Below are 144,179 nucleotides of genomic sequence, written 5' to 3' on the forward strand. Positions count from 1 at the left end.
GGGGACTGGGAAAATTGTTAAAATTTTGTTTTACAAACTACATTGATTCAGGTGACACAATGTAGGAAAGTAACAAGATCTAACTATAACAAATAACAGTAACAATCTCGAAGATGGACAAAAATACATAATGTAAAAGTGTATCAAATCTTCTATCCAGATCTGTACATAATGTATGTAAGTGCGTGCAGTGCGTATGTGTGTATTTGTTCGTGCTTTACTTGCGTTTAAAAATACGTACTGTGCGTGTTATACACCTACATCATATCTTTTAAGTAATGATTTTGCAGGATACATAAATTGTAGTAACTATTTTTAAAAGATTTGCATTCAAATACTTTCTTCCTTCTGAGCGATTGTGTTATCGCTCTTACACTATATTTAATGCCATTAAATCCACTTAAAATTTGTGTCAACAAGTGTATTTAATAGTATCAGAACTGTATAATTTGAAACGTGTTTAAAAAGTGAGTATTTAAACTTCGAATACTTGAATAATTCTGCTGTTAGGTGGTTCTTCCAACAGAATTGTTGGTGTAGGATGATTCAAGGACAAAATATTATCTGAAGTTACGGTCGAAGAAACACTTCGTTGTGTGTAGGTTACCCTATATTACGTTCAAATTCCTAGAAGTAGGCCTACATAACGTAATTGCTCTTGTAACTCTTTGCACCGATCAGTTTGTTGTTATTAATCCAGACATTTTACGTGATATTTGTCAGATAAATTGAATCATAAATATTAAATATAAACAAAATCTGATTAATAGTTTAAGGGACAAAACTGTGCTCGAATAAATGGATTAAAGACTTGTTCAATGTCAAGGATAGTTATGTAGTACGGTATTGTTATAAACATTCCGAAGTTCAGTAGATGTATGACAGCACCCTAATACTTTCGCAGTACTTTTGTTACGTTGACTTCAAATTTTAGTCTCGACAATCTCGTTTTTAATAACTACTTATCAAAACATAATTCTGAGCCGCGAATGAAAGTTCAATTTTTCATCCATATATTTTATTCAGAGACTGAATTCATTTCAACGATACAATAGTGCTCCAAGTATTATCGTCACTGATCAATAAAATTTAGTTTCTGATCTATATACACGGTGAGCATAAATGATTGCCCTAGTTTGGGGATTTTTTTATAGACAAACCGTGAATGATACAACAATGGTACTGATATTACCAAATAAGGTATCTCTCAAAGTTTTATTTGAATTTATCCGCGCGGCGTAATTCCACTTCTTACCGGTAGAGGACCTGAGTTTACAGAAATGGCGACTGGTGTTGAGCGTGCATTTGTAGCGTTGGAATTTCATTCCACAAGATCACGCTTTGTTCATAAAAAATCTGTCGGCGTGCATAAACAGTAGCATGTTCCGCTTCACCATCAGTAAAACGAGGTTGAGCCAATTTCAGTCCCCTCCCCCCAACTGAAAAAAGCATCATTAAAACTGTAGACATGCGAAATTATTCTTCCGAGTGTAGTGAAGGCCATTGTTTCAGTCAACTGTCATCAAATATATGAATGAAATAGTTTTTAGTAATTAGGCCTATATGTAAAATTTGGTAGGTAAAAAAATGGTATTTTTCATGTATGTTTCTATATACAGTGCTGGCAGTAAAAAGTACTGTATTGTAATTGTGTTTTTTTTTTTCTATTTTAACTGTACTTTAATGATTTTTCTTTTATTGTACAGATAATTATTTAATATATACCTACGCAAATTAACGGGTAACATCAATTTTGCTGTTTAAATTTGAGTTTTGGATCTAAAAAGTCTAAATAATAGGACATCTGCAAATTTTTTGTGTCCGGCGTTTGTCTTTCTGTTTCAATCAGTTTGTCCTGTTTTTCACTAAAGAGTACGGTACAGCGGCGGCACGTCCATAAGAGCTGCGGAGCTGCAGCACTCCCTGCTTTAACAGGAAAATAAAAATAATATTTATTTTAATTCATAGATGAATTGTTACAGCATTTATTGGTAAATTGCTTTATATTTCATCTGGCCGGGAATATGTACTATTATCTTATGCATAATCTTTTTGCGCGTCGACTGTATTGGAATTGACACTGCATTCAAAGTCGTCCTGGGATCTGCAGGGTGGGGACAGCTCATAGAGAGTGTGTCTTGCTTGGTCAGGGGGTAGAGAGGTGAAGGGAAGCAGAGGGAAACTGCCGCTGCTGTTTAAAACCCATATTTCGCTGCAGTGGCTTGCAGAGCCAGGCGACAAGGGAAGATCTTTCCTCCACTCCCACATCGCTATTGTAACGGTCAAATGGATTGTCTATTCCCTTGAAACTTAATGACAACATTTTTATTTTCTCTTCACATACTTATTGTTGTAGAATCTTATCGAGTTAATATAACGAAATTAATATTCTTTTTTGCCTTATTATTACGTATATATCCAGCCTCCAGTAGAACCTTAGGATTTGCCTTAACTCAAAATGATTGCACGAGTAGAATCCTTTTGATACAGCACATAAAATACGAAAAAGACTTCTTTTCCAGTTTTAGAACATTGTTGACCATCAGTATATCTGAGTGTTGCTTTGGTGTGACGTCTTAGTACCGTAACTTAACCAGTGCAAATGTGCAAGCATGAATGTGTGTGAATTACAGAATATTAATTTTATGTTTCTCAACTTTCCCTCGCGGAAAAGATTGATGTAATGAAGTGAAATTACAGGGTCGTCCGTTACCCGACTTAAATCTTACTCAAGCTTCATCCAGCCGAAATAGTGCATATATGTAAGGAAGTATAACAATGAAATTTACGCTAAGCGTTTGTGGTTACGTGGATGTGAACAAAAAAAAAAAATCTGTATTTTGTTTTCCTTGCCTCCTTTTCGGTGGTGATACTGCAAAGAACTAGGAGTGGTGTGACAGATTTAGGACATTTGCCCCTAAAAGGTAAAAAACACGAATCTTCGCAGTCTCACTTGAAAAATGTTGTTTCATTAGCTATGTTAGGAAAAACTAACAATGCTGCGCAACAAAGCGAAATGAACAGAACAAACATTCTCAAACATAATCAAGAAATGAGAAAAAATCGTGAAATTATTTTAAAAAATATTGATTGTATCATGTTCAGTGTCTGCCGATTTGAAATTCAGACTGAAATCGATGGTATTAGTTTTTTTTTAGCGATTATGGCAAATGATGCCACAGACATCTCCCAACTAAGACAGGAAGTTTTGATTTTTCGATATGTAGTGCATTTATTTTTGTCCTATACTTATTAGTAATGATATCAAGAAGTGAAATTTGTATGTACCAAAATCTACTGCAGCTCCCCCAATCCATAAGTTCACGAGCCGCCACTGGTACGGTATCTGGTAACCCTATTCAAATGTACAGCACATACAGAATGAATAAGACCAGATAATGTTGCTAATACAAGTAGCATTGCGCTTTCCTCCTAGAGCATGCTTTCCTGCTATGACGCATGGAGTTAAAGGACAAGTTCTTATCTTTTGTCAAGTTCGAGGTGAAAAACTTTGTACTGTAAGACAAGACACACACCATGGATAAATATATCTTTAACCATGCGCACACGTTTAAATGTAGCCGACCTGCAACGTGATTGGTTGCCGGAAATAAGAGCGACGCGGCTATATCTACTAACAGCGATTTTAATGAAAATGAAAGAAACTGAAATTATATATGAATTGGTGGCATACAGCTGGAAAGCCGCCAATCCAGTTTCAGTTTCCTCCTTCTCGCTTACATTGCAAACAAGTAATTTATTGTCTCCAGTACGTTACGCATAACTTGACTTTCCAAGAGATACATTCTAGTTTATTTTTTGTCTCCTTGTATGTTCATGAAAGGGAGAGATATTGGAAAAAAGTGAGGGGCATTTGAGGAAACCCCTGTGATTGCGTGTAGAGTTCTCTGCTCGTAATGGAATTAGGATAAATAAATACAATTTCCTGCAAAATTTAAGTGTGACTAATGAATGGAATGAAATAAGCTATAGGCTATAACAGCCAATCCTCCAATAATGAAGAAGATATAGAAATAATAATAAATTATTATTAATATTATCATTAATATTATTATTATTATTATTATTATTATTGTTGTTGTTATCCAGACGCTTGAGATGGGCAGGGCATGTAGCACGTATGAGCGAATCCAGAAATGCATATAGAGTGTTAGTTGGGAGGCCGGCGGGAAAAAGACCTTTGGGGAGGCCGAGACGTAGATGGGAAGATAATATTAAAATGGATTTGAGGGAGGTGGGATATGATGGTAGAGAATGGATTAATCTTGCTCAGGATAGGGATCAATGGCGGGCTTATGTGAGGGCGGCAATGAACCTCCGGGTTCCTTAAAAGCCAATAAGTAAGTAAGTATTATTATTGTTGTTATTATTATTATTATTATCATCATCATCATCATCATCATCATCATCATCATCATCATCATTTGGATTTATATAGCTACAAAGCCGTCTTTCTGCTGCCGAACGCCATAAATGCCTATCTTCAGCTAAATATTATTTTATAAAATTAATAATAATAATAATAATAATAACAATAATAATAATAATAATAATAATAATAATAATAATAATAATAATAATAAGACATTAAACAGAATGTACGCCTATTATTAAGAGCACATTCCACTAAAAAAACAACTTTTTCCCTAATTATTTTTTTCAACCAAATTTTGAGAGCATGTTTACTATATAAACAACTAACGAAATCCAAATTTTGAACTCCCAAACGTTTTTGGGGTTTGATTTTTTCTATTTCTGTTTTTTTTTTTTTAGAAATATTTTCGAACTAAAGTTTATAGTAGAAGATCTCAATTTTTAAGCTTCCTTTTTTATATATATATATATTCACAAGACATTTATTTTATAGAATATCTCATTTAATCACTCTGAAAAATTATTTTGAAATTTTAAAAATGTTATTTTTTCTACAATTCATGAAAAAATATTAATAAAACAAACTAGCAGCATTCCTTACAAAATAAATGCATAAAAACATGCAGCTATCTCATAAATACTTGCAGTAAAAATTTCAACCAGGTTGGTTACTATTTGGCATAAAGAAAAGTTGGTGTTGAATCAAGAAAAATAAACTTACGGAAAACTGGATTTCAAAGAAAAATGAATATTTATGTAACACATATTTATTAAAATTCTCCTCCCCTACATTCATCTAATAACGTTAGGGAGCCAACTTTAGAATGAAAAGTTACTGTACTAGATTTGTAAACAGAAACTTGTAAAAAAAATAATAATAATAATAATAATAATTTATTTAATCTGACAGGATTAAGGCCATAAGGCCTTCTCTTCCATCCTACCAGATAGCACATATAAATACAAAAAAGAAATACAAACACTGATGAAAATGATACAAATTAAGTTAAAGCCCTATAGAGGGTCAACAGAGTCAAAAGTACATTATAGTGCTCTCATCGAGCTAATACAACGAAAAGAAAGAAAACAGAGATAGCAATGATGATATTGATAACTGACAATAATAATATTAATAATAATAATAATAATAATAATAATAATAATAGTAGCAATAGTAATAATAATACTAATACTAATACTAATAATAATAATAATAATAATAATAATAATAAATACATTACATATTAATTTTCAATTTTACAACAGCATAGTTACAATATTTACTATATGTCATGGGTTAAGGTGAAGTTGCGCAACCTGACATGTGTTCAACAAACAATTCCACGAACTAGAATGTGATTTTTTAATTTAAATTTGAATTTTGATATTATCCGACAGTCTCTGACGTGGTCAGGGAGAGAATTCCAGAGGCGTGGAATAGATATGCTGAAAGATGATGAGTAGAAGGATGTTCTGTGCAGAGGAATAGAGAGAAGGTACATGTTCCGGGTTCGAGGTAGTGAAAGGTAAACAAAACGAGATGCTAGGTAAGAGGGTGTGGAGGTGTGGATGATTTTAAATAGTAATAAGAGAGAGTTGAAGAATCTTCTTTCTTTAAGTGGACTCCAAGACAACAATTCTAGTGACGGTGTTACATGATCGAATTTTCTAATGTTACAAACGAAACGAACGCAGATATTGTGAACACGCTGTAGTCTATGGGCAAGATCAGTATTCAGATTCGTGAATAAAGAATCGCAATAATCGAAGTGGGGCATCACTAAAGTTTGGATCAAGTTCTTTTTAAGGCTGAGAGGTAAAACATTGGTTAAGTGTTTGAGGGAATGAATTATGGAAAAAGTTTTCTTACATATGTAGGTCACATGACTTTGAAAATTTAAATTTGAATCTAAATATACCCCTAAATTTTTTACTGTCTTACTATATGTAATTGTAGTATTATTTATTTTTGTATTTGATACAGTGGCTAGATCTATTTTGTTTAATGCTCGTTGGTGGCCCATTATTATAGCTTGTGATTTGTCTGGGTTTAGTCTGAGTCCAAATTTTTGCGCCCATTGAGCTACAGATGCTAGATCTTCATTAATTCTGGTCACAGAGTCATTGATTGTACAAGTTCGGGAATGAATATAAAGTTGTAAGTCGTCAGCGTATAGGTGGTGTTTTGAATATTTTAAGATCTTTGTTACGTCGTTTATATAAAGCGTAAAAAGTAATGGCCCAAGAACCGAGCCCTGAGGGATTCCGGCCTTGACGGTACGCCAATTGGAAGAATGACCACCGGCTGATACACATTGTTGGCGTTCGCGAAGGTAGGAATCGAACCAAGCAACGGCACTGTTAGAAAGATTGTAGTTTTTTAGTTTGCATAAAAGGAGATCCGTGTCAACTGTGTCGAAAGCTTTGCTGAAGTCTAGTAATGTCAGTAGTGTTAATTCTCCTCTGTCGCTGGCTTCTCGAGTGTCTTCAATCACTTTTAAAAGGGCAGTAGTAGTATTATGTCCTGCACGGAAACCAGATTGGTAGTCGTCAAGTAAGCAATGCTCATTGAGGTAGTCAGTCAGTTGCTTATGTACTACGCGCTCCAGTGCTTTTGACAGAGCTGGTAAGATGCTAATTGGTCTGTAGTCGTTTGGGGATTCAGGAATTTTATTTTTCGGGATAGGTCTAATGAGAGCTTGTTTCCAAAGTCGAGGATATGTAGAGGTTATGAGTGAGGCGTTAAAAATGTGGGTCAAGGTTGGTAGTATTACGTCAATAATTTTCTGGAGCAGTTTTATTCCAATCCGATCTGATCCTTCAGCTTTGGTCGAAATACGCTTTATTGCCTTCTTTACGTCATCATGTGAAAGGTACAGAAAGTGAAACTTTTCCCTCTCTGGTAGGGTAATACTGTTTAGTTCGTCAATTGTATGTTGTTTTGTTGTTTCGTTCACGCCCGTTGTTTGTGTCAAAACAAAGTGGTCATTCAGTTCGTCCACTGTGAATGGTGTCCCGTTTACCTGAGTCTTGCTGCGCCCTAAGCCTATTGTTCGTAAGTTCTTCCACAGGTCGGCTGAATCTGAGTCCGGTGTTATAAGTTCATGGAAAAACCTCAGTTTTGCATTTCTTATTGCCTGAGTCGTTTTGTTTCGTAACTGTCTATAATGTTGAAGATTTACGTCAGTTTTATCATGTCTGTACTTACGATGTGCCACGTCTCTAGAAGTCATTAGGGTCTTGATTTCAGTAGTCATCCAGGGAGCAGGGGCTCTCTTAACACGTCTCGTCTGAATGGGCGCGTGATTGTCGAATAACGATAATATATAATCATTAAGTCGGTCAATTTTTTCGTCTACTGTCCGTAATGTCCAGATAGTATGCCACGGTACTTTCAGCGCGTCTGCAGTTAATGCTGTATCGTCAACACGTTTTAAGTCACGGAATGTTACGGTTTTGTGCGCTGGCTTGGGACATTTGAGAGAATATGTGAGATAGATTATATCGTGACCTGATATGCCTGAAGCTGCACACTGACCATGATTTAATACACAGTCAGGATTATTTGTAGTTATAACGTCAAGTAGAGTTTCACTATGCTGAGTGAAATAATAATAATAAAAAAAAATAAAAAAAAATAATTTTGATAGCTCTTTAAATGCCATGGCCCCTTACAGCCTTAATTTAAAAAAATAAATATATTTGTAATGAGAATTGAACTAAATCCATTTAGAGTATGAGAATATACATTCTAAAGAAGTGAAATAGCCAATAAAAATTGTTGGGAAAATGTTCATGATTGTCAGTGAGTCTCCCCTTAAGAGGACAAGTAAAGAACTGATTTTGTGACACAGGCAATTAAGATCTGTAGATGAAAGTTACGGTACCGAAAAAGGAAATGGATAGGTGGGATGCAAATGATGGTTAGGAGGAGGATAAGAAGATTAAGAAATTGTAGGTCGAGATAAACAATAATTTGGAAGAAGAGAAGAAAGAGGAAGAAAATTGTAGACTTATATAGGTAAGCAGAAGAGAAAGATAAAAGATAGAAAGAAGCAAAAGAAGACAATGAGAAGAATGGGAAAGGATAGGGCAAAGAAAGACAAAAGAATTATGAAGGAAAAGAAATAGTATGAAAGTGTCAAATGGTGAAAACTACAATGTAAAGTGTCGTGTTCTAAATATTGAAAGTGTAAGAAATCAGTTTAGTGATTTAGAAGATTATACGCCAGTAAGTCTTAATACTGTACTGAAGATAATAACTAGGTTAATAAAAAGAACATTTTTTGGAATAATTTCCTTCTAGGATGAAAAACAGGGCTTCCTGTATAGCCTACGCAGAACTAGCACAGATTCAATATTTACAATTCGTCAAATAGTAGAAAAGTCCCTAGAATTTAATAAGTCGGTTTATTTATGATTTGTTGACCTCGAGAGGGCATTTTATAGATTGGAGGTTAAAGATGTTTCATGGACTTTAAGTAGAAAATCATCCCAGTTTTAGGTGCCATGCATAAACTAAATAATATTAATAATAATAATAATAATAATAATAATAATAATAATAATAATAATAATAATAATGGTTTATTTTAACTGGCAGAGTTAAGGCCATTCGGCCTTCTCTTCCACTCAACCACTATGATAGAAAATTACTACAATGCTATGAATATAACATAATTAATACAATACAATACAATACAATTCAAAGCAATACAATACTACAATACAAGACAATATAATACAATGACAATTCTTTTCATCTTCACAACACCAATAAAGTAATTATGTAATAATAATAATAATAATAATAATAATAATAATAATAATAATAATAATAATAATAGTAATGATAGTCATACCTAAATTAAATTAAATTATTAAACTCGATCAAAATTATAACTTCAATTTGACTGCGCCCGTAAGAAATTGTTTAGCCTTTTCTTGTAAGTGGTTATTGTCTGGCAGCCCCTAACCTTCTGAGGTAGAGAATTCCATTCACGGGGGACTGAGACGGTAAAAGAGGATGAATAGTGGGTTGTTCTATGGGCAGGAATTGCTAGGATTTGGCTCTCCTGTGACCTGGTGTTTAGATTGTGATTGGAGGATAAGTAGTTAAACCGGGAACGAAGATAATTTGGAGTAGAAGTGTGGAGAACTCGAAACAGAAGAGAGAGCGAATGAAGTGTTCTACGGTTACTAAGTTGCAGCCAGGATAAAGATTTGAACGAGGACTGTTAAGAAAAAAACAACTAAGAAACATACTAGTACTGTAAGCTTATAATATGTTTTGGTTAGTACCCATGTTAGTTATCTGAGTGCTGTTTGAGAAACAAGTAATAAAAAGTTAATTGAATTGGAAGTATTACAAACTAGAACACTCAGAATCTTATATGAGATCCCATATGAAACTGCAAAAAAAGAATAATTTTTAGTATGTTAAAATATTAATTAGAACATGATTAATTATTTTTTGTAGACCTATATATAATGTTAAACAAATTTATTCATCTAAATCTTCAACTTAACATCGAAATTCTTTTACCACTGTACTAGACAAAAAAAAAATACATAAAGCTGATAACACAAAATTCTACCAAGTATGGCATTCGATTTGTACTACAAAACTGACTCCCTACCAATAGAAATTAAAACTAGATATCAAAATTATGTCAATTTAAAGGGAAAGTTACAGTATTTAGGTTACATTTAGATGTAAATTTGTTTAATTCCTAGTAAGTTACATTGTCTTGATTATTTTATTATTTGTGACTTATACTAAGAGAATTTTCTGTAATTAAACATTATATTATAATCTTATATATGTGTTTATAGACTTAAAAATAATTATTGTGTCCTTATATCGGTATGTGCTGTTCTGGGTAGAGTAGTACCCAGCTCATTAAGGACTAATTATTGTAGACCTAAATATAATAATAATAATAATAATAATAATAATAATAATAATAATGATATTAATAACAATATTATTAATAATAATACCGGTACAGTAATAATAATAAATATAAAAAAGGGAAGGGAACATCGTCATACTCTCTTCTCAGTTTCTTTTGCTTTTCTGTGACGGTCGTTTATTGCTCTCATGTTGTACTCTAACGTTCACTGAATGTCATTGTTGTAGGCATACTATATTACAAGTCTCAGAGTTAAGAGGATCCAATTGGGATATCAATGTGTGTAAGCATGTAATGCCTACATGATCCATAATCAGGAAGACCATTTGCATTGCAGGATTTGCAGGCAATAGTAAGACAGAAAGTTCAGAGAAAATGGCAGATCAGGTTCAAAAGCTCTTCGATACGATCAAAAGTAACTGCTCCAAAAACAATTATGAAAACAAGGTCATAGTAAGTACCGGTAATTAATAATCTGAGAAAGAAAACTTTTTTATGCAAAAAAAAAACGTGCTTATGTAAAGTGAAGTTTGGAAGAAGGTCTAAGAAGAGACACACAATTTGGCAGAAACTTTTAGATGGGACATTAAAGAAATGGAGAATGTACATTTTAGGACAAAAAAAAAAAGAAAAGCAAAATACCTTTTACAGTACAAAGACGAAAAGGTAAATAAAACAGTGTTCTATAGATATAGTAGGTAAACCTACAAAGTATCAACTTACAGCTAGCTATAGGCCTAACTGAAATGATTAAAAACTCAGAATCAGAATTTATTCATATTCATCATGGGTTTGTTCATTCATATTTTCAATAAAATATAATCACAATTAATTAATTATTAGCCCTATTATAAAAACTGTTGTTCTGTTTATTGTAGTCCCTGCGGCTGAATGGCCAGACCTTCAGACTGTCATGCAGGTGGCCAGGGTTCGATTCCCGGTCAGATCTGCCATAGTGACACTTGTGGCGGACAAGGTAGCAGTTGGGGTTTTTCCGGGGGTTCTCCAGTTTTTTCTCAAATTAGGCATTTACATCATTCCGTCCATTTCTCCAATTCATTATCATTCCTTAGCATTCCCCGAACACCGGCTGGCGACGCATGGAGTGTGTTCGCCTAGGGACGAGTGGGGTTGCCTGCTTGAGATCTGGGCATACAGAGAACCTTAGTGAGGTCAGCCGGTGTGGGTTTGGGAATGCGTCACCAGAGGGTTAGCGCAATAGATCTTAACAGGTCGCAGTGCTGGGCCATAGTGCCCCCTTCCGTTAAATTTAATTAAATTCAATTCTGTTTATTATATATTATTTTGTTTATATATTACTACTAATTTAATGGAATTACAAGCAGTGTGCTGATCATTTTAGGTCTTGTTCAAAGATTTCCAACCTTGTTTGAATAGAGAGGATAAATTTTGTCATAACCATTATGTTTAAGTGTTCATGGTAGTGAAAATAGTGTTGAGAAAACCCGTTCTCGCGATATGGCGCTGCGCTCATTCACAGTTACTTGTGTTTCACATGTGTGTCGTGCACGTGTGAAGTTATTTGACATTGTGTCTATTTAACAAATATGGTTAAAAAAGGAAAGCATACAAAATGGAAACCTGTCAAATTAACTGAAAATATAATAGCTAATGGAATTGACGATTTAATTGGAATAGAAGAATTGACAGATTACCAGTTGACTAAAGGCAATGTTGTAGCACGCAGTAATCGTAAGGTAAATAAATACGTGCTTATTGTAGGTACGGTTTTGTAATGGTTAAATTTAAATCATTAAAACATTATAAATATTACACTAAGGTCAGATACCACCATTTTGTTAGTCTCAAGTAAACTGAATTGTGACCTAACCTCAACACATAGGCCTACATAGCGCTTAGTTTACTGTAGTTAGATCATAATCGTAGCTCTAGTTTATTATATATTCCTTCTTACCACAAAAATAAGGCATGCCTTTGTAAATTATTACAACATCATCACTTTTAAGAGTTCGTATTATATAAAATTGAAATGATTTGCAAATGTCACATAACCTCACACTTTAGGACAATAATTTATGCCACTTTGGTACAAGACATCGGTATTATTCACGTAATTAATGCCAAAGAATCAAAATTAGAACTTGAAAAGTGATTCTCATTGTAGAGACACTGAAGTCATACATTCCATTGTTGGGTATCGATAGATTAAGAACGTAACATTAGCCATGCCTTAAATTTATTAAGTACTGAAATTATTTTCGAAAACTATTTTGTAGGCCTACTAATGTTTTCAGTGCTATTATTATTTCGTTCAGTTACGGTCTGTGTCTAATGCTTTTATTTTAATTATACTGTAAATATTTAACATTTACAATTACCGGTAGGCCTAAAAAATAACATTGTACCCCACTTAGCTTACATCGTGTGCATTTCAGAACAGCTTGCAGAGGGCTTAAGTATAGGTCTTATTATAAATTGAAATTGATGTTACACATTGTTTTCCATTTTCAGAAGAAAGGCACCATAAACTTAAAGAGCAAAAAGAGAAAAAGTGACGAAAGCAATCAGCTTGCAGACAAAGACAAAAATGAAGACCCCGAAGAACCACCATCGAAGAAGAAAAAGAAAGGAAAACGTAAGAGGAAGAGGAAGAAGAATAATTCTAGTGAGAAGCCAACAGAAAAAGATGAAACTGTAAAAGAAGAATCAGAATCGTCAGAAGAACTGGAATTTGAAATAGATGAAGGAGACTCTTCGGATAATGATGAAGAGCTAACAGGACCTTCAAAATTAATAGACAAGATGGTTGCTTGGAATGGACTGGGACTCAGTGAACCTATATTGAGGGCGTTGGCTGAGCAGGGTTTTGTAGCACCAACTGAAATTCAGGTGAGAGAGAGAAAATGGATAGATATGTTAGCATTTACATTAGAAAGTCATAATTGTGAGCCAAAATTGTAATTTCATATGCAAGTAGTATTGCTACTGTCTAGCCTATATATTTAACTTCACTCCATACATGTCTGTCTGTCCGGGGTTCGATCCCAGGTGGTGAGAGGATTTTTTCTCGTTGCTAAACTTTCAGAACGGCCCCAAGGTTCACTCAGCCTTCTATAAAATTGAGTACCGGGTCTTTCCCGGGGGTAAAAGGCGGTCAGAGCGTGGTGCCGACCACACCATCTCATTCTAGTGCCGAGGTCATGGAAAGCATGGGGCTCTACCTCCATGCCCCCCAAGTGCCTTCATGGCATGTTACGGGGATACCTTTACCTTTTACCATACATGTCTGACATTAGATATTTCTGGATAATTAGCTGTGGTGTGGGAAGCAATGTGTATTAGTCTATAGAAGTCTTTAAAGAAAACAAAATAAATATGGAGGACACTCGTCTGGACACTCGTCTAATTTGGCAGTATTTTGTATTTTGACACAGTTTCTAGTTACATATTCCGAAATTAAATATTCCTCTATTATGGAATGTGTTTAAACATTAAAACCCAATAAACCTCTGAAAGAAAATTCTACAAATCTAAATTACTTTACACATAACGCACTAATAAATAACAAATTACATGTTTCCAGATTTGGTACTTCATCAGAATAATTTGGCAATAGTACAGGGGTAATTTGGCAATACGATTAAAAAAAAATACATTTTTCAAAATAGAACAGTGGTACAAGGTTTATAAGACTTAATTTACTGGGACAAGAAATCACTAAATACCATAAACACAAAACAAAAGCAAGAAAAAAAAATTGAATGGATTTTTCCGACCACTCTTATTAATTACATTGAAGGGTTGTCTTCTAATTTCTGTTGTTGATAGCCCAAACCCAAGTTCTTGCATTTTGATTACATATGTCACCAGTTTTACTCTTACTCTTTAAGTTGTTAAAGGGCACATTGCACTTCTTAGAAGCCCTATAAGTCGACCATCTAACTTTCAAAACATTCCCAACCACAGCCTGCAAATCATCTTTGGAATATTTTTCGGAATAATGTCCTCGTTCCCTGTAAAAATCCCTCATACGTCCCTACTCTTAATTTTACCATCGAGTACACATTCTTGTTCAAAGAGAGCAGCAATATATCACTATAAAGGAAAATGGCTAATTCACACTACACTGGAGAAGACATTTTTTTTGCTAATAACATAAAACGAGCTAAGGCCTGATGAATTATTAACAGAAAATATTAATTATATAAATGGCTTACCTTATAATATGGAATCTCAGCATTTTGATATGCAATGCACAAACAAATGTAGGTAATGAACGATACTTTTCTTCCTTCTTTGTATGCACACGTCCACACAACCACCACGTCAAAAGGAAGTATTCAACACTTCTTTCTATTAGTAACAATATTTGCCATTATAATGCGCGGATTCGAATCGAAAACTAAAAGTACACTCAGATGTTGCACTCTATGATCGTGTCATTGAACTTCTTAAAACTGTGGAGGAAATTTGGCAATAGAAGAAATACAAGAATATTGCCAAATTTCCCATATTGCCAAATTTGCCGAGTTTCCCCTAAGTAGATTGTCTCTTGATAAGCACTGTAATGGTAACTTGCATGTATAGTACACTCGGTGCATGGTTCAGTAGTAGGTGACTGCTTGCCTCCTTTAGATATTATTAGATAAAGACTGAAAAATGTAAACTTCGTAACGTTGTAAATCACGCTTTCTCAACCATAAGATACACTGTACTTACCAAAATATAATTGATATAATTTTTAACTTTTATATATAAATTATAGGCCAGTTTCTGTCTGGTGCTTTTCCAATTCACTGCGGGCTAAGAGTACGGCCAGAAGAGCTGTAAATATCGCAGAAAATCTGCGACAAATGTAGCTGGAATTATAGACTGTGTTGGGTGAAATGCAAGCGGCCAGACACTGCAGTAAATGTAGCTTATTAGGTGCTTAGTGCACCTCTGCACATAATGTGTTGGACATTGTGCCACTGTCACACATCTGTAACACAGTGCATGAGGGTTGGCCACTAAAGAAAACTAAGAGGTAGAACTTAAACTGAGAGGATTCAATCCAGCATCGGAACTGGAATCTGGTGCGGCTTAGTGGATAAAGTGTCAGCACATAGAGCTGAAAACCCGGGTTCGAGTCCCGGTGACGGAGAGAATTTTTCTCCGCTCCACCCATCCATCATATGGTAATGCAGACTTCCTGCACGGAAATATCATATGTACTTCGGTACATCACAATAACTAATTATAATATTTGTATAATTTTAACAGGAACTTTTTAAGTCTTACGCTGAAGTTTACTTGGAAGTGAGTACTGTGATTTTTATAACTGATTTTATTGGTTTCAATATAATAGGCCAAGACTTTGCCTGCAGCAATAATGGGTCGAAGAGATATTCTTGGAGCTGCAGAAACAGGCAGTGGAAAAACACTAGCTTTTGGAATACCCATTCTTCATAGGATATTAGAAGAGAAACAGAAGAAAGGTATGTCGTTTTTGAATTCCCTGCTTATTTTTTATGGTCCATCTGTTTCCTTATCAGAGACATCTTTCCATTGTCTTTATGGTTTCTCAGAATTTCGTTTACTGTTTTGTATCGCATTGCTTTTAATTTAGCAAATAGTGTCAGCACTGGCACTTTTAATTTGAGAAGCATTTGGTAGACAGAACTTGAATGAAGTGAATGAGCTGTTCTCTGTTTTTGTGACACTAATCATTAGAATTGTTATGAGAGTAAATTATTACCAGTCAAGGAAAATGGGTCGGGTGTTAAATATGAGTAGGCTACTGACTGACATAAAATTAATTTTCCATTTTCACCTCAAGTTGAGGTATTTTAAGCAAAGTACTTTTGAAATTAAATAAAATCTTATAAACTGAATCAAACCTGTATTTGTATGTATTTATTTACACTGCAAGTGGGCAAGCACCTGGTGGCAGTGGTATATACAATATAAACAATACACAAAAAAAATGATAAGCAATACACAATAAATTTACAATACACAATACAATTATACAATACACAATACAATTATACAATACACAATACAATTTTATACAAAATACAATAAGAATACACAATATAATTTAACACAATAATAATAAAACATAAATAAAATACCTAATTTTACATTACAACCTACATAATTATGCTCTCTCAATTAATATCACTCAATAAAAGAATTGTATTCCAATGGATACCATCCCATTGTGGAATCCTGGGAAACGAGAATGCGGATGCTTTAGCAAAGAAGGGCACCACTGCTACTTACAGACCTGTTACTAAATCTACGTATTACTCTGTGAAGAGATTTATTAAATCTACATACTTAGACTTCAACAAACAAAATTTGATAATACAATCCCATGGGAAAAGAATGGAACTCTCTGCATCAAAATCCACAGTTAATTCCCGATTTACCACGAAAATCGTCTGTAGCTGCATTTAGATTGGCAACAGGCCATGATTGTTTGGCCAAACACCTGCATAGAATTGGAATATATCAGTCCCCTAACTGTCCATTGTGCAACTCAAACCAAGAAATGGATTCGGAACACCTCAAAATCTGTGCTTCAGTGGCTGGTCATGATAATATCTTTGAAAAATATTGGAGTGCAAGAGGTCAAATGACTTCATTGTCAAACACCTGGCATTAGAAAACAACAACTACAACATAATTTTGTATAGGTCCTACATAAGTTTCAATAGTCTTTCACTTTATTCTCATCTCACTCACTGTAGTGGCACTATGACGCATTTCACTGACACTTTAGGACACATTTCACTAACACTATAGAACACATTTCATTGACGCTATAAATTATCACTGATCGGAACTATTCACTGCACAGTAAAACCATAACTCCACTGACTCACCTCGCTTCACTGATACAACAGTTCAAATAAGTCAAATAATTACATCCTTATGCATACTATACTTATAAACAGAACTACATTTAAACTAAACATTTCTAGTCTAAGGCCCTCTTACACGCTATTTTTAAATAATTTACAATTCAAACCAAGGAAGTAACTAGTCAGGCTAAATAAATACATGTCACCTTAAAAAATTAAATGTTAAATGTCACCTTAATTTTAATTTGCACTTGATACACAACTTTTTAAATTATTCTTGAAACTCCTTAAGGAACGACAGCCCTCAAAGACCGCTGCAGGTAGGTCATTCCAATCATTTATAGTTCTATTTAAAAATGAGAATTTACCTACATCCGTTTTCTGTTTCCTACATTTGATTTTAAAATCATGATTGTTCCTACCATAGTACGTTGGCTTTTCTAACCGAGCCGTTATGTCTACCCATGCTTTCTGACCTAGATGTGCTCTATACAATGATGTTATTCTAGTTTTCCTACGTCTGTTTTCCAAAGTTTCCCATTTAAGTTCTTTTATCATATCGTTTCCATCTTCTCTTTTACCTTTAACAAATTTAGCTGCCCTATACTTAATTCTTTCTAAGGAATTTATCTGATATATTCTATAGGGATCCCAACATGTAGTTCCGTATTCCATTAACGGTCGCACTAACGTTAGATATGCTATTTCCCTCGATTTGGGGCTAGCCTTTCTCAAGATTCTCATAATAAAGTGAAGTGCCCTCCATGCTTTACCCGTAACATTATCAACATGCTCTCCCCAAGAAAGTTTGGAGTTTAAATACACTCCTATTTAAACAACCCAACAATGTACATACGCAGAAACAAAATTTGGGCCACCTGAATTTTGTTCCTGGGTCTGTACTTAAATTTTACAATTTATTTAATTACACACTGAAGTTACTGTTTAAAAATTACATTCTTCAGGTGAGCCACCTCCCTCCCCCCTCCCCTCCTCAGTCATGATACACTGTTGCAGTCACTCATGGAAAACCACGATGACAGTGACCTGTAACTTTGGACCAGTTTTACCTACTGTCTGCCGAATCTTTTCCTTCAACTCATTATAATCATCCTTACCAATATCTGTAACATTAGAGAGTGTCGCCATGTATATTGACTAGAACCCTAGTCTACTGCGCCTCTTAAGAATAAATAATACTCAAAAGTTGAAAGACACAAAAGAACAGATCATAAAAAGTATGCAGATATCCGAGAAGAAAACAACAGAATAAAGCTGTACAGAAATAAATGTTATCCCATGCACAAAGAATTCAATCGACTAGACTACCACATTATAGTCCCGTCGCTCTAATTTCTGGCAGCCAATCGCGTTGCAGGTCGACTACATTTAAATGTGTGCATCTTGTGATTCGCTTATGAAGACGTTATTGATTTCTTAAGGCTCGATAAATACTTAATATAATCGCCCGTCATTTTGGCTCTTTCGTTGGCGTTCGCAGAAAGCACACGAAGACGTTATTTGCTGAATTACAATGCGTTTGATTTATTATCATAGGAGCTACGACATGATAATGTTTAGTGGTGTGGCAAATAGATTCCTTGTATGGTAGCTCGGCAACAAAAGAACAAAAATGGCGAACGATACTACCTACCTAGACTTTATAGAGCCTTCACTTCCTAAGACGTAAGCAAAGAGGAGGAGTCACGCCGGGAATAACAGCATCGCGACTATAGTTTATGAATTACAGATCAATTGGTAGAAGAGACATGTCTGTAATATAGTACTCGAATTTATAACACATATTCTTGAAGAATAACTGCATTGCAGATCTTTACTGAAAATAATGCAATAGCCCATCAGGTTAGTAAGCCCTGTTACAATATGAACAATTAATAAGATTTCCATATGATAATTACTGTTTAAATTATCAGAATAGGGAGAGAAACCTTAAAGCCCAGTATGGCTTCAAACAGAAAGCAATCAAGTTACAAGAACAGTATAACTCAAATCAAAAGCCAGAAAAACTTCTCTTACCAATATCACCCCTGGAAGATATAAATAAAAAGGTAAAGGTATCTCCGTCACATACCATGAAGGCACTTGGGGGGCATGGAGGTAGAGCCCCATGCTTTCCATGACGTTGGCACTAGAATGAGGTGGTGTGGTCGGCACCATGCTCTGACTGCCTTTTACCCCCTGGAAAGACCCGATACTGAATTTTATAGCAGGCCGTTCTGAAAGTTTGGCAACGAGAAAAATCCCGTCACCACCCAGGATCGAACCCCGGACCTTCCAGTACGTAGCCAGCTGCTCTACCAACTGAGCTATCCAGCCACCCGGAAGATATAGATATCATTCATAATACAAATATAATTGAACACGTCCTAAAGAGCAGTAAGACTCCTAATGAATTAAAACAAATTATTACATTGGAAATGATTCACAGTCTATATTCTGAATCACAAATGTTACATATTTATACAGATGAATCCAGACTGGAAGTAAAGGATAGAGCTGGAACTGGAATTTACTCAAAATTATTTAGCTTCATGTCGCAGTTAGGAAAAACTCCACTCACTTTGATGGTGAAATTTAGACAATAGAAATGGTACTAACACATGTTCTCTACAGAATAAAGTAATTTCAGTGCGCAGTTATTTTAAATGATTCAACTTCGGCTATACAAGCAATAATAACAAATAATTCTTCAATTTCCAGTAAAGTGTTAATCAGACGTACTCTTCCTGTTACTAGAAAGTTTTCATTTCTTTATAATATCTTAGTGAATTCAAATTCATTATATTACTAACACATTCTGTCTTGAGATTTCTTATTCTCTATCTTTTGTAGTTTTTCCAATAATCTCGGTATTTAGAGTCCCTATTTCTTCCCATAACCAATTTAGACCTAATATGTTTACTTCTGCTTGTAATTTTTTTAACCAGTTCGATTTTAGAGCAGTTTTATCTAGAAATACCATACTTTTTTTTTTTAATTGATGTATTATCCCTCAGCATAATGTTACATAAAATATTTCATTTTCCTTTCCAAGATTATTCCTAGGCTACTATCAATCCCCATCTCCAATCTCGTGCTTCCCTATATAATACTGCAAGATTTTGTTTTTCTTGTTTTCCCATATCAAATTTTCTGCATTGGAGGTGGTAATTCTTGTTCATAACTGCATGGCTGTCACAGATGATACATGAATTTATGGGTTTTATTCCTACTTTGTTGAGGGGTTCCTTCAGGCAGTCATGGCCCATGAGTCAAAAGAGGACAGTTATTGTTTTCCGCGGTAGATGTTCAGTGGTTCTTGTGTATTGTTATATATTTTCGTATCGTTTTCCAGATAATAGTTCTTGGTTGTATTTATGTCTTCTTTTGTATGTATTTCTTTTTTGAGGTGTTCTAGTCTTGTGTAAAAAAAAAGCTAATAGACGAAAAACATATAACCAAAATATATGAACATGGAAAATATAGGAATTTTGCCGGGACTTCAGAAAAAACCAAATAATTCATTGTGAATTTTCGAGTCTGTGCTTGCATTCGAAAATGTATCATGTGCCTGTCGAACAAAGTACAGAGATCAAAATGTAAAATATAATTTTAGAAAGTGATTATGTAAAGTAAATTTAAATGTGACTGTTAACATGAAAAATTAATTTGTTTTGGAACACACAAGATGAATGACTAATTTTCTGATAATCTGTAAGAAACTGTGTACAGTCATTGTTGAAGCATGTTCATTATTTGTTTTTCAGTTTCTTATTCAGTTATAAAAATAAATTACACTGAAGTGTTTTCTTTTTGTAGAAAAAGTGGACCATATTGAATCAAATCAGAATGAAAGTGATTCTGAAAAAAGTGCTGAAGACTCACCTGACGAAGATCTGGCTGATATCGACTGTGTAAAAGTGGTAAAAAATATAGCTGAAAATGATACAGATACACCAAACCCAGAATCAAGACTTTATGCTTTAGTCTTGACTCCTACAAGAGAACTAGCAATGCAAGTTCATAAACATCTTATTGCTGCTGCCAAATATACCGGAATTAAGGTAAACTTACAAGGAGAGGTATTTTTTATGAAATACATTATTTATTGTTACATTTGGAGAATAGGTTCCAATACAGCTAGGTTGAGGGCATATATGATCCGTCATTAGAAAGTGGCTTATTAAAAGATTGTCCCGTGCCATGGCATCGTGGTCTAAGGCATCTGCCTAGGACTCACATTACGGAATGCGTGCTGGTTGGAGTCCTCATGGGGGAATGTGTAATTATTGCAATTATTTGCAGAAATACTGAAATACATACAGGTAAATGACAGTTTATTTTATAAAGGAAAATAAACAGAAGGTTTCATAGACCCCCTATTATGCATTAAAGTGGTACAGACATAAACTATCTTACATGTAATAAATGAAATTAACAAAACTTATTTGAGTGCCGTTGATACAAACCCAAAAGACATCTGAAAGCATACTAAAAATTGCAAACAGATTGATATCATTTAACACGTCATTTAAATTGATTGAAAAGTATGAGGGTCCCAGTGACCCTCGTTATGCATCCTAGGGTTAAATTCCTCATGAGAACACTCTGTGTATATATACATAACATGGACTTGGACTTATGTACCGGTACTAAAATATTATAATTAGTGTTTATTCTTTAGTTTAACTTGTTTTGTTATTGAGTAAATTTTCACTTAAGCATTCTGTGAAATGATCCGCCTACATAAGTCTTTCTTAAGAAATATAAGTAGCAGTAACTGCAACTTAATATTTAATTTATTCCCCATTCACATGCAGGTAGCAGTTATAGTTGGAGGGATGGCTTCACAGAAGCAGGAGCGAGTGTTGAGTCGCAGACCAGAAATAGTTGTGGCAACACCTGGACGACTATGGGAACTTATACAAGATTGCAACCCTCACCTCACACAAGTTAACAATATCATGTGAGTTCTGTAATAACTATTTATGTAGCAAGTACACAAAATAAGGCTGTAGCAGACACGCCTCCTCCAAAATACAGGATGAGTCCACTAAAGGTTTTGGGTACGTGGTGCATACAATAGTTTTTAGTAAAAGCTCTCATAAATTATATGAAATAAAATAAAGTAAAAGACATAGTCAATTGTCATATTCTTACTGCCATCTGATAAACATACGCGTAATGGAACAATGTTCGCATATTAAAACCTTGCTGAAGTTCAATTTTCGGACTGATAACAGTCTGAAAAACAAATATTTTAGAGAGCGTGTACTAAAAATATTTTTTCTACAATAGTGCATAAAGTTGTATTTTACGTACTGTTATCAGTGCGTAAAGTGAGTCTATAAAACACTAGTGCATAAAAATGTAAGTGATCACTTTACGCACTGATATTCATTTTATGCACTGCCAAAGAAAATGCAATATTCATTGTACAAATTTCATCCAATAAGAAATTACTGCATTACCTCTCTCTTTCAAGACATAAATATCACACGTAACACAAGTAAGTAACAAATTTAGCATTCATATTTATATTTAGCCCATATTATTCTGAAGTTACATCTGTAGTACTCATTGTACAAGATAGCATTGAATTTTTCCTAACCACTTGTTCATTATACTAGTTATGACCATGAAATCGTGATCTTATAACACCTCTTAACTTGAAATATTTATTTAATGTAAATTTGTGCTATCATATAAAAAACATTGTATGATACACATTAGTAAAGTTATCTTTTTTGGCCCTTGTGTGTTTGTGAAACGAGCCTATATAAAAAGAAATCAAAAGATGTGGTTTGTGATTCTAGAGATTTTGCTTCAGATGTGCTTTTTGGGTCATTCAGTTCTTCTTGAATAGAAAGTAGTACATCATATATTTCTGTCAGCTGATAATGAACTGATTTTAAACTGTCTATCCTGCATTCACACCTTATTTTACAAACCTCTTTAAGAGTTAGATGTATGTCACTATCCTTAAGAATTTTCCACCTTTTCGTTTGACTACAGAATAGGACAAATAAATGACTTTCTTACTCCATCGGCAAGTCTATCATGCTATCAAAAAGGAGTGCATTACATAGCAGTAAAAATTTGTAATAGTCTCCCTGTGGATATAAAAAATCAAACTCAAAACATAAGATTATTTAGGGCCAAATTAAACAAGTACCTAATTTCTCACGCCTTCTATTCTGTACTTAATATTTTAGGAGAAAAATTCCCTCTGGCGCTGGGGATCGAACCCGGGTCCTTGGTTCTACGTACCAAGTGCTCTGACCACTGAGCTATGCCGAATTCCATCCACAGCACCGGACCGAACCTTCCTCCTTCGATGTTTCCCTTTGTGGTATATATATGTTGACGTGTATCCAATGTCAACTGCCATTTTTCTCCTAAAATATTAAGTATCAATATTACAGATAAATTCTGTAGGACAAATTAATATATCAATAATATTCTATTCTGTAGTTGAAGTTATGACATTCAACAACGCTTCATGAATATTTCTCTCTTGTGTTAAGTATTGATACTACACCTTTGTGTTTGGTACTAAATCTTTGTGATGTACTAGTAGACTACATTGTAAAACTCTTCTGTGTATTTCAACTAGACTGTGACTTTAATTAAGACTTTATAGTACCTACTATTAAGATTTTTTTTTTCTCTCATTTGACATGTTCTGGTATTCTAGCTGTGAAGCAATGTATGAATACCCTGGAATGTAAATAAATACAATACAAGTCCCTTTGTCGTCTGAACTACTGAAAAATAGAAAGAGGACTTAGATAAACAAGTTGCAAAATTTTATTATGCTACAAACAGTTCCTTCTGTCGCATTCAGCTATAAGACAGAAAAACTGGTTCAAAAATATGTTGTAATGTATCATATCCCAATTCAAATTATTGTTAAAACACAGCATTTTTCATTATCCATCTTAGGCACTTCATAAAGACTGAAGCATACACCAATCTGAGAACAATTTCAAATGATTTATGTATGCAAAATTTTAATTAAACATCTGTTTGTTTTTTAATTTTTTAATAAAAATCATTGTTTGTATGTGTTTAATTGTAGGTGCCTTGCTATTGATGAGACAGACCGTATGTTAGAAAAAGGCCATTTTCAAGAATTGCACAGCCTGTTGGAGTTACTGAATATAGACGAGAGCAAGAAAAGACGACGACAAAACTTTGTGTTTTCAGCAACACTGACCTTGGTGCATGACATTCCTAAATATTTGAAGAATGTTAAGAAAAAGAAGTACAAACTTACGCCAGGACAGAAACTCCAGAACATCATGACAATGCTCGGCATTACCAATCCCAAAGTAGTTGATGTGACGAAAGAATCTGGTAAGTTTATTTTCCTTCATTTTACCTGTTTTCTGTGGAATACTTTCGTTACACACAGCACCCACTACCTGTTATTTCTCTCCAACAAACACAGTGCTCTCTAGAAACATTTGAATATTGTTTAGCACAAAGCTGTTGTTTCAGATCTAAATGTTTGATGCTTTTTATCTCAAATTCAAGATTTTGTAGTTCTTGTTCCAGAGAACACCTCGATTCCATTGGAAATCTTAAGCATAATTCGACATATAAATAATTGAAAAATTTGAAGAGCATTAAAGTTAGAACAATAATTCTCATATGTTTTGTTCCTATATTGGAGTGCAAGAGGTCAAATGACTTTATTGTTAAACGCCTGGCATTTGAAAACAACATATGTTTTGTTCCAGTTCTCTTAAGGAGAAAAACTATTACTAATAAACAGTAATTAATTTTCAAAAATGTGAATGAAAATAGAGCAGTAATCATGCATTTCCCTGATATTTTCTACAAATCTATGATTTTTTAAATTATTCTTTCTTTAGACTGTTTGTGCATGCTATATCCCTCTTACCCCCTTGCAGTAGGCATGAGAGCATGGTGGGAACGGGAGCATATGTCATCTGCGCGAGACAGTCACACCCGCTGGTTTCTGTGCTTTGAGTTTTCTTTGTCGGATGCCTATACCTTCATATATAGTTCATTCATGTTTGCTGATTTCCAAATTAAATATTTGAAAACATTTATACAAGTCAAAACAATAATTTCAAAATTAATATATGAAGTAAACATCACTTAGAGAAGTTATTGATTTTTATATTGTAACTTTTTTTTACAAAACAACAATATAACTTTTATTTAAAGCAACAATCACTTTCTACAATTTAATTCTATTCCCGTCAACAATGGGATTTGCACTCCACACAGCAACACAGTATTCGTTATTGCACTCCACAGACGATAATGACAATTTACTTGGATTATTGAGAACAACAATGAACTGTTAATCTTAACTAATGTTCACAAAGCACTATTTACAAATCAGAACTGTCAGTTCTCAGTTCACAGTTCGTTTGCCTTGGCTAATTCTTCTAGCTCAGTCACTCGAGTTCACAGTATCTCGAACCTCAGACCTTCAGAGACAATCCGCTGAACTTCGAACTCAGGTCCCCCAACTGCGGTCCACTGCACTCAAACTCAGGACTTCCGGCTCCACAGTTACGGACACAACTCAAGTCGAACTCCGGTCTCGAAGCTGGCTTCACTGCTACACAAGGCTGGCTTGCTGTCCAATGATTACAACAACACTGACTCAAGTTCACTCGCGTGTTGTATTTATAACTAAACCATAGTTTCTGGAGAGTTCGCGGTCGGTCGACAGATGCCTAGAAGATAACGCCTGTCCAGACTTCTCTGGATTTCTCTCCTCAGTCACCAGCTGCTTTACTTCCTCCTCACCCTTCATCGCGTCCGCACCTCCAGCTCGTGCCCCCCTCTTACGTCTGTTCCCTTCAGACCCGAGCGGCCGCAGCGAAGAAGGTGGCTGCGTCACTCGTTTTCCTCATGCACCCCCGACCTCTGTGGGACGCTATCGACTCCCGACTGTCACAATATTATAAAATAAAGTTTGATTAAAATATGGGACTTTTGCACATCCTGACAAAAATTACAGGAATGCCAGACACCTAGGTCAAAAAAGGAAACTGTTCCATTTTTTACAGGATGTATGGTAAGCTTAGCTGACGACGATGATAATGATAATAATGGCATGTAATGCACCAGTACTCTTGCACCTCCTTACTGAGGCACATACAATTAAAACTAAAAAAAGTTTCATATCCATTGTTCAAGAATTAAAACAGAAAATCAATATCCCGAATTTAAAACAAAACCTACAAATTAAACCAAACCCTTTAACTCTATTAAATATGGAATATAATCTAAATTTAACAGAAGAAATACTGAAATCAGAAGTAAACACTGAAATACTAAAACAATTGTCTTTAGAGACAATTAATATTAGATACCCTCCACAAAACTGGCTTCATTTATACACTGACGGATCCTTGATCTCCAGAGAACAAAGTGCCGGTGCAGGTGTTACGTGCTGTCTCTTCTCACTTTATAGATCTCTTGGGTATGGAACAACAAGTTTTGATGGAGAAATCATTGCAATAAGTGAAAGTCTCAGGAATCTTCTATGCCACATCAGTAAATTTAAAAATGCAGTTATATTGTCAGACTCCAAAGCAGCTATTCTATCAATAGTCTCTAAACATACACCTTCATACCTTCAAATAGCAGAAATAAATAAAATGCTCTCTCAACTAATAACACTCAATAAAAGAATTGTATTCCAATGGATACCATCCCATTGTGGAATCTTGGGAAACGAGAATGCGGATGCTTTAGCAAAGAAGGGCAGCACTGCTACTTACAGACCTGTTACTAAATCTACGTATTACTCTGTGAAAAGATTTATTAAATCTACATACTTAGACTTCAACAAACAAAATTTGATAACACAATCCCAAGGGAAAAAATGGAACTCTCTGCTTCAAAATCCACAGTTAATTCCCGATTTACCACGAAAATCGTCTGTAGCTGCATTTAGATTGGCAACAGGCCGTGATTGTTTGGCCAAACACCTGCATAGAATTGGAATATATCAGTCCCCTAACTGTCCATTGTGCAACTCAAACCAAGAAATGGATTCGGAACACCTCAAAATCTGTGCTTCAGTGGCTGGTCATGATAATATCTTTGAAAAATATTGGAGTGCAAGAGGTCAAATGACTTTGTCAAACGCCTGGCATTAGAAAACAACAACAATTAAAGATAAGAGATTATGTTTATTATAGTATTATGTGTGCTTTTTCTGTATTTCTTCAGGAACTGCTGGCACTCTGACAGAAGCTCGTATTATTTGCACACTAGAAGAGAAGGATTTTTATCTTTATTATTTCATTCAACGTCATAAAGGAAGGACACTCATCTTCTGTAACAGCATCAGTTGTGTACGTCGCCTGGCACAACTCCTTACACTGTTACAGTGTAAACCATTGCCTCTTCATGCCAATATGATACAGCGACAGAGGCTGAAAAATCTAGATCGCTTTCGAATCAATCCTCATAGCTTGCTCCTAGCAACTGATGTGGCAGCAAGAGGACTGGACATCCCTGATGTGCAACATGTTATTCACTATCAAGTCCCACGCACTTCTGAGGTAAGTTAAGAGAAACTGTATTGCACCCTTGTTCATTACTTGTTTCAAATATGCTTCGCTCACCATTCACACACAAAAATACCATAAAAGCTAAATTAGTTCTAATGCCTTGTATTATGAAAGAGGAACGTTTATAGACGTAGAATTTATGCATCTGTCAGTTTACATATTAATTAGAATATAATGCCATAACAAATGAGAGTTGCCAATATATTCTTCCATTTTATGTGAAATTATTGAAGGAATTAGAACTGTTAAAATAGTTGAAAATTTTTTTATCATGATGTTTTGTTTTTAACCTAAAAAATGATCAAAATGGTTGCAACTGCAGTAAATTGAAAACCCCATCAGCATCCATATATGCCATTACACCAATGGTATTACAGTTGTCACAGATGTTAAATTTGTGCTATTTTCCAACTCTATATATTGAAAATGAAATTATTTTTGTCAGCTTTTATTATTAGAATCAATTTAGAAGATCAATATCATTTTACAGAACAAAAATTGTTTGAATAAAATTTATTATTATTGTAGAAAATAAAGGAGAGGTTTCGTCACGGATGTTATAAGATTTGTGAACTCACTTCACTCTTTGTTAACAGAAAGTATAAAACACAAGTCTCTACCTCAAGCAAAAATAGATTCATTCTCATGATGCCCATATCAATTTAAATTAAGAATTACATACTTTTACATGAAATTGATTTGTGAGTGTTAGCTGATTTTTATAGGCTATTCTGCGTGTATATAAATGGTCATTTAGGCCTATCATGAAGTAGAATTAGGATATGAATTGTAAATAAAAGCTATGCAGATCTCATGGAATCCATTTAGTTCACAAAATCATAATGAATAAACACCAGTATTTTATAGCTGTTTTTTCCATGTCACAGATGTTACAGATGAGTTAATGTCCTTCATTTTTCAAGTTTCAAAACAACTGTGACATTTCTAAGTCGAAGTGTTCACTTGAACTGTAAAGGTAAGCGTTCACTACATCGTATTGCACGGATCGGAAAAAGACTATCTTTGCTGTAATTGTTATGTAACCGCGTTCACTACATCGTATCGGACGCACCGCCTTTCAGCAAATCTGTCCACATTTCTCGGATGGGCAACTTTTCCGATGCGTGCGATCATGGCCTTCTTTAATAAATCAATTTTAATTGGTCAACTGTTACTATTATGTTGTGCCATGTTCAGTGTCGCGCCAAAATGGCAGACGGAAAACTTATTTCACGTGTAGAAAATTGCGAAGAATTACATAATTTGAGGCATTCCCATTACAGTGATCAAGTCGTTTCTTGCAAATATATTATGTAACCAATATTTCTTTCGTTTCTTCCTCTTCAATTAAGACGCATGAAGCAATTACAAATTCTTATTCACTAACAGACGTAATTAATAGACCTAACCTCAACTCCTCTGCTTTCAGTAATGTCAATATCATACGACATCATGTTTTAAACAGCTGATAGGGGAATCCTATGAGGTGAAGCCGTTACAGTGAACGCACTGCACTTAAAATATCTGTTGCGTGCGATTCGTACGAGGAGTGCGATACGATGTAGTGAACGCTTACCTTAAGATGGCAGAAAAAATATAGCACAGAGTAAAAAGTTCCTTGATCCTGGAGCTCTGGAATTAACAGTGCAGACTTTCAAAATATTTCTTCAACAATAGTTCCATTAACAGATGATCTCTATGAGTAAGAGCTGCAAACTTCAGGGAACCAAGCAGTCAGTACCTATTACCTAGCCAAGACCTCTTAGATTAAATGCCCATAAAACTTGTAAAATATTTTCCTTTTGAATATAAAATATTAAGTTAGAATATTTAAATTTAGAGCCTTATCTATGTCCTACATTAATAACAAACTTACATTTCTGAAAAAGACTTTTTCATTGGAATTCCCAGTTTGTCTAGAATGGCTGATGTGCCCTGTCCATCCTTTACCATAGGCTTCAATTGATTACAGTGGCTGAGATTCGAATCTGTTCTTCAGCGAGATATGTTGGCCAGACATATCTTCGTGTGCCTCTGACCATGTAGCTATGAATCCAACAAGAGCTGACACATTATACTCGCTACATAAGTACCTAAACCATTTGAAAGAGTTGACAGTTAAAGTGACACAGCGAAAAGGTTAAGATACGTGTTTCAAAATCTGTACATTTCGTAATTTTGTGACTGAATGTCTGACTGTACATAATGTGAAAAAATAGGTAATCGTACTGATGGGCTGAAGAACACACACTTGAATTTCTGAACATCAAGTCTGTGACAAAGCATGGAAAGATAGAGAAATTGGAGGTATATTTGGAATGAACCTTCTGAAAGGAGGACATGATAAGAGGATGATTATGATGAAGCCTGTAACATACTCTGTATTGCTAACTTCATATCGTTTATGGTTACAGCTTTTCTTACAAAGAGCACATTTAACAAGTACCATTCAGTTTTACTTTTCATTCATTTTCAGAGCTATGTGCATCGCAGTGGACGTACAGCTCGTGCACAGAAAGAAGGACTCACACTTCTATTGATCGAACCATCAGAAGTTCCTTTCTATACACGACTTTGCCGAACTCTTGGCAGAAGTAAGTATGCGAATTTTGATCCTCTTTCAATAAGCAAATCAGAACGGCCCCGAGGTTCACTCAGCCTCCTATAAAATTGAGTACCAGGTCTTTCCCGGGGGTAAAAGGTGGTCAGAGCGTGGTGTCGACCACACCACCTCATTCTAGTGCCGAGGTCATGGAAAGCATGGGGCTCTACCTCCATGCCCCCCAAGTGCCTTCATGGCATGTTACAGGGATACCTTTTACCTTTTTCAATAAGCAAATTAAGATTTTCATATCATTCCCACTTACTTTATTTAAATTATATGTCAGTGTTGTTCATTGGATTCACTAATAGAAATCAATTGACGTCTAATATTAAGAAAGTCAATGAAGTAATGTCTAATTATAATTCTACTGGTATGATGCTTAAAGGTTTTTCTCTTATAGACATGTATCTTGTAGCCCCTTGCGCTAAGGTGACCGTAAAGAGCTGAATAAAAAATAGGATAGATGATGCAGATCATTTCCATCTTTTCCCTTTCTCAAAATAAGAGCTCATGAAACTTGAAAAGTTACAATGTTAATGGTATGCAACTAATGATTGCTCCTAAAGCATAAACCATGCCCACAAGTTGTGACAACGGTTCCATAATTTGTTCAGTTACATCATGATATGTTATGAAACATTTCACATTTCTAAAGGCTCGTCTCCACTATTAAACATTTAACACAACATGTTAACTATAACATGTTGACTGAGTATGTTGAAGTTAACACTTTTAACATGTTGGCGTGTTTTCCAGCAGCAATGGAAAACATGTCAAGTCAATTCATTTGCCCGTGCAACGTTGGTACAGTTCGGCAAAGTTAGTATAGTTTCCATAGCAATAACTAACTTCCGATTTTGTGCTGCGTATCTTGATCATTTTTATACTATCATTGGTCCTTGGTGTTGGCTGTAAGTTGTTCGAAGTAATGGAGTGGACGAAAGAAAATACGTTAGAATAAAATTAATGCACTGATGGAAAGACCTTGTTTGTGGGATGTGTCTGCAAAAGAATACAGAGACAAAACAAAGAAGGCGACTGTTTTAGAGAACTGGAATTATATAATTATATAATTTAAGTAATCTAAGTATGTAGATTTAAAAGATTTATTAAATCTACATACTTAGGCTTCAGCAAACAAAATTTGATAACACAATCGCAAGAGAAAAAATGGAACTCTCTGCATCATAATCCACAGTTAATTCCCGATTTACCACGAAAATCGTCTGTAGCTGCATTTAGATTGGCAACAGGCCATGATTGTTTGGCCAAACACCTGCATAGAATTGGAATATATCAGTCCCCTAACTGCCCATTGTGCAACTCAAACCAAGAAATGGATTCGGAACACCTCAAAATCTGTGCTTCAGTGGCTGGCCATGATAATATCTTTGAAAAATATTGGAGTGCAAGAGGTCAAATGACTTTATTGTCAAACGCCTGGCATTAGAAAACAACAACAACATATAATTTAATTGTTCTCGAGAATACAATAAAGAATTTTTGCACTCTCGTACGCTAAACGTTAATCCTATGTTGACGTCAGTATTGGTCGTATTTGGTAATGTATGTTAACATTCGTAAAACTTCCGAAAGAATAATTATACGATATTACCCGCTTCTTTAACATCTCTCATATCGTAGGACCTATGATAGTCAATCAATTGCTTTGTAACTTTTTTAATTGAGATGAAATGGCTGCTCTTAAATTGTGTCTTTGATGTAACAGGAAGTATTTTTGCAGCACTATATTAAAATCGTGTTCTGACATTCTCAGCAAGTTTTTGAATCCAAATCGATCTACAACTTTAAGCTCGTTTAGAATGTCTTCTGCATAGTGTCTTTTACTAAGATATTGTCGTACCCACATTCTTATTTTCTTCCTTTTTAAGGCCTTGTAACAAGCAATAGAGGCAATTACAAAAGTCAAATCATCATCTGAGTCCATTGTCCAAGGTTTGAAAATAAGACACTACCTACATTAAAATCTCATAGACTGTTTATGGTGGACTATGCAAAGGAAGTCAAGTTTAACATGTTTAACAGTGTGAATAAAGTGTTAAATAAAATTAGCATTAACATGTTGGAATGTTAGCGGTGAACAGTTTAACATTTAATATGTTGTTAAATGTTTAATAGTGGAGACGAGCCTAAAGCAGAAACAGCATCTTTAAAGATACAAGATTGCAAGTATGGGAGCTTCGAATTTCAAAGTGCGTCACATCTTAGGAATGAATACGTACTGTTTCTTTGCATTCTTAGATTTGTACTGCAAACATAATTTCGACCAAAATTGATTTAGAACATATAAGTGACGTTTCGTACCTCCTGGTTATAAAAGTGTAGAACACGAATAAACGAAAAATTTATAACCGAAATAAACATGGATAGTACAGAAATTTTGCTGGGATCCCAGAAAAAAAGAATAAGCGTGAAAAAATGCATAAGTGTGAAGCATATGAAGGAAATTTTACTGTATTAGAGCATTGTTTTGAGTTTCACGTAAGTGTTTGATGTTATCTTGACAGAAGTACAAAATAAACTAAATATTCGAAATTTATTTTAAATTGAAACAGAATAAAATGTTATTCTAGATCAAACCAACAGGATATCTAAAAACATTATGAAATAACACTGTGCTATAAAAGTTCCAATATCAAAACTGACACACAATTCTATAAGAAAAAAAAATGAGTATTACACAGTAGAAATTGGTGAGAGTTGACATGGAGATTGAATTTTATGTAACTCATTTTTTTTTCTTTCCACATAGCAAAAGACTTGCCACTTTTTCCTGTGGCAAGTAATGCATTGGCAATTGTGAAGCAGCGAGTGGCACTAGCACGAGAGCTGGACCAATTGGAACTGACCACACGAAGATCCAACACGGAGACTGGATGGTTCAGAAAAACTCTCAGTGAAATGGACATGCTGGTGGATGAAGAATCTGTGTATCCTTTAGATAAACAAATTTCTAAACATACTAGTGGCTTGTGCAGCAAATGCTGCAAACTAAATTAATCAGTTCAAATACAAATTTTTCATTTTTATTTTCAATGAAGAATAGGCCTACCAGTCATTTTAAAAGTTATTTGCTTCCATAATAATGAAACATACTCTCTCTGAATGGTTTTTTTATGCCAAATACTTTTTCTTGAGTCTATCCATCTTCAATTTTTGAGTTTAAAAGCGAAAACTCAAGTAACAATGTTAGGACGATCAGTGGATTTTTCATGTGGGATTAAAGCAATAGTAGCTATTTCAGGTCATTGTGGATTGTAGGTGAGAGTTAAGAAAATGTCAGATTTGCTATGCTTTAGAACAATAGACATAGCATCTTGGTTTATCTGCTACATGTTTCGTGAACTACCTCGAAATGTAGAGGGTAAAATCATTTTATCCTGCTAAGACATCTTGCTGAAATGATCAGGACACTACAAAATCTTGTAGGCCTCTCATTTTATCTTCTCTTAGGAAATGTAATTTTTGCACTCTCTCCAGACAATACTGGAGAGAATCACGCATATCAATATCCACACCACACCGCCAATAAAAATATGAAAAAGACCCACATCACTTGATTAATAACTATAAATATATATAGTTTTTAATAACAATAATTTTAACTTACATAAGTTTTGTAGTTTTCAGTAACATATACTGTAGGTATATATTATACAGCTGTCCCTCAGTAAATTATAGAAATGAAGATCTAATTTAAGATATTCTCTATGTCTACTTACAGTGTATAACCCCAAAAGGTTTGAGTTTCATATCATCAATAGGCTATATCATTAATATGTATATTAGTGATTTGTTTTTAGTAAGTCTTAAAAGTTTTAATAACTATTTAAAGAGACGTTATAAAAAATTACACAAATGATGATCGACATGTTGTTATCATTATGATGTCACAGAATTTGCTCTGAATATGTCAGCAATCCTGCAGGTCATGAATAGCCTTCGTGTAATATTGCTTATTGTAGTGTGTGTGTTTTGTTTTATTCTCAAAAGTTATTGTGTCTCAAAACTGACGACAGATGGATTTTGGAAAATAGGAGAATTATGTAGGAAAATTGACATTTCACTGAAAACTACTATTTTTCTGAAAATCTTTGTGTTCAAAGGGTCAAAATGAGGAGTCATTCATTAAAATCCGTTCAGCCATTTTTCCGTAATTTCCAATACTAGTTCAAATTATATATATAGATTTATTTCCACATAATTAGTATTTCAGTACTAAGTAATAGGTTGTAACTCATATCCTGGTTACATGGCTGTCTCTCACCTGATTGTGATTTCCAAGAGGTATTTTAATGATTATGTATACTGACTAGGGTTGCCATACATACTGAAAAAGTGGGATTTTCCTGAATTTTAGCACATTGAGAAGTGTTCCACCCGATTTTGAACAAACCGGCAAATGCCTGAATTTTAAGATTGATTTAAAACTTTCACTGTAGGGTCTTTAGGAAGCATGCACGAATGAAATTTATTACATTTCCTTTGCTCAAGATGCTACAAGCTGTCCTACGGTCCTACAATTGCTATATTACTTGTCTTAAGTATCTTAAGTTTCAATATGGAAATTTCAACTGACAAATCTAAAGTGATGGCTTTTTTAGGAAAGGAACCAGTCCGTAGCAAAATTTGCATTGAATAAGATCATTGAACAAGTCAAAAATTTTAGTTATCTCGATTACCAAATTTCATATGAAGAAGATTTGAATGGGAAAATTATTAAATTCAACAGAGCAATGGGGATAATTAATCAGATATTCAAACCAACCTTAGTACAAAAACACATGCGCACCAGAATTTATAAAACATTGGCCAGACCTATACTCTGTTTTGGTAGTGAAGCTTGGACGATTCGTAATATTGATTCACAAAGATTAATGGCGGCAGAAATTAGATTTATGCATCGTACAGCGGGATACACGAGAATGGATCACATTAAAAATTTTTACATTATGAAAGAACTGCAGATTGAACCGATTACGGAATACCTACAGAAATACAGACAAAACTGGAGATCACATGTGATCAGAATGCATCGTTCTAGAATTCCACGCCAAATTTTAAATTAGCATCCTGTGGGCATGAGATCCTTGGGCAGACCATTCAAGCATTGGCAAGAGACCATAACGGGCCACTAGGCCTAATACATGCAAGGATGATGATGATGACGACTTGTCTTAAGTGTTTACAAAAGTGGTTAAATTCTTTCATTGATCTCAAGTATTTCAATTGGTTGCACTTAAGGGAAGTGGCAACTTGATGTGGGCATACTGAAGGCACTGTTAAATACTTATTAAAGCATGGTTACAAAGTAGCATTCAATCAGTCACTGTGTTTAATAAAGTTTGTGAAAGAAAAACTGAATGAACCTGACTATGACAGTAATTTCATGCAAAAACTAGCTGGTGATAAATGGGTGAAATTTTTCAGTTCTTGTAAAAATAGTGAGCAGTATTCAGAATTACTAAAGATTGTCCACTTATATTTCTGTTTATCTACCCATAATGCATGTGTGGAAAGAATCTTTTCTATCATAAATGTGCAATGGATAGATGATAGGAATAGGCTAAAAATTGAATCCATTAGAGGAATTCTGATGTTTCAACATAATTTTAAGACATGTCATGCTTGCAGTTTCATGAATATCTTATGCAAAACAATATGTTGCTGTAAATTTCATATTCAGGAAAATATGACTGGTTTAAGATTTAGAATGAAGTAATGAACTGAATCATAAATTCAATTGTATAATTGTATAGTACTATATCATTGAATTTTCTTCATTATTTCTCTATTTAAGACTTCCTATGAGCATTGTCAAGGTGGCCGGGTAGCTCAGTTGGTAGAGCAGCTGGCTACGGACTGAAAGGTCCGGGGTTCGATCTCAGGTGGTGACAGGATTTTTTTCTCGTTGCCAAACTTTCAGAACGGCCCCGAGGTTCACTCAGCCTCCTATAAAATTGAGTACCAGGTCTTTCCCGGGGGTAAAAGGCGGTCAGAGCGTAGTGCCGACCACACCACCTCATTCTAGTGCCGAGGTCATGGAAAGCATGGGGCTTACCTCCATGCCCCCCAAGTGCCTTCATGGCATGTTACGGGGATACCTTTACCTTTACCTTTTATCAGCGTTGTCAACTTTAAAAAAACTTAAAGTTTAATTTCATATTCAAAAAACAGTTTATATGAAACAACACTCCTGCACAAAATGTTGCATCCATGTTAAGCATTCTGATACATACATTGACTTATAATTTGATTTTAGAGTAGATTCTGCTTTTACAATAAATACGTGGTAAGTATTAAGTTCTGACACTGATGCCTGAAGGGTAGGCACCCACAAGAATCTGGATGTCTCAGAAGATGCCGCGTGATACGGCGTACACTTAAACAGATCGACATCCTCCCTCAATATAGTCGCCGTTGGCCGCTATGCACGTCTGCCAACGTTGGTGTAGCTGCTGGAAGTACCGCTGAAAGATGTTGGCAGGAAGATGCCGTACAGCTTCTCTTGTGACAGTCATGACCTTTTCGGCCGCATAAAAATTACGCCCTCCTAGGATTGATTTCATGAGGGGAAAGAGAAAAAAAATCGCATGGTGCGAGATCAGGTGAGTACGGAGAGTGTGGCAAAACAGAGACCTGTTGCCTTGCAAGTTCCTCTTGGACAAGGATGGAGCGATGTGCAGGGGCGTTGTCGTGTAGCAACAGCCAATTCTTCCTATGCCAAAGCTCAGGACGCTTACGACGAATTGAATTGCTTAAACGGCCAAGAATCTCTTTGTAGAGGATCTTGTCTACAGTTGCACCTTGTGGGATGAATTCTATGTGAACAATTCCATTTGAATAAAAAAAAACTGTTAAAGCATCACCTTGCCTTTTGGCCTGTCTTGTTGCGGATTTTTCTGTCGTGGGAATAATGGCGTTTTCCAGGTGGCGGATTGTCGCTTCAGTTGCGGATCGTAAAGGAAACACCATATTTCGTCTCCAGTTATGATCGGTTATAGCAGTTTCGCCTAATTTCTGACAGAACGTGAAGTTTGCCCGTTGCTCAAACTGCAACATACTCGAGTTCCGACGCGCGCATTCAAATCACCGTCACAACAAAGACCGTAGTTCTGCTTACAGTGCATGCACTCAACTGTCTCTTGTTGGGTCGAGAGACTAACTGACAAGGTATCATACCATGGCGCCACCTATGCGGTATAGTGCACCACAACGCCACTATGCGCTCAGTATTAGAACTTAATGACTGTACCACGTATTTATTTAAAGTGAATAGTGGGCAGTTAATCTGATTTTTGACACTACAGATTTATGCATTTATTTTTAAATATTCTCACAACAACACATAATATTGTATTCATATGATAACCATAATAATCAAAACATTTAATAATGCTTCCTGCTTTGCCACTGATCTGTGCCTTCAACAGTGAAAATTTGGCTGCAGAAGGGTATCTGTCGGTTACAGGGGGGAGAGCCATTAATCCTTCCCATTGAAGACCTTAAGGAACCAACCTGGACAAATACCTAATGTCCCATCCCTACCTTCCCGTGGTGCAGCTGTTAGTAAGCATAATTTTACGAGCTGAACTAAAGGGAGGGGCTACTCATCCATTAGCACTGGTCAGCTTGATGAGTTAATGACTGAATTTGGTATAATTTTCCTCTATTCAATACCTAATTCCCTCTTTACCCTTTTCTATCCAGTCCTCTGACTGAACTCTTACTTTCTTCGACCCCGACGGCATTAGAGCATTCGAGGCCTAGGGGTTCATTTCACTTTCCTTCCTCCTCTTTCTACTTTTCTGTTCCTAGTGCTGACCTGCTATGGCACTAAAATCGTCCTCCAGTGGCTTAAGGAGGGAAAGCTGGTGATCAACAAGATCTCCCGTCGACCAACAGCAGGTGTGATCCTCCAGACATTCTGGGGGTTGTGTGTGAATGAAGTAGCCACCAAAACGTTAAAATATGGTGTTCACTTAAATCGGCTAAAACTTGCCATTTTCACTCCATAATAGCTTTGAAAAATATTGGAGTGCAAGAGGTCAAATGACTTTATTGTCAAACGCCTGGCATTAGAAAACAACAACAACAGTGAAAATTTAAAAATATCCATAATCGCATTTCATATGAAAGGCTATGTCATAAAGTAAAGAACTGCAATACTGAGACATACTACTTATTGTTGCATTTACAAACCTGGCATTTTTAGTGTATTTACATAGTGGAATATGTGTTAAAGCATCATCATTAATGGAAACGTGATGGAAACCTATATTGCATTGAAAAGGGCTTCATTTTCTGAACAAAATAGTATATTTATCTTAATTTTCATTTTTTGAAATGTATTCCAACCATACATTATGCATATGTTGGTGTTAATGTACGCATTTGTAAGCTATTCTTTCTTAATAGTGAAATCTCTATTCAGGTTTTACCTTTCAGTTTGCAGAACTGGTGTGGTACAATTGATTTCTGATGGGGTAGTAGGCATATGTAGTTTGGACATCTTTTGTATATTTTTATGCATTCCTTAACAGTCTTAATACAGTCCCAGGAGAATGGATGACGACGAAAACAATAAACTCAAGAGGCTAGCTTCAGTGAAACGTAAACAGCTCTCTGCCTTATTAGCCAAGCCCATTTTCGTTTCGGAGAAGCTTATACCTTCTAACGAGAATGAAGATGCTAATAATGCTGTTCAGGTGTTGAAATCTGCTGTTGGCATGAAAGTCGCACGTCGGAAGAAGAAGAAAGTGAAGCCATTTGTAAAGAAGAAATCTAAGAACAAGAAAATTGCAAAAGAAGATTAAAATAAAGGTAATTGTTTGTGTTACTTACGTTTAATTAATTATACCTCTCATTCCTCATCCTGTTTCCTTTTCTGTATCATCACTGTCACAGTAGTATTTATATTTACAGCTTTGATGCAGTGAATATTGTAGTACAAGTGTGATGGGAGTTACTAGTATGACAAAAGATGGTAGATTACACGTGGTTTTGGGTGAAGGAGTAGATAGCACAAACTGAAAATGTACGTGTCTTTTTTTCTTTATGTATCAATCAATCAATCAATCAATTAGGCATTATGAGTGTTTCTACTCTGTGTTGATTTCACGAAGTCCTTCCGCTCTGTTCTGTCTGCAGCCAGATCTTCCCAGTTGTCAATCTCTGTCTCCAGGCATTCTTTCAGGATCTCATCCTTCCATTTACTCCTTAGTATTCCCAGAGGTCTTTTTTATTTGAAAATACCTTTACACTTCTGCAATCATCCATGCCCATTGTAGTATTTTGGCATTTACTAATTCCTCATTGGAGGTCTGTTGTATAATTCATGGATGTTGTCATTACTTCAAATTTTACACTTATTTTCATGTAAGTAAAAAAATTGGATAAAAAATATGCAGTAGCCTGCATCGCGGAGACAGGCATATCCTTGAATGTTGAATACATCTCAGGGTTAGGGGTTGAGGAATGAAATAACAGTTACTATATTTACACGATTATAATACTCACCTTTTTTTGACGAAATATTGTCTTGAAAACTAGGATGCATATTACGTTTGTTGGCGTATTATATTGCAGCCAGAGCTTCCCAGTTGTCAATCCCCATCTCCAGGGATTCTTTCAGGATCTCATCCTTCCATTTACTCCTTGGTATTCCCAGAGGTCTTTTTTCTTTGAAAATACCTTTACACTTCTGCAATCATCCATGCCCATTGTAGAGTTTTGGCATTTACTAGTTTCTCAATGGAGGTCTGTTATATAATTCATGGATGTCGTCATTACTTCAAATTTTACACTTATTTTCATTTAAGTAAAAAATTGTATAAAAAATAAGCAGTAGCCTCTATCGCGGAGGTAGGCATATGTTTGAATGTTGAATACATCTTGAGGTTAGGGGTTGATGAATGAAATAACAGTTAATGTATTTACGCGATTATAATACTCACCTTTTTTTTTTTTTTTTTTTGACAAAATATTGTCTTGAAAACTATAGTCCCTTCGCTCTAATTTCCGGCAGCCAATCGCGTTGCAGGTCAGCTACATTTAAATGTGTGCGTCTTGTGATTCGCTGAGGAAGACGTTATTCATTTCTTAAGGCTCGATAAATACTTAATATAATCGCCCGCCATTTTGGCTCTTTCGTTGGCGTTCGCAGAAAGCACATGAAGACGTTATTTCCTGCTCAATTATGTGCTGAATTACAGTGTGTGTGATTTATTATCATAAGAGCTACGACATGATAATGTTTAACGGTGTGGCAAATAGATTCCTCGTATGGTAGCTCGGCAACGAAAGAACAAAAATGGCGAACGATACTACCTACCTAGACTTTATAGAGCCTTCATTTCCTAAGACATAAGCAAAGAGGAGGAGTCATGCCGGGAATAACAGCGTCGCGACTATAGGATGCATATTACGTTTATTGGCGTATTATGTTGTTGTTTAGTCAACTGTCTGAAGACAAGTCTGAATCTCTCAAGTGATACCAACATGCCACCACTTATGAGGCAACTAGGCCAGGAGATGGTATAGGGTGGTCAGTTTCTTTTCCCCTCCATTGCATACATTGCCGACTATAGTCCCATCGCTCTTATTTTTGGCAGCCGATCACATTGCAGGTTGGCTACATTTGAACGTGTGCGTCTTGCCATTCACTTCTGATGACATTATGCGCTTCCTAAGACTCAATAAATACTTTATGCTCGACCATGCCGAAATGTAGTAATTATACACCTGGTAGCAGTCCTTTAATGCATGTCATTAAAGTACAGGTGTTCAGCCAATGACAAGTCAGCTTACAGGTGTTCAGCCAATGACAAGTCAGCTTTGTACCATTATAAAACCGCAAGTATCGATTATTCTCGGATATGCAATCGAAAGAGAATTAGCGAAAAGTCACGGAGGCTGGAAACCCAATACTGTCGCAGAAGGTTATGTTCTGTTACTATAACAATTAGCGTTAATTGTAAATAATATTCAAATAAATTCAATTTGTCATCTCGTTTTTCAATTCTAAATCAATTTTCAGGTTATACCAGAGTAATGTTCATATTATTCTGTGCCAAGGTCAATGAAATTCGGCCTCGGAAAAAATCAATACTTTCGCATCTGCGCACATCTCACAATTCAGGTCAGTTCGCACATAACCATAATTTTGAATACTTTCAAGTTAGAAATATGGTCGAGCATAAAAAGTCGTATGAAACTTGCCTATAATGGTAATTAAGACACTCGTACACAATCATACTTGCGTCTTAATTACTACCATTATAGGCTCGTTGCATAATGTACTATAATATAATCGCCCACCATTTTTGTTCTTTCTTTGGCATTCGTAGAAAGTACATGACAACATTATTTGCCGCTCAATTATTTGTTCAATTACAGTGCATTTGATTTATTATCATAGGAGGTACGACATCTGCAGTGCTTGGGAAAAGTGACACAAGTCAGTTTCCACAAACCTTTTTTGATAATTTATTGACAACTTACGGAACATCTGCTCGCTTGGAAGAAAATACATAAGTATTCCTCCCATTACAATAATTCATACAGAAAAAAATCAAATCGACATAAACCAGTGTAAGTTGTCAATAAATTATCAAAAAAGGTTTGTGGAAACTGATTTATGTCACTTTCCCTGAGCACTGCAGACATAATAATACTTAACAGTGCGGGAAATAGATTCCTCTTCTGGTAGCTCAGCAACGAAAGAACAGAAATGGCAAATGATACTTCCTCTCTAGATTTTATAGAGCCTTCACTTCCTAAGGCATAAACAAAGAAGAGGAGTCACGTCAGAAATAACAGCAACATGACTAAAGCTAAATATTTCACTAATGAGACTTCAGATGCATACAGTTGTTTTCCTCTGACATATATCGTCAAGTGACATGTACTGCTTGATAATAGATGTATATATGAGCCAGAATTTATGCTACGAGATATGGTGGTAAACCACTGAGAGAAATGGCCATTACAGGTTCATATTTTCTCATCTTTTGTGCACTTTTTATTCGTAATATCATAATGACTTTTCTTTTATTCTGAGATTTTATGTATACAATTTTTAACAATCACGCATTGTTGAATACACTAATAGAATTTATCAACAATTACTGACGAAAGAATGCATGACGTTAGTCATTGTTCTACATCAACCCAGACCTATTGACCATAAATTCCAGTTCTGATTCTCCAAGTGAGGATGAATGTGTTGCATAGCTACAGGTGAAGGTGCCTTGATAATCTGTCTTGATAATATACGTAATTTTAATCATTAGTGATTCTTAGCATAGGTGTAAATTATATCTGTCAGTAATTTTTTACGGATTTTGGATAAAAATTTGGGGTTCATATTATATTCGAGTCCACACCTGTGGAGTGACGGTCAGCGCATCTGGCCGCGAAACCAGGTGGCACAGGTTCAAATCCCGGTCGGGGCAAGTTACCTGGTTGAGGTTTTTTCTGGGGTTTTCCCTCAACCCAATATGAGCAAATGCTGGATAACTTTTGGTGCTGGACCCCGGACTTATTTCACCAGCACTATCACCTTCATTTCATTCAGACGCTAAATAACCTAGATGTTGATACAGCGTCGTAAAATAACCTAATGAAAAATATTATATTCGATGGCGTTTAATATTCGAGTAAATACTCTGACTACATTTATTTGTTATTCACCAGTGAGATGGCATATGGTTCTACAAATGTAGTTGCCAAGCAACATTATAATTGTTGTCCAGCTCTAGACACCACACTTCTGTAGCTCCGATACATAGTTCGTGTGTTACTACTGGCACCTGAAGTTCATACATGACGCAGTTTCGGCTTATCTTACACCCCTACCCCCAATTCCACTTGCTCTGCACTTACCTGTTTATAACTTTGAATCTTTGACTTTCAAGATGGAATAAAACTTGTTACCGCCTACTGATTAGTTACTGAGTCACAGCTGTTATGTCACTAATTTTGTAACACCCCAACTCCAGAATGGCACCCCGATCAATTTCAAAGACGACTCACATCTTCGTCCAACTCTTCCGTTTTGCATGAATGATTTTTTTTTTTTTTTTTTTTTTTTTTTTGCCTAGCCGAAAGAGCCATTGCATGGATGAATATATAATAGGATGTGAAACTGACTGAGTTTCCCATAACACATACTAGAGGTGCTGTTGTAGAAATTGATCTTGCTGCCACTTGTTGGGCGGAGGGGCGTTATTACATCTAGCAGCACACCAAGTAGCGAAAAGAGTAACTAATTACTCCATGCATTTAGCAGCGCACCTGATGACGAAAATGTTAAACTGTGCAGAAAGTATTCCCTCCCACCCTCATCGATATTCAAAACTAACCCAATTTAAAATAAAACATTTACATTTTTATTCCTCATAGCATCTTCTACTGAAAATTCTTACCGGAGCCAACAGGAAGATAAAAGAGACAATCTATTTTACACTACCCAATTAAAATATAATCAGACAGAGACAAAAAATAAAGTAAAAGGTTAGATAATTGGGATTGTATTCTTTGGGTATTTATTGTACAGCGCAATGGAAAAGTCTGCAAGAACTACTTACATAGTTCAATTTATTATATTACTATTACTTTACAATACATTCAACAACACTATTTTTGCAATGTCCATAAACATCACTGTTTAACATACACTGCTTATACACACACGTAGTATCACTTTATGTTCACTTATTAGCAAGATTCTGGCTGCCATTTTGTTTTCTCAAGCATCATCTGTTCTTCTCTAATGAACGGATAAATAGAGAACTCTGGGTAATGTGTAGTTCTGTTGTTCACCATCTACGACGTTGAGCGCCGATCACCTTATTTGAGCCCCCTGCCACCATATGGTCCTGACCGCAGTTTCGCATCCTATTATATATTTATCCATGGCCATTGTTGTGGTATTGTCGGTTTTTTGGGTGCTGGATATGAGGGATTTTACTGTAACGTGGTTGTTGAGGGACGTACTTCACCTCTGCATTGTACCTTAACTGTGGTACATCAAGAGGTGACCTATAGAGTGACAAAACTTCAAAGTTTGTGTTCTTCCATCCGTTCTCTAATTGTTCCTTTTGTGACGCCACAAATTCGCCTTTGACTCTCTGTCCTTCACACAGTTAATTATTTTGAGTTTCAACTTCCTAAATACGCCTTTCTTCTTGGACGTCGCATGTGCACTGAACTCAGGACTCGATACTATGTGAGCATATGTATGATGTAGACTATACACCTGAGGACAAGTGGATGAGGGTTGTTGTCTGTGGTTGATTGCTAGTGATTAGAGATGCGAGCCTAAAAATAGAATGCTACATCAAGAGAATTTTCTGAGAAAATAGTCAAAATCGGCTGCTGCAAAGACAACTCTCTATTGTATACATAACTAGTTTTAAACCATTAAGAATTCCTTGCAGTTTACAAAACTATTAAGAATGAAACATTTGGTCATGTGGAATTACAGTAATATGGGGCTGTAAATGACACTAGATTCTTTCTCAACTCTAGGTAGAGTTAGTAATAAATTTAATGCAGTGTTGTTCTACTATGATTCACTAAATCTCTACAGTCAAGAATTTCAGTGATATATTATTTTTTTTAGGGACATACTTGTTATTTTTACAGTTTGTTGCAAATTTAGGCAGTCTGGAGACTACAACACACCACAAATTGAAAATGCATATGACATAAGTTTAGTGTAGACTTAGTTGTTAAGTGGTCAGTATTAGAAATCTACAACTAAAATTACAACTGCCTCAGTATTAGAAATCTATAACTAAATTTGCAACTGCAGATTACAATTTTTTCAACGCTACAAGCATTACTACAGTGTACTTGGAAGGCAGAAGTTGCAAGAATGGTAAGTAAAGCAAACAATAATTATAATTTCATTGTGGGGTATATAGTTAAACACAGAATAAATATGGGAAATGCCTGTTATTATTCGGTTGAGAAGCTTTTATCATCCAGTCTGCTGTCAAAAAATCTGAAAGTTAGAATTTATGAAACACTTATATTACCGGTTGTTCTTTATGGTTGTGAAACTTGGACTCTCACTTTGAGAGAGGAACATAGGTTAAGGGTGTTTGAGAATAAGGTGCTTAGGAAAATATTTGGGGCTAAGAGGGATGAAGTTACAGGAGAATGGAGAAAGTTACACAACACAGAACTGCACGCACTGTATTCTTCACCTGACATAATTAGGAACATAAATCCACTCGTTTGAGATGGGCTAGACATGTACGAGGCGCATCCAGAAAGTAAGTTTCCCTATTAAAAAAAAAAAGAACACACACTTTCAGGAAAACATTTATTGGCAACAGGTACAGCAATGTTTCAGCTATTTTTCAACATAGCCACCATCAGAATTGAGACACTTTTCGTATCATGGGATCTACTTTTGTATCCCTCTGTCGTAGAACTCTGCTGCCTGTGAATGGAACCAGCGTGTGACAGACGTCTTCAGCTCTTCGTCATTGCCAAAACCTCACAAAAGGACAGGAATTTGTTGAGGTGCAAGAAAACGTGAAAATCGCTGGGAGCAAGATCAGGACTGTAGGGTGGATGATCAAACAACTCCCAGCTAAATTCCGTCAAAACAGCTGCTGTACGCCGAGCCGTATGTGGACGAGCATTATCATGGAGGAGCACAACAGTAAGCATTCCACGCCTCTTGTTTTGAATGGCACGTCGCAATTTTTGCATTGTTTCACAGTAACGGTCAGCGTTCACTGTTTCACCTCTTGGAAGGAAATCAATGAGCAGAATGCCTTCCTGTCCCAGAATACCGTGCACATCACTTTCCGTACCGACAACGTCTGTTTGAATTTCGTTCTGACCGGAGATCCACTATGCCGCCAATGCATTGACTGCTGCTTGGTTTCCAGGGTGAAGTGCGAAATCCAAGTCTCATCGCCCGTGACGATCCTGTCGAGGAACTCGTCGCCGTCATCGTGATACCGTTGCAGGAATGTCAGTGCTGCTCCTAAACGTTGCATTTTGTGTTCGGGTGTCAGGTTTTTCGGCACCCACCTGGCACACACTTTTTTGAACAGCAGGTGCTTAATGACAATCTCATGCAACAAGGATCGCGATATCTGCGGAAAATGGCTGCTCAGCTCCGTAATCGTGAAGCGACGGTTCTCCATGATGCACTGCTGCACCAGCTCAACACGATCATCATTGATGAGGGACGGTCGCCCACTGCGCTCTTCATCATGGACACTTTGACGACCTTCGGAAAACTGCCTACACCAGCGATGCACCATCTGCTTACTCATGATGTTCGGCCCATAGACCTGACAGAGCTGCCAATGAATTTCAATTGGCGCAATGCTTTGTGCATTAAAGAACTTTATCACCGACCGAACCTCGCAGGCGGCGGGAGAAGGAATAAGAACTTCCATTTTGGACCACTGCTGCCACGCTACTGGCACCAGGCGGGACCTGTCCGGCTGGTATATGATTGATACATAATAGATCTGTTACGCATGCACAATTGACACGGCTAATTACGTTTACTTTCAAGGGGAAAAAATCGGGAAACTCACTTTCTGGATGAGCCTCGTAGTACATATGGGCGAATCCAGAAATGCATAGAGTGTGTTGGTTGGGAGGCCGGAGGAAAAAAAAAAACCTTTTGGGAGGCCGAGACATAGATGGGAAGATAATATTAAAATGGATTTGAGGGAGGTGGGATATGATGGTAGAGACTGGATTAATCTCACTCAGGATAGGGAACAATGGCGGGCTTATGTGAGAGCGGCAATGAACCTCCGGGTTCCTTAAAAGTCAGTAAGTAAGTTGTGGGGTATATAGATTAATTTTTACAAAATGCTTACAGTTTACTTAAAATATTACTATTGCATTTAGTACCATGAAACTGAAAGCAGGTTTTTTTTTTTTTTTTTTTTTTTTTTTTTTTTTTTTTTTTTTTTCAAAATGCATCTTATTGAATACAGATGTGACCTGAAATGTTCGTAATTACTTTGTGCTATTTAGAAAATTATACTGAAGTATTTTCTCTCTTGGGGAGGGATGGGGCCAACTATCAGTTTCATTGGGGGCGTGATGCCCCTGTTCTATAAGTTGAGAGAGCAGAAAGTGTCAAAGTTAGCGCTTATGGATTTATATTGATTACTTTGGCGTCTAGAAGAGTTGAAGGGTACATTATCATTGTGAAAACAATGGTAACAGCAAGAACATATGAAATACTGTACAATAAAAAAAGAGGATCTGCTCCTGTAAATCCGAATTGAGAAATGTAGAGTCATATAACATTTTGCATTGTGTCACAGGTGGGTTTCAATCTCATTGCTTCACTAGGTCTGTGTTGAAACATGGTTGTGACGTTGGGCAGAGCACGTCAGCTCTGAAAAGTGAGCAACGCATCTACATATAGCTTTTGGTGACTGAAGAATTCAACAGAAAAATCTTTGTAGCCAAGCTTACGGGAATTATTGCAGGTTATGAACATGCATTTTTGAATGGCGTCACTGGTTGTTGGAGTATAGAGAAAATGTAAAATAAAATGACTGTTCAAACCAGTCTAAGCAGTGTTTAAATGGGAAGGGAAGGTGTTTTACGAATTCTCACATAAGAATTAAATATCAAAGTCTTTCCAAAGTTTATCCTGAAATTCGTGGAAGAACAAAAATACAAAAATAAGGCTGGAAGGAAGTATCTTTGAATCTTGCAACACACTGAAAATGAAATACTCATAGCTCTTTAAATATAGTAATAAGACTTGGATTATCATATATGTACGACTTTTTCAATTTCACCAAAAACTTGATGTCAGTGTGTTACTCATATTTCATATATATTATTACCTGCTTGATGGGTACAACCACATGTTTGTTAAAACAAGTTTCAATACAGACTGAATAGAACAACCAAATTAATAGTTGGCACACTATGATAAGTTGGAATATATGACATGACTCTACAGTAATATTTGCTTTCTTGCACTTCATCACTTCCAAATTACAGGAGCAGTTTTTCTACATACCCCATACACTATACCACAGTGGTCGTCAGCCTCGCTGAAATGTGCAAAGGGTATGCGATGCTGTCCTGTGTGCAGTGTCGTGCAACAGGGAGAGATAGAGAGCATACCCGCTAGCAGCTATGGAGTGCACCCTAGTGCACTATGTTTTCCGCGGGTAAGAGAGGCTAGCCCCAGCGTGCTCTGTGCTGACGACCCCTGCTATACCATATGATGAGGTTTTAGATATGCACGTCTTTTATCTAGAACAGCTTATTTAAATCAATGTCATTGTGTAATATTGTATCCATATTTGTAAGTTACATGAAATAAATAGTTTTCTTTGTATTATATATGTTTATTATCATATTTTCTATATATCAAATAACATTTAAAAAATAAGCAATTATTATAACAACATTTCATATAATGATAGTACAAAGAGAGTGTTGAGCTCAGCTCCCAGCTGGGAACATGCGCATCAGACATGCTTGCGTTCATGTCCAACCTGTGGCGTAACGGTTAGCGCGTCTGGCCGCGAAACCAGGTGGCCCAGGTTCGATTCCCGGTCGGGGCAAGTTACCTGGTTGAGATTTTTTCCGGGGTTTTCCCTCATCCCAATATGAGCAAATGCTGGGTAACTTTCGGTGCTGGACCCCAGACTCATTTCACCAGCATTATCACCTTCATCTCATTCAGATGCTAAATAACCTAAGATGTTGATAAAGCGTCGTAAAAGAACTTACTAAAATAAAAAAAAATAAAAAATGCTTGCGTTCATATGTCGATGACTCATATATATGTCATCTCATACTATGCTCAAGGTCATTGCAGACACATGTTTAGTTAACTTAGAAGTGTATTGAATTTTACAGAAGTCTTTTGATATTCCACCTAACAAGTTCACACTAGAACACAGAATTTTTATGTATGAACTTAGAGATAGAGATAGATGTGTGAATAATAATTTCATCAAAAGATGTTGAAAATGTATGAATGTGGACAGACACCACTTTGAGCAAGCAACTCCTATAACATTACGAAATATAAATATTATATTGTGTGCATGGCATTATTAATCCACTCAGTATGGAATTTATATGCGAAATGCACATTATTTTTTATACATTTAAAAATATGTGGTAATGATATACTTTGCAAGTTGCACCTTCATAGACAATTTGACCAGTGTTTGATAATGTATATAAATTTATATTCCAGGCAAAAATGCATATTTTAGTCATGAATGTGGTATTAAATTACAATTTTCCCCTTTAGCTAATTACTAGCGCTAGGCAGAACATTTCAGTGAAGTGAAAACAGTGTTAGATTCCTTAAATGCGGAAGATGCAGCTAGCATTGTGATAGCTCAAGAATGTTTTTCTGAAGATGGCATCGAGAAAAAGATCCAGTACATTCATAAGTGCTTCTCTAAATGACTTGAAATTATAACACATTTGGAGGCTCGAAACAATTCTTTGAAGTATTCACTTTCTCTGATATATTGAATTTAAAATTTATTGTCTTCAGAAACTCACAGTATTGCTAAAATTGCATTTGATAAGCTTAGTCAGGTGTTAAATAAAATCCTGGTTACAAAACAATCTGTCAAATTAGAAAAACGCTGTCTGGTGATGGTGAAAAAAACTGTAACAGAAGAGGAATTCACTGAAGAAGAGTTGTGGTGTTTTTCACATGCACCTGTGGCATCATGCAGTGTGGAAAGGGCATTTTCATTGTATAAAACCTTCTTCACTGATAGACGTGGGAGCTTCACAGAAGAAAACCTCAGAACAACTTTCCTTATCTACTGTAACAGCCACAAATAATGTAAGATTACCCACAAAAGAAATAGTTAATTTGATTTTTATTTGTTTTTGCGTATTATGGTACATATTTTCTGCATTTTTCGTCCATATCTGCATGCATATTTTACTGTTTGATTGTGCATACAAATCCGGACTCTGCCGATCACTAATGACTCAGTTTATACTGACCATGCAAGCATATCCGATGCGTGTTTTCTCAGCCAGGATCCGAGCTCTTTTAATTTATTGTTACATACATATAAAATACACGACAACAAAAGTCCTTATTTTAATATCAGAAAATTCGTTGTCTGCTATACAATTAATTTTTACGAGTATAAACTCTAGAACTTGCTTACACAACTCACTCGAGTGAGGGGAACAGCTTAAGTCCCCAAAATACACATAAATATAAATTCTTTCTGAAATTATTAATTTTAACCATATTATGCTTGTTTGGCACAGGAATGTTATGGCTAATATTGTTGAGAAAACAAGCTAGAAATAGAGATTTAAAAAATACTCTAATTCTTGCATCATAGATTGGTATGTCACAATTCTAGTAAGAGGCCAGGCAGTTTAACGTTAAATGATTAAACTTTCACAACATATTGAAATTACACAATACATATAACATTTTTGGCCATACACTCATTCTGAAACTATTTCTGTGACTGCATTATCATATTATAAATGTTACAAAATGTGATGTGTGAAGGTGTTGGTGTAGAATAATTCAAACACATATATCAGATATTCAGGCACATTGGCGTGGATTTGTCTTTTATTTTAAATAATATATATTGATAACCTTGTATTGACCTGAGTATTTACACACATTACAAAAAGTGTGGAAAAATGTACATTTTTTTAGCTTTTTAATTTGTTTATTTAATCAAACTGTTAAAATCATTGCCCCTTACCGCAGCATCGTGATCTAACTAAGGTGTCATGTCCAGGACTCAGATATAGAATGCGAGATAATTGGAGTCCTCATGGAGAAGGAATTTTCTCATGAAATTTCGGCCAGTGTATGGGACCGGTGCCTGCCCAGCACTATGATGGATTTGGGGAGCTACAATAGACAGCAAAATCTGGTTATAAAAACCAACTATAATGGCTGGAGGAATCATTGTGCTATCATATGCTACCTCTATTCTGATTGGATGAACATTCACTTCTGTTGAGGCATCTGGGCTGTCATTATTTTAATTTATTTTTATTTAAAAACATTAAGTGCATTTAGTTGTAAATTTTATAAATATTAACTGTATTGCAAGGAATATACAGAGAGGGTTTGAAACTGAATGGGTTACATCAGCTGCTTATTTATGCAGATGACGTGAATATGTTAGGAGAAAATCCACAAACAATTCGGGAAAACACGGGAGTTTTACTTGAAGCAAGTAATGAGATAGTTTGGAAGTAAATCCCGAAAAAACGAAGTATATGATTATGTCTCGTGACCAGAGCATAGTACGAAATGGAAATATAAAAAATCATTTGAAGAAGTGGAAAAATTCAAATATCTTGGAGCAACAGTAACAATTACAAATGACACTCGAGAGGAAATTAAAAGCAAAATGAATATGGAAAAGTCTGCTATTATTCGGTTGAGAAGCTTTTGTCATCCAGTCTGCTTTCAAAAATACTGAAAATTAGAGTTTATAAAACAGTTATATTACCGGTTGTTCTGTATGGTTGTGAAACTTGGACTCTCACTTTGAGAGAGGAACAGAGGTTAAGATTATTCGAGAATAAGGTGCATAGGAAAATATTTGGGGCTAAGAGGGTTGAAGTTACAGGAGAATGGAGAAAGTTACACAATGCAGAACTGCACGCATTGTATTTCTCACCTAACATAATAAACTTATGAACATAGGCCAGAGGGAAAAAGATCATTTGGAGGCCGAGACTTAGATGGAAGGATAATATTAAAATGGATTTGAAGGAGGTCGGATATGATGCTAGGGACTGGAAGTATCAACTTAAAGTACAGAGACATTATTATGATGTGAGGTGAGAAAATGGCGGGTGACTCGGGCCCACTTCTAGCATGGTTTCCGGCGAGCACATAACCATTTCTCCAGCACTTGTACAATACATAGGAGTACTAACAATAATTGTTCATAGTTGTTGCTGAAAATGGCTTTCATTTGCCACCACACACAACTGACATCTTTTGATAAACGAATGAAAAACACTCTGAAGTTCCACACCATTGATAGCCTCGATTTCTTCTGGTATATAGTTTTTAGTTCATCTATAGAATGAGAATTTTTCCTATAAACCCTACCTTTTAGTATTTCCCATAAATAAAAATCACAGTGTGTTAGATGTGGACTTTGTGGAGCCCACAAATTATTACATCTTGTTTTCTCACACGATCTTCTGCCTTTTATGTACATATTGCACATATACACATGTTCACTCGATGAGAATTTGTTGGTAGGCATTACCTAAATACACAATAATCACTAAACTTTATACACTTGAAGAATCAAGACTTTCGTAACACGATTTGTGACTACAGTAAATGCCATATGGTGACTGAGGACCTACTCGCCGCACCTCTAACAACCCGCGCAGGGAGCAGGCTGCCAGTAAAGGCTGGTTCACAATAAACCCGAAACGAAAATGAAAACTGTAAAATTGTTAAAATGTGTACCTTTAAATGTGAGCATTCACAATTAACGAAAAGCTTGCCAGAGCCCGGGATCAGGAACGGAGAGTTGGCCAAGTTTCAACTTTGGCTTTCACGTTTCCGATCACAGCCCACTAGATTCATTCTGTTGTCATTTAAAAACTATTTTGTCATTGTATATTTTGTAGCAAGAAGACCATGACATAACCTATGCATTATTTTGTTCTGTGCTGTGCATCATGGAGCAAGATTTATTTGATGAGATTCTAATATTGAGTGTTGAGGAAAATCCTCACGTTTACGATAAGCGCCACGCCTCGTATAAAGATGAGAAAATGAAGGAGAATACGTGGCTTTCAATAGCTGCATCTTTGAACACCGATCGTAAGTGAATCATATTTTATTACTGTATTGGTTGTATTACACACTACATATTCATGCTTCAATTCAATAACTACTGTTGTGTTCATTTTTGTTTTATTACAAATGTTTCTTCTCTAATTATTTTACGTTATGGTAGATTTAAAATAGGTTGTGATAATAAAGATGCATGGGCATATTTATAGTACCGTACCTAATGAGGTTTTACAGTTGAAATTTCGAAGTTGATTAATCTGTGTTTATGTTGGCTGCCTTGTTATCATGAGAGAACGCCATTGGTCAATTATACACAAATAACATCAGAATGCGTAATATCGACTTTACATATCGTTACTGACATGCATATCGATATGCGTAGTCGTCTACGTTCTAGGTTTATTGTGAATCAAAAATTTTCATATTCACGTCCTCTGCTTCTCGTTTTCATTCTGGTTCTCGTTCCCGGTTTATTGTGAACCAGCCTTAACCCGCTGTTTTCTTGCCTCACGTCATAATGTCTCTGTAGTAATTCAGAAAACACTGGAAATATGAATGTTTCCAAATCTGTTGTGATATCGTCAGTTTCTTGGTAAAAGTGAGCAAGTCCAAAATACATAATTGTTGGAAAAAGGCATTTAAAGGTTTAATGATCCATCTAGAAGGTAACTGTACTTCTTTAGATGTTAGTAATTAGTTATTATGAAGGTAAATGTGCTATATTATTAGTTTTTAATATAAAATTGTCTTAAATTTTCATAATGCTTGGAAGCCTTCACTGTGACTTGGTCACTTTTACCAAGAAACCGACGATATGTGTATTTTAGAGAGTTTATTGTTGCATGGCTATAGTCAAAATTTAAAAAATGTCAAATTTTAAACAGAATATTGCAGAATAAAGTATTAATTTCTCTCTTTTCGTTTAGAGCGTTTCTTCATTCTGCTATATCCCCATGATATCAGGCCAATGAGAACTATTGCAGCAGGCCCAATCATAAAGAGCCCAAATTGCTCTAGAAGGCTCAGTTTTCGCTCTAATTTGTCACAATTAAGTTTGTCCAATACAATACTCCATTCTGATGGAGGATCACTGCACAGAGGCTCCACACCATCGTCCAATGTTACATTAACATTTTTGTTAGTCAGCCATTGCTTTGTAGTTTTCAAGTCACAATCACAGTTGAGAGGATTACCATGGATTTCCAGTTCCTTCAACTTCTTAACATCCAATAGAGCTCTGTCATTCAATCGCTGCAATTTATTGTTACCTAGATTCAAGGAGGACAGTTTTGGGATATATTTAAATACACCTGAAGGAAGGACATCGATATAATTGCCATTTAGATCTAAGACTTTGAGTTCTTTCAGATTTATGTATGGCTTCCTCAAATTCTTGGGAGGATTATAGAAGTGTACGGGTGTGTCATTTGTTAGTGACTCAATGTTGTTATTTCTTAAAGATAAAGTTTGCAAACTTTTTAATCTGAAGAAAGTTCTGTCGTGTATTGTGTGAATACCATTATTATCGAGGTTAATAACATCCAGGTTAATGAGACATTTAAATATATCATTCGGTAAATCTTTTATTTTATTGCCTGCAATAAACATCTTCTCTATACTACCAGCATATTTGAAAATATCTTGTGGTAGACCATTCAAAGAGTTATTGTTCAAATTTATAAATTTTAAGCGATTCAGAATTTTGAATACATTCGTTTCTATAGATTTTATTTTGTTTTCAGAGATTATCAGCACTTGCAATTGTGACAGACCTTCAAATAAACTTTGTTTCAGATGTTCCAATTTATTGTTCTTCATATGAAGCTCACGCAATTCTTTAAGATTTCTAAAAGTACGTGGAGCAATTGTGTGTATTCCACAATTGTTAATTCTTAAATCACTCAATTTCATAAGGCCATGAAACATACCAAGTTTTAGAATCCCCATTTTGTTATTGTTCATGTTGAGATAGCCCAGTTTATCGAGGCCTTCAAAAGCACCTGTCTGTATAATTTTTATGAGATTATCATGCAAATACATTAATTGTAAGTTCTGTAGAGGATGCTCCTCCAGAGTTCTGTTACCAGAATCATTGTTCAAGTTAACAAAAGCATTAGTGTGTAACGTACTAATTTTGTTGCCACTCAGATTTAGTTTATTGAGTGCATACAAACCGGAGAAATATTCAGGTTTCAGTGTTTCTAAATAGTTATTTGCAATACGAAGCTGTTTAAGGCGTTGAAGGGGAAGAAAAACCTCGTTATCAAGTTCACTGATGCTGTTTTTTGATAGTGACAAGGTCTTAAGTTGTGGTAAACCAATGAATGCCCCAGCATTAATATTTGTGATGTCATTCTCTTCTAGAAATAACACTTCCAGACTATTTAGACCTTTGAAAAACCCATAATCGAGAGTATTTAAAGTGTTTCCTTTTATATTAATCCAATATAAGTGATCCAACTCGTTGAAAGCATTAGGTTGTATCGTCATCACTCCACCATTTATAATGTGAAGATGCTGAATGTGAGCAGAACAGTTCAGTGGTGCCATTTCCTCTAAATCGGTGTAAGTGTTGTTGTATATTGTAACAAAATTTGGGCACCATTCACTTCGATACAAGAGAGAAGATAATTGTACTCCTTCGCAGAAGATTGCATTATTGGTTTCATTGCAGATGCATTTATTTGTACATACAGTTGCAGGAATTCCAAGTGAAACCGTGAGGAGAAATGATTGCATCAGCAGATATACGGTGTACTGCATGTTGATGCTAAATGAAAAAAAAAAAACAAAAATAGAAACATATCAAACTATACCGTAATTTCCCATAACTTAATAATCATAATTATGTGTTACCATAATTTTGAAATAGGTACTGTGTGTTTATATAAGGTGAACCGTAAGTAATGTCATTAATTTTAGGAGGTTATTCTGTGAGATATTCCAAACAAAAACGTTTAATTCTCACAGCTTATTGGATCCAACATGGTTTTCAAAAAAAAGTTTAATACAATTTTGCGCGTTTTTTGCTTCCTTTTGAAGATAAAAATTGTCTCATATGAAACACTTCATAGCATGTTTTGGGAAAGCCATTAATTTAATTCCTAATATGTTCAGTCAGTTTAAGAAGCAGTGTATTATGATAATAAATGATTGAAAGAATTTTAGTTTTGTCCTTTAAATGTGCAGAAATTCGATCCGAACAAAATGTAAGTTTTCCTTACGCAAATGAATGTTAAAATGTTACATTTATTCCGATAAAATTTCTTCACATTTAAAGGACAAAACTAAAATTCTTTCAATCATTTATTATTATAATACTGTGTCGCCGTGCTGGAAGATTCTAGTCGCGTCAGGGAGTTGGACACGCATCCAGCAAGAGGGAAGGCGAGGGGAAACGAGACTCGAGCTTCGGTAGGCGCTGCAGCGCGGTACAGGGCAAGGGGAAAGAAGACTACGGGGTGGAGCGGTGCAGAGCAAAGGAAGAAAAAGCGACTGTGACTGGGCGGAAGTAAGGAAGCATCTGGAGACAGATTGTTGTGGAGCCCCAGAAGCTTCGACGACGCAGAATATTCTAGACGTTCGTGGTAAATAACACCGTGAGTTGCTGACGAAAGTAAGTCTGTAGCGAGAGAGTTAGTTAGTCTCCAATCAGCTTCAAGTCTTGGACAGCAGTGAGGTGGACTTGAGTTCGAGTGAGTCTTCGGAAGTCAGTCTACACGTGAGTCTTCAAGCAAGCAAGAAAGTCAGCCTTCGAGACCGGGGTTCGACGTGAGGAAGATCGGGGTTCGATGTGCAGTGTGCTTGAGTGAGTCTGTAACTGTGGCAGTATTCAAGCGAATGCGACGTATCCGGAGGCTTGGGTTCGAAGTGCAGGGAACCGCATCTGGAAGGCTTGAGTTCGATGTGTAATGAACTGTATCCGGAAGGCTTGGGTTCGACGTACAGTGAACTTGAGTGAGCGCGCTAGAAGAACTAGCCAAGGCGAACGAATTGTGGACTGAAAACTGACAGTTTTGTTCTGCACATTGTGAACATTAGTTGAAATTAGGAGTACATTGTTGTTTTCTCAATAATACACGTGTATTGTCATTGTCGCTGTGTGAAGTGCAATAATGACTACTGTGTTGCTGTGTTGAGTGGAATACCCATTGTTGTAGGGTGATTGTTAAGAATAAAAGTCACATTGTTGTATAAATGTTACAATACACTGCTCTCTTAAATTAGCTGAGCATATTGGGAATTCAATCAAAGGAAGTAAAAACAAGCAACATTGTAGTAAACTTTTTTGTTGGAAATATGTCAAAGAATAATCCTTTGAAATTATTGACATTACTTTGGGCTCACTTTGTATACTCAGTATATGAGCGATTTATATCTTTTACAATTAAATTACTGTATATTTTGCATTTTTGGGGAGTAAGTGGTACAAAATATAGCATTTCATCATGTCTTTATTATTGAATGAATGAATGAATTGATGAGTGAGAGTGAGTGAATGAATGAATGAATGAATGAATGAATGAATGAATGAATGAATGAATGAATGAATGAAGTTTCTTTAGAACGTAAAAAATTTCTAAGATAGCTGTTTCTGTCCTTTTGGACATCGAATTATATCAGTAATAAAAATTGGAATACAGTTTTGATAACTCCCTTTGACACGGAAAATGGTCGCTCTCTTGTCGCGTGAATTTGCCCTAAGTGTCGTTCAAATTAACGCGAGATTCACACATGGAAATATTAAGCATCTAGTACGAGAATGAAGTCAAGTCGTAGCAGTGACGTATCTGTGTGTCACGAAACGACATATTCCCTACGAAGCCTTCATAGCTTTGTGATAGAGCCTTTTCTTTTCGTTACAAAGATCGGGCTTCGAATCTCTCTGTGTAAAACGCACACGTGTAAACACAGCGCACACGATGATTCCCGATCTATTCTCATGTGAGACTTGGCCTCTGAATAGCGACCAATTTTCGTGTCAAAGAGAGTACCTACATTAAATTAATTAAGACAAGTAAATCTTATTGTTACAATCTGCTATTTGGTAAAATAACTCACTCGATATCACTGTTACTGTGTTCAAATAAAATTATAAATACATAAAAACAGTAATTTAATGTAATATTTGCAAAACATGATGCATTTATTTCGCGACTGGTGCTTGTAATTTATCTAAGTGATATTTATTTCAAGATACTACCAATATTAATGTGATGTGTAATAATTCTTTTTACTGTTTGTGATCATTTTGTTTAATACGAACATGAAACACAATAATGTTAAAATGTTATGTTTTATTTAACGACGCTCGCAACTGCAGAGGTTATATCAGCGTCGCCGGATGTGCCGGAATTTTGTCCCGCAGGAGTTCTTTTACATGCCAGTAAATCTACTGACATGAGCCTGTCGCATTTAAGCACACTTAAATGCCATCGACCTGGCCCGGGATCGAACCCGCAACCTTGGGCATAGAAGGCCAGCGCTATACCAACTTGCCAACCAGGTCGACAAACACAATAATAATAGAGATAATTCACGACTCGTTCGTGATTGATTACGAAGTAAATATAGTAAATAATTGATTAAATGGCCATCTTACTCGTGTTAATTATGTAAGCATATGCGGCTTACAGCTGTTTCGGTGCTACTTGACACCATCCTCAGAATCTTCTGTGTCTCGGCGCCATCTTAACTTCGCTGCCTGTTGTGTGGGTGCGTTCGTGTGATGAAGAGTTGTGTCAAATAGTGTGTGTGTGTTGTGAAATTGATCTGTGTGTTGAGAATTTGATTAGGATGGTGTTTTAGTGTATCTGTAGGCTATATTTCATATTGTTCTAGTGTGTTGAGTTTTTGGTTTTTGAGTTGTATGTGTAGGATTTCCATGTCTGTATTTATGTTATTGTATGTGTGGTTAGCATTAGTTATGTGTTCGGCATATGTAGCACCGAAACAGCTGTAAGCCGCACATGCTTACATAATTAACACGAGTAAGATCGCCATTTAATTAATTATTTATATTCAAGTGTTAAAAGTAGTGTACGAAAGATTCAACATGGATTAAATATAGTACGTACCTAATACTTATATTACTTACATGGAATTTGTAGGAAAGTATATTTCACCTTCTCGAGTCCTTCACTATATTTTAATATTGACCATAATTACTATAACGTCTATAAATAAACATTGTTTAAGTATTTACAGTGATATTTCAAATTGTGTATCGGAATATGATAGGCACAATTTATTACTCGTAATTCCCTATTGCACAACATGCTGATTAACTATCCATACACACGTAGGCAGTTCTAATTCTCTTACCTATAAGCAGTAAAGTGCGGCAATTTTGTATGATCCCAGTTGACAGCAGCACTTGTGTGAAATAGAGTCTGCGGTAGACTGACCACACCTTCACTTTGCATGTTCATATTTCATATAGAAGTGTTGTACAAATGCTCTCGTGTTACACAGCATTCATTAACTTGGCGTAGCTTCTAATAACACATTAGGCATACTACCTTACGATGTTCTCTACTTATTGATTAGTCTATATACGTATATTATTTAGTGTTTAGTTAAAAATTCGATGTTCATTATTTTGCTCAGTAACTTCTAGAACAAAAGTATATGTTCATATAAGCTGTAATTAATTTTCCACAATACCGCTGTTATGTTTCTCGTGATATACTACTGACTAAATTGCAATATTATGGGTTTAGTGGCAATGAATTTAAATTATTTTCTCCTTATATTAATAACTTCAAGCAGTGTGTCTTCATTGACTGTATTGAATATTATATTAAATTATTAACTGCGAATTGACGTATGCGAAGAAGACATTTAGGCCTACATAAATTTTACAACAATAATAACAATATGAGAACAATATAGCAATAATAATAATAATAATAATAATAATAATAATAATATAAGCAAAGGAAGCGTTATTTAAATTAAACCTAAATAATTAAAGTAACTTAGCAAACCTAATTTTTCAGCCTTATTAAGTACATGCCAACTTAATTATTTACATGTATACTTACTGACTATACATATTAACTTAATGTAATTAATTTGATCTGTAATTAATCATCATAATCATAATATTAGTTTCCTGCCCAAGGTCAGGTCTTTCACTACAAACCCGGCATTCTCCAATCTTCCCTTTTTTTTTTTCCGCCTTCCTCTTAGTCTCCGCATATCATCTGATATCTCTTTCTGCCCCGAACTTTTCTCCCGTTCACCACTCCTTCCAATGCATCCTTAGTAGGCAGTTCCTTTTTAGCTAGTGACCCAGTCAATTTCTTTTTTCTTCCTGATTAGTTTCAGCATCATTCTTTCTTTACTCATTCATTCTAGCACAGTTTTATTTCTTATTCTGTCTGTCCATTTCGCACGCTCAATTCTTCTTTATATCCACATTTCAAATGCTTCTCTTCACTTCGTCGTAATGTCCATGTTGTTTCTGCTCTCTACAATTCTACACGCCAGACAAAGCACTTCACTAATCTCTTTCTTAGTTCCAGAGGAGATGCTCCTTTCTTAACCCTCGCAACTTAGCTGCTGTATAATTTCGTGTTACTATCTGGGGTCTGTTTGACCCCAAGCATATTTTTTGTATTATAACATTTTACAGCTTTATACATTTTTTATATATACATAAGGAAATTCAAAGTTTTTTTTTTTTTTTTTTGCACCTGGAGTTACTCATTATGTTCAATGAATGAATGAATTCTTGTAATGGCAGACTTATTGGTATTTTGTGTCTTTGTTATTATTTTTTCAATTATCAGAAGACACTTTCACTTACCTTGAAATGAAACACAAAAAGGAAATTGTTATTGCATCAAGTGTCAATTATGTTTAGACAGTTAATTTATTTATTTATTTATTTAGTCTCATCACCTGCTGCAATAGAAAGTATAAGAAGCTTATTTTACAGAAACAAGCAGTTATTACTCTCGAACCTACAAACTTTTACCCATAGTCTGCATGGCACACTGTTTATGCTGTATTTATTTCTACCAGTAACTATTATAAGTAAAAGTTTAAATGCAAAATAAAACTAATTACAAAATAGAGACGTGTTCTATAACTGGGGTCATCCACGACTCCAAGGAATAAATATGAAAAGAATAATCAATATATAATTATAAGTTTAATTTTAAAGGAAACTAAAATAACCAAGGATAGCACATCTGTCTTACTGGAACATTTCTGAGTATATGGATATAGATATTAACAATAAACTATGGTGTGGGGTCAAAAAAGAGCTCAAGTAAGTATCGATCTTAATCACATATCAGCTTAATTACACATTAACTTAATTATGCATCAGGTTGATTAATTATGTGCAAACTAAATTACTTACATGTGAACTTAATTAGCTAATTTACATGAAACCTTTTAGTTAATTTACTGGTACATGATATCTTGAATTACTTTTAAATTTCCCTAGGGAAGGACAGCTCTCAAAAGTCACTGCAGGTAGCTCATTCTAATTTTTTATAGTTCTATTTAGGAATAAAAATTTACCAACATTACCCTCGGAGATGATGATACTGAAACGTCTTTTGGACCCTGTCTAGCTGGAACCGAAATGGGTGAACAATGGCTAAAATTCGTGTTTGGAATATAATGATAAAATTTACGGACATTTGTTCTCTGTTATCTATTTTTTATTTTAAATTCATGATCATCCTTGCCATACATAAAAAGTGGGTTTTCAATTCTTGATGATTGATGATATATCTACCCGTGTTATTTGACCCTATATATCCTATATATGTGCATAATGATGATGATGATGATGATGAAGGTCGTTGTAATGTTTTTAAAATAAACAAAATTTCCCGCTGCTGTGTTCTACATTCTACACCTAAGGCCAGAGGGTCGTTGTAATGTTTTTAAAATAAATAGAATTTCCCACTGCTGTGTTCTACATTCTACACCTAAGGTCAGAGGGTCGTTGTAATGTTTTTAAAATAAATAGAATTTCCCACTGCTGTGTTCTACACAAAGCGTTTGTAATATATAACTAGAGACACCAACGGCGCTAGTTTCGCGTACAAAATTGAACCGCTGTTCGGCCGCCATTAAAGGGAGAACATAGCTACTATTGTAGGATGCCCAGGAAAGCATGCATATCTTAATATTTGAAAGAATGTTCCAAATGCAGTTCCTCCTTTGAATGTGTTTACAGAATGTCGGAATATTTCTTGGATAAGGTTTTTCCAGAAACACATTAATCAGGTTTATAAGGTTGATTTCAACAATGTATGTAAGGGTTAGGTGCCATCACATTACAGTGAATTATAATAGCACAGTGCATAAGAAATTCCTCAGACTATATCTGTCTAAAATGTTTTGTTTCACAATATATGAATTAATCATGTAATTTTCGTTTTGTACAGTATGTACATCTAGTTTTTGGTTGCATTAAATGCAAAGAAATTAGTAAAAATATAGTTGATGACCTAGCTAGGCCTATTATTAGCACTACTACTAGGTCTACTATGGCCATTACTACTAGGCCTACTATTATCACTACTATTAGGTCTATTATTACCACTACTACTAACTAGGTCTCACTACTACTAGGCCTACTAATACCACCAAAACTAGGCCTACTATTACCACTACTATTAGGCCTATTATTGCCACTACTACTAGGCCTATTATTGCCACTACTACTAGGCCTACTATTACCACAAAAACTAGGCCTACTATTACCACAAAAACTAGGCCTACTACTACCACTAATACTAGGCCTATTATTACCACTACTTCTAGGTCTATTATTACCACTACTACTAGGCCCACTATTACCACAAAACTAGGCCTACTACTACCACTAATACTAGGCCTACTATTACCACTACTACTAGGCCTACTATTACCACTACTAGTAGGCCTACTATTCCCACTACCAGGCCTACTATTGCCACTACTAGTAGGCCTACTATTGCCACAAAAACTAGACCTACTATTACCACTACTACTACACCTACTATTACCACTACTACTAGGTCTACTATTCCCACTATTACTAGGCCTACTATTGCCACTACTAGTAGGCCTACTATTGCCACAAAAACTAGACCTACTATTACCACTACTACTACTGCTACACCTATTACCACTACTACTACGCCTACTATTACCATTACTACTAGGGCTATTATTACCACTACTACTAGATCTATTATTACTACTACTATTAGACCTATTATTATCACTACTACTAGGCCTACTATTACCACTACTACTAGGTCTATTATTACCACTACTACTAGGCCTACTATTGCCACTACTCCTAGGCGTACTATTACCGCTACTAATTGTATTAAAAAGTCTGTACTGACCTCTAACTTGGTGGTCATCAACTACACAATGAATAGATTGTTTTGTGATAAAAATTATTCTTATTACATTTTAAATCAGTTTCCAGAATTTTTATGATATATTTCACCACTAAATATTTTCTAAGCACCATATACCTTCCTCTTCCTTTGCATGAAAGGATTGAAATATAGATCATTTTAAATATTACAGTAAACATCCATTAGTATGTCCTTAAAACAATACTAGTAATACTGAAAATTAATGTTGACATTGCCATTATTCAATATTTCTCATACTTATCCCGAGTGTATATGGGTGATTTAATTTATTTTTTAGAATATCGCCAAAGATGAATCATTATAATACTTTAATAAATATAGCGCTCCTCTGCCATCCATGTTTATTTCATCGCGACTCAACCTTTGTAAAAGATGTTTAAAACAGTGTCTATCACCAGGCTACATCAATGTATTGTGGTACTGTTTTCGAATTTCGCGCCGCTAACACTCCCTTTAATGGCGGATTCTAGCCGATTCAATTTGTGACATTTTTCTTGCCTGCCACTCACGGGTATGTGTCTCTAGTAAGTATTACAAACTCTTTGGTTCTACATTCTACACCTAAGGCCAGAGGGTCGTTGTAATGTTTTAAAAATAAATAGAATACACCTAAGGTCAGAGGGTCGTTGTAATGTTTTTAAAATACTACTGGGTTCAAAAAGTTCCCGGAATTTTACTACCATTTTTCGTATTAATATATAACAAGGGATATTATACATTTGTTTTGTTGGTAACATTCATGATGTCATTTCCTTAAAGTTTGTTGATAATGGCGATTGTTGGTTTTGAGTTGTAGGCAATTGTTTATCATAGTGTTTTGTTTGTTCGTCGCATTTTGTAATTATGTCCACAGCGCAACGTACAAACATCAAGTTCTGTGTTTTGTTACACAAAACTCCTGCAGAGACATTAAGATTGTTGGAAGAAGCGTATGGCGAAGCAGCAATGAAAAAAACTCAAGTGTATGCCTGGCATAAACGCTTTTCTGGTGGCCACGATAGCATCAAAGATGACGTACGCAGCGGTCGACCAACAACTGCAACAAATGAAGCAATCGCTCAGCGTGTGCGTAATGTTGTGAGGGACGACCGACGTAAAACCAAAAAAGAGATAGCAGCAGAGGTCGGAATATCAGTCGGAAGTGTACACAATGTTCTTCACAAGCATCTCAACATGCATTACGTGTCTCAGAAGTTAGTTCCGAAAATGTCGGCAGAACAGAAAGAAACAAGAATGACTCCTGCTGGGGACATGATCAGTATGGCTGATGAAGATGGTGATTTCTTAAACAAAATTATTGTTGGTGATGAAACTTGGTGCTACATGTACGACCCAGTCCCTAAACGACAGTCATCTGAGTGGAAATCGAAAACATCTCCCTCGGAAGTAAAAATTTCCTAGGGACACATCCAAAGGCAAAGTTATGTTGGAAGTTTTCTTCAACTCTCAGGGTCTCATCCACCATGAGTTCATTCCAGAAGGTCGTACTGTAACGAAAGAATTGTACGTAGAAATCCTCTGTCGCCTTCGGGACGCAATGAGAAGGAAACATCCAGAAAAGTGGGTAGAAAACAACTGGTTCCTTATGCATGACAATGCACCTGCTCATCGCGCAATTATTGTAAAGAATTTTCTTGCCAGGCACAACATAACTGCTTTGGATCACCCACCATACTCTCCTGATCTCTCACCACCTGATTACTTTCTGTTTCCCCGTCTGAAAAGTCATCTGAAAGGACGGAGATTCAATGCTGAAGAGGTTATCGCAAACGCGACGAGAGCACTAAGACGGGTTTCACAAAATGGCTTCGAGGCCTGCTTCCAGGAACTCTACACGCGTTGGCAAAAGTGTGTTGTTGCGGAAGGCAACTATTTTGAAGGGAATGCTGTAGAATAGTGTTTAAGGTACGTTGTTTCTATGATACTAGCAAATTCCGGGAACTTTTTGAACCTAGTATGTAAATAGAATTTCCCACTGCTGTGTTCTACATTCTACACCTAAGGCCAGAGGGTCGTTGTAATGTTTTTAAAATAAATAGAATTTCCCACTGCTGTGTTCTACATTCTACACCTAAGGTCAGAGGGTCGTTGTAATGTTTTTAAATAAACAAAATTTCCCACTGCTGTGTTCTACATTCTACACCTAAGGCCAGAGGGTCGTTGTAATGTTTTTAAAGTAAACAAAATTTCCCACTGCTGTGTTCTACATTCTACACCTAAGGCCAGAGGATCGCACTGATGTAATGCGAGGAAAATAGGGGCGTCATTCAAAAGGTTGAGAAACACTGGAGCAGAATATAGAATAGAATAATATCAAAATAATTCTGTATCAATTTAAAAAGAAAGCTATTAAATTGTTTTTTTATTTAATGCAAAATAGTCGTAAGTTTATATTTTCATAGAAAATCTTTTAAAATAATAATAATAATAATAATAATATTATTATTATTATTATTATTATTATTATTATTATTATTATTCCATTGAGAACCATTACCTTAGACCACACAGTTACCTCAGGATCTTTTTGTGCTATATCGTTTATGATAATGATATTTATTTCTTTGCTGGTTAATATATAAGATTTGTTATTCTTGATTTCCCAGCCATATGCATATGTTTTAACATAGAAATTGAGGTTATTGTTGCGTGTTCAGTGTTTTGTTTTTCCCAGATGAATTTTATTTCCCTCTCCCCAACCCGCTTGTTTCTCTTACTCTTTCCCCCTCTTCCTCTATATGTTCTCCCATTCTTCTTTCTGCCTCTTTGCTTCCATCTCTCACTATTGCCCCTATCTCTCTTTCTCCAGCAACTGAAAACCCTATTTCAAGTTCGAAAAATGAAAGCAAATGTAGGGCCTATATGCTCCACAAGAATATAACTTTTAATAAAAAGAAAAAAAATTAATAATAATAATAATAATAATAATAATAAAGGCAAAATCTCTCTCTTTAATATGTAACCGCCTTAGTGGCTGAGATGCTAGAATGCTGGGCATATAAGCCAGAAAGCCCAGGTTCAAATTCCCGTCAATCCACCCTAAATTCAAATTTTTTGTCAGACAACCCCGTGGTCCAGGTAACATAGGGATTTTCTACGGCCACTCCTGTTCCCCTGATTTTCATTCTCACTTGAATAACTGGTTTCACTTAATTTGTTCTTATTTTCAAAAGACAGGCATAGAATTTTAAATAATTGTACATATAGTTCTCATAAAACATTCTACAAGCCAGAACTCAATTGAGTCACTGCAGACTACCCCTTAACTCCCCACTCCACCTTCCCTGGAAGAGATAGTTATGCTTCGAACCGATACGAGTAGCCAGGAAGGCAAGCATTCCTGAGTGATGGATTGCATAAGGCAGACATCATAGCTTTTGGCTCTCCCTGATTGATTAAAATTCACCACTTATGTATGCACAGTGTCTCATTACCAGTATGTGTTTTTTTTTTCTGAAGCGATGTAAGTGAAAAAGACATGGGAGGGGGGGGTATCACCTTTCCATTTCCCTTTCCAGTAAATATAATATAATGTTGATATTTATGATACAAATTCGTAAACATTAATAGATATGATAAATTTTAGCAATTTAAAATAAAAAATGTAGCACTTCCAAAATCAAATTTAGCATTTTATAGTTGGAATTTGGAATTTAGATTTTGTAGTATTTTGTGACGGAATATTATTTTATGGAAAGTTTGATAGTATATATGCTATATACCATATGCTATAAATCCAAAGAAGGAAAACTGTATTATGAGACAGTAAATTTAGGAGTAAGGCAGGGCTGCAGTTTGTCGCCAACACTTTTTAATCTTTATCTTGACGAAGCAATGAGGAAATTTAAGTTGCAAATGCAGAAGTTTAGCATACCAGAAAACGTTAAAAACAAAAAATTCTTAACAAACCTCCTCTTTGCTGATGATCAAGTCATATTAGCTAGTGACGAGGATACGTTACAAAGGGGACTATTTGAATTATGTAAAATTACGAAAGATATGAAGCTAACTATTTCGAAAGAAAAAACAAAAGTAAATGACATTTATGGGCAAAAAGGCGGTGAGATTAAAGGTAGTAGTGGAAGACTATATCATAAAACAAGTTAATACTTTTAACTTCCTTGGCTGCTATCTATCATATACTCATGAAAAAGAGTGATTATAAAATTTCCAAATTTAATAATATATGTGGGACCATTAGAAGAACACTCCGAAATAAAACAAGGAAAGATACACACATTAAACTACATAAAGTTATGGCAATACCAACGGGCTTATATGCGAGTGAAACTTGGACCTTAAAAGAGAAAGATAGAAGTCGACTACAAGCAGCCGAAATGCGATTTCTTCGAAGTGTAGCAGGAGTAACTCGATTGGATCACATCAGAAATGAGGAAATAAGAAACAATCTAAAAGTTAGCAGGCTGTTAGAAACTGTAGATGAGTATAAACAGAAAAGGTGGGAACACCAAGATAGAATTCCGAAAATAATCGCTGACTGTGTACCCACTGGAAAAAGAAGTATCGGCCGACCAGCAAAAAGGTGGATACAAGAAATAAAGGAGCCGCAGCGGGCTTAAAGCCTACAGCTTGAAGCAGAAGAAGAAGAAGAAGAAGTTTGATAGTAGAAATTCAATGTCGTCAATGTGTTAAGTGCATTTTCTAGACTTTCCAGTTAAAATTCTTAAAAATATTAAATAAGTAAAGAGACACAGTGTAAAATTACAGTGAAAAACATGCCAAAATATATGGTGCGATTTTATCCCGACCTCTCGTCTTACTCAATCACAATTTCCCACTACCACATACAACTTATTTTGTGAGTGAACACTAGACATAAAGAGATGGAATTGGCAGCCAGTATTCTACCACCAGCACTAGACATATTAGTTGAAAACTTGAGATAACGGCACAGATATCAACAAAGAGGGCATCATGAAGGGGTGACGAAACTATTTGAAAAATATTTAAGATCCTGTATGTGGAGGAGCCTTCAGATAGATTCTGACGTTTATTTAACAAAAACAAAAAACCCTCATAAAATGTAATTTCACTCTTATTTCGCAGGAACACATTTCGTATTTTATCGCTGGTTAAAAAACTACAGCAATGTACTTAATATACTTTTAAACATAAAATTACTTATTTTAACAGCATTTGGACAAATTTTGCATTTATCGCAATTGCGAAAATCTACAATCTCTAATCATTAAATCAAGGTTAAAATGGATCAAATTAAATAAAGACTGATTCCGTATACCACATACTGGTACTCACAGAAAATTGCAATAAATAATGTAATCAGCACATTAAGATCTTTACATGAATACCATAATTGAAGTGTTTATGTTCCATGTGACCTTGTGATATATAATGATGTTATCATGATTAGTGTATCCCTTCCCATTAGTGATATGAACATATAAGGCAGGTTGTTATGTGGGAAAGCAATGAAGACCTGCAGGCAAATATTGATTTGCTAAAGAGACACACCCGACACTGACAGTTTAACCTCGCCCATATGTTGTATAGCTTAAGTTTAGAGGTTAGCATTATCATAGTTAAAACAAGAAGTACACGTCTACTATTAACATGGATCAGTTTTTATTTCTGATTCATTATTAGTTTTTTTAAGTTCGTATTATGGCAGGGTCTAGTCTCTATTTGCAAGGTCATAGTTCATTGCTCTCTCCCAAAAACTTGTTAACCAAACATATGTTTATTATTATTATTATTATTATTATTATTATTATTATTATTATTATTATTATCACCATTATCGTCCACACCTGTGGAGTAGCGGTTAGCTTGTCTGACCACGATATCAAGTGACGCAGGTTCAAATCCAAGTTGGGGCAAGTTACCTGGTTGAGGTTTTTTCCGGGGTTTTCCCTCAACCCAATACGAGCAAATGCTGGGTAACTTTCGGTCAACGAGCTGTTTCTTTGAACTCGTTGCTTTTGGTGCTGAACTCTGGACTCATTTCACCAGCATTATCACCTTTATCTCATTCAGCGTAAATAGTCTGAGATGTTGATACAGCGTCGTAAAATAACCTAATAATAATTACTATTATTGTTATCATTATCAGGCACCGTTATTATTATTATTATTATTATTATTATTATTATTAATAAAGGGTGGTCCTCTAGCTTGGGGGTCGGGCGAAGAGCTAACAATCCATCACCGTAAAAAACAACTTGTTACGAGACCATACAATAAGCCTCGGAATGGGACTGGGATATGATGGTAGAGACTGGATAATCTTGCACAGGATAGGGACCGATGGCAGGCTTATGTGAGAGTGGCAATGAATCTACGGGTTCCTTAAAAGCCATTTGTAATTATTATTATTATTATTATTATTATTATTATTATTATTATTATTATCATTATCATCATCATCATCATCATCATCATTATCAATATCATTATTATTATCATTATTATTACTTACTTATTTACTTACTTACTTACTGGCTTTTAAGGAACCAGGAGGTTCATTGCCGCCCTCACATAAGCCCGCCATTGATCTCTATCTGAGCAAGATTAATCCATTCTCTACCATCATATCCCACCTCCCTCAAATCCAATTTAATATTATCTTCCCATCTACGTCTCGGCCTCACCAAAGGTCTTTTTCCCGCCGGCCTCCCAACTAACACTCTATATGCATTTCTGGATTCGCCCATACGTGCTACATGCCCTGCCCATCTCAAGCGTCTGGATTTAATGTTCCTAATTATGTCAGGTGAAGAATACAATGCGTGCAGTTCTGCGTTGTGTAACTTTCTCCATTCTCCTGTAATTTCATCCCTCTTAGCCCCAAATATTTTCCTAAGTACCTTATTCTCAAACATCCTTAACCCATGTTCCTCTCTCAAAGTGAGAGTCCAAGTTTCGCAACCATAAAGAACAACCGGTAATATAACTGTTTTATAAATTCTAACTTTCAGATTTTTTGACAGCAGACTGGATGATAAAAGCTTTTCAACCGAATAATAACAGGCATTTCCCATATTTATTCTGTGTTTAATTTCCTGCCGAGTATCATTTATATTTGTTACTGTTGCTCCAAGATATTTGAACTTCTCCACCTCTTCAAAACATAAATTTCCAATAGTTTTTTAAGCTATAAATGCGAAATTCTGTGATCTCTAATACTGCAATAGTCTAATAAAAATTTGAACACCTACATTTTCCTACAGACAAAAAAATACCATTTATTTTTAATTCTAACTTCTATGTACAATAGCCATTGATAAATTTAAGAAAGAAAAGATGTTGTATAACTGAACTCGTCTCAATTATATTTACAATACTTTTTGTACACAGTGAATAAAACATACGAGAATCTCTCTTTTTCTGAATCTTTCCAATCAGAACACATGGCACTTGCAATTAAACCACTTGTCTGGTTACAGCGAAGCTAGTGTTCTGTTTTGGAATTTCTCACAGAAATGACCGAGTCTTAAAGCTTGCATGTCCAATTCAGGCAGTGGTAAAAACAATTTTTTTTTTACTGCCTCACTATTTGCAGATTCTTTACAGCTTCTTGTCTTCTTGTGCCCTAGGCTTCCCTTTTTGTGGTTGCAGTGGCTGGTAACTGCACATCTGCATTTTGATAGAGCTTAGAATTCAAGAACCTTCTCCTGTACAGTCCATTTGTCTTCATGACATGTTGCATAGTCACTGGTGAAATTTTCCTCTTATTCACAGATGAAATATTTCTCAGAGTCACTGGTGAAGTTTTTCTCTGTAACAAATTTCACACAACGAAATAACAAGAATTCATCACTGCAGGAACTGTACATGAAAATGCAGATTCAAATCATGGCGAGTTCACTGTTAAATGCTTAGCGAACATAATAATTTTGGAACATATTTTGTAGGCATCCTCTTATTTCCTTCTCAAAATGTATTATTATACAATTCGTAATAATAATAATAATAATAATAATAATAATAAAGTCTGATGTGCAATATTATATTTGAACTGTCACTACAATGAAACTTTTCTAGAACAATTCATTCAAAGTGATATGTCCACAGGTAATTCACATATGGTACCAGTTTTTGTTCACAGATAATCTACTCTCTTTTCGTTTGTAAAGCTAGGTATATATTGAAATATACACTGTGGAATGACTTTACTGCATGTATTGGCATTTTATTTACTTACTTACAAATGGCATTTAAGGAATCCAGAAGTTCATTGCTGCTCTCACATAAGTCTACCATCAGTCCCTAACCTGAGGAAGATTAATCCAGTCCCAACCATCATATCCCACCTTCATCAAATCTATTTTAATATTATCCTTCCATCTATGCGTTGACCTCCTCAAAGGTTTTTTCCTCTCAGGTCTTCCAACTAACACTTTATATGCATTTCTATATTCACCCATACGTGTTACATGCCCTGTCCATCTCAAACATCTAGATTTAATGTTCCTAATTATGTTATAAGAATAGCTTACAATGTGTGCAGTTCTGCATTGTGTAACTTTTCCCATTCTCCTGTAATTTCATCCCTCTTAGCCCCAGATATTTTCCTAAGCACCTTATTCTCGAACACTATTAACCTCTGCTCCTCTCTTAAAGTGAGAGTCCAAGTTTCACAACAGTACAGAACAACCAGATAACTGTTTTATAAATTCCAACTTTCAGATTTTTCGAGAGCAGACTGGATAATACAAGCTTTTCAACCGAATAATAACAGGCATTTTCCATATTTATTCTGCTTGTAATTTCCTTTCAAGTGTCTTTTATATTTGTTAATGTTGCTCCAAGATATTTGAATGTTTCCACCTTTTCAAAGGATAAATTTCCAATTTTTATATTTCCATTTCGTACTATGTTATGGTCACAAGACGTAATCATATACTTTGTTTTTTTTTCGGGATTTACTTCCAAACCTATCTCCGTACTTGCTTCAAGTAAAGTTCCTATGTTTACCCTATGTTATTTAATCATTTGATCTAGAAATCTGTTAACTTATAGTAAAAATTATTTATTATACATAATTTCCTGATCAAGTCATAATTTCCAATTCAGAAGATAATTTACAAAGAGGATTATATACATTAAATAAAATATTAAAAGATTTTGGGATGGAAATTTCAGCACAAAAATTAAAAGTGATGGCATTTTTAGGACAAAACTCGGTCAGAAGTAAGATAATATACAATAACCAATGCCTCGAACAAGTACAAAATTTGAACTATCTGGGTTGTTAAATATCTTATCAAAATGAAAAAGATGTGAACAAGAAAATTACAAAATTTACACAAATTCTAGGGATGATAAACAATACATTAAAAGCTAAATTAGTACAAATCTACAAGAATAAAAATATATAATACACTAGCACTACCGTCCCTTTTATATGGAAGCAAGATTTGGACATTAAAGAAAAAAGACATGAACAGAATCAAAGCAACGGAAATGAAATTTTTCAGGAGGACAGCAGGATATACTCTTTTAGACCGAAAAAGGAATGAAGAAATTTTAGAACAATTAGAAGTAGAGTCAGTAGAAGAAAAAATCAACAGATACAAATTAAATTGGCTAGATCATGTAAGAAGAATGGAAAATTCAAGAATCCCAAAAATTATGATGCGGTATAAACCTAGAGGACATCGTCGACCAGGAAGACCTTTTAGAAGACTGCTAGATGGGGCCGAAACAGGTATACAGAGGCCTAATTCGTGAAGGATGATGATGATGAATTTCCTGATAGAGTGACTTGTAGATACTAAATGTGAACAAAATTCGTCCAGTACTATAAGAGAATAGATCCACACATGCAAACAGCAATGTCACATTTGTTTAAAACGTGTATTATCGTGAAAATTTCAAAATAAATTTTCACAGCCTCACAGCATATTTTCTCTTTATGTTGTTTAATGATAAAGTATAAAAGGAGGAGAACGAGATATACAAGTAAATATATTTTGAACATACTTACACTTCCCAAGATGAAACCTCTCCTTTCTTTGTAATTCTGCGACTTAAAGGTAACTTTATGCAGATGTTTCTCAGCTACAAGAAATACCATGGCTGCAACTGTAGCTACAGCCATAAATACAAGCAGAGGTGTTATTTCCAATACACGAACTTCACTGAATCCAACTTCAGACTGCATTAAATTTGTTAGCATCCACCATGCTTCTCCACGAAGTCTTTTTAGAATCCCACCATTGGTCAGCTTAAACAACCTGTAATATTTTAATGAACGATTTTCAGCATTATTGTTACTTGTTTAACAGTTTATTACGATACCGGTACTACTTAAAAGTTATGAATTAAATTAAAATTAATAACATAATTTTTTCTTGTGTATAAAAATTCAAGAGCAATGACCATAATGTTTGTGAGTCTACTTTCTTGATATTAAAATTAATTAGCAGTTAAATTTCTGGAGGAAATCACAATATATTTCCCTTTATGTATACCAAATATTAGATTTAATATTTTAATATAATTACTGTTGTTAGACACAGGATACTGCCATTTGACATTGTCATAATGTCTGTACAGGGTAGGCCTATATAGTTCACAAATTATGGTTAGAATATAATATCATTTACAATTTAAATTGAAAAATTCATTCAAAGAATAGAATGGATTTTTAATTCACCAATTATGCAATTACCTAGAAAAATTCTGCTTGTCATATTGTCTAACTGATGTACTGTAGGTAACATATTATAATATTTAGGACCTAAATATAAATGAGAATTCATTGTTTTACTTAATCTACATTGAGATAAAGTAAGATTATTATTAAACCTAGTATTGTACACACAGGCATTTTGACTAGACTGTGACTGTAATTAAGATTTTTTTCTTACGTTCGACATGTTCCATATTCTAACTGATATATAATAATAATAAATTTAGCTTCCCTTATGAAAAGGTTGCCAGATTTGACAAAGCGTATAACATATAATTTGGAAACACACTCTAAAAGGTAAAATGATATACATTTGAAATGGTTAGGGAATCGAATATACAGAATGTCAGAAAAATTTACACCTAATTAGCGTTTGTGCTCATTTAGAGTTAAGAAAGGGGGAAAAAAATATCATCAGATAGGTTAGAATGATTTGAATGCCATATACCGCGAGAAAAATAATAGTACGGATTTATTGGCATTGATATCTAAACCAATCAACAGCCATCGGTTAAGATAACTTGAAATTTCCATTAACTCTCCCATATAAATGATTTCTCAATATCTGAACCGATCCTTTGGGGGTACTAATGGCTATTTCCTTTACAATGCTGTGTGTTAGCCCTAAGTTTTTACATTTGTTGGCAAAGAAGGAGGATATGGTACCTCGTGCTCCCACCATCAGACCTATTACATCAATGTGGGACAGGCTATATTTATCTTTATAGAACGGGATTGTTGGTTCATAGATCCGTTTCTTTTCACTGTCCACCTCATGCGGTTGATCTGCATGTGTCTCAAATCTGATGGTGGGATCGAGAATGTATGCCGAGTTGTTCTTAATGGCAATGATATCAATTCGCCGAACACTTCCTTGTGTGGCTAGTCCCTGCACCTCTTGATGGATTGTAAACCCTACTTCCTTCAGTGCCTCGGCCAGCATAGAACGGACAGCATGGTGACGGATGTTGCGAAGGGCCTCACTGTAGGGGCAGAAGCCAAGGATATGGGGAAGAGTTTCAATCTCGCTGAGACAGCGCCTACAGTGGGTACCACCCGACTTCTACCCGGTACAGCTCGGACCGGAGTGACATAGCCTACTATTTTAAGGGCGTCTATCCATTCTGAGAGGGTTAGACCTTTGTGATTTCTTATCCAGCTGTTTGCTGGGGGGAACTCTTTGTTAAGAATCACTCCTTTGCCCTTTTGTTGCAATGTATACCAATTTTCAAATTCTTTGTCTCTTAAAGCATCTCTAACTTTTCGAGAGTCCACAAAATTTTCACGAGTATTTAAAAAAGAATTAGCAGGAGTTAATTTAAGGTTCTTTAAACATTTTTACTCTCCTCAATAAGGTCCCTAGTGGAAGTAATGTAAGGATCATTAGTTTTGTGTAATACCCTTAAGCTGTTAATGTAGAGATATACGAATATCATGGAATATAAATAAATATAATACAATATTACTATGTGCATGAAGTAGAAGATCTAATAAATAAAAATTCACAACTGTTAAAACTTTAAATTGAATAAAAACAGTCTTAAACGAGTTTTCATATAACATGTCTTAATTATTCTTAATACTGTCATCTGTAACAGCATGATGTCACCAGTATTTTTTTAGCTAGGTACTCCAAATTATAATACCATATTTAATAATTGATGAAAAGGAAAAAAAGTAAAATAAACAGTCCTGATATAAGATGTGAGTAAACAAAAGGTTACCGGTACATATTTTTATTAAAACAGTCTTGGACAATTATGCTGTTAATTACTCAATGTCAGCATCCCATTTCAACTGATAATCAACTTGAAGTCCGAGTAATTTTACCTGTATTGTATATTTTCGATCACAGATTTTAAAGTGAATAATACAGAAATATGATCATTTAAAACAGACCATTAGTGCTGAAGCAATGTAAAGCGAAAACTCTATCTTCTACCTTTTTAAATAAATTGTCAAATTTATTAGTGCTTATAAAGGTACTGGTAGTAGGCTCTATCATACATTAAGGTATCCAGTATTTATATTGTATTAGGTACCTGGTAAGTCATTAATAGCAATCAAAAACAAATCTGGCCCCAAAAACAGAACCCTGAGGTACCAGTACTCCAATTTTTATCGATAATTGAGATTAATATAAACAATTAACATTTGAAGCAGTTATTCAAAGAAGACCCAATTCATATTTTTAAAATTTTACAGGATGAACGAAAAACTCTCAGTATCAAATACCGACACAAATCAATTCTTTAACATCATACATTTAAAGCACTTCCAAGAAGATATATCATTTTATTCTTTGTGTCTGCTTGAAAAATGTTTAATTATAATTTGAAAACAACATTCAAATCACAGAAACCTGCAGAAAAGTATATTCTATTATCCATGTGCTAAAAAGGATAAATGTTCATCTTCCCTCTTGCTTAAAAAAGTCCCTTGTGCAGACGCTTGTATTTCCCTATTTTGACTATGCTGACATTTTACTGACTGACCTTTCCAGTGACAACAAAACGAAACTTCAACGTGCTCATAACTTGTGTGTACGTTTTGTAAGCAATGTTCATAAATATGATCATATTACCCCATCCCTGGAAACAGTAGGTTGGCTTAAACTAGATAAGAAAAGAAATTTACATTCACTTCTCCTTCTCTTCGAAATCTTGAACTCTTCTATTCCTTCGTACCTGTCGTCTCGCTTCACTTACCTTTCTTCCCACCATAATCTGAACACACGCTTTCGCCATGAAACAATACTAACAGTACCATCCCATCGCACCTCCTCATACTCATTCTCTTTCACAATAGCCCTGCCAAGACTCTGGAATTCGCTACCTGCTAGCATCAGGGACTGTCGAAATAAAATTGAATTCAAACGCAAACTTACTAGGCAGTTGGTCAGTAATTGAGACTCGTTCAGACATGGTTTCTTGTAAATAGTTATCTTAATCTATCACAAAATATTTCAATATCCGGTAATTTCATCACTATAGATTTTTGTTATTGTAGGTTTAATTTGTACTTCAGTAAATACAAAAATATTCTTTCTTCTTAACTTCTATGATAAAATGTCTAGCTTTCAATAATTAGGTAATCTTGTCGTACTTTAATTTTTATTGCAATTGTAATTGTAAATTTAATATTAATTGTAATTTTATTGTTCATATTGTAGTTGTAATCCTCTGGTAGAGGGGCAGAGAAGGTCTGACGGCCTTATCTCTACCAGGTTAAATAAATAAATAATACTAATATAATTGGGCCCTTCTACAATATTACCAGTACTATTTTAGAAATAAAATTCCCCTTAAATCATTATTATTAATATAATCTGTACACAAATCAAATTTTAGGCTATTACATTAATTAAAGTATTCAAACAGATAGAAACGACATACTAAGAAAACTTGAATTCCAAGCTATAAGATGTACCATATTGTGAACTTAATGAGTTATATTAATGAAATAACAGTCTTATGAATAGACGCTGGCACAAGACTGACCCAACTGTAAATGACGGGACCATTCTTCTACAAACTGAAATTTGGCGCTACAATAAGGTCCCAAAAACAATAATTGGTCCCTTCTTCTAATAATTGAGTTGTTCATTACTGAATGGGAAAAAGTGATTTAAAAAAATGATAATTGGGTTCTTTTTTGAGTAGCTGCTTTATTTACAATTTCTCATGGTTTATGTAACTATTGTAATTGCTATTGTTGAAAAATTACCAATTTTATTATTGTTATAGAATATTTCTTCCCACACATATCTCATTATCATATAGATAAATATTGTATACCGGTATGTATAATGCTATGGGAGAAACATTGCTTTCATAATCCTTACAAATAGTTGATGACCTCCCGATATGTGCTATTCTTCTCGAATGCAATTGCTACACTGGAGACATATGGCTCATATGGCAAACTGACAATCTTGCAGGGTATGGACGGTAGAAGCCCAACTACAACATCATATTCAGCCATAAATGTGTAATGTCCTTCGCACAGTCTTTCTAATCCTTCAAGAGTTGTGGTAGGGAGAGGATCACGTTCGGAAGATACTAGATGGTTGTACAACTCTTGATGCACCTCGCTTTCTTTAGCATGCTGTATCAACAAACAAATATGTAAAATTTAGTTTATTGGTACTGGTACCACAAAACACATATATAAAAATACATTAGAAGCAGCTCATCTTGTTTCGAAATTAAAATATAATCCATGTTGAAGCTTTCGTACACTACTTTTAACACTTGAATATAAATAATTGATTAAATGGCGATCTTACTCGTGTTAAACAACAACACTACAATGAAGAAGTGAAACAATCAAGTACCGGTACATAGCACAAGAAAATGGTTACAACCCAAACATAATGGACAAAACAAAAACTCAACAAACACAAAAACACACAAAACACAACACAAACACAAGAACACAAGAAATACATGACACTAACATACGAAAACAAAAACACACACAAGATCACATCCTCATTCAGAAAACAGAAATACAACATAGCATACAGAACAGAAAACACACTACAAAGACATCTCAACACACAAACAACACAAACAAATAAATACAACCTCACAGGCGTATACAAACTCACATGCAATAGTTGCGACAGTTTCTACATTGGACAGACAGGCAGATCATTCCAAACTCGATACAAAGAACACATTAAAGCAATAACCAGAGGACACAATATATCTACATATGCTGAAAACAAAACTAATGCTAACCACACATACAATAACATAAATACAGACATGGAAATCCTGCACATACAATCCAAAAACCAAAAACTCAACACACTAGAACAATATGAAATATACAGACACACTAAAACACACCCTGATCAAATTCTCAACACACAGATCAATTTCAGAACACACACACTAATTGTAAATTTAATATTAATTGTAATCTTATTGTTCATGTTATAGTTGTAATCCCCTGGTAGAGGGGCAGAGAAGGCCTGACGGCCTTATCTCTACCAGGTTAAATAAATAAATACTAATACTAATACTATTTGACACTACATTTCAACACTTTTCAACAATCGAACGCACCCACACAACAGGCAGCGAAGTTCGAGATGACGCCGAGATCTAGTAGGCTCTGAGGATAGTGTGAAGAAGCACCGAAACAGCTGTAAGCCGCACATGATTACACAATTAACACGAGTAAGATCGCCATTTAATCAATTACCGTATTTAAAATATAAATTTATTCTCGTTTCAAAGATTGAGTTATTTGCTTATTTAATCCCTATAAGAATTGTGGATCATCATCATCATCATCATCATCATCATCATCATCATCATCATCATCATCATCATCATCATCCACAGATTATGTTATAGTACTTTTGTGACTAATGAGATATACATTATTCTGTTAAATCAGTGGATTCTTCAGTCAAAAAAGAAAGAAAGCATTTACTATTATACCTGATCACATATAATAGATTGATCAGTCTAATGGACTTTCAAGGGACAACCACTTGTATCAATTTCACTATGCTGCTATCTAGCGACTGCAAAAGAAGTCACGTTATAATCTTTATGGAATTGCATGGAGCAACTGTACTTCCATCTAACAGTCATTACCAAAAAATGCCTTTTCGACGGCGGAGTCTCTGGTGGTTGTTCTCATTTTATGTTGCCATTTCATAACATGGGAATGGCCATTCTGATATACTAGTATAATATGTGATCAGGGCTATTATGCAATTTATTTGACATCTATGGAGAAATTGCTTGTATACAGAGTGGAAGTGATATGTTGTTGTTGCCAATCTCAGGTTATAGCTAAATCTTGCAGCTAAACCATGTCCATGAGATTACATTTTTATAATTTATCTATTATATTAGCGGATTTTTCCACAGTTCTTCTTTTGGAAGTGATATATGAAAGAATTTCTAACTTAGTCTAAAAAAGAATCTTATTCAGACGCTTGTAATGCCCCATTTTGATTATTGCGATTCCTTGCTAACTAATGTTAATTCACTCTTAGCTGAGAGACTACAACGTGTTCATAATGTGTGCATACGATTCATCTGCAATACTCGTAAATTTGACCATATAACACCTTCCCTTCAGTTACTTTCATGGGTGCGTCTGAAGGAACGAATAATAATACATTCACTGTCTCTTCTGTTTAGAATCATGCATACTTCTCCGAATTATCTGTTATCGCGCTTTCAATTTCTTACAACTCTTTGAAACCGACATCAAGCACTTCTTTCTATCCCTCATCATAGAACGTCTTTATACTCATCTTCCTATACTGTAGAAATACCTCGCCTCTGGAATTCGTTACCCAATGATGTCAGGGACTGCCAGACTTTATCACAATTCAAAATTAAATTGGAAAATTTTGTCTTAGTTAATGTTTTTTAGGTATTGCTAGAAGTATTGATTTGTGTTTTTTTTTTCTTTTTCTTTTTTAATCTAGATTAAAATTGCAAGTTTCTTGTTTATGTTAGTAAATTAGGATAGAATTAATTATGATACTTAATCACTCATTTAAAATTTGTGTGACTGCAACCTATGTATATTTTTGTGTGGCTTTACTTTGTTTATAGTGTTTTTTTCTCTCTATTTCTTGTGAAGCTTCACTTTGTATATTATAGTGTATTTTTTTCTTTTTATTTCTATTATTGTATTTGTATTCCTGGTGTTGTGGAAGAGAAGGCCTGATGGCCTTAACTACACCAGAATAAATAAATAAATAATTGTGCAGATTAAAGAGGACAGTGGAATACTATATTAAAATAAATAAAAAACCTATTATGCGTTTTGTAATCGTAGTTTGACAACAGCGCGTTGCAGGGTCACCTATGAATACACACACAAACTCGGACCTGAATAGCATCATTCCATCCCTTAGTCACTTTGCCAAACTTCCTAATGGCAAGAAATATATGTACGTGTTAATATTTTTATTTATAATAATAATTAATAATAATAATAATAATAATAATAATAATTATTTATTTATTTATACCAGCTGAGTCAAGGCCATAGGGCCTTCTCTTACACCCTACCAGGTCACAAAGCATACAAGCAGTGAAAATTTAGCAAAAAGTTAAAGATCAGAATATTAACATATTACAAAAAAAAATAATAATAGCATAACAAAATCGACACTAAACAACATGAAAAATAATACCACAATAGAAAAAAGAAAGTAAAATACATTGGAATATAATAAAAACAACTCATTTAGTACAAATAGTTAATATGGAAAACGTAAGGAAGAATATAACAAAATGGAATTAAATCAAATAATAATAAAAAAAAGAAAAGAAATACGAAAATTAAATAAAATTCACAATAAAAAGTTACGATAATAAATTCATCTGGTGATCAAGAGAACAAAGAAGGAGAGAGGAAGGAAAAGAAATACATATTTTTTTTTACAAAACTATCGCAGAGAAAATGGTTTATAATTGAAGGGAATCTGAATTGGAAAAGTCCAATTTTAGTTTATTTTTGAAGCTACACAATGTCCAACAGTCTCTAACATGTTGTGGTAGAGAGTTCCAGAGATGAGCTGCAGAGACGTTGAAAGATGAAGAATAGAAGGATGTTCTGTGTTTAGGAATGGAGAGTGTTTCTATTTAATTTTCAAGAAACCCGTTAATTTTATTTAAAAAAAACTGCTAAGGAATGGATCATTCCTTATAAGATTAAAAATCAGGATCATAGCACTTACCAAGTAAAAGTGTTAATATTTTGGGGAAAATTATTTTTTTGGGAAGTATCAATTTGGGACTAATACAGTACCGGTATTAGATTTTTTGTTTTGTTTTGTTTTACTGTATCCAAGCTTCCACCATGTATAGTCCATACTACGGAACGTCCATATGATAAAAGTCCATAAGGTCAAAAGTCCATATTGTGAAAATGTCCATATGGTGAAAATGTCCATGTACTAAATGTCCATATGACAGAAAGGCCATATTATAAAACGTCCATTAGGTCAAAATGTCCATAGTGTCAAACGTCCATAATGTCCAAGTGCAAAGAAAAATTCTGCTTGAATAGAACACAATAAATTTTATTCCATAACTCGTACAAATAAGTTATTAATCATCGGGAACCGAAGCCCCACTTTTAAGATGGTAACCAATACTTTTAAGATTTAAGAGAATTTATCCTTTTTCTTTGTACTTGTTGTAGTTTCTCACAATCTGGAGAATTTGTCTTTGATTCGTCAAAATACGTTTAATTCCCGGGTCTTTAATTTGTGTATGCCTCACTCTTACTTGCAATATTTGTGTCCAAATTCGATTTTCTTCGCGCTTTAGGCACTGTATAAATCGCCAAGTGGATGGATGTACAGCCATCATGCGTTGAAGAAGATTGTGCCAGTCTTCTACCACGTTGTTTGTGTGCTGCATGCCTTCCAGGCTTGGGAGGTTCATGTTCCTGTATCGCCAATATATTTTTGTCCTATCTCTATTAAAGTCATGAAGTTGGTACAGGTATCCACGAAGAGAAAGAAGTGGCTTACCCTTCTGTGATGGCACTAACTGAGGATTTCGTTCCGTCTTTAAAAATTCAGTTCTGATTAGTTCTGCATTTGAAAATTTTTACATAGGTTACTATAACTACCATGAACAATGGATATAGTGTACATTATAGAGCTATGGACATTATGACTCTGTACATCAGATTGAAGACGACGTTATAGAACTATGGACATTTTGGCTCTGGACGATTTAACATGGACATTTTCAATGTGGACATTATTCCATGGACATTTTGACGTACGGACATTATAATCCTGGACTTTATGTCTGGTAACCGTATCCAAGGATTAAGCTGTTAAAATCTGCATAGTTATATTACTTCCATCATGTATAATCTGCGAAATATTCTCATTTATTAAAAATAAGTAACTGAAATTAAATTTGCTTACTTCAAACATATTAAGCAAGGCTGAATTGGCGAGAACATTGAGAGTGTAGGATTTGTCAGCCAGCATGCCTTCCAGTGTAGTGAATGGAAGTTCAAACGTCTGCACAGCTTGAAATGCAACCAGAGTTGCAGAGTAAGCAGCTGTAACCACCACTCCCACAATGGCAGCATTTATTATTAATACTCGACTTGATACCGACTCTGGTATAGCTGGGCAACCTGTAAAAAATTATTAATTTAAATTATCTTACACTGACTTTCTCCATTCTATCCTTCTGTTCTGTTCTCTTTGTGCTCAGTGGCGTATGGGCTAGCATGCTATCATCTGGTCTGAGATTTTCTGGTTGAAACTTGGCAGAGGGTGTTATCCAGTGGCGGCTTCTGCATATTTCTTAAGAGGAGGAAAGAAGTTAACAGCGCAAAATGACACATTCTTGAGAAAAACAAGCTACAAATTAGCCTACATGCATACATGTAAGACCAGGTAGTGTTAGGGTTGGCCTTCCCTTTTGTATAGCAATAATCTGTTTTTGTAAACTGAGTTTCCTAAATTGTCCAAAATATATTATGTTTTCACTTCCATTCATTGTTGAATAATTGCACAAATTAACAATTACAAGAAAATTCACAACTTCGCAGCACTTTTCCCGCACACTACAGCATCACACGTGTTGGAAGAGACTAGCTACTAACACATAACCGGATCCGTTTTACGCAAATGGGAATGAGAAATAATCTGTTAGGAAAGCGAGAACACTGCACCTACTCACGTGGCCTGTGTTGCCACATGTACATTTTACAAGTTCAGTATCACATGCTTTTGCAACATCAGTTCTTGTAAAGTCATACTACCATTATTGTTCAAAGCTGCCAGTGGCCGATTAATTTTTTTATGTTAAAAATAATGTAGTTTGCAGTACTTTCAATTTCAAATAAGTTATATTTGTTCAAAATTGACAACTTGGCTGTTGTCCTGCCTAGTAGACAATGAATGGAAGTGAATTTCAGGGGCCAAAAAGATCTGTGATACTAACGTAGAACTATTCCTCTTTGTTTTATATAAATCCAACTTCAACTTTCAGATATCCTCGAAAGTTTCAAACCATGAATAGTAGCTTATATAAAGTGCAATGAATAATCTTATTTTGATTTATGATTTTAGAAAAGTTTATATGGTGTCTTTCATAGCTTTGCGTTATAACTGTTTTTATTGTGTCTCCTCCTAGATGTGTTATAGTCTGGTTGAATGTAGCATCGTTAGATGGCAGCGGTAGCGAGCTTGCTGCAAGACCAGTCGGTTTCTATTTCCCGCCCATGCGCTGATTCAGAGGAGGATCTCCTCCCTATCCGTTCATTTAGTTGCTTTAAAACTCTGCTTCTTTCTCTGGCCGCTAGCGCGCTGTTGTCTATGTGTGTTAACTGCAGTAAAGGAGGAAAGGATTGGCTTTCCTCCACACAAACAGCCTCGCATCTTTCTCACAGTTTTCTAGCAACACATGATTGTGCGTCGTTTAAAACTCGATCAACTGTGAACTTATAGCTGTGAACTTAAAAATTACCGAATCTTCCTCGAATTTCAAGACATATATATTTCATTTGGTATTTACTTTCAAAAGAAGAAAAATGTGAGGAGGACGTTCCTCCCTTCCCTCCCCCGAGGAACCGCCACTGATATATTATTTATGTTAAGAAAGTAATTTAAATTGTCTAACCTTGTCCACAAATTAATCCAAAAACACAGAAAGTTGAATCGTAGAGTGTCAAATATTCAGTACTGCTGATTTTGTAGTTTAGTCGCTGTATGACTGTTAGAACTGCTCCTAGGAAGACAATGGTGAGCAATGTAGCACACCACAAACCAGGAGAAAATGGTTGTAGAAAACTAGTCCAACGCAGTGATAAATTTTGAGGCCTCTTCATGAATACTTTTATGCTGAAAAAGTAAACAAAGACAAAATGAGAACTTCCTCGTACTTTCTGTACTTTCATTAGATTTTTTTAAAGTAAAACGTTAATTTACTTGATAGTCGATGAATCTGGTAACACTTTCCGCTAATATAATAATTTAATAATTATTTATTTATTTAATCTGGCAGAGCTAAGGCCAGTAGGCCTTCTCTTCCACCCAGCCAGACTCTAATTCTAATACAGTAGAACCTCTATTATCCGTGGTAATGAAGGGGATGGACTGAACGGTTAATCGGAAAAATCGGATAATCCGTACCATAAAAGATTTTCATAAATTAAACTACAATTTCGTAATTTCTCCCATGGTGTTGTATTTAACATGCTAGGTAATGAGTCAGAACTTCAGTGATTAAAGTACCGTTGTCAACGACGGGTTTCAAGGATAAGGTTGATAGTTTTCTGCAGAAAGATATTCTGATGCGAAATGAGTCACAGTTTCTTCTTCAAATCTCTTAAGTATTTGTATTTGTTTCGATAATTAGCACAACACGTTTTCTTTTGACACCCGTGGAAGACATTTTGCATAGAAATACAAAGTACGGCCACTCGAATAGTAAGGATAAGGTCTGAATGGTACATGGATTGAAAGTACTTGGGGTAATTTCTTTGAAAGCATGTAATGACTATTTTACAAGTTGGGGAAAAAACACCCCCTGCCACAAGTAACTGTTCCTGTTGCCAGTAACGAAAGATTCCTACTATATACTGTGTAAGGGTAAAGGCTTGTAATAATTAATAACCCTCTGCAGAACAAATATGTACTAACATAACGTACATCACTTCATTTGTTCTCTGCAATAAAAAGAAGGAGCTAGAGAAAGACAGTCGGATAATCCGCCAGTCGGTTAATAGGGTGACGGATAATCGGGGTTTTACTGTAGAATACAATTGGTTACATAGTTATTACATTAATATCTAGACCATAAAACAATATGGTGAGGTCTTTAATTACGTTTGTGAATGATTCTGGAACTTATAGTTAAAACATGATAATACAAATTATAACTTGAAGTAGGCCTATTTGCAAAGTTAACAATACAGTTTTAAGATGAATTTCCATGTTTTAACTGTTATAGTTCAATCGTATCCATTTAAATGCCTTTATACAACATATTCATAGTATCTGATAAATTTACCTGCTGAAAAGAAGTGGAATTGTGAAATCCACGATTTCCTTTCTGTACGATGTCATTTGCAAGTCTGCTATTGCGAGATCTACTTCCTTCCTGGTCACCATCCCAATCAAACCATTCCATTTTCCATGTTTCCTTATTCCACAAGATTTATCTTTAGGTACATGGTACACAGTCCTGTATAAAATGCGTTTATATTTGTTATTACGAAATATAGCAAGTTATGATAAGGTTACCATATTCCTCAGAATCGAAGCCGGAACAAAATGGCTATTTACTGCAAGAATCCCCTCTCGATAATTTTGCTGATCAGGTACAAATATTAGCACAGTCTAGTACACAGTCTAGTATATACAGTCACGAAGCTCAATATGTACTAAATATGCATCCTTAGATAATTGCTAACCACTAGGATCGCTACTATCGCCTCATTACAGACAATGCGAAATAGTACCGGCACAGTCTATTGTTCCTAGCACCCTTACAACTCAAGCTTCGTGACTGTATATACTAGACTGTGATATTAGGCTATACGGCCATAACTGCATTTTGCTTGCTCTATGCTTCTGCACTTACAGCAGGGATGTAAATGAAGAGAAATCGTACGTGACGTATTACCCACTCCTTACTAGCCTACTGCACTGATGTGACGCTGAGAGAGGGGTTGTTTATGTCTCCCTCAATTCCATCGCCCTCACCTAATTCGGTAGGAGGAGGTAATGAGGGGAAATCACTCCGCGAATTACATTTTTACACCTTTGACTTATGCCTACAGGAACATCAACTTATGAGCCATGAAAATGAAAGGATTTTTTTAAATTGCAAAACTGATTCCACAATGTCATGTTATATTATTAAATGCAAGAGTGGCATATCTAACATGATAGGGATTTTAATAGTGACTAATTTTTGTAATTGGGTTTACTTGATGAAATGCGATGTTCTTTTTATTACATTCATTTATAAATGTGCATTTTTACATTTCTTGCTAATTGTCAACAATAATTTATAGTTGACATTTACATTCAAAGACATTTAACTGACTACACACATCAATTAATATAGAATACAATATTAAACTAATAGATATAGGTCTAGTATTAGATACGAACATATGGATAAGTCATAGTAGACAGTAGTACAATCCTCAGTAACTATGCAAGCTACTACGGTTCAATGCACACAGATTATGTATTTTATAGTATTACAAACAAGAAATGGTACCTACATGTCACGACACGAATTTTTTTACGCACGATTTAACCTTACGCTAACGTCCTAACTCTGCCTATACGCATAACTATTCACTAGTGTTGAAAGTTAAACAATTTATTTCTAATCTTCATCTTACGATGTTTGGGTGACGTATTTAATTCAATTTATTTCGTTCATAGTCTCAAATCATTGGTCATTTCATTTGACTTAGGGAAATCGGAACTGTCCCGGCCAAATCGGGACGTCCGGTCACCTTAATATGATTCAGCTTTGTACAGTTTTACATTTAACAAATTCGGCATCTTTGAGTTCCAGTTCTAAACTCCTCATTTGTTCTCAAGTTTCTGCATGTGAGTTGCCTTGTTTTGTTAAGGTAAGCGTTCACTATATCGTATCGCACACATCGGACGAATCGCACGGATTGGAAAAAGACTATATTTGCTGTAATTGTTATGTAACCGCGTTCACTACATCGTATCGGGCGCATCGCCTCTCTGCAAATCCGTCCACGTTTCTCGGATGGGCAACTTTTCCGATGCGTGCGATCATGGCCTTCTTTAATAAATCAATTTTAATTGGTCAACTGTTACTATTATGTTGTGCCATATTCATGTCGCTCCAAAATGGCAGATGGAAGATTTATTTCGCGTGTAGAAAATTGCGAAAAATGATATAATTTGAGGCATTCCCATTACAGTAATCAAGTCGTTTCTTGCAAATATATTATGTAACCAATATTTCTTTCGTTTCTTCCTCTTCAATTAAGACGCATGAAGCAATTACAAATTCTTATTCGCTAACAGACGTAATAAATAGACCTAACCTCAACTCCTCTGTTTTCAGTAATGTCAATATCGTACGATGTCATGTTTTAAACAGCTGATAGGGGAATCCGATGAGACGATGAAGTGGAGCCGTTACAGTGAACGCACTGCACTTAAAATATCCGTTGCGTGCGATTCGTACGAGGAGTACGATACGATGTAGTGGACGCTTACCTTTAGTGTTCATTCTTTATCTAATTTACAGCTACTTACGTGAAATTTAATTCCTGTTCTAACATGTTCCACACTTCATAGAAGTATCCACTTGCAAGTCTGGTTGTGTTTCCATTCTCTTCTAGAATAGTCAACGGAGGATTCTGCAGAATATATTATATATTTGACACTAATAAACATTTTACGTTACATTTTCCTATTTTGATTATTTATTTATTTATTTCTATAATAGGAAAAAACTCCAATTACAATATACAGTTCATATGCTTGCTTAGAACGTAAAAAATGGGGATAACACGAAAAAAAGATAAAAACAGATACAAATGCAAAATATAGATATAAATACAAATGGGAAATGAAAAAAGCACACAAATACATACGTAAAGAAAAGACACATAAATGAAAAATACAAAATTAAAAATAGATAAATACAGATATCGTAACTAAAAGATGTAAAATGTAGCTATAAAAGATTACACAGTATCTAATAAATAGCAATACTGTAGGCAAATCAAGTGCCTTCAGTATATTAATAAGATAGTGTTTGTATTTTATATAAGAAATGCTGAAATCTAGATCCCATGTTTTACATATTTCATTGAATTTTAAACACTTATTAACATTGGTGAATAACAATTGACGATTTCTTAAATGTGATGATCTAGCGTCAAGCTGGATTTGTGACAATATTTCGCTATTATCCAGTAGACCGTTGAATATTTTATACAATAAAAATAACTCAGCAAGTAATCTACGACTGTCAAGAGACATTAAATTAAATTCAGCAAGTAGACTGTTGTGCGGAATTTTGTTATGAAAGGCCGAATAATGATATTTTTTTAAATAAAAATATCTTGAGAATCGTTTTTGAAATTTTTCAATTTGATTACTATTGATTTAGAAGTGGGAGACCATATTCCAATTTAGCGCGAACATGACAATTAAAAATTAGTGTGAAAGTAGAAATGTTTTGTTAATTTTTGAGTTTCAAATAATAAATCCCAGATTTTAAAGCATTATTTTTATATTAAATATGTGATTATGAAAAGTCAAATTATGATTAATAGTTACACCAAGATCTTTTATACAATATATTCGTTGTAATGATTCATCATCCATTGTATAATTACCTCTTAAATAAGATGTAAATAATGGAAATATGACATCGGTGGTGGTGGTGGTGGTGCCATACCGGATGGCGTACACTACGAGGATTCTGTGAGTATATTATAGCATACAATAACGTAACATAACACGTATGACATAACATAACTTAAAATATAACACACAACATAACAGATAACATTAAACGTAACACACAACATAAACACGTAAAACATAACATAACATAACATAACATAACATAACATAACATAACATAACATAACATAACATAACATAACATAACATAATAATATATGTAACAACACATATATTGTATTGCATAGATACGTCAGCAGTATAATAATAAAAAATTACAGAAAAATGTATAATACATAATTGTAAATACAAAGTAAATGGATTAATTTAATTTACAAACATACACAGTTCATTAGTTGAACAGGATATATGTTTAATATAATTAGAGAGTGCATTGAAGATTATGATACAAGAACAGCGAAGTTTTTTCTTGTGTATAGCTGAGAGTAATGGAGGTACATGGAGGTTCGATTTGTCTCTTGCATTAAAATTATTAATACTCTGTTTAATACTAAAGATATTAGCATAAAATGGCGAGGACAGATCAACATTTATAAATTTTAAGAAATCTTTTTGCGAGTTGTGCTTTTATAAATATCTGTCATTACTCCTAGGGCTTTCTTTTGCGAAACAAAAAATGTTTAAGTTCAGATACGTTGTCCCAGAACATTAATCTAGCCACGTTCTGTATAGTCAAAATATTTTGTCTCTCGTCGTTCCTTTCTGCAGAATAGAATGTCAAATGTAGGAGCTAATGATTTTTTTTTATCTTTTTTAGATTTGAGGAATTTCCAGTATTTGAAATGTGCCCAAACTTTTGTTACAATAATCAAGCATAATTTTATAAGAAAGCAAATAAAGAAATATAATGATTATAAAATTGTAAGTTCAAATAAAAAGGTAGAATTTAATGCTGTACAGTAAACGTAAATGAATTAAGGTTCAGAAATTAATTAATCGTGCTTACATTTATGACGCCTGCATGAAATTCAAAGCCATACAAGTCGCTTCTTCGTTCGTATTTCTCAAGTTTTGGCCAGTTGTCTCTACCAGTGGTGGCACTCCAAGTACCTAGGTTGTATTGTTGTAAAGGGTAGTTCTGCGACACACGGTATACATCAGTAATACATAGACGTACTTCATTCAGGGCTTTGGCCACCAGAAATAAGCCGTCGTAAGGGAGGGAAAAGTTTTGCAGAAAATCTTCAATCTGCAAATTGCTGTCTAGAAATAGTATCCAAGACGTTTTGGAACTGGGTATCCTTCTTGTCAGCTGAGAAATAAATTAAATTCCAGCATTAGATATACAGGGTGAGTCACCTGCACATTTTCTATAACAAGTTAACATTTCTGCACATTCAGTCGGTTTCGTTATCGGAATATCCATAATCAAACCCAAAATATAGCGCATACATTTTATCTTTCCACGCTCGCCTATTACAGCGAAAGCGGCAGTGCATAGCGGAGCGAACGTGGAAAGATAAAATGTATATACTATACAAAATTCAGTAGTGTTTCTGATACAGGGCCGTGCGCTGGAATTTTTAAATTGAGGGAGAGTTTGAAGTAGGAAAACATAATTTTTACATAAATTATTTATAATGAACTTTTTAATAACCTGTTTATTAATTACAATATCACGATTTCATATGTTGCGTATTGTATATCATATTCATTTCACTATTTCACTTCCTAACTTTCTGATTTCTTCCCAAGTTGGGGGTTTATCTCCCCCGAACCCTAACTCTTGTTCATGACGTTGGCTTGAAACACTAGCGTATACTGCACAAGATGCGGGGCTGAATTTCTACCGGTTCCCCGCTCCATTCTACACCCCTCGCCCGACTGTGTTATCACGTTGAGTGTCATACCACAGTCTAGTATATGCAGTCACGAAGCTCAATACGTAGTAAATATGCATCCATAGATAGTTGCTAACCACTAGAATCGATACTATCGCCTCATTATAGACAATGCGAAATAGTACTTGCACAGTCTAGCAGTGGCGTAGCATGAAATTTTGAGCAGGGGAAGCTAACTAAAGTTGTCTTTCATGCAATATGAGAAAAGTATTACAAAAATACAGTCTTAAATAAATAGTAGTCAATTTCAAGTCAGCAGTCGAAGATTGGTTGGAACATCGTAAGTAACACCAATAAGGCATGACCTCAAATGGTACGTAGTAAAATATGATTTCACGGTTTACACATATCTTTTAACAAATAGACACGTATACGTATAACATTAGCTCACTCCCTGTCATACTTAGAGAATCACAATATTAGTATCATTACGTAAGTATGCGTCTGTCTTTTGGTTGTGTCCTTCATTGACAGCAAGGGAGTCGATCATTTGTTTTTTAAATCACACTTTTGTTCGTCAGTCTTGATAATACAATTGTCCTAAAAAATTCAAGTAAATTAATGTCAGGAACTGTTATTTCGCTCATTATTTATTATATCAGCCACAATGCACACTAACACTTCAACTGAACACAACTGACGAAAAGGGATAACTCGGAAACTACTTATTTTAAATGTTAAAGCTAGCTTCTTTTCAAGCCTTGCGACTAGGGTAGTTTAAAAGGGATGGAAAATCTGCGGGGTGGATTACACAGAAGAAACCGGTCTGCTTGGAAGCTGGTGTGTGCAGGCTTCTTGTTTACTGCTGTATCACAAATCATCCTGAGCTGCCGCATCGCAACATTTAACGCGTAAATATAAATTCTATTAAAATTGATAAATAATTTTCTCCATAAACTGCAGGTTTATTATGAAATCATTATTAACTGGGGAAGCTAAGCTTTTTAGCTTACATTGACGCTACGCCACTGAAGTCTAGTATCCTCATAAACTGAAGCTTCGCGACTGTATATACTAGACTGTGGTCATACCTTTAGTTGCCCACTTCATTTCGACATGATAAGGTGCTGTTCTTCGTAATCGGTGATTTTATTAAGTTATGATTACCTATTACAATGAGTGACAGAATATAGTTAAAATAATTCTTTCGATTATGCATCTGACTCCTGTAACGAGTCAAATACTCATGCTCCGTGTTGAGCTTATTATATTTTAATTTTCTATTACAAAATATTAATATTCAGATTATTTAATATGTAGCTTGTATACAAGACAAATAATAGAGAATACATTTTCAAATGTCTTTGTTTAAATACAGTAGCCTACCTTTGTTTTCTTTCAACATACAATTGAAGTCTCGTCGCTCCTATTTCCGGCAGCCAATTACGTTGCAGGTCCGTTACATTTAAATGTCTGCGTCTTGTCATTCGCTGCTGATGACGTTATGCACTTCCTAAGGCTCGATAAATAGGTCTACTTAATGTAATCGCCCGCCATTTTGGTTCTTTCGTTGACGTTCGCAGAAAGCACACGAAGATGTTATTTGTCGCTCAATTATTTGCTCAATCACAGTGCGTTTGATTTATTATCATAGGAGCTACGACATAATAAAATTTAACGGTGCGGCAAATACATATAGATTCCTCACCTGGTAGATCGGCAATGAAAGAACAAAAATAGCGAACGATACTACCTACCTAGACTTTATAGAGCCTTCACTTCCTAAGACGTAAGCAAAGAGGAAGAGTCACGCTGGAAATAACAGTTTCTTGCAGTTTTTCAATGCACATCCAGGTCCACAAATACTGCATACACTTATTTTTCTCTAGTATTTTTCGCCTATTGTCCACAGCAGTCCAATTGCACCTCTCGTACCTTTTTCCTTCCTGAAGCCAAATTGCTCTTCCTCCAACTCTCCTTCCATCTTAGAATATAAACGTCGATTCAGTATTCGCCGAGAAAGGCGAGTCAAAATTTCATTGTATTTTATGAAAACTGCTCGGCATGATTCATTGTCTGACATTTCCTCAATGATTTTATCAGTTGTTACTACATCTTGGTTACGTATACTGTACAAGACTGTTAACGAAAGTACAAAATTTTTTCGAAGAGAAGTAATGTTGTTTATAAATATTCCCGGCAAATTGGAAGTAGATATAGTGTTTCAATATTCGTTTTGTCTTTTCTTCAAGAACAGGAGACTTTGACCGTCGTCATTCTTATGAGGAACGTTAACCCTTCACAATCAGCCGGGACTGTCTGGCCAAATCATAAGTGCATCACAAGGTCATCATTTAAAACATCACTGAACTACGAACCAGACATCCTCACCTGTCTGCTGGGAATAGCTTTTCCTCTGCTGGTCAAGTTACACTAGATCCACAACAGACATCATTTCAACATTGGTGAGTTTATATTTTATTTTAAAGTTTACATTAGTTTGTGGATAGTCGAACTGCCGATTCTGCGCTGTATCCATTAACAGCATGTGGAAGCTCGCTCGCCGATAACCAAAGTTTCTGCTCTCCGGACAAGAGATAAATTGTTCATTTAGTACTAAAGGTCAACGTTGACACTATAGCTCGCGCAAGGAACGATGACCGAAAAACAGTGGTGGCGTTACTGTCTGTTTAAACGTGAGTATGTAGGCACGCCGAGGGAGCGAGAGGTACGGGGCGATGGAAGTCCTGTCTTTTCCAAGAAGATGAACAGGTGGAGACATCGCCTGTGGAAATGAAGAGCGTAGCAAGAGAAAAATTCGAAACGAATTAAACGCGCAACTTTATATTTAGGAATAAAATAATGATACTTTGCGAGGGGAAAGCTACATAATAAAATAAGCGCACTTGGAGCAAGACACGTGCAGACACATGCAGTGGAACTTAAACCGTAATGTGACTATCACAATGCAAGACTGATTCTATCGATTTAATTTCTCTTGCGACTATACTCTTGAATATCATTCAAGTTATCTCGTGACCTTTCCTGTCGCCCGCTCTTTCTTATCGAATTGTTTCGTTCGCATTCCTGTCGTCGGTAATCTCTGCTTGCGAGACCTATAGCAATTTAGCCTTAGTACTTTATTATTTATTTATTTATTTATACTTTATTTATACTGGCAGAGTTAAGGCCATAGGGCCTTCTCTTACACTCTACCAGGTCACAAAGTATTCAAGCAGTTAAAATTTAACAAAAAAGTTACAGAACAGAATACTAACATACTACAAAGAGAAATAATAATAGCATAATAAAATCGACACTAAACAACATGAAAATAATACCATAATAGAAAAGAAAAGTAAAATACATTGGAAGAATATAACAAAATAGAATATAATAAAATAATAAAGAAGAAAAAAAAAGAAAGAAAATTAAATAAAATTCACAATAAAAGGCTATGATAATAAATTCGTCAGCTGATAAAGGGAACAAAAAGGGGAAAGGAAGGAAAATAAATATATAGCCTATATTTTTACAAAACTACCGCAGAGAAAAGGGCTTATAACTGAAAGGAATCTGAGTTGAAAAAGTGCAATTTTAATTTATTTTTGAAACTAGACAATGTCCGACAGTCTCTGACATGTTGTGGTAGAGAGTTCCAGAGATGAGCTGCAGAGACGGTGAAAGATGAAGAGTAGAAGGATGTTCTGTGTTTAGGAATGGAGAGTGTGATATGGTGTTGTGAGCGAGTATCTATTTCGTGATATGAGGACAAATGTTGAAAACGAGAAGCTAAGTAGCTAGGGTTAGAGTTTTGAAGAATATTGAAGAGTAAAGTGAGAGAGTGAATACTTCTTCGCTCTTTGAGACGGACCCAGGACAGCATATTTAGTGAAGGTGTGATAGACCAGATCTACGGACGTTGCAAATAAATCGAACACATGCATTCTGAACACGCTGTAGTCTGTCAGTCAGTCTCATGTTAAGGTCAGTGTAGAGAGTGTCACAGTAATCAAAATGAGGCATCAAGAGCGACTGCACTAAATTCTTCTTGAGAAGCAACGGAAGAAAATTTCGAATTCTTTTTAGTGCGTGAATTTTCATAAAAATTATTTTACATATGTGTGTGATTTGAGTATTCCAACTTAAGTTATTGTCCATATAAATTCCTAGATTTTTTACTCTATCACTGTAAGGGATAATAGTTTCATTCATTTTAACAGGAGATAAGTCACCTGTGTTTAATTTACTTAAAAGTCGTTGATGTCCCATTATGATTGCCTGTGACTTCTCAGAGTTCAGTTTCAGTCCAAACTTTTTCGTCCGTGAAATAATTGATTTACTTAATATGTATGCGAAAATTATAACTTTTTAAAATAAAATAACGACATTGTACGAGAAATTAGATGTGATCATTTTGAGATTATCAGCTAATGAATTGTTTGAATGACATGTTTATCCTTTTAAAAGTAAGAAAATTGATGATGATGATGATGATGATGATGATGATGATGATGGTAATAATATAGCAGTGCTTAATGCTGAACAGTTTTAATTATAGGTAGTGGTGTGATTTTTTCTGTATTAATGTTATATGCGCGAAATGTGTTACAAACTTAATTTCATCATCATCATCAACATCACCAGCCTTCAAGTACTAGACCCCAGTAGATCTGTTACGGTCTCTTGCCAGCGTTTCCTAGGTCTTCCTAAATTTTTTCGACCTCTTAGGACATACGATAAAATCTGCCTGGCCATCTAGAACGATCCATCCTCTTGACATGTTTCTGCCACTGAAGCCTGTATTGCTGCAGGTAATGAACAATAGAGTCAATTTTTAATTCCTTCAGAATATCTACGTTCCGATGATGGTCGAGAAGAGAGTATCCAGCAGTTTTTCGCATGAATCTCATTTCGGCAGTTGTTAGCCGTCTTTCGTCGCATTTTCTTAGTGTCCATGCTTCACTGCCATAAGCCAAAACTGGTCGTGCGAGAGTTTTATAGATTTTCAGCCTTGTATGTCTTTGTACTTGGGAAGGTTTGAATACACTGTTGATGTTTCCAGCAATTTTTAGAAATTTTGAGATTTTGTTATCTATTAGTGCATGAAAAATGCAAATCCCTGAATGGAAATCCAAAATTAAATGGAATATATCCGCGAATGTTTGCGAAATTGATATAAATTCACGAAATTACTTCATAATCACGGTATTTTCAACACAGTCTTCTATCCACAAATATGCCCAAAAACTTCACGAATTTTTAATAATACAACTTTTTCGCAGTTCATTCACCTCAAGAGAAAGTTGAGTCACTTCATATCCTTCTACTGGTATGTCATATCTGCGATCAGTGGAAATTCCAAAATACATACAGTCCAAATCACTTGAAAGGGTAAAGCCTCTGAAGGATGGTCCGCTATACAAAGATAGACAGAATTCTCTGTTAACAATTTTATTCAAAACAACAAAAGACTGAAGGTGTAAGACCGCAGATTGGGTCGTTTTGTCCAGTGCAGAAGAGAATAAAAAATTATAAGATGTATTGAAATTTAAATATAGAAAACTACATATTAATTATGATTTAGGTTTTTTTGGTTCTTAAGATCCAATTTAGGTTTTTTTAGGTTCAACAGAATTTACATATATCTCTTATAACCATGATTCGGAAAAATACCTAAGAAATTATAAGTTTAAAAGTAAGAAAAAAGAAAGGTAAAAACCTATAAGTCCGGTCCCTAATTATGACCATACCTCCTGTAAAGCATTTCTTGTTTCTTGATCATTGGTTATCACCGTGAGCAAAGGCCGTTGCATTTCGAACCCAGGCCTATTTATGTAGTAAAACAATGCTGAGAATTCGAGAGCCGCCGATGACACCGCATGGAATGTGGAAATATTTGTTTCCAGGTTCTTCAGTAGTTGCCTTTCTTCAAGTTCTGAAATTCATACATCATTACGTAAAGGTTTTCACTCAGTTAACTTCTTCAGTATTACATTAAGAAATCAATTCACATTGGCCAGCGCCATTTTTAAGCTACGCAACTGTATACAACCGTGACATGGTCAGCGAGACTGGCTCTCTGTAATTAAATGTATAGGATGTTTCACAATTAAACCGAAGAAATTTACCTGGTTATAGAGGGGTTGCATACAAGCAATTTCATATGAGAAACCCAGGGTTTCTGAGCTATCAGCTGTTAAAGTTATTTACATTTGATACTTATAATCAGCGACGGCTCGTGATAAAACATCATGTGTGTTCACAATTTTGTATTCCAAAATCGAAGAGAATTTGAAATCGTACGTTTTTAGCCTAATATGAAATGTCATGATTCCAATGTTTCACTGTCGAAAAAACCGTATATAAATTCAAAACAACATATAATAATAATAATAATAATAATAATAATAATAATAATAATAATAACAACAACAATGAAACCTAGTCTTTTTATTTCCAATTTTTCCTGGAAAGCCAGTTTACCCAGTTCTTTACTATTCAAAATTACTTGAACAGAATTCATTGTTTACGTTTGTTAAAAATTAATACATAACACAATTTACAAAAGCGTGTGTTCAGTAATATATATTTGAGTCACAACACACTGATACACTATAGCCTATACCAGTACTGTAATTCCATTCGCATAGATTTATTACTGTAAACACATGCCAGTAAATATTATTCTTAAATAATATACACCACCATACAGATATTTAAATTCATATTACCATCACATTCAGCCAGCACGTCTAAGCCAAACTATGCTACATGCCGACACTGAAGTATAGTAATTCACAAACTACACTCTCGTAGCAGCACTGTACACACATCCACATAAAGTAAACGTTCCGACAGTGAGATGCTGACACCTGCAGGCTAAAATACAGACTAATTAAATTTTCTTCTCGAGATATAGCATGTAAACGATAGGCATCGATGCACCTGACATCTGTAGGATAGATTCACTGTTCACTTAATGCTTTGTGCTCTTGACGAGTCATAAGTGGCCAGCGAAAGACAATTTTCTCCCGCGCATGCTTGAAATTTCTGTAACCTTCTTGAAAAGAGCACGGCTTGTACGTGAACGGATGTTGCCAAGTTTACATAAGAAGTTTATGCAAGATGCGGGAAGTCTAAAATATTCGATCCTGATATTATACATCCCCACTACGCCAATACGGTATTAAATAATAAAACTAGTCGTGCATTAATGGAAACAAGGTGTTCATGTGCTCTTGTGCTCTTATTGACGCACCGCCACTGCTTATAATAATAATAATAATAATAATAATAATAATAATAATAATAATAATAATAATAATAATAATAATAATAATAGAACCACAAATATACCTACTACTAAATAGCTGAACTAGTGCAAATTACGGATATATTATTTATGTAGTAAAATTCCCTTTATTTCGGGTTAAAATAAGATAACATATCTAAAATAATGTAAATAAATTATCAAAGAGATAAAAAAAAGAGAATAAGTTAACCACAGGTTCGAACCTGCGTTCAGTTACACCACAGTCTTCCACTTTACCAATAGGCCTACGCTAAAAGAGAACTACTTAGTAATAATGTTGAATGCTTTCTTGTTTGCTGCAGTTTATGTTTAATTTTAAACAAAAATGTGTTTCATGCCATGTAGAGAAAATATATTCATGTAACCAGACATATTCTGTCAAAAATCGTTTCTCGTATTATATCATTTTGAATTAATATTATTTTATTTCAATAGAAATATGGTCCCACCTACAACGTTATTCCTTCACATTGAAATCGATGGTGAAGTTTGTACGTTGGCCAGACTGCTTATCAGTCATCTGTTCATAGTGTAATGTACGTACTGTATGAATTAAAATTTTTAAAAATATTATTATCAAAAATATACTATCGTGAAGAAAATACTGTACAATACACGTTTGTTAAGCACATTACAAAATCTCGGAAATTGAAAAATTCGCTCTCCTCGTTTTTCAAACTTTTCTTCGATTTTATAAAAAGCACTAATTCAATACTATTCTTATCTCTTAGAACAGTGAGTCTATAATCTCACAACTTCTTCCTCTATGCCATGGATTATACACAAGATAGAGAACGAACAACCAACGAATAACGAGTGAAAACATTTGCTGTTTGTTCTCTATTCGGAGCAAATACGAATTAACAGGAAATGAACAGAGAACATTCGCGTTCGTTGATTGTCCGCAGTAATGTCGAACGAAGATATAATAACCGCAAGTTCCGTCTTTGTTATTTTAGACAGTTAACAGAAGGTAGCAGACGAAATTATTTGGTAGTCACGATCGCATAGAGGCAGTGATTTACTACACAAGGGTTGCAGAACTGGGGAAGAGAGGGGTGGAAGCATGGGGAAAGAGTTTGTTTCCCGTCCACAATCCCCTGACCTTGAATTACGTATCTGTGACGTCCGCAAGTACACTGAATACAAATATTCCCTCTCCCCCTACCATATCCAATGATGTGTGGGGATAAAAGAAAGGAATGAGTCACGTATTCCGGCTTGTGACATGTGTCACAACTTGAGTACAGTTTTGCATCCCTGTACTACACCGAAATGAATGGGAACTTCAGCAACAGACTTCGTAATAATACTTGCAACCTGGGGCCAAAAATTTGCGAGAACGACAAAATTTTGAGAGTATCTGTTCATGAAAGACGCTTCGATTTCTGGCAACGGGATTTGTGCACAAGTTTGATATATTTGCTCAGAATGTCGAAACAGCTGATTTCAAGGATTGTACAGATGTGAACTATAATTGGACGGAGTTACGCAATAATAGGCCAACCGACAATTGGAAAAAAAAAATAGATATTTGCACAAATCTGTTGATGGCAGGCTAATTTAACTCTGAAAAAATCAAGAATTCGATATCTGAATTTTGTTGCTATTTATAAGCAAGAATTCGTTTATTGCATGAAATTTATTTATTTATTTTGCTTTGAAATATTCATTCAACTGCTGGTCTTCTATCAAAAATCGGTTAGCCTTTTTTGGTATTATTTGTGCTATATTTTTTGTAATAGTATGAATGTTATAATACTTCTTGCATAAAATGTTTTTATAAAAAAAAACAGATTTCAATGGCCAATATCTCGAAACAGATTTTTGGCGCTTGGTCTCTTATTGCGTAACTCCGTTCAATTGAAGAGCTGGCTGATTTGATTGAGATAAGTATTTAGTATTTACTACAATATAAAATAAATACATATTACTGACGTAGCGCACATCCGTTTGAGCAAGCTCGTGTTCGAGGGCGATTCCTATAAATAGCCTATTTATTTTGTACTAAATGGAACATTACAAAGATCCAATAAAATTACAAAACCAATACAATATTATTACAAAACAGGGATAATTACGAAGATAAAAGTAGAGAATCAAGTGAAGAACAAAATATAAGTTGGAATGAATAAGTATAATGAAATTAAGAAAAAAGAAATACTAAATAATTAGCTTATTTTTTCCTTAAATTTATTAAACTCAAAATTCACAAGTAATAATTCAACGTTATTTTTATTTATACAATCAGACATTTTAATTAATACTCTCATTAAACAATACACATATGATTACATTTGTAATTGTTTATTTAAATTTCAAACTCTGACGAAGAGTTAAGTAACAAATTGAAATAGCGACTTAGCATTTTTTAATAAGGCGCCTGTAACTATCACCGCTATATGGCAATATTATCGTTGTGTGCATAAGCGAAATAAATAAGCAGCAGTTACAAAATCGCAGTACCTCTGCACGAGTGTATCAATGACGACTTGATTGGAGCACTGATGCACGCTTCGTCTCATGTTGATAATTATAAACTCAAGATTCATTATTTGTGACTATCCGGGCTAGTACCTATATCGTCCCCTTCATCCTGTCTGTTCAGATCAAATCGCCAACCTGTACACATTTGCCTCTGTGACAATCTCCACTGGCCGACCAACGGTGTTCGTTACTTGTCCACCTTTCAGAGAACCTCTACACCCAATTTTAGGCAGCATGGCTTGGCAAGCAATGCTCCTATACGCGCCCAGCATCTCTTTATGAATATCCTTTGCTGCCAAACTTTTTCCCAAAAAAATTCACGACGGAGCGCTGTTTTACAATGGTACACACGTGCAGAGATGCTGCCATGTCGCAACTGCTGGCTCTTCGTTTCACTTGTGCGCAAAAAGGTCACCTTGACACCTGGATAATACTGTCATTTAGGGGTGATAGCTTCAGGTTCCTGATTAAAGATCACTGCTTCTATTTGTAACTTAGTTACTTCATTTGATTGCAGCATGTTGTTGGAACAAACTTCTCTCTGCCAAGTTGACTCAAAACTTCCCCATATCAGCGTCGAAGAGTATGTTATTAATCATATGCTCCACGATACATTTTATTCTCTTACTGTATCCGCGGTGTTTAGATGCAACATATTCTCCAAATACGCTGCTCGCATCTTTTTCCTCTCTCGTGGGAAGATTATTGTTTAATATTTCATATGCTTCCGAAATCCTTTCATCTTCCTCTTCTTCATCTTCTTCCCTGACTTTCCTTTTTCCCGAGAATTCTAATTTAATAGGAGTGAAAGAAGTGGAAGGCGCTGGTGTTGAACATGAGACCGTACCATCATTCGAAACCATGCCGTCATTCGAGACCATGCCATCATTGGAGTCTTGTGATGTTAACTCATCTAACATGTCTCGATTTTGCCCTTCTTCCTCTTCGTGTTCTTGCGAGGAACTCAGGAACTCCTAAAATAATTTAAAAACACATAAATGTAATTATGAGTTCCTAAAATTAAAGAAAACTTATTGTTACAAATATTGATATTTGTTCCAAACAAATGCATTACTAACTCCTGAAAATAAAAATGATTGCAACTACAGTTAAATGCCTGCATGCAAGAAGAAGACATCAAAAAATGCGATTTCTATTTTGTTGGGTTTTTGTATAGTTCGTAAGTATACTGTTTTCTCTGTAAGGAAAATCCTAATGTAAACACAAGCACGTTGCTGTCATACCCCTGATTGGCTCCCAGTCGAAACACTCACACGACGCAGGAGAATATAGTTCCATATTTGGAAACCATAATCTTCTATTATTTCAAAATAAAAAATTGAATTCTAGTTGTTAAATACGATGAAAAATATAACTTCACTTATATGTAAAACGCTATGTAAAAGAAAAGCTACTTTAATATTTTGTTATTTACTATGAACGCGGATGAATACCAAGAGTAATACCGAGGTAGTCTGTTCTTGTAACAAGCTGGCGTCACTTGAGTTCGTAGTTGTTCACATAAGCACGTGGTACTGTAGTATGGCTTCTGCATCCTGGAAGGAATAACTCCTTTGTCCGTTAGTGATTGACCTTACACGTAAGTTTCAAATAATTTAATTGCAGTAATTATAAAGTAAAAGTTTCCTAAGCAAACTAATGCATAGTAGTGAGGTTAGATCTACTTGACGAGTAACGGGAAATATTTAACATGGAACAGAATGTACAACAGTGGGCGGGATCACGTACTGAGAATCTATGACGTCAAGCTGCAGCCAATGAAGCCTCACTTCAGTCACGTGCTATTGTTTATAATCGGATTTTTCTTACAGCGAAAAGATTATAGTTCCATATTGCATCAAAGAATCACACTTCTCCAGGCATTCTAATAGGCTGTAATCAGAGTTTGAATAGTCGCAATTGTGCAGTAAGACATACGACCACAAAACTATTTTAACCTTCTGTTGTAAACTTGCACTTTTTGAGTTATCTTCTTCTTGCATGCACACATTCAATTTATAAAAACGGCATATACAGTTGAACTTCTGTATTATGAACATTCGATATCTCGAGGTAGCTTTAATTTTCCGATGACATCGTAAATAAATTGTCTATAACATTTTGTTCTAGTTCTGCTACTCGAATTTTTTATATCTCGAAATATATTTCATGCCTCAGACGTAAAACATTTCTTTAAATCGAAGTATAGGCGAAAATATTCAATAATATAGTCCATTCCATTAATGCCGTCACATTTTGAAGTGTTTACTGTCAGTACTTCATCCTCACTCGCTGCTATGCTACTAAGTATGTATATAGTTCGATTCTTCCTAGTTTATAACCTAAGTGTGAAACCTAACCATTTTCTCTTTATTGCTTCACACGCTGGTGGATTATAGTGATTAATTATCTAGTTGTCAGGTTGAATTTTCTTTTGCGAACTTTATTTCTAAATAAAAACAACTGGGAGTTACTTTCTAACTATTATGTTGACAGCATCGTTTGTCTTTGAAGAACTTGCCAACATTCTTTAAATGAAAGTTACTAGGGAATGTTATTTCGCACGCTGGCACAGAGCCATCTACATAGAAAACCGGAGCCTTGGGTCGGCAACACTGTAAATAACTGTTAAGCGGAGGCCTACGTTACAAAACCACGTGTTTGTGATGATATCGATTTTCAATGTAAATGAATGTTGTAAGTTATAACGTAAGTGTGTGTCGATGAAATTATGTTCGCTGTCGTACCGAAAGTTCATTGTTTAAGTATTATAAACTAAGTGCGTATTGGCGATAAAAGCAAGACGATTAATGAAAATAAAATGGCTGCAGTCTTTGGCAATTTTTACGCTTAAAGGTGACAAAGCGATTGACACTTACTGATCTATACTAATAATAAATCTGTAGCCGAAATTTTTCTGGTAATTTTCGATTTTCCAAAAATAATTGGTCCTAACATATATAATTAACCACCCTGAAACCGAAAATCGCATTTTTGAAATTTTTGTTTGTATGTCTGTCTGTATGTTTGTTACCTTTTCATGCGATAATGGCTGAACCGATTTATATGAAAATTGGAATATAAATTAAGTTCGTTGTAACTTAGATTTTAGGCTATATGGCATTCAAAATACTTTATTTAAAGGGGGGTTATAAGGGGGCCTGAATTAAATAAATCGAAATATCTCGCTTATTATTGATTTTTGTGAAAAATGTTACATAACGAAAGTTTCTTTAAAAATGATTTCCGATACGTTTTATTCTTTACAACATTTTTATAGGACTGATATTTAATGAGATAAATGAGTTTTAAAATTAAAATAACGCCATCTAAGACGGTGCAATGAATTAAGAACAAATGACTTCGTCTATAAGGGGCCTTGGACAACAACAATTGAAACAGGCGCCTTGGACATCATCAATCGAAAGCTATTAAACATAGCCTACAGAGAATGTTTCTGTGTTTGTATGAAGTAATATCAGAAGCTAAATTAACCGATCTGTATAATTAATTATTATTTCACCATTGGAAAGTGTAGTTTCTCTAGATGGACATAATGCTATAATGTTATTACAGTAACGTCTGAGTAAATCGAGGACAGGTAAGATTAAAATAGCTTCTTATGCACAGAAAATTTGATAGGCTATTTTGTACATTCGTTTTCTGTATTTCTTAAAATAATATTTATGTACACTCATTTTAATCTCAGAGAATTAACGAACAACGAGAGTGTATTGATTTAGTATGCAGTAATAGTACGTTAGGTTAGCAATCCATTATTTTATAATTCAAATTTTAACTATGCTCAATTGAATCGTGTTAAAGTACATAAAATATATATGCAATAAATGCAATGCAAAAAAAATTGGGTAATGAGCGAAGCAGATTATCTTGCGCTGTTGTAAACGTTGTTCCCTGGATCAAACGTCCTATTTTAATTATGTAATTACTTTATATTTATTTCTAACGGGTGCAGCGGAGCGCACGGGTACGGCTAATATTAAATAATTTATAAACTACATTTTTTTAGCCATACTTGTGGTTTGTGGTGCAGCAAAAATGTTCCAAATTGTGGGGTTTCACCTGCTGTATGTATCAATAAAGTTACTCCGTTGATTTTCAAGTTCATTGTAAACAGCTATTTTGTGATTCCATAAATTTTTCAGTTTTGATGAAGACTAGGAATGTCTGCTGTATATCAGAACCATCTATAATTTTGTAGATGAACACACTCACTCGGTTGGTTTTCAAAGTTTATTTATTATTAGACTATTATTATTATTATTATTATTATTATTATTATTATTATTTTGTAATTAGTTGAAGCGTGCATTTCCAGAACGCTGTGAGTGCCAATTTGTAAAGTTTACAGTAGGAACAAAATTAGTTTTATACAGTACATCCAACGTTGTAACTTCACAACCTGAAAGTGCACTACTTTATTACTTGGAGCAGCACTTTCTTCATAACCTTTCGTAATATTGTCAAACAGGGCACCTACAACTGATATATGTGAAAAAAATAGATTCTCCTGGTTTCGGCACTTACAACGTTATGGAAATGCACGCTTCAGTTATAAACGTGTTTCTTTTCACTTCGTATTTATAGGATTTAAAGTTCACTGAGTTTACGTCAATTGGCACATACTTAATAGATAATGATGTGTTTTGTTACATATTATGTTAAAGGAATGATTCTGCATTTTTCATAGATCTTTATACTTGGCCTAACTGTATTTACACCCTCATACTTTATTATAATATGCCAGTTTCCTTGTTTACATTTAAATATTTTTGGATAGTTTACTTTTATACATTTTTGCACAGTTTACATTAACTTGTTTTCTGTACCCATATTTATTTAAACTTATATTTGAAAAAGTTTATAACAAATCATTCAGGATAACAGTATTGTTATGGTGACTGGTTAGGTTCAAACTAAACTGGCCAGGTTCAAACCAACCTGGCTTCCTACGCATCAGGAATACTGTATGTATAGAAAAGTACGACAGATAATTGCATGAGATTAAAATGTATATGATATCCTGACCTAGAACTTTGACGTCAGAGCTGAAACACCATAAAGCGGCAAAACATTGTCAATTTACTAGCTCTACATAATGGTTAATTGATTGGAATAGGGTATTGCGAAAATACATCGTTATTGCATTAGGGGAGAGCTGGGTAGTATCGGACATCGGGTAATATCGGACAGTGAGTTTCTTTCCTCTACCACCTGATGATAGTACCTGAATGACATGGTTACGTTTCTGTGATGTCGTATACAGAAACGTAACCATGTCATTCAGGTACTACCATCTGGTGGTATATGAAAGAAACTGTCCGATATTACCCGATGTCCGATACTACCCAACTCTCCCCTACTAAATTATTTCTTTTTGGTACAAGTAAAATTTCTTTATGCATTTATTTATTTATTTACCCTTGTACCATCAATCTTGATACAACAATGCAATTGATGGTCGAAACGATTCACACATCAACATGGTGCGAATTAATATTTCTGATGATGGGAATAGATAGAGAATACCATACATAAAATTATTATTATTATTATTATTATTATTATTATTATTATTATTATTATTATTATTATTATTGCTCAACACTTAGTCGCACTGAGTTGCTTGTCTTACATCTTTATCATAATAATAATTATATCCAGAGCAGGCTAGTGACTAGTTGCTCAAGGAAAGTGCGTTTTCAAAACTCATTGTCGTAAAAATAAACTAAAAACAAGACAAGTTGGAAGCATTGCTACTTCTACGTGTAGAACAGGAAATTGTCATCTTTCAGCGCTGAAGACGTCATTGATGTCAAGAGACGTCTTTTGTTATAATGACTCTTAATATCCTGACTAATAATTAATTACTCAAAAAGTCTAGTGTTCTTGCTTTGTTTTTTTTTATTTACCGGTACCTTAATCTTGATTTTTAATCTGTGTTTATCTCAGGGTACGAGTAGGCCTTTTTATCCCAGTAATTTAAAGAATACGATATTAATTTCAATTTATAAATCACAAGATAAGAACAATTGGATAATTTTATTATAGACTCATTTCACTTATATCAAACCTCACTAAAACTCTAGAAAAAATGCATTAAACATAGACTGGTTAATAATTAAAAAATATATATTTTATCCAGTAATTAGTACTATATTCCAAACATTAAAAGCATAGTGATGCCATGTTTCAATAATAATAAATGAACTAGATGCTAGCAGCAAATGTTTAGGTAGACCTACATTTTCTTTGCTAATACTGTTATAAGTTACGTATCTACTGCAACTATATTGGACTTAAAAATGAACAAATACAATATTATTATTATTATTATTATTATTATTATTATTATTATTATTATTATTATTATTATTATTATTATTATTTATAGGCCTAGAGCAGTCGCTAGGCTCGTGTTTGTAGGCGAAAGCAAACACTGACTTATTAGGAACACTCAGTTACAAAGAAACTGTTTTACGTCCTCTTTTAAACTTCTGAAATGCTTGCAATTTATAAAAAAGAAAAGTATTAATGCATTACACTTACGAATGTATCCGTTGCTGTTGCTCTTCTTCGACTGAATTTATCCAAGAGAAATGCCATATGTTTGTATGCGAACCACGTTGATTTGTATACTCTATTACTTCCCACTGCCGTTTTCTTCGATTTCTGCCTTTCCCTCCGAAAAGATGCCAATAAAGAATCAAATTTCTTTTTTACTTCATTCGCCTACAATAAACAACAATATGTATTAGAAAATAATAAAAATAGGTAGTCTAAATAAAAATAATTTTAATTTTTTTTTCAGAAATGTTTTTAATTATTTATGTAATAATAATAATAATAATAATAATAATAATAATAATAATAATAAAAATAATAATAATCTTAGATCATGCTACGCACCACACACGGGAGAAAAAACGTAGGCCTACTTAAATAATTGAAAATAATCTCAAAATAAATTGTAGTACAACACTCCAGGGCCAATGTGATCACTACGAAGGCTGTAAATCCACCTTGCCCGCCCCAATACCTTAATTTCTTATATACGATGTTCTGATGTTAAATTTTTCCTTCTATCACATAGAACAGTTTTCATCATTGAAAAATTTTCTACTTCAGTTAACTTAGCTGGAACATGTTTGAAACAAGCTAGTGTAGATGAACTTCTGTCTACCATAACTGTAGAATTGTCTTTCATTATTTGGAAGATTTTATTTCTTGCAAGCCAGTATTTAGAAACGATACAGTTTTCACTTTTCACTTATGGTAATTGGCTTTGTGGGAGGAGATTTTAAGTATAGGCCTACTGGTAATTCCGTTTATATAATGAAATAAGTTCTTTACGGGCTAACATTTGTGGGATAGTCAATATTAAGTTTGTACATGAGAAAGATAAATTGAAGGTAATAAAATGTTGGTTGGTAAATATATTATTAAGGGGGCATATACATCTTCGGAAGTCGAAAAAGTGATTTTTGTTAATGTACTTTTCTCAATGATATGGTGATCTTTTTTATCCGTAATACTTTTCGTGTTATAGCTAAGTAGAGTCCTGCGTTTCGTTACTTTGAGTACAAGTTAGGTATGATATGATACGATATGATATGATATGATATGATATGATATGATATGATATGATATGATATGATATGATATGATACGATATATGATATGATATGATATGATATGATATGATATGATATGATATGATATGATATGATATGATACGATACGATATATGATATGATATGATATGATATGATATGATACGATATATGATATGATATGATATGATATATGATATGATATGATATGATATACGATGTGATACGATATATGATATGATATGATATGATATGATATGATATGATATATGATATGATATGATATGATATGATATATGATATGATATGATATATGATATGATATGATATACGATGTGATACGATATATGATATGATATGATATGATACGATATGATATGATATGATATGATATGATATGATATATGATATGATATGATATGATATGATATGATATGATATGATATGATACGATATATGATATGATATGATATGATATGATATGATATGATATGATATGATATGATATGATATATGATATGATATGATACGATATGATATGATATGATATGATATGATACGATATATGATATGATATGATATGATATATGATATGATATACGATGTGATACGATATATGATATGATATGATATGATATGATATGATATGATATGATATATGATATGATATGATGTGATATGATATGATATATGATACGATACGATACGATGATATGTGATGTGATATGATATGATATATGATATATGGCGTGTAGTTGCAAAATCAGATACATCACTTTTTTTTTCCGAAATTAGTTGTTATATTTCATATCTTCATATGATTCTACAACTGTTATAGCACTGTTATGTTCCAAAACCAGATACATCTCATGGATTTGTATGATGAAAAATAGTATTGGTTGCAAATCCTTGGTCCTTGCAAACGTTTTTCCTTCGTACTGAAAATTATGTTTTAGTGATTATCTGATTTTGCAACTAAATGTCTCATATGATTTGAGGAGAAATGTGTTAAATCCGTCAACTAAGTAATTTGTTAGAGAGCAATTGGATTTGAAAATCAATGACAGTTACTGGCTATCATATCCAGTAAATTGTTGCTAAACGTTTGGGCAATTTCGGTTTGCAAGGGGTGATAAGAATGCACTTATTCTTCCGTTGACAATGACTTATAAAACTGCGATAAAAATGCTGTGGATTGTTTTTTTTTCGCATGTTAGTGATTTATTATTATTATTATTATTATTATTATTATTATTATTATTATTATTATTATTATACTGAAATTTCAATTGGTGGAATTTTTAACCTACCTGCCAGTGATTTATCATCTACGGCTTCAATTTGTGATATAATATACCATAACAACTAAGAGGTATACGATATTCAATAGTTACCATTTTTTCAGGTTTAATTATTATGTTTCATTTCTGGCAGTACTGTAAACTACAAGGATTAAATTTAGGAGTAAACGCTATGTTTTAATTGTTTATTTTGTTATTTGCACTCTTTACTTTGCGTAGTTGAATTTTGTTAAACCTGTAGCGAGGTTCTATATTTTTTGGTTCGCAACATTGGATATGAATTTTTTCCGAATTTCGATACATAGGCCTACCGCGGAGCTCCGATGATTAAGGGAAAAAGATAATTTAAGTAAATTTAAAAAAAATCATTGAAAACAATCATTGATACGTAAAAAATACATTACATAAAATTAACATGCATTTATGGCTTTTTCACCTGTTGTGACGTCATTTTCAAAGCTCTGCTGCACAGGTTTTAAATGACACAAAACTTTGATTGCAATTTCCCGTAACTTTAGTTTTTTTTTTTTTATTCTACACAAAAAGTTATATATCTTCGAAACTGTTAATGTTACGTGCATGATATTTGGTACAGATATTATTTTAGTCATTTATGGAATAGAAATTTGTTATTTTGTTACATTAGAAAAATATGCCTTCATATTTGTATAAAAGTTCCTCTAAAATTCAGTCTTAAAATGTAATTGTTTATCTTAAAATGTTGAAATCCTGTATCAAAATTGTACTCCTTTATGAGTAAAATGTCATATTAATCTTTAAAAATGGCTGAGATATATCCATTTCAGTTAAAGTTACCGGAACTTTTCTTTTTGTCCCCAAACAAAATTCGTACCTAGAATAATGTCCCCGAATTTAATAATTTGTCCCCAGATATCCCCGGATTTTAAGTGTTAATTATTATAATTTTATGAAAATGCTGTTGAATATCACGGTGCCTTTCCAATGTAGATATACTTGAGCTAGATGAAATAATTTATTTGATAAAATTTCTTGCTTGAAGAAATATGTGACCAGAGAAAATAGCAAAGTGGAATGAAGAAAATGCTACTTTTTGCTCAAAATGGAGTGAAATTTTTTTAATGCTGTCCGAGAAAATGATTTTCTATGTGCAATTCCAATAGTTGATCGAAGTATCTCCGCATTTTTCTTAAAATAATGTTGAGTGAAGAGAATTTTTTCTTCTATGAAAATGTTGTGAAGATCCAAAAAAAATCCAGAATGAGTTTAGAAACTGTTGGAGCCATACTTGCTATCTTAATCAGCTTCAATATGACATGTTAGGAATTTGATGCAAAATTGGAATCCAGAGAAGACTGGCTTAAAAAAAATTCACTCTTCTGAAAATTCCAGCAGTTTAAGTAGTAGTTAGGTAGAATGAACATTTTTAATGTGTAAATAGAATGACATTTTAATTCTTTAACGTGTGTAAAAATAATAATCTAAAAGCAGGATCGGCGAAAACCCGAGTTTTTTTTTTTCAAAAACCATCTGCCTATTGGAGTTTTTTTTTTTTTTCGGATTTCAGAAAAAATTACCGTTATTTCCATTTATCCACGTAAAAATGTTAATAAAATTACTATTTATGAATTTTAACACTTTCAAATTTTATAGGCCTGCCCAAACGCAAAGTAGGTTTAACTTTAACAAACCATATTTCACAGTAAGGCGATTACACTGAGAACTGAATCTGGGACTTCCTTCAAGAGGATTCCCTCATTCAATTTACCTGATTACCTCTGTGCGAGTGGGATTGGTGACTTGTAATTAGCGGTTAGTGACAATGTCGATATTCAGATTAAGTGTTGCCTTTGCCTATATATGTCAAATAAAAATCTATTACATTTCTTCTTTTTTGCAAACTTGTTTGAAATATCTGTTATTCCATCAGTATGATTTAATTATTACATTGGCTACTACTTTGTAAATTCTAGGAATTTTTGGTGGATTGTACAACTAAATATTAAACAAATAATAATTACTTTAGGCATTTTAATAAATTCTTACAATAATAAATTAAAATTGGGACTGGTATACTATTATATGATAGGCACCTACTTATATAATACTGTAATACAAATGATTGGAATTGTTAATAATGGAAGATTTTATACCACTTGCAGCTTTATTAGAATAATTTGTAATGTAATTTTTTCAGGTGAGTTTTGCCCGAGAGGCAAATCATGCCAATCCTGTCTAAAAGTGGATGGCAATTTTTACAGGGGCGTATTTTGCGGGCTACCGGGGCTACCGGCGGTAGCCCAAGGAAATTACAAAAGAAAAAGTTTATAATATAACATAATGTAATAATTTTGTATTATTAGTTTTACCATAGTAATTAAAATTAAAGTAATTGTTAGATATATTTTGTGTAATAATAGGGTCAGCGGTAGCCCAAACCCTTTAACCAGTATACGCCTGGCAAACTAACAGAAATGTCAAAGGTAGTTTTTTTCTTATATCGATATGTCTCCGGAAATTGTGAGAAGAATCTGGTAAATTAACCTTAATTTTAGTGAATTCCTAGATGCTGTTTTTTTTCTTTTCTTTCCATAATTTGGTCACACCCCATTTTTTTTTTTCCAAAATTTAATCTCCAATTTAATTTGTTACAGCAATGATATTTCTACATACAAAATTAAAATTATGTATCAGTTAAGGAAAAAGATATCAAATGTCATTATCCCCCCCCCTTAAGGCATGGACTTCTACAATAGCGTTTTAATGTGGTTTTACGTGGTCAAATCCTCTTAAGATGAGTTGTAATTTAATTACCGGTACTAAATATCATTACAAGTACTGTATAGTCAGCAATGGCCATCGAATAGTATACTATACACTTTGTAGTACAAAAGATTTTAACAATAATAAACGTTGCGAAAGATCAAAACGCGCATTCCGCCATGATGTACCGTGCAGCAAACCTCGTATGAGTTGCTGCACCGAATGTACAACGCTGGCTGCAGCGAAACAAAAGCGAAAGTATAAATGGACTTGCTGCACAAGAGGTCTATTGCTGCAGTGCTCTAAGCTCCGCTTTAAAAAGAACGCACGGAGAGTCAAGAGCCATCTAGTAGCTACTATTTTCAACGTTCTATTATTCCGCGTCTGCTTCTTCCCTCCCTTAAAACGCCCTCTTTTCTCCAATCGCCCGAATGCTTCTTGGGGGGGGGGGGGGGAGAGAGAAGTGTGAACGGACCCCTTGACACTGATATAGTTGTTAACAGGAAGACATACAATAATAATAATAATAATAATAATAATAATAATAATAATAATAATAATAATAATAATAGTAATAATAATAATGGTGAAACTAGAGCTGAGGCAGTTCCGGTGATTTCGGAAGTCAAAATCGTTGAATTTATAAGAGATTTTTTGTGGAGATGCAGTTGATAGTATAAATACAAGGCATTATTAAAGTTTAAACTAACCAAACCTAACCTGTCACAGATTTATATATGCAAGGTATATAAGTGGAGTATGAAGGAAACTACCTCAGCTCTAGGTTAGCAATAATAATAATAATAATAATAATAATAATAATAATAATAATAATAATAATAATAATAATAATAGAAGCTTACCGTGCAGCCGAACATATGTCCGATATCTTCCCAAGCATCCTGTTTGTTCGAATGAATGTGATAACCTGGATGCTTGGGATTCCACAAAACTTCCTGGTCTCTGTATGCTTCAATGAGGTTAATAATAAGTTGTTCTGTCCATTTATATCTCGACATGCTGCAAGCTTGTGTGTCGCTATACTGTTCCATCCTCACATCCAACTACGATGAAGTGAAAATATGCCATGCACAACGAATGCGAATTCTCTTTCATGTGCCGACAAGCGACGGATCACTACCGAATGAGAATCGATCGCAAACCGAATGACGGCAGTTCGCACGAGAGGGCTCTTGGGTTCGCATTCGCTGCGCCGCTCTGCTAACGGAAATGAGTCAGCAAACGTATTCGCTCTCGCTCGTTGTTCGTGCCCACCGAGGCGGTTAGCAGTACGGCTAGCAGTCGAAACTGCTCGGCAGTCAGCTGTCGTGACGTCATGACAACGGTCCGATCGGTCGCGCAGTGTCGCCAACTCAGGCGATATGCAGCTGATTCTGGGCTGATTTGGATTCCTTCAACTTTACACATTCAAACAATGCAAGCAAGATTGATATTTAATATTAATTAAGATGGCATTAAAACCGGCCCATCATGTAGACACTAAATCTTCGTGCATCGTAATTGAACGCGTTTTAAGCTTTATTCTTTCAATGTTCTTCCTAGTTTAGGCCCGTAACACACTTGCACGAGTTTTCGCCAGCGAGAAATGTGTTGCGAGAAAATAAAAAAATTGATAACATGGATTTAAATGGACGTTCACACACTGGAAGAGATTCTCGCTCGAGGCAAAATCCTCGCGCGAGTTTCTCGCCGGAATCGGTAGCTCAGCGAATTTTCTTGACACATTTATCAAAGATGTTTGACATTTATAGGCTACTCTTTATGACGATTGAATGTAGAAAACGATATCACAGGTGGTGATGAATTGTATTGTTTTTATTTGATAATGAGGAAAGGTGGCTGATAACACTAGCCTGCGAATTTCAACTTTGTGTTTGTTGCCTAAACTAAGTAATGTGATTTTATATAATGTCGATGTGCTGAATCCGAATTTTCAATCCGTTTGCTTCTATCACGTCAGGTTTGTTTGCAAAATCACTTTAAATGTATTTTATAATTACGTGAATTTCATCAACAACTTTTTCATTTCACTTTTTTATTTCAAATTCAAAAATAATATTTAAAAGACACAACTTGCTGAAATTATGTGTAGGGTTGTTCATACATGTCACTAGAGTGTTTTTGCTTTGTTTTGTCTTGTTTACTTCAATATTGGATGTATAAATGAGCACAATGTATCACACAAAAAATTACACCACTTGCTTCTTAGTGGAGAAAGTCCTCCTGTTCCTCATTCTTTTATGTTTCTCTTCAGATATTTCACGCTTTGACATCCAACAATAATCACCAAGCATACTGATGCTCCCGCGTCCCTGGTACCTTCTTTCGAACTCCTGCAGATCCTTGTGAAATCGTTAATCTTACTCTTAGCTGAAAAAGCCTAGATTTTCGGAGAAATAATCTAGCTGAGAAAACAGAAAATTTTGATACTCATGTTACAACCAAATTCCTTGTATGCTGCAAGCATGTTAGCCACAATGTTTCGGTAATTAGGGTCCTTGTTGCCAAGAAATTTTAAAACAACTTCACACAAAAAAAATCCATGCCGATTTCTCCTTTAAGTCCATACTGTTTTTAAATGCTGCACCAGACATGTACTTAAAACAGCCTCCTTCCTTATTTAAAGCTTTTACAAGCTGTTTCATTAAGCCAAGCTTGATGTGGAGAGATGGCAGCACAACTTTGGAAGAACTCACAAGTCTTTGGCGCACAACATTCTTACAACCGATTTCCAAATTTTGTCGAGGTGACCAGTCTTTCATAGTCCAGTGATCAACTCGTGCCCTACTATCCCACAGGCAAAGAATGCATGGAAATTTGGTAAAACCAGATTGTTGACCCAGGAACATAGTAAGAACTTTGTAATCATCACAAACTTGCCACTAGTGTTCTTATAGTCTAGTCGCAACAACAGCAGTTGCAAATTTGTGTATGATTTTTTTAGGATCACTGAATAGGCAACGGGCACTGAACCAAAAATGTTACCGTTATGAAGGAGGAAATCCTTTAAACTTCGCTTGGAAGCATCAATGAACAGTCTCCAGTCACTTAGGTCATAGTTTGGAAGTTCAAGTTTTAGCATAAATTCTTTCACATTACTGCAATATACAAGATTATCATCTTCGGAGAAAAAGTATTTAAAGCCTATTTCACTTTGTCAGTACCAATAGAATGATGTTTGTTTAAGATTTTCTGGTCCCACAGGGATTGCTACATTAGGCACAAGTAAAATGGCTGACCGAACAACTGAATACACGATTTCATTTTTATGTTTAGAATCGTACCCCTTCACATCACACGAACAGAAGTAGCAGTCTTTACTATGGTTCGACTGCTCTCTCCAAACCATAGGTACTCCAAAAGATAGCAACGGTCTTCTCCAATTGATCAAATGACGAAATTCTTCAGTAAATACTCTACATACTTTGTGTGGTGCCCAAGCTTTACTTTGGTCTCCAAGTATGACTTTTTCACAAAATCTGTAATATTACACCTCTGCTTAGGCAATGTGTATATCCTACATAAGTTATATAACAAAAGTGGTCTGGATTATTTAGACATCCGCGATGCAACATGGTAAATACTTTCTTACTGGACTAAAAATTTTCAACATTCTACTCCACAATAAAGCTTCAAACTGATTTCGCTTCGTTTCCAGATGAAACGCAGACTAATGAAATGTGAGAGAAACTAGACGAGTTTAGTTCAGTCTCTCACCAAGGAGTGGCTGACATTTCTGTCTTTCACAAATAAAAATAATGACAAGGCTGCACGTTATTTCGCCCTAACTTCCTTATGTGCTTGCACCCCCTATCTGCTAAGAAACATCCAGTGTCCTTGGTTTTCAATATAAACACCTTAAAAATATATTGAATACATTTGGTTTTCATATCCTAACATATTAAACCTACATATGTTAAAGTATTACAGTTTAAATAATTACGCTATAAATTGTCGTAATATATTATAAGAAAATTAAAATAACAAAAAAATGGTACGTGATAGGAACTTTTTGGCCTTGAATTTGATTTCAGCATGCTAAAAATACCCTAAAAACATTAAAACTTTGGAGGCAGGAATTTCATCGCAGACTAGTGTAATTGCAGTCAGAAATTTATCGAACTTGTACGATGTCACCCGTAGGCCTATTTATATGATACACGGGATGAAAACTATAAAAACACGAAACTTAAAGAAGAAATCTGGAGACAAATATCAGATTATCTGAAAATAAATAGGGCTATATTTTATTTTTATGAGATTTAATAGTATTGATTAAACATTTGAAATAATGTATCTATATGTCTTAACAGTTTACATAATTTTAATCAGAATATAGCAAAGAATTCTCTATCATATCATGAATGGCAAAAAAAAAAAAAAAAAACTGTGGTCCATTGAACCTGAAATAACGCCTAAACGTATCATCATTCAAATCGAAACCAGTGTCCAAAACTCGCCCTTATTTTCGTAAGATACAATGTGATTTTCAGATATTTCTGGCTTTAATTTTAGGCCTACTTCTTCTTTTCATGAACAAAATATGTTCATGTAACTCCATTTCCTCATCATCTGAATACTCAGATTCAACAAAGCGTTCGTACGTAATTTGTAAAGTACACTTACAGGTTATATATTTAAGTACGTCAATATACGTAAATACATAACCTATAATATTTCCCCCAACGAGTGATTACTATAATCAGAAAAATGTTTTCTGCATGAAGGCAGTGCATAGATGATAATAGCGAGGTGTGATCTGTGATAACGAGAACTCGCCAAGTGTGTGGAGGAAGGCTTTTCGCCTCTTTCTCGCAACACATTTCTCGCTAGCGAAAACTCTTCAAGTGTGTTACGGGCCTTGCATGCGTACGCGTATGGCAAATTGAACCGTGTAGATGCAGCTTAAAGCTGTGGTTCCGCTGTGGCGATCATCGCCGAGCGAACAACCAGTTCGATTAGCTCTGTACTGAAATCCAGATAAGAAAAATTTCACGCAAACATTTAATGTGAAATGTATTATGCCGCTGTGATAGCCTACGGTAACGTGATTTGTCATCTTATTGCAGTACGGGAACTCTCCACGTGCGTTCGATAGTCTGTTAATATGGAAATTAGTTTCAGTTACTATGTAAACAGACATTGAATTGAATCGGTTATTGTTGAAAGGAATCAAGCCCACTTTTTTTAAGTTTTGAGATAATCGAAAAAAAAAAACTGTTTTGTGAGTAATCTATCGAAGATTAAACCAAAATATATTGTGCACATAAAATATAGGCATACAGAATTAGTTTAGACTCTTAAAAATATTCGCACAGTCATTAGAATCTTTCTAATTTAGAAAACACGTCATTGGACTTAGTTCCTTTCAACATGGAAATGCTCTGTTTATAAAAATGTAAACACATTTTGGCCTATAAAACAAATTGGGAATTTATTAAATGACCTGTAATGCAAGTCTTAAGAAAAAAATCAACTCTGAAAGATGTTACTTGCATGGTGCAGTATAATATACATTATTTTCACAAAATACAAAGAATGTTTACAGTAGCCATACACCTTTGTAATAAGAATAACTCAGAAAACAAAACAAAGTTTTTAAAATATCCATATTATTTGATTGAATTAACCGATATATTATTATTATTATTATTATTATTATTATTATTATTATTATTATTATTATTATTATTGAGTAAATACAGAACAACAGTACAAATAATTATTGTTTTCAATAAAGTAGGTTTTCTTTTCGTTCCGTTGGCCATTGCAATATTTTATCAACAGTAATCTCACTAGAGGTTTTGATTTATCTAGAGAAGATCAAAACTCGAGTGGGATTTAATTGACTATTACACGATTAGAAGAAAGTATATAAAGATTAGAGTAACAAAGTACTCCAATACAATAAAATATTAATTGGCTTACGAAAATACAACTGTCTTCAAATGTATTATTGTACCGTCTCAACATTACGCTAGATGGCAGTAGTGTTTTATGATTATGTTTTCTTGTTACCGGTATCAGTATTGCCAACTATGTAATCATCATTGAACTCTGTGGACTGTTACTAGTCAAGAAGGCTTTGTTGATTCAGTTTCATTTTTATTAAAACATTTGCATTCCACTTCAATCATCCGGATCCCAGTACTCAACGTCACTTGACAGATGATTTTCAATAAATCTTAGTATTAAACAATCTCTGATACGTGACTATCCATAATATCATATAGCAGAAGCTATAACAAACATAAGCTAAATAATATAAACAAGTGTTAGAAAATTTTAATTGGGGATGATGAAATAAACAAGAAACGTTTTAATTAACGATGATGAAATAAAAAATAAACATGAACAATTTAAAAGAAACAGTTATTGAAAGTACGATTTTCAAATTTGAATGTTTTAGTGGTTGATGGTTCAGTTGATGTAATATTGGACGTGTGCGTAAAAGAAGTGAACTCGTTGATGTACATGGTGTATCCCTCAACTTATTCAGGATTTCCAATTGGTGCTCTTCATATATGACCAGTGATCTTTATTAATTCTTGTTCTTGAATGCCAATGCGAGTCATATTTGAAAGTGCTGTGCATCGACTGGAGTGGTTTGTAATTTTCTGTTTTTTGACGTCCAGACCAGTGCAGTTTGAAATGTTGGCAAACAAAGAAACAAATGCTAGGGTAGTGATAAAAATAAACAAATGCTAGGGACGCGATAAAATTAAACAAATGCTAGGGACGCGATAAAATTGTGCGATAAGCCGCCATGATTGGTTGAAATACGTCCTTTCGTACCGTTTTATTGGGCAAAAGTAGTATGACGTAGTAAGAGTGTAATAGTCATAGAAATCTTTGCTATCTCCTGATTTAGTAACATAACGATAAACTTTACTCACATCTCATAGTTTGCTTGTTTTGATTGTAACTCGTCCTTCAGGATAGGTTTCCTGTAATAGACTAATAAGATTACAATTTCTCGTGTATTCAGTCTTCCATTATCTGATACTGTTATCAAGTATAGAATAATCAAATCTGAACATTTAATACGACAAACAACTAGTAATCAACAATAAGTTTCCCCACTTATAAAACCCGCGAAATATTGGAGGCAGAATATACTGTTAGCACAGGGCCGCCAACCTGGAATCTTCGTAGTTCCGTGTTGAAAAGCACTATCTACAAGAGTCGGTTCCTTTCAACACCGAATGACAAGATTGACCATCTCAAATAAGCACAAGAAATATGAGTAATTAGTTCCTTCCAACACCAACAGATGCAGCTTGCTTTCTACATTACAAATCGATAAAAAAAAATGAAATTTATAAAAATGTGGACTTAGTTCCTTTCAACAACGAACGATTCAATTCTATAATCAGGGCCGGGTATTTATGGAGATCGCGAAAATCACGACATAATAGATATACTGTACAATAAACTTTTACTATTCTTTACGAATTAAGTGGTTCTGATTAATAATATGTGGATAAAAGAATCGCGACAAATTGCGAAATTAAGTTCTAATAGCGAGATATGAACACATTCGCGAATTATTACTATTGCGTCGTTTCATATTCTGGTTCTTTTTTTTTCACTTTAATTTGTTATACAATCCAAGTAGGCTACATTACATGGTATTCCATGTGTTCTGGTTGTATTAGTGAACTCAAAAGACGGAGAATTCAACATTTCACTATTAATTTGAAAGTGTTAATTAATTAATTTATTCTTTATTTTTCTAATAATTGTAACATAAATTATAAAATATACAGAGAAACTTTAGCTCGCCTCTGAAAGAGTAAAACTCGTGCTCAGGGGCGGATTCCTGAAATGAAATTAATAATTATACAATACAATTATAATTAATAATTATACAATACAATTTGCAATTATAGTATATAAATTTAAATTTACAATTTTTTCAATTTTTATAAAATCCATACATAACTTTTTAAATTTAATACTATAACTATTAGAATTGACAAGATTAGGATATTTAAATATAAATTTGTTATATATTCTTGGGCCTGAATTACTACTATGATTAAATACTGTAACAGTGTTGCATTTTGGTTCAAACAATCTTAAAGAATTCATACCTTTTGTGTCATAACTAAGGCTCTAAGTTTTTTTTAATGAATGTATATTAAATACTATGTGATGGGGATCATCGCCGATTTAATCAGATTCTAGGAGATAATTGGTCAGGAACTATGACATAGTTGGCAACACTGCTGTCGCGTCTCAACCATTCTGACCGTGTTAAGTCTTCCCGCCACGACTCTGACCAGCAGAGCAGTGACCTCGCGACGGCCTTGGATGATTTATTTATCAGTGAACTGATTCTTTCATGATGTCGAGAAAAGGGTTCAGTAATCAAGACGATGAACAACTTGTCGACTATTATCGTTTTCTCTATGTTCATGAGCACAAAGATTTTCGTAATTTAAACACCAGAAATAACGCGTCAAGGAAGATTACAGAAGCTGTTGGGAAATAAGTGTCGTGTATGTTTATATTTTATTGTATCGTCACTCAGTAGTTAAACTCCCATAATGTCCCAGATAATATAGTCAACATCAGGGATGTGCTAGCAATAGCTCAAAAAAGGGCACCCCTTCCTAAAAAAAACTGGGACGACCAGCGCAGCGTTGGCGTACGGAGCAGGGGCAGGGGGAAACAATGTATGTATGTATTTATTCACACTGAAAATGATTATATATCCGGTGGCAGTGGTAACTAAGTACACCCAATAATGACAATAATAAACACAATAATTAATAAAAATACAATTAATAATAAAGATAGATAGATAGATAGATAGATAGATAGATAGATAGATAGATAGATAGATAGATAGATAGATAGATAGATAGATAGATGGATGGATGGATGGATGGATGGATGGATGGATGGATGGATGGATGGATGGATGGATGGATGGATGGATGGATGGATGGATGGATGGATGGATGGATGGATGGATGGATGGATGGATGGATGGATGGATGGATGGATGGATGGATGGATAGATAGATAGATAGATAGATAGATAGATAGATAGATAGATAGATAGATAGATAGATAGATAGATAGATAGATAGATAGATAGATAGATAGATAGATGGATTGATGGCTAGGTAGGTAGATAGATAGATAGATAGATAGATAGATAGATAGATAGATAGATAGATAGATAGATAGATAGATAGATAGATAGATAGATAGATAGATAGATAGATAGATAGATAGATAGATAGATAGATAGATAGATAGATAGATAGATAGATAGATAGATAGATAGATAGATAGATAGATAGATAGATAGATAGATAGATAGATAGATAGATAGATAGATAGACAGACAGACAGACAGACAGACAGACAGACAGACAGACAGACAGACAGATAGCTACTTTATTGCTTGGACATAAATACATTATGCATTAGCAACGTCAATGTAAATAAAATCATACAAAATTATTTGCCAAGTTAAAATATTCATTAATGCTATACAAACTGTGATCACATAATTTTCTTTTAATTAACGATTTGAATGAATCGTAATTTAAATTTTTAGTTGAGTTTGGTAAGCTATTATAAAACTTCAGAGACATATAATAAAAACTGTTTTGTGTAGTCTTGTATCTGGATAAATCAAGTCTTATATCGTTACAACTTCTCGTATGGTGTTCGTGAAAATGCAAGTTCAAAGGAAAATTATCAGTATTCACTTTGGTATATAACAAACACTGCAATACATAAAGCGATGGAAGAGTAAGAATTTTACAGGATTCAAATAACGGTTTACAATAATAATAATAATAATAATAATAATAATAATAATAATAATAATAATAATAATAATAATAATAATAATAATAATAATAGGGAGCATCCTAAATTAAATGAAGAACGATCACTTAAAATAGTTCATTTAAAGTAAATCTAATTTGTATCTTAACCCTAAGTTCGAACTAAAACCCACGAGTGTGATATGTTCATACCTGCACAAGTACCTTTCAGCACTACACTCATTTCGCTGACAACTCAATCACTGCACTGGAACTACGACACATTTCACTGATTCTATCCTGATTTCACTAACACTTTAAGAACATTTCACTGTTCAAATACTTTGCACTGCCACTATAAACTATGAAGCTTCACTGACAGAAACACACTTCACGTTACACAACACACTTCACTGACACAACACACTTCACACTTCACTGATACAACACACTTCTTCACTGATACAACACTTCAATAACAAATATCAATTACACCCTTTAAATAGTGTTATAATATACTACCGTCTATTAGTAAAGTCCTTAAGCCTATTTTAAATACATTTTTTGGTTATTGGTAAAGCCTTTAGTAAGTCTGCAGGTAAAGCATTTCAGTCCCTGATAGTACGATTGAGAAAAGAAAACTTTCCAGTGTCGGTCTTCTGTCTTCTTTTCCTCAATTTATATGAGTGGTCGTTCCTTGAAGAGTAATTTGGCGGCTGCAACCTATTTTTTATTCTCTCCAGGCAGGCTCACCTCTGTATGGTTACTTTACAATAATAATAATAATAATAATAATAATAATAATAATAATAATAATAATAATAATAATAATAATAATAATAATAAATAGGTTCCAAACTGTCATTTCGTTCACAAATGGGTATAACTCTCGTGTTAGAGAACTGCAGAATAAGGCTTACAAGCGGTTTTAATTCGACCGGTCAGAGAGCATCCGTCAAGATACGTAGAGCATCCCACTGAATGTTCGAATTTCAACCGGTTGCCCCTGATGTTTTGCACGCTAGACAGAACACTGGCATTTTCTGTGTACACAAACGGAGTAACAATTGAAGGAAATTTACCATGTGTACCTAATTAATGTATTTGTTTAATATAGGCCTACAATTGATTGCATATTCTATTACACTTATCTTCATAACACAATATGTATATAGATTAACAAATGAACACAGGTAACAACAAAGGAAATAAGACTTAATGCATAATATGAAATCTGGTGTGCAAAGAAATGCAAGAATAGAATAAATACAATTACTTACTAAATAGAAGAGAAAATATGTACATACATTCTATTGTAACGTTACACTTTGAAGTCAAAATGCATACCGCTAAAACAGTAGTTGTTAATACTTCTTAATTACTCTAAGCAGATGAATTATTTCATTAATAAATTATTTTAAGAAGACATGTTTTGCTCTTGATACGAACTTATTACATGAATGAATGAATGAATGAATGAATGAATGAATGAATGAATGAACAAATAAATAAATAGTATTTTTCCCTCCGACCTCCGAACTGACACTCTAGGCTATTAGGCTATATGTATTTCTGGATTCACTTATACGTGCTACATGCACTGCCCATCTCAAACGTTTGGATTTATGTCCCTAATCATGTTAGGTGAAGAACAGAATACGTGCAGTTCTGCGTTGTGTAACTTTCTCCATTCTCCTGTAACTTTATCCCTCATAGTTTCAAATTTTTTCCTAAGGACCTTATTCTCAAACAGTCTTAACCTCTGTTCCCTCAAAGTGAGAGTCCAAGTTTCACAACAACCGGTAATATAACTCTTTTATAAATTCTAACTTTCATTTTTTTTTAGAGCAGACTGGATGATAAAAGCTTCTCGACCGAATAAAAACAGGCATTTCCCATATTTATTCTACGTTTAATTTCCTCTCGAATGCCTTTTATATTTGTTACTCTTGCTCCAAAATATTTGAATTGTTCCACCTTTTCAAAGGATTATATACGTACTTAAAAAAAATAGATAATTAATAATGCACCTACCTTAATATCAGTGTTAGTCTTTCCTCTGCATCAGTTGAAACTTGCACGGCATTGATAGCTTTCCGTGATTCCTCAACCCTTAAAAAAGGTAAAAGGTATCCCCGTAACATGCCATGAAGGCACTTGGGGGGCATGGAGGTAGAGCCCCATGCTTTCCATGACCTCGGCACTAGAATGAGGTGGTGTGGTCGGCACCACGCTCTGACCGCCTTTTACCCCCGGGAAAGACCCGGTACCTCGGGGCCGTTCTGAAAGTTTGGCAACGAGAAAAAATCCTGTCACCACCTGGGATCGAACCCCGGACCTTTCAGTCCGTAGCCAGCTGCTCTACCAACTGAGCTACCCGGCCGCCCCTTCCTCAACCCTTACCATGCTCAAAATCGAACTGCGTTGGGTTAAGCCTGTAGAATTTTCTGGACATGTCTTCATCATTACGCAAGTGACTTTTTATCAAGTTAACAAAAATTCCTTCTCGTTCCCAACTTTTAAATATTTCATTTTTGATTGATCTTATGGTTGGCGTACAGTTTCATCTTCTACGTGCCGGCACTAGTTTTTCTCTTCTACTTTCCTCATCATTATCATCCTCAGGCATTCCCTACACCACACTTACACAAACACTTGCACATATACTTACCCTAGTACACGACATAACTCTCTACAGATACACATTCTGTATAGCGTGGCCCTCCGAAGCGAACTTGAAAATTGGTCATAGTACTCTCATGGAATCTGAATCACGCAAGTAAAGTGGGTGGACATTGGATATACACACACATATGCTAATGGCTGAGAAAAAGAAAGAGCATTATTTTTTGTAATGACCCTCGAATTTTATTTCTGGGAAATCTAAGTGCGAAGGAACAAAATGGTAAGGATTCGTTCCTTCAAAGAACGAACACCTTCCACCCATTATTGCTATTGACGTACAGCCATTTAAGTGCCTCTGAAGGATACGTGAAATTATACCTGCTGCTTGTATGATTATGCTTATCATCATCATCATCATCATCATCATCATCATCATCATCATCATCATCATTACAATCCATTGTAGATCTTTACTGTTGAACATGCATTTCCATTCTCTTAACCAGACCTGCAGAACTGTAGCTCCTCAGAGCGACTTCTTTCCTCCCCTCTCTTACCCCTTTCCTCCCCTTTCTTACCCCACCCACCTCTTTTACCTGTGCGGTCACGTTCTAGTTACGCTCGGCTGCATCAGCATTCATTCGCGCGGCGGAAGTCGATCATCCCCAATAGAAGTGGAGTGAGGCTGACGTCATAGTTCACCTACTTGCGAGTTCTGCAGGCCTGCTCTTAACCAATAGTCGGCTTGGTTGCTCAGTTGGTATAGCGCTAGCCTTCTATGCCCGAGGTTGCGGGTTCGAGCTCGAGCCAGGTCGATGGCATTTAAATGTGCTTAAATGCGACAGGCTCATGTCAGTGGATTTACTTGCATGTAAAAGAACTCCTGCGGGACAAAAATTCCTGCACACCGGCGACGCTGATATAACCTCGGCACTTGCGAGCGTCGTTAAATAAAACATAACATTTTTTTTTCTTAACCAATAACAGACATCACAAGCAATGGAGTTCTCTCGTCAAATATTCAGCATGCTGCAATGCTATCCCATAAGACAAGGAACACATTTTCATTGCCCATGAGAGATATTACTGATATATTGGTACCGGTATTGCTGTTGAAGGATTTTAAAATTGACTACTGCCTATTTCAATTTTCCTCAACGGAATTCGTTTCACATGGACCGTAAAACCACAGTCTAGTAAGCTATATACAGTCACGAAGCTTGAGTTTTGAGGGTGCTAGGAACAATTGACTGTGCCGGTACTATTTCGCATTGTCTGTAATGAGACGATATTAGCGATCCTAGTGGTTAGCAACTATCTATGGATGCATATTTACTACGTATTGAGCTTCGTGACTGTACAGTAAAACCCCGATTATCCGTCACCGTATAAAACGATTGGTGGATTATCCGACTGTCTTTCTCCCTCGCTCTTTTTGTTTCTTAGAAAAATATGAGTACTGTAGGCCTACATTATATTAGTACGAAATTTTTTCTACAGAGTGATTTTTTACAAACCTTTACCCTTACGCAGTATGATATGCTCTTCGAGTGGTCGTACTATCTGACTTCTATACAAAATTCAAAAGAAAACTTGTTTGCTACGAAAAAAAAAAGTGCAAGCAATTGAGTGGTTTGGGAAATGAGAAACTGTCTCATCACAATACGAGATAGGAATTACAACTGTGCGCGATTTAATGAAAAACAAAATATAGCCTAAAGTGCATCAAATTTGTAAATCTATAACATGAGACCTCTACTATTCCTATTTTTCCAAGGAGTTTCCTTGGCCATTAAAAACCCGTCGTTGAGAACTAGACTTAAATTAGTGAACTTATGATCCACCACCTAGCGTGTTAAAAGAAAAGGCCACGGAGAAAATGAAACTGTATTATGCACTTAATTCAGTTCAATTCAATTCAATTTAGTTGGCCATTCGACATACAGTTTTAGGCTTCGTCAGAATACATTGAAAAACATATAAATACATTTTAAAAAACACTAATAAAAGAAACGGTAAAATTTAAATAATACAATGAAAACCTGAAGTAATTTGAGACTTTTAGATTAAAGGAAACTAACTAAAGTACAATTAAACTTATTTATTAAAATGCAATTTCATACAAATTTGTGTTGAAAAACTCAGCAACAGAATAAAAAGGATTATTTAATAACCAATTGTAAAATTTAGTTTTGAAGCTATTGATTGGTAATTTATAATATTGACTGGGGAGCTTATTATATAATTCCATTCCCATAATTAAAACGTTTGTGTTGCTCTTGTGTAATCTACAATATGGAATATTAATTTGTTCACTATTTCTTAATTTCATAATCATGTTCAGTATATTGGCCATTAATGAGTAATTGTCGATATTTTGTCGAGTGTAAAGTACTAGTTCATATATACATACACATTTATACAAATATTTAGTCCTACTTTTCACGTGCGATATTATTCTTCTCTAGTGTTAATAGTATATTATATAATTCCATTGCCGCTGTAATTTAAATTTTAGTTCCTATTTTATTTTACTTATTTATTATTATTATTATTTTTTATTTTCTATATTTATCTTATATTAATATTGTATTATATAATTTCTGTAACTGTAATTTTAATTCTATTGCCTATTTTATTTTATTTTATATTCTCTTATAGGTCTATTAATATTATATCTGAACTGCGACCGAACACGAGCGCTGCTCATTCGGTCTCAAATTTTGTTAGTACTACTGTATCTCCTGTTTTATATTGTTTGTATTATTTTATTTCTATTTTTCTTGTTTGTTTGTAATTATATTCTTTATTCTGTATATTTAAATTTAAATAAAATTAAATAAATAAAATAAATTAAGATTGTTCAAATCCGCGATTGTCTGAAAAGTGGCCGACAATGTTCCAGATAGTTTGATTTACATAAAATTCTAATGGCTTTCTTTTGTAAAATCAAGACGCTTCCAATTTTGGTTCCATTTCCCCAGAAAATTAGGGCATATCGGATTATCGACTGAAGGAAAGAAAAGTAGGCACATCTTAAATAATTTTGAGAGACGGAAGTCGTTAATTTCTTTAACAAATATAAAACTCTTGATACGGTAGCTTTGTGCATATGTATTCGATGTGCTTATCCCATGTTAAACTGGAGTCTATAAAAAGTCCTAGAAATTTTGTGTAGTTGAGTCGAACACCATTTTACTCTCGAACACCATTTACAGTACGGATTATCCAATTTTTTCGATTAGCGTGTTAAAGCGACGTGTTAACCGTTCACTCCACCCGCTTTATTACCACGGATAATAGAGGTTTTACTGTATATACTAGACTGTGGTAAAACATCGTAACTGGTTGCTGTCCGTCTTTTAAGTTCTGAGATATTTATTTGACATTATCTTCTATTTTTTTACATAATTACTATAACTAAAGGTTAAAACATTAATATTTAAATAATACTTACTCATTAGTGAACTGAAGAGAATATAAACACTGCTAGGCTGTAAATAGTCTATCACGGCCTCAAGCAATCCAGCCGAGAAGCTGGAGGACAAGTGAGAATCCCCGAACCGTGGAAATACAAGCAGAAATAGTAGCAGCATATTCAGTGATGAAGTCTTCAGACATTGTGTTCGTATTCCACGGTCAGTTTTGTCGTCAGCATTCATAATAAGGACTAAAACATGGAGGAAAATATGTTGTTATCCTTATGATTGATTACGAAGCCAAATCGCTTTGTTTATGGAAAAAGGAATAAACATGATCGCGTGTCGGGGCTGTGACACAGCAGCATTCAATCTTGTAATGACATATCAGTTACACACGTCGGAAATCGCCGTTGTTCGTCTGGCTGAAGTTTTCAAACTCCTATTAGTCAAATAAGAGAAGTGATTGGTAAAATGTATGCATTGCTTTTAATGCGTTTTATTTAATTCAGAATGAGAATTCATCATTCTAGATTGTCGAGTTATTATGATACTTGCATTAGGTCTGTAAATGTTAGCCTAATAACCGTGAAAACTCCTAACATCGGGGAAAGGGAAGGGAGCAAATTTGGCAGTAGAATAACCTAGAATTCTGTAGTCCCCAACCTTTTGAGTATCACGGACGTCTTGAAGCTCAGATTTCATTTTTGCGGACCACAAAAATATTTTGTATAACTTAGGGCCGACTTCACCAAACATATTTAACTTTAATTGTTACTTAAAGTCTTCTTAAGTATCGCTTAAAGAGACAATGCATTTCACCAACACAAATTAAGTTTTAATTAAACTACGAGGCGTGTTCTTAAAGTAAGTTCCAAAAGGGTGTAGAAAGTAAACGGGAAGATATTTACAAACCATTTTTGTTGCATTGTATTCCCCACACTTCAATTACTTCTCAACATAATCTCCACCATTACTGAGGCATTTATCGAGTCGTGGCACAAGTCTTTCTATCCCCTCATTGTAGAATTCACCCGCCTGCGAACCACTCCGCAACATTTGTGGAAAATTCAAGGAAAGCGAAGAAATTGTGAACCTCCTGTCCCCATGAATTTTTTCATCGACAGCACGCACTAAATCGTCATTGATCAAAGATGGCCGACCGGTATGCTGCTCGTCATGCACAGAGATGCGGCCCTCGTTGAACTTTCTAACCCATCTCCTGACCATTCTATCACTAATGGCATCATCACCATACACCTCACAAAGTTGATGATGATTGTCAGCTGGTTTGATGTTTCTCGCATTCAAAACACGGATAACAGAGCGCATCTCACAGTCGGCGGGGTGCTCGATCACTTTAAACATTTCAACTGATCACAACTAACCACACACACGGACTGAAGCTCTGAAACTGCATGCACAGCTTGCCTGAGGACTGAAGAAGAAAACACGCATGCGCAAAATAACGACTTGCAGCGATGCGACAGCTATAATTGAAAATGGAACTTACTTTAAGAACACGCCTCGTACATTTAAATTAATTGGTCAGTATTTGACAGTTTACATAATTAATCCTGCATTAACGACGATAATTTTCATTATGATGAGGAGAATGATGGATTTATATTTGAAGATGTTGATTTCTTACCAAGACGGGCGAAGATAATTTTCGAAAGAGACAATTATTTTAATACAATGGAGGAAAAAGATTTGCAAATGAGGTTTAGGCTAAGCAGAACACCAGTGTTGTATATTTTGAATAGTACAGAAAGTGATTTCAGGTTGAGTGTTAGAGAAGGCTTTATGATTTTAACTCTGCCAGGTTAAATAAAATTATTACTTACTTACTTACTTATGGCTTTTAAGGAACCGAGAGGTTCATTGTTGCCCTCAAATAAGCCCGCCATCGGCCCCTATCCTGTGCAAGATTAATCCAGTTTCTACCATCATATCCCACCTCCCTCAAATCCATTTTAATATTATCCTCCCATCTACTTCTCGGCTCCCCAAAGGTCCTTTTCCTCCGCCCTCCCATCTAACACTGTATGCATATCTGGATTCGCCCTTACGTGCTACATGCCCTGCCCATCTCAAACGTTGAATTTAATGTTCCTAATTGTGTCAGGTGAAGAATAGAGTGCGTGCAGTTCTGCGTTGTGTAACTTTCTCCATTCTCCTGTAACTTCATCCCTCTTAGCCCCAATATTTTCCTAAGCACCTTATTCTCAAACAACCTTAATCTCTGTTCCTCTCTCAAAGTGAGAGTCCAAGTTTCACAACCATAAAGAACAACCGGTAATATAACTGTTTTATAAATTCTAACTTTCAGATTTTTTGACAGCATTCTAGATGACTAAAGCTTCTCAACCGAATAATAACAGGCATTTCCCATATTTATTCTGTGTTTAATTTCCTCCCAAATATAATTTATATTTGTTACCGTTGCTCCCAGGTATTTGAATTTTTCGACCTCTTCAAAGGATAAATTTACAATATTTATATTTCCATTTCGTACAATATTCTCTTCACGAGACATAATCATATAATTTGTTTTTTTCGGGATTTAGGCCTACTTCCAAACCTATCTCTTTATTTGCTTCAAGTAAAATTCCCGTATTTTCCCTAATCGTTTGTGTATTTTCTCCTAACATATTCACGTCATCCGCATAGACAAGAAGCTGATGTAACCCGTTCAATTCCAAACCCTGTCTGTTATCCTGAACTTTCCTAATGGCATAGGCCTACTCTAAAGCAAAGTTAAAAAATATGTGACAGAAACTGAAAATACAAATCTATAAAAATTAAAATAGTGTTTAAAAATGGTAATAGATATAGATATACAGTAGATATAGATATAGATATAGATATAGATATAGATATAGATATAGATATACCTTGTATAATGGACGACACCGATTCGATACTGGTTTTGTGTCTTTGTCAGCGTCTGTTGAACTGCTGCAGTAAGCACTACTTACGGGAGCACAAAATGAAGATCCACCTTGTTATGAAAAATTATATCTGTGCATAATCCTCACTCTATAATGATGTTAGTGCGAGACTTTATTAACTGCAATATGAAAGAGCCTTTTATTACTTTCTATGTTGGATGAGAGTCTTTAAAATATCAAACTATATTAAATATTGATTATGGGCTTGATTTTCTCATTTTGAAGAATTCGTGATATGTAGTTCATGTAAAATATCCATATTCAATGAAAGTAACAAATTTCAACCGATAGTCATTCAAAAGGAATAAAAGAACTGCCATGTTTTTAGGCATTCTTCTTTTAGTCGGAAAACTCTTGTGGTAATCGTTGAGAGTTCATTGTATTTCTGGTTCGTTCATTGCGTGTAAACACACACGCGAAAATTCTGTACACAGTCTGCGTTATATAGCTAGTTGTACTAACTTCGATAAACGGTTCACTGGAGAATTGAATCTGTCAAGATAACGTGTTATGAAATCTTTACGTAGGCCTAATATATTAGTTCCATGTGAAGCATTATCGTACACAAATCGGAAGATACGGTGGTTTAATTTATTAAAATATTGATCCATTAGCGGTTGATATGGCGTATGGATGGCTATATTGTCGATGTTTCACGCCGGAGACCTGGTTTCGAAGTCTGACAAGCCCTAGTGCACTTGTAGTGGACAAAAATTTTATTTGGAAGATTTTCTTAGCTAATTTGCGTTATACTTGTAATTATACAATTGAGGCGATTTCCGGAAGATGGGCCTATAGTCCCATAAGCCCTTTTTCGGGAAATTGTTTAAATGTAACCGCTATATTAGGTAGATTATTCCACCAAAATTTTATTTCATTATCTCAACGCCAGAGGTCGGGAGAGCATTTTCTTTGCGAGCGTAAAGTTGTTCAGATTCATTGCTAATACAGCAAGTACAGTAGGTTCAGGCTGCGGTTGTTAGTGCAATAGCCGTTCTATTCCTACCATACTAATTACGACAATTCTAATAACAAGAGAAAGAAAAGAAGAGAAAACGGCAGAGCAGTTAGACCTATTGCAAGCAAAGGAATTGACATAAAAGAAACAACATTTTCAGCAGTATCATCGTGTTTTCGAGAACAATGCTATCTCAAAGTACCTATCACTAAGTAAGAAGAGCTTTTTGGAACGTTCTGTACTGATCAAGGTAAGGAATACAGGATTCATTTTTAAGCCAATATATGTCGAAGTCAAATATACACACTCGGAAGGCAACATTAAATCTAAAGACGTTCAGATAAAATATTTGGGAATATTTTCTCCGTACAGATGGCACTAAATTTAAAGTTTGTCGTGGTTTGATATTAAAGAAATATCAGGTATCAGTTTAAAGACTCAGAGTTATTCAAGATAAAACACTGGCCAATGATTCATCTGTGGAGGGAAGAGGCAAACATTCACAAAATAGAGGCTAATAAAGAGTGCGTCAGAAAGAACGGATGGATTTCACAGGGCAAGAAAATTGTAAGGATACATCAAATCAAAAATTTATTGTTATCAACAGACTCACTAATACATGCAGTTTATTTATGGTATACAACATAATCCATATGATGTCCTTGGCTTTCGATACAGGCATCGAGGCGTTTTCTGAAGTTCGCAGTAACTTTCACAGTCATAGTTGGTAGGATTGCCGCAGTTTCTTCACGAATCGCCATCTTCAGTTCGTCCAGTGTATGTGGTTACTTACGCCTTCAAATGGTCCCAAAGAAAGAACTCGCAGGGCGCGAGATCTTACCGTAACCTCGGACAATCTCAGTGCATTAGCATGTTTGCGGGCTGATGGTTGAGGTGGCCGGACAGCCTACTGTCTGTCTCCACACGCGCTCCGTGTTCGTCCAGGTGATTTCTTCTTTAATGTTGAACGTGTGGTACGAAATGAAGCCACCCACCGCAAAATTGTATTCCGAGTTGGAATCCTAGCGTGACGTCCGAAGTCGAAATGAGTCCTGAGTAACGATCACAGACTCTTCATTTTTCAAAAATGTCTCTGCGATGAAAGCACGTTGTACACCAGACCAACACCATGTTCTCAACTGAAACTGCATTCTCTCGCTGACCCAACGGTCGTGGTCTCCCTCACTCTATCCCTCCCCTCGCTGCGTATCGATAGTTTGAAATCCATCCGTTCTTTCTGACGCACCCTGTATTTGGCAAATGTTAGAAGAACGCCTAAGCACAATTCCCAGCCAAGAAAGCCATTACTGTTGACAAATCTTCTTTGAGGTATTTCGAAGATCCGAATCTAAGTGTCAGAATACTGTACGATCTTTTCTCGAAGAAATTCTTAGAGGATACAGGTAAAAAGCTCCAAATGACTTACGTAACTTCAAATATTTCAAACAACACTGTAACTACAGCTTCAAACAGCCTAAAGCTGATGTTAGACTGATTTCTGGAAAAAGGGCACATGATGGCTTATAACAAATAATATTTTAAAATGAAATATATTGATAAAAATGCTTTGTATTGTGAAAGTGGGTTCATAATGATATTCTACATATATTTAATTTATTCTTGTATGCAAAAATAAAGTGTTCATTGAAATAAATTAAAACAATATCTTTAAACTAGGATTACTCGAATCACCATATTGTCTTATGTGCCCTTCTTCCGGAAATGGCCTCAATTTCTCCATAATTGATCGAAAAAAACAGTTGGAAGTAATGACGGATCATTTAATAGAGCTTGGATTAGATCAGTAGTTCTTAAACTGTGGTCCGCGAACCTTTGGAGTTGAGTTTTCAAACTGTAATTTGATTGATTAGTTTATCAACAGTAATCTCACTAGAGGTTTTGATTTATCTAGAGAAAATCAAAACTCTAGTAGGATTTAACTGACTATTATACGATTAGAAGAAAGTATATAAAGTTTAGAAGTAACCAAGTACTCCAATACAATAAAATATTAATTGACTTACGAAAATACAAAACTGTCTTCAAATTTGTACCATCTCAACATTATAAATATTACGCTAGTAGCTGGCAGTAGTGTGTTACGACTAGCTGTTTTTCTTAACAGTTGTGCCAACTATGGAATCTTCATTGAACTCTTTGGACGGTTACTGGTCAAGAAGGCTTTGTTGATTCAGTTTCATTTTTATTAAAACAGTTGCATTCCACTTCAATTATCCCGATCCCAGTAATCAACGTCACTTGACAGATGATTTTCAATAAATCTTAGTATTAAACAATCTGTGAGACGTGACTATTAATAATATCATATAGCAGAAGATGTAACATAACCTAAGTAATATAAACGAGTATTAGAAAAGTTTTAATTAGGGATGATGAAATAAACAAACATTTTAATTAACGATGATGAAATAAAAAATAAACATAAATAATTTTAAAAGAAACAATTATTGAAAGTAGGTACAATTTTCAAATTTGAATGTTTTAGTGGTTGGTGGTTCAGTTGATGTTATATTGGACGTGTGCGTAAAAGAAGTGAACTCGTTGATGTACATGGTGTATCCCTCAACTTATTCAGGATTTCCGAATGGTGCTCTTCATTTATTTGTAAATAGGGTTTCAGGGAAGATGCATAGCTATGACCAGTGATCTTTATTAATTCTTGTTCTTGAATGCCAATGCGAGTCATATTTGAAAGTGCTGTGCATCGCCTGGTGTGTTTGTAATTTTCTGTTTTTTGACGTCCAGACCAGTGCAGTTTGAAATGTTGGCAAACAAAGAAACAAATACTAGGGTAGTGATAAAAATAAACAAATGCTAGGGACGCAATAAAATTAAACAAATGCTAGGGACGCGATAAAATTGTGCGATAAGCAGCCATGATTGGTTGAAAGACGACCTTTCATACCGTTTTATTGGTCAAAAGTAGTGTGACGTAGTAAAAGTGTAATAGTCATGAAAAATATAAGAAAATAGCATGCTATCCCAGCAGTAAAAATACATATTTGACTTCGAAACTATTGTAACATTTTTTTATTTTTATGTTCAATGTTGTTTATATTTCCAAATAAAACATTAATGTATATTAATAAGGGGTTTTTTATTTTGTAAATCATCTCGCGACCCCCCTCAGCTCTTTACACGATTCCCGAAGGAGTCGCGACCCACACTTTGATAACCACTGCGTTATACAATAACGAGAGAGACAAATTAATTTCAGTAATGATTTTGTTTCGTTAGAAAGTACATCTCTAATAATTATGTCTTGATATTTGTAACTTTGTTTCTTCTATGCATAGGATTAGGAAAGAATGTTTTGATGTCAGGCCTATTTCTTTTACGAGATTTTGTCTAGAAAGAACTTTTTCGTCATCCATCATCTTTGTATACTAATAATTACTTTTCTGGACTAAATCCTGTTTGTGTATTCTGTCTGTGACAAGATTTAGATCGGAATAAAATGTGGTTTTAATTCAAATTGATTATTGGTTAGTAATGACTTTCTCTTCCATTCATAATCTTGAAGTTGATCTTGTGAAAGCGCAGACGTCACGTTCGCACGCGTTTCTCCCAAGACACGAACGTTTATTCGCGTGACTCCAAGCAACTTGTTTAACTTGCGAACTATACCCGCGACCGTATTAGTAGGAGTTCGTAGTAGTAAACCAGAAGTTATTAACGAGATGTTTACATTTCTTTTACGAGGTCAGGTAAGGTCTCAATTATAACTTAAATTGTTCTCGTTTAACGTAATAAATGTTCTGGGTCATAAGGTTTCTGTTATCGGAAATATTTCTGTGGCAGAAAGGTAGATAATTACCCTTATTTGGTAGTAAACAGAATCATTTCTCACCTGTTGAAAAGAAAATAATTACAGAAGTAAGAAATGATACTTAAACTCCATGTAGTAAGAAAAAATGCCTAACATTTAACACTTGCGCAGAGGAAAACATTGTCATTCCGGATAAATCACAGAAATAACGAAGCGTGTCCATGTGGTACACTGCTCCGTCGATATAGGACAGTGACCGGCATGTTCCGTGCTCTGTGACGTCATACCACGTAGTCGCCTTGCTCTTTGCTCGGCAATCTCTGCATACTGAGCACAGCGAGGAGAGAAGGTTCAACTGAACAGTGGTGGTACGGCGCCTATGCAATGACAGAGCGCGATCCATTCGTCTGAGGCAGTATGGGAACAGCACAATTACAATACATTTGTTGGAAAACAAAACTGTACATCCGTGATAAATCAGTGTAACAAAATATTTTGGTTTGTAATCAAATTTAATATACTTATAATAATATGAAATTCATAATACAGCCAGCTGCAGAAGCGTTCGCATTATGTAAATGAGGCTCCGAAACTGCTATAAATATACAAATATAGAAATAAATAATTTAAGCAGTACTACAACACTTTGTCTACTCGGAAACTTAAAAACAGTTCAAGTGTTTTTAACAGACATTTTCTTACACAATATACAGATTGAACTATCTAGGCCCTAACTTGGTGAGTAGTATGCAAAGTATATTTCAACTTTTGAAACACACCATCACTTTGTGTTACTACCGTGCCCAAGTTAAATGCTTTGTCGAGATCAAACTGTGTTATGGAGTATGGAGGAATGGCGAAGTGTTTGATTTGTGGCAAGCTGTTTCAGCATGTAAAGAAATTCAATATACAGTGTCATTATTCTGTATGCCACACAAATGATTATGACAAATATGGGGGAGAATATCGACAAATACTGGTGCAGCAATTGAAAGATAAATTGTTAAGTGAAGCTAGGGAACACACTGTCAGTGAATCAATCGTAAGATTAAGGCTTAAGATATAGGATTTCACTAGCCATTGCAAAGAACATGCGTTCTTTTAATGACGGGGAATTTGCCAAGAATGTTGCCATCATGACCGCAGAGTAGTTATTCCCTAGCAAAATACAGAAATGTGATCCATCAATTTATCTCCAAGAATTGTCGTATTATTGCTGCACTGACGCCACTGCGCTGGTGCGTGTTAACAGTAATACGACTCAACTGCTCGCTCTTCCAAGCTCTTGAGGCCTGACTGGCTCTTACGTCATAACTGCAGCTTCTGCCGGTCACTGATGTAGGAGAAAGTTAATGTTCACCTACTTATGGTTCGTCCCAGAAATCTATGGAGTAGAAAGACGAAATAAGACCTCTGCGCAAGTGTTATTTGGGAGGGCTAGGACCAATGTCTGCTCTGGGGGGAGGCATTGGCTGAACGAAGTTACCAATCGCTTGCAGGAAGGGGATAATTTCTATCTGAACTCCCTACTACGAGCATCTTACCCGTTAGCGGCCTCGAACTGATGCTGCCTGCAATACACTCCGGCACAGACTCCGCCCATTCACTCCCCCCCCCCCCACATGCACAAACTTACTTCACAGATTAGGGAAAGGATGTTTATTTTGGACCTAATTTACTTCTTCAGTATATCTTCATTATAGAATATTCATAACACTTGATCTATAAACAGAGTGACAAACAAACAAAACGAAGGAAAAACGGAGCGGAGTCATGCATAATAAATTCCTTCACGTGTAAACCTAAGCTCTCACGGAATCAACCGAAGTCTTCCGAAAGGGACTTAGCTTATGGCATCCGGTCATTTTTTTGTCAGAGACTTTATATGTAGTGTATTCAACAGTAATCTCACTAGAGGTTTTGATTTATCTAGAGAAAGTCAAAACTCGAGTAGGATTTAATTGACTATTACACGATTAGAAGAAAGTATATAAAGATTAGAAGTAACAAAGTACTCCAATACAATAAAATATTAATTGACTTACGAAAATACAACTGTCTTCAAATTTGTACCATCTCAACATTATAAATATTACGCTAGTAGATGGCAGTAGTGTGTTATGAATAGCTGTTTTCTTATCATGTTTGCCAACTATGGAATCTTCATTGAACTCTGTGGACGGCTACTGATCAAGAAGGCTTTGTTGATTCAGTTTCATTTTTATTAAAACAGTTGCATTCCACTTCAATTATCCCCGATCCCAGTAATCAACGTCACTTGACAGATGATTTTCAATAAATCTTAGCATTAAACAATCTCTGATACGTGACTATTCATAATATCATATAGCAGAAGCTATAACATAACCTAAATAATATAAACGAGTGTTAGAAAAGTTTTAATTAGGGATGATGAAATAAACAAGAAACATTTTAATTAACGGCGATGAAATAAAAAATAAACATGAATAATTTTAAAAGAAACAATTATTGAAGGCAGGCACAATTTTCAAATTTGAATGTTTTAGTGGTTGGTGGTTCTGTTGATGTTATATTGGACGTGTGCGTAAAATAAGTGAACTCGGTGATGTACATGGTGTATCCCTCAACTTATTCAGGATTTCCGAATGGTGCTCTTCATTTATTTGTAAATAGTGTTTCAGGGAAGATGCATAGTTATGGCCAGTGATCTTTATTAATTCTTGTTCTTGAATGCCAATGTGAGTCATATTTGAGAGTGCTGTGCGTAGACTGGAGTGGTTTGTAATTTTCTGTTTTTTGACGTCCAGACCAATGCAGTTTGAAATGTTGGCAAACAAAGAAACAAATGCTAGGGTAGTGATAAAAATAAACAAATGCTAGGGACGCGATAAAATTAAACAAATGCTAGGGACGCGATAAAATTGTGCGATAAGCAGCCATGATTGGTTGAAAGACGTCCTTTCGTACCGTTTTATTGGTCAAAAGTAGTGTGACGTAGTAAAAGTGTAATAGTCATGGTAAATTTTCCTCATCTAAGGGAGTAAATACACTACTAAATAGTGATTCGTTTGGGATGATACAAAATAAAAACGCTATAACATAAAAACTGTAGTTATTATTTTATCAGTAATCCGTCACTACATTCTAGGAGAATGGGAGTTTTGACTACAGTAAACCTCAACAGCCTACCATTGCGTAGACATTACAATTCATATTGTGAAGCTAATTCCTCCCATGAGTGTTCTGACATTTCATGGGTAATTTTTTCAAAAGCTGACATGAGACAATCTTTTTGAGAAAACCTTTTGGCCGAGATCACATATAGACTGCTCATTTATATGTTAAAATCGGTTGCACTTTGAAGAGAACAACCGCCAAGATCGCCACCCGTCCGCCGTAAACGAACGCGAGATAGCAGTACAGTCGCTAATGTAATTCAAATGGGAGTTATAACGTGACTCCTTATGTAACAACTAGATGGCAGCATAGTAAATCTGACAAAAGTTGTTACCGTCAAAGCCTATAACGCAGAGCAATCTGGGTATATATGATCTAGGCTTTTGGTAACGAATCCAAGAGATATACCCCAAGTTCCTCTTGCTTTACTTCTTCGATAATTTGATTAAGCTCCTAGATAATCCGAAAATTTCGCGTGTTTCTAAATATATGATATAGTGCAAAGATTAAAAAGAATTTGCACCACTTTGTACATTATTTAAGTCTATATCATAGTAAGTCATTAAAAGTATGCTCTCATCTGTACGTAGTACTGATTCTCAGACTTTGATTACCGGTGTGACACATGTGTTTTATGGATTTATAATTCTTGGAACAGTAAGAAGTTTTAATGATTCTCGCACAGTTATCTTTGTAATTATTTAACTTACTATATAGATACGTTTGGGTTGGGTTATATACTCGAAACTTTTGAATTAATGTAGGGTTATGTTTTTAAAATATTAAACATTCAACTTAAAAGCAAACTATATATTTTAATTCAAGTTCTTGTTACATTATTTTAATACAAAATAAACACAACATCCAAATTACATTTCATTTTTAGTGATTACAATACAGTAATAGGTAGTTTACATTTCAGTCTTCTCTTTTGTATATTATATTTTTTTCAAGGTATACGAGTAATTGTTAGGTACATATCTCAAATTACAATATAAATAGTAATCAATGTCATAATATGCAGGTAGTTAAAAATAAAAATTGGAGACAAACAAATAAAAGATTTAACTTTAAATAAACCTCAGGAATGTATATGCATGGAAGTTAAGATGATTAAATATATATCGGAACATAATTTCATAACAAAAAACGATCGATTTCCAATATAAATTTATTTATTCGAATGCAGCCTAAAAGAAACATAAGTTGAGGCTATAAAGTGAATAAATATTTGTTAATTCTACAGTTAGTAGGCTTATAACACATGTGGACACTATTAATACACTATAAACCTACACTAGTTTGTTTTTTGTTTTACGTAGAACTACGTCTTTATATTCAGCACAATAGGTCGGCAACTCTCGATAACGATGACCAAAAAGAAGAGTGTTACATTAGAATAGCTTATAACTTTTGAAGAAATAAACATAGCGAAACGAAAAGTATACCACCATGTGGACAAAGGAGTCCCGTAACCGTAAACATCCCCACGAAACCGGTCGGATCCTCAAGGCCGGCAAAATAAGCCTAAAAAATTGCGTTCCGGCGGCCATTTTATGCGCATAACACTGTGAGATCTGAACCGATCCCGATGTTTGGGATGTCGGCCGGTCGAGCGCAATGAGATCGACTAAATAGCCGCGAAAATAATTCACTACTCGAAATTCAAACGTAAAAGTGGAGGATACAAGCACAACAAGGAGGAAAAGGCATCCGAAGACAAACCAAACAAGCCCAAGATCACGAAATGTAAGAGACAGTAGAGAGAGCGCAAGAGAGTAGCGGCGCACGCGTGCTCCGTGGACTCTGTGGCTGTAGAACGGCGAGATGTGTCATCGCAGCGCCAATTTCGCCCAGAACCGCCCTCGATGGAAAACGTGGTTCTACATCTCACTTCATTAGTGAGCCCACTGTTATTATTATTATTATTTTTTTTTTTTTTCAAATTTTGTACAGTAAATAAAAGAAAAGAAAAATACCGCGTTGATTTTATAAATATATTACCATTCTTTTCTTATTGACCATAAATTTTATATTAGTTTGTTCCCATTTCATAAAAACTATTTGACATAATTGAAAATCAGAAAGTAAACAGTGCTCGATTATTTAGTAAAGATGTAGTTCGAAATTTTTCTGTGGCTAGTGAAGTAGACCATAACTCTAAACGCTTTGAACGTTCGTTTTACCAGTTGCTTTTTCTGTATATTGTCTACATATTTTCTTAGGAGTTCCATGTATAGCCTATAATATGAGAGTTTTCGCACCCTCTTGGTCCGCCAGACGGTTAACGCTGTGTTGACGTTAGTAGTGACGTATTTGGTGACGTATGTTCACGTTCGTAAAACTTCGTAAAGAATCGTAAGTGATCGGTGCACGAATTCCTTTAACGTGAAGCTCTACTATACGATATTTCCCGCTCCTTCGTTAACTCTTACGATAGTCAATCAATCGGGCTATATTATTTTTAATCTATAGCTCAATGTCTAAAGAAAGTATAGAAAAAAATTCGAGAAAATCTTTTTTGAAGAGTGAGAAAAAATACTAACTTCGATGTGATCTGTTCAGAATAGATATTTACGCCTTTAAAAGTTGGGAAGCGGCATCCTTTTTTATTTTTCACTTAGATGAGAGTCAGTGCGAGAAAAATTGTGGGAAAGAATGAAAATTACTTTTAAAATCGTCGCTATTTTAAAATCGTTACTGGTTACGAGTTAAACAAGGGAGCTTTTTCGCTTGGCGGAGTACTCATGACTCAACCTTTTGTCTGGTGGAATCTCAACGGAAAATTCATTCCTGACTCTTCTTGTACTGCGGCCTGAATAGCTTATCAAATTGAGCTGTTATACTAGATGGATATAATCCACAGTGGTAAATCTCAAACGAGCTACCATGTTTTAACACCGAATTAGGCCTACGGTAAACTTCGTTCACTTCCACGTCATCCGGCTAGAGATATCGGGCTCGCTATTGAAGTAACGTGAGGTGAATGGCTCTGATTGGCTCTTTCATCAATGACGTCAACATACCGTTAGCCGTTTAGCGGGCGACGAGGATGCGAAACTCTTTATTTATGCAGTGGAATCCCTTTAACGTTTCTTAAGTTATTTTACATATCAGTATAAACTAACTTACATATCTGTTGATTGAAACAAAATAAAATTTGACCTTGAGTCTGTAGACATCTATAAAACAGATTTGATTGTCCTCAGGAGCGGGTACACTCCATTACGACAAATGTTCCGGTAATCATCCATGTCGATACTCCATATCATAGCACCTCCCAATCCGTTGTTCTTTATGTAGAGTGCCTGCAATTTTTGGAATATTAAAACTTAGAGTTGTCCTAAAGTTAAATTGTAAAATAATGAGAATTTAAATATGAATAAAATTAACTACCTTAATCAGAACGGCGCTAATGCTGTCGTAACCAGCCCATTGATCCTCCTTCACAGCATAGGCTGAATTTTGAGCAGCATTCCAGTAAAATTTCCAGCCTTCCGACTTCACCTTTTCACAAATCTGTCAAAACCAAAAGTAGGCCTACGTTAACGGCAGTTATTTCATATTAATTACTTTTAAACATAGAAAGTGCCTGATAATATGCATACAAAATTTCATACAACGATGTTTCGATAATTGTCACATTGCCACTATCAGTATCACCAGTCATCAATATCACTAACATCTCCATTATCACCATCTCAGGTTCCAAGACACGCCCTTCACAGGCATAACGTCTAATCATTGAAGTCCACACATTCTTCTGATCGTTGTATTTAATATCCACTTTTGTCATGAATACGTCTACATTTAAGGGTCACTAGAGAAATCCGGATATCGGACCTCTGAGAAGTTTAACTTTTATTATGCAAGGTGTATTATCATGGAAGTTCGTCATTTGCCACATTATTGGTGCTAAAGTGGTGTTAGCTGTGATCCGATAGGAATGATGGAAAAAATGAAACTAGTTACAAGTGTTGCTAATCTGAGAATTTGAGACATGTTACGAATATCCATTATTTAGAGAAATTACAAAGAAAAAAATCAGTCAAGACTAGGGATAGCCCAAGTGAAAGTTTCGTGGCCGTTATTAGGATTAAAAAGATTGGATTAAAATGATATTGTAAGATCAAAATTTAAAGTTAAAAACATGGTTTTAGAAATCGTTGTTGAAGACAAAAAAATGAAAATCACATACAGAAAGGATGAAAAATTCTCTATTTCCAAAAGCAGCAATGTTCTACAGGTAAAGTGGAGGCATAAGAAAGCAAGGAAAGCCACTCAGAAGATGAATGGACCAGTAAAAATCGGAATAGAAAATTGAAGAGTCCACTGCAAGAATGATGGATGTCATTTGGAATACATTTCTCAGGAGAAGCAATTGAAAGTTTGAAATGCTTAGCGCTCAAAGCTTAACTGCGATTTTCCGATCATTACTGGACAATGACTATCAGTGTTAATGTCATATAATTCTCTATGTACATTCTATATAT

At 34.8% G+C, this 144,179-nt stretch overlaps 5 protein-coding genes and 1 long non-coding RNA gene across 6 annotated transcripts in view; 1 reads left to right on the plus strand and 5 right to left on the minus strand.

Moving 5' to 3' along the window:
• Window positions 1–11,789: 11,789 nt before the first annotated feature.
• Window positions 11,790–39,179, plus strand: LOC138696845 (ATP-dependent RNA helicase DDX24). The gene is made up of 10 exons (XM_069822291.1): window positions 11,790–12,028; window positions 12,804–13,181; window positions 15,640–15,769; window positions 20,963–21,207; window positions 21,964–22,109; window positions 24,225–24,502; window positions 27,371–27,705; window positions 30,191–30,308; window positions 33,093–33,270; window positions 38,895–39,179. Exons 1-10 carry the CDS (start codon window positions 11,879–11,881, stop codon window positions 39,154–39,156), a joined length of 2,220 nt encoding a protein of 739 aa, XP_069678392.1. The 5' UTR covers window positions 11,790–11,878; the 3' UTR covers window positions 39,157–39,179.
• A 9,520-nt stretch (window positions 39,180–48,699) lies between these two features.
• LOC138696846 (insulin-like growth factor-binding protein complex acid labile subunit) lies at window positions 48,700–55,904 on the minus strand. Its single transcript, XM_069822292.1, has one exon. It carries the CDS (start codon window positions 55,896–55,898, stop codon window positions 54,063–54,065), a length of 1,836 nt encoding a protein of 611 aa, XP_069678393.1. The 5' UTR covers window positions 55,899–55,904; the 3' UTR covers window positions 48,700–54,062.
• Window positions 55,905–70,776: 14,872 nt separating this feature from the next.
• On the minus strand, window positions 70,777–83,969 carry LOC138697073 (glutamate receptor U1-like). The gene is made up of 5 exons (XM_069822669.1): window positions 83,945–83,969; window positions 83,176–83,393; window positions 78,085–78,347; window positions 73,533–73,782; window positions 70,777–71,321 (listed from the first exon to the last, which is right to left on the minus strand). Exons 1-5 carry the CDS (start codon window positions 83,967–83,969, stop codon window positions 71,136–71,138), a joined length of 942 nt encoding a protein of 313 aa, XP_069678770.1. The 3' UTR covers window positions 70,777–71,135.
• A 925-nt stretch (window positions 83,970–84,894) lies between these two features.
• Window positions 84,895–90,955, minus strand: LOC138697164 (uncharacterized). Its single transcript, XR_011331546.1, has 4 exons — window positions 90,656–90,955; window positions 88,528–88,631; window positions 86,279–86,452; window positions 84,895–85,107 (listed from the first exon to the last, which is right to left on the minus strand). It is a non-coding gene; the product is annotated as an uncharacterized lncRNA (long non-coding RNA).
• Window positions 90,956–100,967: 10,012 nt separating this feature from the next.
• Window positions 100,968–114,255, minus strand: LOC138696841 (transcription factor Adf-1-like). The gene is made up of 3 exons (XM_069822286.1): window positions 113,833–114,255; window positions 107,863–108,045; window positions 100,968–102,266 (listed from the first exon to the last, which is right to left on the minus strand). Exons 1-3 carry the CDS (start codon window positions 114,019–114,021, stop codon window positions 101,847–101,849), a joined length of 792 nt encoding a protein of 263 aa, XP_069678387.1. The 5' UTR covers window positions 114,022–114,255; the 3' UTR covers window positions 100,968–101,846.
• A 26,256-nt stretch (window positions 114,256–140,511) lies between these two features.
• The window catches only part of LOC138696842 (acidic mammalian chitinase-like), a 21,280-nt gene continuing 17,612 nt past the window's right edge, over window positions 140,512–144,179 (minus strand). Inside the window, exons 9-10 of the mRNA XM_069822287.1 lie at window positions 143,083–143,205; window positions 140,512–142,994 (exon numbers count right to left, since the gene is read on the minus strand). Coding sequence (XP_069678388.1) covers window positions 142,869–142,994; window positions 143,083–143,205 — 249 coding nt within the window. The 3' untranslated portion in view covers window positions 140,512–142,868. The remainder of the gene's footprint in view (window positions 142,995–143,082; window positions 143,206–144,179) is intronic.

This window comes from Periplaneta americana, chromosome 3, assembly GCF_040183065.1.
Source record: "Periplaneta americana isolate PAMFEO1 chromosome 3, P.americana_PAMFEO1_priV1, whole genome shotgun sequence".
NCBI lineage: Eukaryota > Metazoa > Arthropoda > Insecta > Blattodea > Blattidae > Periplaneta > Periplaneta americana.

What these genes read in the sequence shown, in the direction of transcription:
- LOC138696846 (XM_069822292.1), bottom strand. Translation starts at nt 55,898, where the DNA reads ATGCAATCATTTCTCCTCACGGTTTCACTTGGAATTCCTGCAACTGTA.
- LOC138696845 (XM_069822291.1), top strand. Translation starts at nt 11,879, where the DNA reads ATGGTTAAAAAAGGAAAGCATACAAAATGGAAACCTGTCAAATTAACT. An exon ending in TAGCACGCAGTAATCGTAAG is followed by an intron (nt 12,029 to 12,803) that starts GTAAATAAATAC and finishes TTCCATTTTCAG; the next exon opens with AAGAAAGGCACCATAAACTT. An exon ending in CCAAATATACCGGAATTAAG is followed by an intron (nt 21,208 to 21,963) that starts GTAAACTTACAA and finishes ATTCACATGCAG; the next exon opens with GTAGCAGTTATAGTTGGAGG.
- LOC138696841 (XM_069822286.1), bottom strand. Translation starts at nt 114,021, where the DNA reads ATGGAACAGTATAGCGACACACAAGCTTGCAGCATGTCGAGATATAAA. An exon ending in GACATATGTTCGGCTGCACG is followed by an intron (nt 108,046 to 113,832) that starts GTAAGCTTCTAT and finishes TGTTTATTGTAG; the next exon opens with GCGAATGAAGTAAAAAAGAA. An exon ending in CAACAGCAACGGATACATTC is followed by an intron (nt 102,267 to 107,862) that starts GTAAGTGTAATG and finishes AAATTATTTTAG; the next exon opens with GAGTTCCTGAGTTCCTCGCA.
- LOC138697073 (XM_069822669.1), bottom strand. Translation starts at nt 83,969, where the DNA reads ATGTACATGTGGCAACACAGGCCAC. An exon ending in CATGTGGCAACACAGGCCAC is followed by an intron (nt 83,394 to 83,944) that starts GTGAGTAGGTGC and finishes AATTTTTTACAG; the next exon opens with GTTGCCCAGCTATACCAGAG. An exon ending in CCTTGCTTAATATGTTTGAA is followed by an intron (nt 78,348 to 83,175) that starts GTAAGCAAATTT and finishes TTGTTGATACAG; the next exon opens with CATGCTAAAGAAAGCGAGGT.